Raw genomic sequence first — 142,243 nt, forward strand, 5'->3', positions numbered from 1 at the left:
ACTGCTGCTGTTTTGGGGAGACAGTAGCACCCAGTAAGTCTCTAAAAGGTAAACGTGTCCTAATCTACAGTACTGAATCATGTGATTTTCTAAAGAAGGCTCTACCAGGGCTTTGATAACACAGTGCACTTTTACTTAACTCCACATGGAAAACAAAACAGATAAACAGGTGAGGTTTTTTTCCCCCTAATTTGTATTCAACTGAGTACATTACTTGTTACAGTAGCAAAGCAGGGGGAAAGCTTACTGTATAAAAGTAATCTGCCTTAAAGAGTTTCTCTGCTTGTGTAATGACTGATTGACAGAATTCATGTGGCAAATTCGTCTCAACATTGTCTTTAAATAACGTTGCTCTCAGGGCTCTAGGTTAATTGTTTCTCTGTCTGCCTTTGATAGCACCAGCTGAGAAGCCTGTATTGTCTCTTAGGTTGTCAAGTGCTGAACAAGTATGAGACTCAGAACTGAATCAGAGGAAAAAAACCACCTTTGAAACCACTTTGTATAGTGAATTCCCTGCCTGCAGCTTAAAAGTACCTTCCTTCAGCCTAGAGAAATATGGGCTAAAAAGAGACTCAGCAAGCCCCTTCTTGTTTTAAAAACCCATAAAGATTTCATAACAGCAATTGCAGCATGGAGAGGACGCTCACCTCTTCTACAGACAAAGCTTCCTACACACACACACACACACACACACAGGGTAGCTGCAGTGGTTTTATCATGGTCCGCTTATTCCAAGTGTCCCAATGGCCTGGCTGGGAGTGATGAGTGATGACTGTCTCAGGAGTGCATTAATTGATCCACAAGACTTGGCCCTGGAGCTCAGGGTACCAAGGGCATCTTTGTGAGGGGCTGCGGGTGTGCTTCAGTTAGATATAGGGGGAAATGTCTGGTGTAGAGCCTCTGCTTGGTGCATGAACAGCTGTGCTGTCAGGTTCATGGGTCTGATGGCTGGCTGAGAGGAAAAGCACTCGTGGCTGTTTAGTTGTGAGCTGAAGCCGGGACTGCAACTGGCTTTGTTCCTTCCAGCCAGTGAAGACAGATAAATGTTGTCATCTGTGATTTGTCTATAAGAAGGGCTGTTACAGCAATTAGGTTCTAATTTTCATTTCACAGTTTCTGCTTGTTATCTTTGATAAATGGAGGATGCTTAGGATCAAGACTGCCTCCTGAGGTGGAGGGGCCTAGCTGTGACACCTGTATGTGCAAGAACAAGCTGAAATCACCAGTGCAATGTTGGTTTACATTGCTGCTACTCTGCCACCTGTTAAATTGCTTCACCTCAGTGCACTTCTGGGTCACATCCCAGTGAGTGCTACAGGCATAATTTACCTCTGTGCTTGGGCACCTGGAGTAAATTCACCCCCCCTCCCTTTCTGTCTCGCTTGCCTTCCCTCTTATGCTTTGCGTGACAAGATGAAATGTGCATTACTGGACAGGAATAAAACTGAAAGTCACTTGCAACTTTTTAAAATATGATGAGGCTGATGTGGTGAAGGGGAATGACCTTCTCAGTTGATCAGACATCTAGGAATCTTTAAGAACATTATTCAGCTTGTGCTGAACCCCCAAACACATCCATCACCACTCCAAATCTTCTTCTGATTAAGCTGCTTGGAATTCTACTTGGCAATGACAAAGAACAGCATTTCAAAAAGGTCACAAGGGACATTTTCAGGTTTACTCATCTGGAATAGATATGTATTTAGTTTGCTGAGTTGTACCGTATTGATCACCACAGTGATTTCAGAGTTCTGCATTTTAAATAATGAAAATGATCTTAGGTAGCAAATTCAAACCTATCTTCCCCTTGCTGTGCTCTTAGGACAGGGACATAAAAAGCTGTTTCTTTGTGGTAGGGCAGGCTGTGGGGGTTCACCATGTGGGCTACCCCAACAATTATTGCTTCTGCATGCCCTCTCTCCCAGTGAATGCAAGGGGCAATCAATGTAACTGATCCCTCTACGTGAGTGGGGTAGCTTCTTTCCATTAACCATGGGATAAACATGTGCACGTTGCCTTGGAAGAGGCAATATGCTGAGTCACCATCCCACCTTACCTCATGGTAACTTTCCATGCTTGCACTGTGTGTTATGACTCCACAATGAGTGACTGTTTTAGGCTGAGACGAACACCCCACGTGATCTCACAAGCCACACACCGAAACCTTCCTCTGAGGAGCAGCTGTAAGGCATGCTCCCCATGGCCCAGGAATCCCAGAGGAAGAACTCCAGGAGCAATTCACAGGCAGGCTGAGAAAATGACTCTATGAGGGATGGGATTGTGCTGGCATGACAGCCGTATTCAGAGCAATTGTGTGATATTAGCAATGATGGCCTCACTTTCTTCATAGGGATCAAATTAGCAAACAAGTCTTGTGCCAGTACAGCTGCAGTGGTCATGCAGTGGCAGTGTGCCAGGACAGCTCCATGAAGGCACTGCTGCTTCAAGCATCTGTGGACAACTGATGCACCAGTGCTTGGCAGCACTTGTTGACTGAAGAGTGCTCCTCTTGCTTGTGAAGATGAAATCAAACAAATAAACATGCTCAATCCATTTGCTTTCCAGCCACCACAAACATTTTAGCAGTCCAGCTCTATCCAGCACTACCTCTGATATACAATGAATACATACTGGCTTCCTTCTGGAGGCCTGAGCACTAAGGTCTCTGCAGATGAGAAGCTATTACAGCTGAGCTACCGAGGGTATTACCTGGCTATCATACTAACAGGTTGCAGAGAAATCTGTGGCAAATTCTGTTTTGTATTTTCTCTCTTCAATGTTAACTCTGCTGCAATCAGGCCTAAGGATGGAGCATGGAGCATATAAGCTGTAGGCTTTCAATCCAAGATAACTCGCACAGTTTAAAGTCCTCTAACTCATCAGTAATAGAATTCTTGCCAAACCCAATCACTCCCACCCAAAGCTGAATTAACTTGCCTCCACTGCAGTAACAGCAGTATTTTTGCTCTGTCTCAATACAGACTGAGAGAAAATGAAGTAATTGAGTAAAACCTTTGTACTTATCTGCTTCCAGAGTTTCACTGTGGGCAGTCTATCACTAGATATGTAAGTACATATTTCAAATCAGTAACCCAAAACTTTCAAACATCTCTGCTTTTGAATTAGGCATATGTTGTCATTGGCCATCGAGGTATTAAATGACATTTACTGCATCCATTCTTTTTAAAAGTTCCAACACAAACTAAGGTAGTCATGTGCTGTATGTGCATTTTGGGTCTCAGTATCCTGATCTCCCATCAAGAAGAAAACTACCTCAGAGGTGTGAATAGATTTCTATGAAGAACATTCTGTAGAGGCTGGGGTCCAGGTTTAAACATAGACTTTAATTGGTGAAGCAGAGACAGTGGGCAGCAAAGAAGTAGGAACCTGTTAGCCAAGCCTCCATTTTTGAACTATGGCATGGGGCTAGAGCTGCATGTACTATTCAGTTTCCCCATGGAAGCTGACCAGGCTGCAGATAGTTTGAAGTTCACTTGCAAACAAATAAGTCAGTGTATGTAGGATAATTGCACGGAGAAATAACACTACTCTCTGGGTCATGCTTGCTGTCAAGTCCCAGTGCACACAATTACTCCACCTTCACAGGGAGAAGAATAAATGGAAATGATGTATCACTGGATTAAATGTTATCTTCTTACTCCTTTCTGTCTTTGTTACTAGTAATAAACAAAAGCAAGTTTAGCTTGGGCTTAACAATGACAAATTCTTTTGTTCTGCTCCTGTCATCAGGACTCATTGTTTGGGATTGTTTACCCTTTGCTAGGAGCTACCATGACTTTGCAGGACATGGAGAGCATGAAGTGAACTGTCCTGACTTACTCACTGAGGTGTGGCTGGCACTAAACATACAAGAAAACATATTTAAAGTAACAGTGCATGTAAATCTGGTAGCACTACTTTTTCACTTTATCATCTAAATACAAGAAGAAAAATGAAGAATGATTCTCTTTTCATAACATTTGTCTCAGGAAGACATCTTCCCAGTGCAGGTAGGACTCAACTTTGAGATATTTATTTTTCAAGAGACACGGGAGTTTTGAACCAGAGAAAAACAATGTGTACAGTAAAAATATAATATAAAATATAATATAAAATAAAAAATATGTACAATAACTCTTAACTCTTTCTGAAGTCTGTACCCTCATTTTGCCATTCCCAATAATTTTTTATGGACGTCTACATAACAAGGGAGACAAGAGATCACCATCTATCTGATCTCATGTATTACCTGGCATACACCAATAAGCACCATGGTTATGGCTGGCCCAGAGAACTGTATTCAGAATGCTTCTCTGTTCAGGGGTGAAGCTGTGATATTCTGGCACAAGTTGTTCTTATTCTTTAGGCTCCAATTAGAACAAAGTTCTTGCTTAGCCCCTCCTTCTGTAAAAGAGTTTGTACACCCAGGCTTAAAATGCTTAATTAAATCATTTGAAAATCTTTAAATTCACTCATATGGACTAGAAATATAACAACTACATAATATCAGCAGTAGTACTGTAACAGAGCAAACTAGGACATCCAGACTGGTACACTATAAGGTTGAACATGATACCAGAAAATTAATTTTACATAGCTTTGCTGCTGCACAATCCAGAGCATGGTGACAAATGGAATACGGTCAGTCCAGCGGGAAACACCAAGCGGGGCCAGGAAATTGCTGTCAGGCAACAATGACATCAGCCTGCAGCCTTTGCCAGCCTCCTAGCACCACAGCCACAGATCCAGATTGCTGCACTGGAAAGGGCCACACCCTTTCCCTTAAATCGCAACACACTGGACCAACTCAAAAATGTTTGGTTTTTTTTTTCACTGTTTTTTAGTCAGTTTGGGAGAGTGGTACGAACACTTGTCATCAGATATTGTATGTGCAGTATTCATTTGTTTATGTCAACAAAATATTCAGCATTTCTGATGAACTCCTTGCCCTACTGTGATTCACTCTGCAGTTTTTCTTGTTTCCTCCTGAACCTGAAAAGTTTAAGGCTCCTGTTCTAAAACACAGAATATCCCTTCCACCACGTAGCTTGTTACCTCCCACCTTTATGCTGCATCCACTCCTGCAACTGTTTCTCCAGGCTCCTTTTGAGAGTGTATATAATATCTGTATTCCTAAATAAAGAATATCACAGTATCACAGTCTCGTGCAGGTTGGAAGGGACCTTAGAGATCATCGAGTCCAACCCCCACGGCACTTCTACCACTTGCGCCACAGGGGGAATTCGAACCCGGGCCTCTGGTGTTGCAAGTGGCATTCCTACCACTGCACCACTGGGGCACACATATGTCATTATGGAGGTCAAAAGGATGAGGAATCCAATTGTTCATTAGAGTTTGATGCTTTCTTGGCTTGTTCTTTTCATAAGTACTAAAAAATGTTCTTCAGTTAATGACTGATTTGTTTAAAAATGTTAAAAAATACTGTGTGGGAAATGGAATTTAATCTTCCCAAAGGAGACACTGGCTTTCAGTTCTCAGGTATTTAAATATACCTACGTATCACTGATGGTTAAATAGTACTTCTATCAAGAATGTTTGCATGGCTTACAAGAGTCAAACTAGAGGTTAATTTAAGTATTTTAAGTTACAGAACTTTCAAAAGACAGTGATGGCAGATATAACTGAGTAGTTCTATGTAGTAATCAATATAATAGCTGGAAAAGCATGAGAAGGCATACATTTATGTTTCAGAACTCATGGTAGGTCAGTGGTAAAAAAAGCAGAAGTAATGTTTTTATTGAAAGATATGTTTTCCTCAGGATAAACAGCATACTTTCCAATACATTTGGAAAAAAATTCTGTGAAGATAAAGTACTTCAATTTTGGCACGAGGTAAACTCACCAAAATCAATTATGTTGTTCTGACTGGCAGTTACTGAGATATCTTGGAATACGGCTAGAGATCTCTTCCGTTTTTACATTGAAACATCTCACATAAATTAGTAACTCTGTTACATTATGGTGGATAACCAATATGAAAAGTAAATTCCTTTCACTTACTTTTTTATCATGAGACTTAAAAACACAGACACTCTCTTAGAAGTTATTTATTTATTTACTTATTGCACCTAACACATGGCATCTTGTCACACACTCTGTCATAATTTTGGTGAACATGCTCCAGCCTGAATTTTGATGGAGAAAGAAGGAAGAAGGAAGATGTAAAAGAAAAGGAAGGGAAGGGAAGGGAAGGAAGGGAAGGGAAGGGAAGGGAAGGGAAGGGAAGGGAAGGGAAGGAAGGGAGGGAAGGGAAGGAAGGGAAGGGAAGAAGGGAGGGAAGGAAGGGAAGGAAGGGAAGGCGAAGGGAGGGAAGGGAAGGGACAAGGGGGAAGCCTTTCTGCCTTTCTGTCACTTGTACTTGTTACTAGTTATTACCTCAGTCTGCAGGTAGCTTCATTCTCATTCTTTGTCTTTTTCTCAGATCTTTACTACTTACAGTCTCTGACTATTTAGAATAAGGATATCAGGTTCATTCATTTCTGACACTGCAATAAAATACGCCATAAAAATAGACACATTTTTCTGCTGTAATTACATGAGAATATTTGAGTGCAGAATTTATCTCTTTTGCAGTTTTGATCAACATCCTAAAAAATAATCCTAGAAAAAAAAGAGTAGTACATTGAAAAAGATAAGGAAAATAATTAATCAAAATCAGATAGTAGTGCCAATAGAAACTTGTGAGTACGCTGAAATGGGATCTTATATGGTCCATGTTTTAGTCTTCTCATGCCTTCCAAGAATTACTTTGAACGCATGTTCTAAAAAATAACTCTAAACTGTGCAGGCATATTTGAATAAAAGTTATACAACAGATGTTTTGGGTTTTGGACAATCTAGCATCTGCTTGCTTGCTCATTTATCTTCTCATTCCAAATTGAAAACCTGAGTTGATGTAATTTCATGTTGCATTCATATTTTTAAACCTGATATATAAAATTTAATTAAATTTTCTGAAGAGGTTGGACAGCTTTACCATTTATTTTAAACTGATGAGCTTATTTGTCATAAAATAATGTTTTCCCTATTTTATGAGAGGTTAATATTTGCTGAATCAACATTAGCTTATTACTAGATTTTGTTAATTTGACTCTGTGTTTTGGGTAATGTGTGAATTGCCTTTTCAGTGTTATCCAGCTCAAGTCTGAGTTCACTAACTTTTGTTTTCTTATATAGAAATCAAACTGGTTAATTATTTCTGTAAGTTTACCATAGTTAAAAATTCATTTAGTATAGATTAATCCATATTTGTTTCAAATGTATGTTAAAATTATATACTTTCTTTTGATATTGACTGGAGCAATAGATGTCATTAAAAATTCCTCCCTTCAAATAGAAACAGCTTCACAGAGCTTGATCTGCCGTGACACAATTACAGCTGTTCCAGCTCCTGAGGAATGTATTTCCATTAAAGAATCATTAGATAAAAATGCACAATCAACTCCTCAGCAGGAACAAGAATCCAAGACCACTCATCAAGCCATGGGAGCACTCTAGATAACAGGCTAAATGCAGACACTTTTGTTGCTTCCTTTCCCTGACTATTGCTCTACCACTCCTTCCTGCATTGTAATGTGGCTTCAGTGCACTGATGTCAGCACTGCTGAATGTTAAGTAAGCCAAATGATATACCGTATTATGCTGTCTTCGACTAGATTAAAGACGTTTTGGGCACTGAAGTCAACTTGAATAGGATAGTCCACATCTATCTATGGTAGTGAACTTCTGCTTGAGTATGTATGGGCTGCTTACTGGGAAAGGTCCCTACGGCACTCAAACCATGCTCAAGAATTACCTGGGAGAAGGCCAGTCAGTGTAGGCCATGAGTCATTCTCAAAGTATATTAGTCTGGACAAATCTAACTCAGTGGCCAGAAATGTTTCCATATACAATTTTCATTTGCTAATGAAAATCTTGGAAGACTCACCATACTTGAAGATGATAGCTAGGCAAAGCTAGATAGCCAGAGTGCTGAGGTGCCCTGTAGAGTCAAGATGGCTTCTTGGTAGGCATAGTTGCAAAAATGCCTATAATTACAGACTTCCAAGTAAGAACAGGTATGGGAGACTTGTTTTAATATGGGTTTCTATCTTAGATTCCAGTATCTACATGATACCCTGAGTGTCATTGGTTCTCCAAGAAATTTTAACCATGATAGTGATGCAAAGCACTTTGGAAAACCTGAAAAGGAAGGGCTGTGCTTAAAGGAGAGCTGTTGTCCATGTCTATGTAAGTAGCTCAAGCTATGCACACAATCTCAGGTGACAATCTAGGGATGTATAAGAACTATCTCTGTATTCTTTATTCTCTGCAGAAAGAATTGAGCTCTTAAATAGAGTTATCCATTAGTGTTTATTACTATTGAATCTCATTTGGAGCTTTCTGTTTTCTAAGCTGAAATGTCAAGATAGAAAAACGTCATATTTTATGTTCAAGTAAAATCAGAAATAAAAAGTAGGAAATGATTAAAGGTCTTCACTGATTGCTGTAGGCATTAACGAGGATTCGGGATGTGACGTGATAGTACCTCCCCTGTTCAGTCCCTTACCTTGTGATGTATCTTGGGCGCGCATTTCAAACGTACACTCTAGGGGGCGTAGATGAAGTGATTAAAGTATATAAGGTGTTAATTACTCCCAATAAATGCCATTTTGCCATCTTTCTCGCTGAGTCATGGTGGCTTTTTGGCCCTAGCGGGGGGCAACGCTAGAACCTAGGGCAAGGGGTGGTTGAACCATGGAAGCACACGGCAACAACTGATCATGAAGTTAAATTGTGTTACATGTGATGGACTTCTTTATTTAATGAATAATAGTATCAAACATGCTGCACTTATTTTTATAAGGAATTATGAGAAAACAAAGGAAAGGCATACATTTTAGCAAGAAATATCTTCACTTAATTTCTCTATGTTTCTAAATACTTTTCCCTACTTCTCACTCATTTTGCCATTCCAAAATGGAATGACTTCTGCAATCATTTTGGAATCCATAGAGTAGAACCTCTCAACCTCGATTCTTTGTCAGTTTACTATACAGTGAATGTTGCCAGAGCTGTTCTCAGTCTGCCTGTAACAGGCAACACAAACACTTGAACAGAAATAGGTGGCTTTACTCTTGAAAGGTGTTTTATTTTTACGTGTCAACTTTTTGTATCCAAGGATGTTCCTATATTCTTAACTGTTGTGTAGTTTCTCTTCAGGAACAGTTTTGCTCTCTGGCTTTGGAGGAGAGGTTTATATCTAAGAAGTAAGTACAGGTGATTTTCAGTGTTGGTGAGAACTCATAATGTGAAAATCCCAGCTGCAACACCTCTCTGGCTTTTATCTTTGCTTTTAAGATTGCTTGAGAGCCCAGAAATGAGCAATGCTGACTTTTGTGCCACTAAATATCCAAGGCATTTCTCCCCTCACTGTGCAGTCTTCAAAATAAACTTGACCCTGGCTGTGAAATTCTCTCATGCGCTGAGATACCAGCTTTTTGTATCCCACTTTCTGAATGATGTTTGGCTTAGACATATACACAAAGTGACTGAGGCACCCGTGGAGCCTAAACAAAGAGGCCTAGGGAAGGTCTCACCATACCTATTGTCTTACACTGACACTGGCCTTTCCATTACAAAGCCCTGCAAGACCTAAAGTAATCAATAATGATGAATGTGGTTTCTTCCCTGTGTGCATCTGAGACAGATGGAGAGTCACTCTGACAACAATGGCCTGCACACAAGGGCCCTGACGTGGTGGCTTAAAAAAAAAAAATAGAACAAAGTACCAAATTTTGTGGTTTTTTTTCTCCGTGTTTACTTGTTTGCCAACAGATTCCTTCAGATAGTTGTAATTGGATTGTTTGCTTGCGCAAGGATCAGTCCAGTTTCTGAACAGTATCCATCACTCGGGGAAACAATGGTCAGCTTTTCTACATGGATGGATGGAGCTCTGGATGAGACCTCTCTGTGAATGGCTCTTGGAAGAATACTAAAAGCACACCCAAAGACAGACTGTTTCCTTTACATTGCTAACAAAAGTGCTTGTTGTAGTAAAAAGCTGGAGAGGAGCAATTACAGACTTGAGGAAATTCACCAAATGAAAATGTGGTTTTGGTTATCCTGGAGCACAGATAATTTACTAAATTACTGCTTTTTACTTCTAGTGGTAACCAGTGACACAGTGACCCCACTGTAGTCACTCTCTTCTGCAGTGTCCTGAAAAACCCAGTAACCACTGCAGTCACCCCAGGGTGCTGCTCTTTACTGCATGTCTGAATCCCAGCCATGTGCTGAGCGCCTGTTGGAGAGACCTTGAGAGGTCCCCTTGTGTGCTTCCACTGGGATATGTATGCCCCTATGGCTACCCAGTGGCGACCAAGTACGTCACCCATTGCAATGTGAATGGGAAGGGCTGACACAAGGAAAATGACTCTGAAGGCCTTTCCTGTGGTTTATTTGAAGCAACTCTATATTTTCAACATGCCTGAAAAAAGACTTGGTCTAAATCTATTTGGCAGGCTACTGTTATCAGTTCCAGCCTCAGAACTTTATTTATGTATCTGATTTGTACTGATTGGAAAAGATGAAGTAAGTGAGAGAGCAGGATGAAAAGATGTGCTTAGTCAATGTAAACTTTACTTCCAAAAATACAGCTGTGCCCAGTCTGCCGTCAGAGATGTGGGGGTTTGGAGCCATCCTCTTCCAACTCCAAGTTAAATGTTTCCCACAAACCTTTTTGTCTGGGAATAGAATGCCATAAGTAGGCATCAAAGGGAATTTCCAGCATCCTTGCTGCATGTTTGATTTTTATCCTTTCCGGCTGAAGGGTGGGTGAAGTGGTTCACTGTGATGTGAGGCATTGTGAGCATGCTGTAGCTTTGCCAGTTGTGCGTATACACATACGCACTACAGCATGTACTGATGGTAGTGCTAAGGGACATCACTGCTGTTACAACAACCAGCTGGTCTCAGAAACATCTGGGCTGTATCTGTCCCTCTAACTCAAGCCAAGTGCTGCTCTCAAACCACTGATGTCTTTTCTTCAGAGACATTTGTCAGTCTTTCATAAGAGATATGAAGGAAACTTTTTGAGACTTGCATCTCTTCCCATATTGCAACCTGATATGTCATGGCCCCAGTTACTTTACTTCTTTCCCATTACATTCAAACAGAATTTTAGGGAAACTGGGTACCTCTCTCAAACTCTACCATCATTTAACATTTCTTCTCCCCCTTTAAAGACTTGTCTTCTGTTTTAGAATAATGTACAACAGGTTACGAAGTTGAATCTTTAGAAAAACACAGTGATAATCAGGTAATAATATCCCATTCTCTCTTGGATATATTTATTATTATTATTATTATTATTTCTTTTGTCTTCCCTGACCTCTCTCCAAAAGCTTGGGAACTGTATGTTTTGAAGATTGGCAGACTGTTGTATCTCCAATTAGCTGATCTGGGATAAAGCAGCAGGCAGAATTCCAGCGCTGTAACCTGCTGCTAAGTCTCCCTTCCTGCCTATAATCTGAGATCTACGGTACAGCCTTCTGCAGCACCGCGGGAGAGAGAGGCAATAATTTATACAGAAAAGTAGTTGGTCCTTCTTGCAGATCACTGGTTTCATGCTTCTGATAAGACATCCATCACTAAGCAGTTGTCAGTTTCCATCTTCAGGTAGCTTTACTGCAACATTTATCTCCCTTCTCTGCCAGAAGTTCTGCAGTGACCTCCTCTTAAGATGGCTGTGCTCTGGGCAGCAGCAGCAGGATCTATACCAGACAGGAAAGTCTGTAGGATTTTGAGCACATAGGGATGGGAAAACACTGATTTGTCTAAAGCTGCTACTAAAAGCATCTGTTGCAATACAATGCAGTAAGCCATGAAGAGGCAGCAGATGCACAGTCCCAGCTGATTGGCAAGTGCAAGCCCTGCTGGTCCCCAGCGCTTTCCTGTCCTGGTGGCAGCAACTCTGCCATGTGTGGGCTGAGCCCTGGGTTTCTCATGCTTTGTCAGACTGCTCCTGCCGAGTCACATGAACCAGAAACATATAAAGGGACACATGTCACTGCATGAAGCACACTGAACTCAGCGACTGGTCACCCCAAGTCCTATTCTAGCAGCATTGTTAATGAACTATTTCCTGATGGATCCCTCTTTTTAATTGCACAAGTGTGCTGTGTTTTGTGTTGCTTACAAGCCTAGGCAGATGTGGGCTGAATGTAAATAAAATACAACAATGTGTGGCCATACCATCTTGCATGCAGCAGCCAGGGGAGAATGGACTCTGGGCTGTGTTACTCCCAGCCCTCACCTGTGAGCTGTGATGGGAGAGTGTGTGCTCAAGGCTTGCCAGGAGCCATTCTGATAAATTAACAGTGTCTGGCACTGGGAATGCTCCTTGGCACTGTAATAGATGGACTACAATAGATATAGCCAAGCAGCCCACATCCAGGACAAAAAGCTCTGTATTTTCAGCCCACAGCAACTGTTTTCCAGTGTCCCAGACACCCTCGCTTTGGGTTTCTAAGGCATGCCAGAAGCTGCTGCATCAACACACCACACAGCTAGTTAGATACCTTGTCCTTGTTGGATTGTAACTCACTCCTCATTTAATCTTTCTCTAATTCATTGCCTAGCTTTTAACATAGCCAAAAACAAACAAAAAAGCTTGCATTGCACCAAGAATTTAAAGTATACTGCTGATACTGAAATTACAGTATTCAAGTATTCATCTTCTAAACTGCCCTTCTAACTGTCTTGAAACTGCCACCGCTTCTATGCTTTTGACATCATGTGATAGAAATTATGTTTGGAAAATCTGCCTTGCTGTAAATTACCTTGTACAACTAAATGATACATAAATAAGGTCTAATAATGGCAAGAGGGAAAGCTGCTCTGAAACACTTCTATGCATCATTCATAAGACTACTGAAGCTCACAAATCCATTCTGCTCTTGATCTTGAAGGTACTTCTTACTGAGCAGTTTCACTGGTGTGACTAACAGACTGTGTAGAGACGGACATGCTCATTAGGAGCTCATTGTGCTTGGTGTCTGCTTCATCTCATACTGGTTAATGTACTCCACTGGTGCCCCTTGTCTCTACCACTCGTTCCTCGTTCTGCTGGTAGACACTCACAAGACACTCCCACCAGAACTCATGAGTGTGGTGTAAACAGTGAGCTGCTGCTCTGGCTGCATATTCAGATTTTTGGAGTGGGAGAATCTTTGCAAATATCATTTTAGTTTTTATGATGCCTGCAGATTACTTTTCTTATACATGCATACATGGGCGTAAGGTTTACTAATCTTCTGATACCCACAACTTTCTTGCATTTTTATACGGAGGCTCCGGATTTGTTGATGTAGATACAAGTTGATTAAATGTACTGTTATCATTACAAATGATAGTTTTAAATAAAGTTATTTATTTGTTTATGTCTAGTTTTTTCCCCTTTTATGTTTCAGTTTTATTTTGTTGTCATTTGAAAATGGAATCTTCGAAGTTTTATGGATTATAGAATCACCGAATTTCAGGGGTTGGAAGGAACCTTAAGAGATCATCAAGTCCTAAAAAGAGATCATCAAGTACCTAAAGCAGGTACCCTACAATAGGTCATACAGGCAGGTGTCCAGCTGGGTCTTGAATATCTTCATAGAAGGAGACTCCACAGCCTCTCTGAGCAACCTGTTCCAGTGCTCCATCACCCTTACTGTAAAGAAGTTCTTCCGCATATTAGTACAGAACTTCCTCTGTTCAAGTTTTAGACCATTTCTCCTTGTCCCATTGCTACACACTATGAAGAAGATCTGGCCTCATCCATTTACCTCCCACCTCCCTTTAGATACATGTATTTATAGACACTTACCAGATCCTTCTCAGACTTCTTTTCTCCAGGCTGAACAGACGCAGGTTACTCAGCCTTTCCTCATATCAATTCATTGATTTGAATTGATGGGGTTGGAGTAGGGCTGCCCCCTTGTTCTATGGTGGAAGACCAGCATAACCCAGTGTCTGTTTCTACACTGGAAAAGTGTCTGATAGTTGCTTGGCAAACAACACTTGTGGGGTGTTTTCTGCATCTGTTCCTCACCAATATCTGCTTGCTAAACCTGGGGAGCAAAAATACTCTTTCAAATCAGCTGTGTGTTGTTCATAACTGAACCAGTCCTGCTACTGCATCTTAATGGAAAATGGTTATGCAAGACAAAAAAGATGACATATAGTTTTCTGGATTTTTATTGTAATTCTGAGAATGTTTAAGCACCAGGTCCTGCACTCCTCCTTCCACAGAAGCTACTTGCTGTGTTTCCTTTAGCAACCAATTTGTTGTTAAGATTAGACGTGCTGTTCTGCTGTGGGGCACAGCGATTTTCTTAGGTAGCTCCAATGAGCAAGTGCTTTAGTACCAAAGACTATCAAAATTAAGTTAAAATTAGATTTAGATTAGATGTCAGTGATAAATTTTTTACTGAGAGGGTGTAGAGGTGCTGGCACAGCTGCCCAGAGAAGCTGTGGTGCCCCATCCCTAGAGGTGCTCAAGGCCAGTTTGGATGGGGCCCTGGGCAGCCTGAGCTTGTGGGGGGCAACCCTGCCCATGGCAGGGGTTGGGGCTGGGTGGGCTGTGAGGTCACTTCCAACCCAAACCATTCCGTGATTCCATGAAAATTACTTAAACTCTGTTGAAGGTCTTGGCAGAAAGGCTAAGAACTTAAAAGATTTGGAAGCAGATGTTGAACTTCCAGAGAAATTATTATGAAAGGATAATTGCACAGACAAGGCATGTGTGTAGACTGGAGGTGGAGGGTCCATTTTTTGACAGATGATTTTGGCTCAGTTGCTGCTTTCATGCTCTCTTCCAGTTGCTATGGAGAACTCGCTCTTTTACCATATGCTGTACTAAAAGTCAGGCAAGGAGCAACCTGGGTCATGAGAGACACTGTCAGGGTTTCAGACCTTCTTTCCTAGCTGATGTGATATCCTTTCTTGTGGTGTATAAACCAATTGCTGTGCTAGACTCTAGGGTCTCTCTCCATCTGCAGCACAGTTGTATTTCCCCCTCCTGCTACGTATTGGCAGAGAAAATCCAATCCTTTCCTTTATTCACCATGGCAGAACATACCAGCTGTAGTGCTTAGAATTTTTGCAAGTCACCCATCATGAAAAAGCAAGGCTGACTATTTCCAAGAAAGTGAAGCTGAAAAACAAAAATAAATAACCAATCCTTCCTTGCAGTACAATGTGCCAGATATTTGAGCCTTGTGGAGAAAAATGGTATGAATTACATGGTTAGGGACTTAATATTTCTTAGAAATGAATCATTGCTGTCTGAGTTTCTATGGGAACGGAGAAATAAATGAATAATTAAGCTATTTTCAAATTAATTCTATCAGAAGATCCAGATGTTGTGCAATGGTTAGAAGTATGCAAAGGAGTAAATAGTTATATCATTTTGGTTTTGCTGGTTACTGTTCCTGTTGGTGTTTTTTTTAAAGTATGTTTTATACAACTTAGTCACAAAACGTTTAAACTCAAGAGAAACAGGACATTTGGCTGTAAGTTCAGAACAATGAACTCACGAGGTTTATTTTTATATGCAAGTTCAACTTGGATGCATGCCATGTAACACAAAAAAGTTACCACTTAATGCCTCTTTTTTTCTCTCCTAAAATGACGAGGGCATCTGGATCCCATTTTAAATTGCAAACTAGGCTTTTAGGCTTTTAAAAACAATTTGCATAGCTTGAACTAATTAATTCTTTGGTTGATGCGTAGGCAGTAAAAGACAACATGACCCCAAGCATGGGGAGGTGAGGGGGAAATGTGCAAGTTTTGGCATTTCCTCACTTTTGCACGCTTGAATTTGCTACTATAACATTTCAATGTAAGTAGGCCATATGAGTAGCTGATGTCATCAAATAATACCAGAAGGAGACCCCTAGGATAAGTTAGGCATGTTTTCCAGCATCACAAATGAATGTTTGAAAAGCCTAAATACACAGCCTGTTCTGTTAGTTGTGTAAAGTGAACATCCTCAACCAGCTGCATCTGTCCCTTGTGAGTTAAGATCTATTTACTTCAGCCTTTGAAGAGCTTGTGAGTTCCTGATGACACCTGACTTCTGTGAGCTGCACTATTGCTGCTGGTACTGGGCTAATGACCCTCAGTTCTAGGTAGCCCAGCACCTACAAATGCCTAAATAATTTCCTCTCAGAGTGATGATTTTCCCTCTTCAACAAAACTCAAGTCTTTTCAAGTGGCCCTCAGTTGCACTCAAGAATGACTCTTCTCCAGACCAAAGAAAGTTTGATGTCTTACAGCTGAACTATCACCAAAGCAGGTGTTACAGGAAATCAAAGCCCTTTGGCAGTATGGAAACCATGAGAAACAGAATTTCTACTCTGGATGAATTCATTTTCCATGGAAATTAAGTAACCTTAGCTACAGCTCTCCAAATCCTAGTATGAGGTGTGTAATCCTAAAAGAGGCATCTTAAATTATGTCTTGCCCAGGTTACAGTGCTTTGCAGTGGATGGCTAGAGGAGAGCTTACCTAATGAGTGCAGCATGGACAGACTGTTGAGGTGTTTCCATTGTGCTCTGCAGGAACCCAGTTCTCTACAAATCGTTCTTGTTTCATGATACATCTTGTTTTGCCAAAAGTGTTCTGGTGTTTTTATCTTGCCAACCTTCAGCCTTCTACAGCATGCAGATCTTCACAGACATCTTGGTCACTATTAGAGCTTGTTCTCAGAAGGTAGCAAAATGCATATCCTGAATTCCAAGAACTGGCAAAAGACTCTTGCTGGAAGAAATTGTTGCTGGATTTCTTCTCGACTTGGACAAAGACATTTTTGTTCCATGCTCACAGAAGTGATTAGAAATGTTCTGAAGCAGTTTTCTTCAAGGCAGATACTTGCCTGGTAGTTTGTGCTGGGGAGCAGCTCAGTGGTGCACAGTGACCTGGACATGAGGCTGTGGTGTTCATTATCCTATGAGCATACCAAATGGAAATGGGCTCCAGCTCAAAGCACACTTCACTAAAGGTAGTGCTGCTGATGCTGCCTAAAGCAGCTGTGCTGTTCCTAAGATCAGAACTATCATTGCAGAAATGATGGATGGCATTTAATGAGCAAATGGTGAGACACATAATTCTTCTTTTGTTGCTTTTTATAGGTATTTGACAAGATAGTGAGATCAGCACGAGTCTTCCAAGTAGAAAGCTAAACACAGATTAAATTATGTAAAAGCTCTCAGCTTAACTATGCTCAGGTCAAACCAATGTTATATTTTACTTTATGCAATCTGATACAGATCAAATTTGTAATTTGAGAAATACTATAGCATCCTTTTCTGTGGCTGAGCAATACAAGTAATGTTAAGTTTATAGTTTATTCAGATGACACTTAAGCTGAGTCTGGAGCCTTGCACACTATCCAGCTTTTCTTAGTATCTGTCACTGTTACTGTTTGTTATGACAGCTACATTATTTGTGAGGTAATGGAATATTATAAAGCAAAGCAGAACTGTTTAAAGTATCTGGATTTTCTTATTATAAATACTTTAGTCTCGGATTTCATTATTTTTTGGGTCACCCAGAATATACATTTGTATACTGTAGACATGATAAATCTCTATATTAATCTTTGTGGCCTTTGTTTGCCCTGGATCATGTGATCTCTGTATGTCCATGGTAAAGAATAACAGGAGACTCAGTCAACTCTGTGTAGAAAATTTAAGACATCTATTCTGTTTATAATACTCACTATGAGCCTGATCTTTTAATCTGTCTACTTGGTTGAATTGTCATTATTCATCTGAGGACTGAAGTAAAGCTTGACACGTGAGGGAAGGTTTGTCAAATGAGGCCTCAGTGGGATGCTAACATCAGCAGCTATCATCCTCCTCTTCCATCAAGTCAAGGAAGTCATGAGCAAGTAACAAAAAGTTCTCATGGAAATGATGACATCATCATTGCCTGCTGGGTAAGAATGGAACATCCTTCAGTAAGTCTGTTGGTGCACTGGGGCTGGAGGGGGCTGAGGGAAAAGGCAAAGAGAGTGCAGCCCTATGTAATAAGTGTACGAATCAAGGTAGAGCACTTGGGGGCAAATCTAAAAGGGGAGGAGGCAGCTGTGGGCATCAGTAGCAAGTATTTTTTAGAACTGTTCTTTGCATTAGTTCATGATGTCAAGGCATTCGCTGGTTTATTATCCTTACTCCATTCTTATTCTGTTATTGATATTACTCCTTTTACTATTCCATTTAGAATCATAGAATCACAGAACAGCCAAAGGACCATAGAGCACCCTGTCTAATCACATCTTGAAAACCTGCAGTGATGGGGATTCCACCACATTCTTGGGGAGGTTTCTCCAGTCATTGACTGTTTTCACTCTGAAAAAATTCTTTCTGATGTCAAGGTGAAGCCTCTCCTGCTGCATCTTGGATCCATTGTCCCTTGTCTTCTCTGTGTTGCTCACTTTGAAGAGACATCCTCTGTCCTCTTCATAACAGCCCTACATGTGCTGAATACAGTGCCGAGGCCCCTGAGTCATCTTTTGTCATGGGTATAAAGACCTACCCCCTTCAGTCTTTAATCACAGAGCTTCTTCTCCAGCCCCTTGAACAAATTTCAGGTCCTCATTTGGATGACCCTCTCCAATTTGTCCATATCATTTTTACTTATTTATTTATTTTTTCCAAATTGCAGGGACCAGACCTGGACATAGTACTGCATGTGTGATCTGTCAAGTGCTGAGTAGTGTGGGAGAGATAGATCACATCTCTATCTCTGCTGATAAAGCTCTGATAGATGCAGCCCATGGTGCAATTTGCATCCCATGATCTCTGCTGACTGCTGTTCAGCTGTGGTACCCCAGGACCCCCACGTCTCTTCCAACAAGGCAGCTCCCAGCCACACAGATCCCTGGCTGTACTGGGCTCTTTGAGTGCGTTGTCCCAGCAGCAGGGCCTGGCTTCTATCTTTTTAAGCATCATATCGCTCTTGCTTGCCCATTCCTCCAGCCTGGCCAATTGGATACTAAACAAAATAAAAAGTGGTAAAACAAGAAGTATTCTTTCAAGACCTGGGTGCTCAGCATGCCCTACCAATGCTGGTAGGTACTTAATCCCCCAGCTCCATCTTCCCATCAGCATCTGGAGGAAGTCTTTATTGCCTCCCCATTAGGGATAATGCTGTTTGTGTGAACATCACCCACTCAGATTCCAACCTAGCCATTCCTGCAAGGCCCAGGAAACATTCCTCATTCTCACTCATTCTTACAGGAAATAAAGCAAATCTCAGCTCAGTCCCTACCAATTTCCCTGGCCAAAACCGTAAGAAAACCAAACAGTCCCAGTAAAGGATGGCTGGCTGCACCTTAGCTACTGCTTATCTGCAAGACAAAGGAGTAAATCAGATACATCTAAGGGAAAAGGAGGGGAGGGCTCTGCTCTTTACTGTTGTTTATTTAGCTTAGGTGAGTGCTAGAAATCGCTAGATGCCTTTCAATTTAAATTCCTGAATATGTTGCCAAAGGGGTGGGAAAGCATATGTGAGAAGGAGGATGACTGACATGAACATTCTTGCCTATTTCACTTCACTTGCCCATCTTATTCTCACTTCTGAGGCTTTGTTACCTCTAATAAAAATACACGTACTGCTGGTGATTTTATGTTTGTGAAAAAAATTGATCTGTTTGGCACACGAGAATAGTCACGTGAAGTCAAAGAAGACACAGAACTCTCCTGATTAAAGTACTTGCATAATTAATAATTTTGTGAGCTGTCTCTGGGATTTGAAATGTAACAAGGCAGATGTCTTTTCTCTTCTAACCTCTTGTGCTGTAAGGACAAAATCTCATGATTTTTTCTTGACTCTCCTGAATTGAGTCTCCTGAATAAAATTAATTACTTTAAAAAATTGCTCCCTGGGAGACCTAATTCTCTTTTATTATGAGCTGCTGACATATTTCTAATCTGTTGTTGAGATGAATGATTTTAGAATCTTTACTTCTTTTTCCTCAAAAGCCTGCTGCCTTTCCAGAGAGATTTTCAAGAAGCAATGACTCAGAATCCCATTTCTACCTTTCTGAGTTGTCTTCAAATGTAAGAGCTGACTGCTGGCTAGGAAGAGCTATGTTTGCACTTGCAAGGGAGGTGGCACTGTAGAAGTGAGTCGGAGTATGGGATGTGCCAAAACCAGGATTAAAACCGATCCTCCAAGCTGCCTGTTGTGGTGGGTAAGGCGAGGGGTGGCATAGCAGCACCTCTATAGGGAGGTTTGAGAGCATTGATTTATCACTGAATTTATTCTGTGATTTATTTATTGGCACTGATTGACAATCATCTTGGCATCTTCAGGGAGGTCAGCCATCTCCTGGGACTGGCAGGTCGAGCAAGGGGAGAGGGCAACAGAACTGCAAATGGGTCACGGAAATTCCTGATGACTTTAGACCTTTCTTAGGCATGTGCATATTTAATAAATGCAGTCAAACCTTGTGGTGATGTGGATTACTTATCATTGAATCACTAACGCTGGAAAAGACTGTTAAAACCATCTAGTCCAACCAGCAGCCCATCACACCATGTCCACTGGCCACATCCCTCAGTGCCACATCCACATGTTTCTTGAACACCTCCAGGGACGGTGACTCCACCACCTCCGTGGGCAGCCTGTGCCACTGCATCACCGCTCTTTCTGAGAAGAAAGTTTTCCTTGTATCTAACCTGAATAGTGAATACTGGAGCTCATAGTAAAGATAGAATTAGGCCTTCCAGAGGGCAACTTTTTTAAAAGTAATTAATTTTATTCCAGAGAGTTATCTGTTACTTCTTGATTCAGACCTCAGTATCCCCACCAGGGTTTGCAGTAGTCCACATACTAATATAATCTGGAACGGAGGTTCTAGTTCAATTTCTCCTGCAGAGAATCTGGCTTACACATACCAGGGACATTCTGCAGACTGGACCAATGCATGGCAGGTTTGACAGATAGTTGCTTTACTGCTGGGGACTGCAGTAGCCTCCAGATGTACTAAGAAGCCCTTCTGATGTGGAGTTATTAGTCCATATGCTTTAGGAGGTCAGAACCTGAAGCACTAGACTCTCCATTAATATGTAGTTAATTACCATTCATTTGAAAGTACTTTTTTTTTTTTTTCTTCCTCAAATAAACTTAAAATAATAAGTTAAAAAAAAACACCAAACAAACATGTATTTATTTAACCAGGTTTATTTTTAAAATTATATTTATTTATATATTTAGCTAGATTGAAGCACTCAAAACAATTCAGCTTGCATCAGACCTGTACTTTTTTTTATTTTTTTATTTATAGTTTTATGTGCTGTATCATCTTCAGACCTTTGCAATCGCCTCATACCTCCAACAATATGCTTTGTCTCCCTGTGTCCTGCTATGGGGAGGGTGTGCCAGACATCTTGCTCAGCACAACCATAAAGAGACCTGAAAGGTTGTATTCACTGGCTTCTATTTCTGACAGATAGTAAGTTGCCTTTAACATGGCAATGAACTCAAGTACAGAGGTGTGTGATGCTAGCAGATGTGTCTTGAGTGGCACAGGTTTGTGAGCTGCTGCTCTAACCCTGGAGACACGCCATGCAATTAAGTGAGCCAAATGAGGCAAAAAGGCCTCATCAAATTTTGTGCTGAGGTCTTCCCATTTGATTAAATTAAAAATCTGCCTCCTTTGTGATGTTCAGGTTTCATGCATTCCCAAGTGGGATTTGCATCTGCTCATTTAGAAGGAAGACAGCTTTATCTTTTACTTGCTCCAGCATGCAAAGAAGATTTTTGAATAAGGAAATCTAATTGAAAACAGTTAACATGGTCTTTACAACTGAGTCACATTCCTGGTCACTTCATGTTTCTCATGTTGCGTAAAACAATAAATATCCAACTCAAGATTGAGGTTTCTGCTCCTGGAGCCAGGCTCCCAAGCACTAGATGAGCTTTTTGGCATCACAGTGTTTAAAACCTTTTTAAAAAGCTGGCCTTGGGTCTTTCTTTACAGAACATCATGCTTTCCTTCTCCAGTTTAAAAAAGATTTAATCTGTTTTCTTTCTGATGGGGGTCACAGAACAGAGGGGTTCCTGACAAATTCATGGGTGCAGTTTGTTAGGACATGGATTGCAGGTGTTCAGAAGAAGACTGGAGCATGGACAGATTTTACTAGTGGTACTGTGCTGGGGGTAGATGGAGTCCATCTTCCCAAGCATTGTCTACAGATTGAAAAAAGACGTAAATAAATAAATATCTTATTTAGAAGAATAGCAGAATGAACAGGACTCAATAGCAGTACTACTATAAAGGCTACATAAATCACCTTGATCAGAGATGTACCGTTAATTATATTAGAGTTGATTCAAAAGTTACCATTATTTTAGATGAAGTTGATTTAAACTCATAACATAGTACAGTCACCACAGTGTTGTTATTTGACTGCTATTCATTTGCACTGAAGTCCAACCTAAGAGCTAGATGAAATCCTAGAAAATCATTCCATTTACTTAGATGCTGGGCCAGGTACTGTAGCTTACACTGTTGATATCAAAATGTTTTCCTAATATATGATATAAGATGTCACATTTTTTATGTGGGTACAGATTACAACTTCCCAGTATTTCTATGAAAATGCCTGTAGTGCAGTATCTAAAAAAATAGACATCACTGCTATTTCTAAAATAAACTTGACATAGAGAAACATGAATTCATAAATCAGTATTCCACCATAAATCCCCTAATAGAATATAATCTGTCTTTGTTTCCATGACTTTCTCTTTTTTGGAGGAATAAAGATTGGAATTAGTGGATTCCTATACAAAAGGGGTTTTCCTACTAATCCTGTTTCCATGGGAGTATGATAGATTTAAAACAAGAGAGGCAACGCGGGATGGATTAACAAATATAAATTCTCCAAAAGACTGTTAAATTCTAGTTTGTCAGGGAGCATGGATAGGAGTTCATGGCAATGAAAAAGCATTCATCTCATGCACTACAGACTCGAACTGGAAAGTTAATACAATTGATGTAAAAGGCCAATGTAGGAAGAAATGGGCTTGCTCCTGCAATTCTAGTATGTTGGATGTGCAGTGACATTATACTTGGGGAAATAAATTATTTAGGTTGAACTGAGTGGGTCAGCAGAGAAATTCCTGTGACAAGACACAAAATGTTGTCCAGTATTTTAAGTACATTTTTTGTTGTTGTTGTTTGTTTGCAGCTTTCCATTTGTCTGTGAAGGAGGGACCAGATCAGAGTATTCAGAGTGTTCTGCTGTGCCTGAATCTGGCTGATGGGTGGCATTTTTTGAAAGAGGCAGAGAGCTGCTCATGTGGCATCTACAGTGTTGTTTTATAATGTTTGGCAGCAGGAAATGGCTGTTTTCTGTGAGTGATAGAATAGTTATGATTAGATTGCTCCTTAGATGCTGTCACAGCATGAACTGGTCCTTCAAAAGATTTGGGTTAAACTTTACTAATGCAGCCTCTTTAGCCTCAACAACCTTATCTAAGTAATGAGAGCTGAGGAATCAACGTCTACACGCACAGATACAAAGTGCCATAAATGTGCTTGAGTTGCAGGTATTGTATTAGGAAATATGTTTTATTTCTTAGTTACATGCGTTGGTTTTTCAACCTCTGCTGAGCAGATTTTGATGTTAGCACTCACACCAGAAAAGAGATGTGAGTGGACACAGTGACTGCCCAAAAGACCAAGACATTTCCTAATGTTTATAGACGTTGCACACAAGTGCTAACATCAAAATCTGGAAATGACTGAAAAATACTACTTTCAGGAGGCAGGAGACCCGTCACCAGCCTAGAATATTTTCTTCTCCTACTCTATCCTTAGGGCTCCCTTCAAACTTGAGCTATTCTATGATTCTGTGATTCTTTGTATCACTTAAGAACTAAATCTGTGGTTACTAGGAGTGCCTTCTGCACTACTCATTCCTCAAATACTTGCATATTCCTCAGATGTCCTTGAATCTGTTCAGGAGATGTTAGAGCTTCCCAGACCATCCAGGGAGCAGACCAACCTGCAGCCATATAGACCTATACATAGGTTTTCAGTTCCAATACATGTCAGTCACTATACTTCAAGTCATTTATTTTCCACTGACATTTCCATATGCAAAATGCATTCAGACTCTTGGATAGCATTTGATTTAGAGGACAACAAAAGAGCAAGAGGGCAAATCAGCTGTAACCTTCTGTGAGGCTTGAGCTAGCCAGGTCTCAGGCTTTGCTAGAAAGCAGAGGATATTTCTGGCATTTTCAGCCTGCTGTGATACACTTCTTGCGTGTAAGCTTTGGAAACAGCACAAAATTAATTTATGTGTTTCGGGACTTGAAATAGTGACCTGATGAAATTAGGGTATGGGCTCCACTAGTTCTATGTACCTTGCAGTTAGTTAGAGGTAGAATAAATGTATGAAATTGATAAAGCTGAGTTTTTGTTTAAGCCAATTGCTCCAGGGAAGTGAACGTTCTGTCCCATTGAAGGAAATTGCTGCAATTTAAAGACATTAAATGTTTAATCATTTGTCACTTGTCTCACTTGCAAATACTGCAGATGGTTATGTTGTTTATCGAGAAAGACTCTCGGAGAAATGAAAAGTGGTAGAAAGTTCTCTTAAAGCTTTTCTGAAGACAAAGAACAGCTTGAGAATTGTAAGATTTTTTCCACCTGAGCCGAACTATTAAACTTGAAGTTTGTCAGGTTAATTAATAAAAGGGGTTGGCTAATTTCTGTCTGTTGGTAATTCAAACATCTATACAGTGAATGATTTTTTTTCCCCCTTTCACTTATGAGAACATACATCTGGAAAATGTAAGTGAAATCAGCTGATGTCTTTCCTGTAAAACTGGTGTGAGAACAATGTGCATGATTTTCACAGGGCTGTTTGTCTCATGGAAAGCAGTATAAAAGTGGAAACAACAATTACTCTAAGACCAGCTGAGAAAAGGGAAGATGGGAAGCACTGACCCAATGCACAAGCAGCAGTCCTGACTGCTTTGTACAGAGTCCTTTCAGTTGCACTGTACATCAGTATGTAACAAAGATTACATAACACATATCACTGTAGCATTGTTAATCGGGGGTTTTCTCTTTTGGATTGAATGTGCAAGCCAGCTGTAACAGTTGGCCAGTTTTCTCCTGCTCCTTTTTTTGTTTGCTAATATTAGGGATGAATGTTAAGCTAGCCAACCCACTCTCATTATTGATATGTCACCCTTTATTTTCAAATTCCTGCTTAAAAATCAGTTTTGAAAAATCACTGCTTTCCCATGGGTGAGAGGCAGCTGGATTCTAATCAGAGCCGTGGGAAGCTGTCTTGTCTCACTGCTGAGAACAGGGAGGTACAGTGAGCAGGGCAGGCTGCAAATACCAAGGACAAGATAAAAACATCTTTTTTGTGGATAAGCCTGTACAAAAATCCTGATGAAATTACAGCTCCTGCTGATTTTCCTCCTTTGATAACATGGGCTCTGGTCTCTGGTGATGGTGGGATAGCACTGGCATTGAGGAAGGATGAAGGAAAGCTATTGCAACCTTTTCTTTGTGCTTATGGCCAAGGTTGAAGCACTGTAGCTCTCCCTGAAGGCAGTGTCCCTTTTCTCTTCTGCTGTAGCTTCACCTCTGCCCCAGGCATTGCCACTTGCTACCAGTGGTAGGTGGGTCTTGGTACATGAACAAATGCAATTTTGTGCTTTATCCCACTTGTCAGGAGCCAGCCAGGCATGTGTGCAGGTATGGGGATTGTTCAGATCATTCCTGCCATGTACCTGTCTGCCTTTAGCACGTGTGGAGCAGACTCTGAGCTTCTTGTTCCCTGCCATGTAGATAACACCCTCAGTTTCTTACATTTCTACCATTTTGATGAAGCTTTAATTCCTCTGTAAAAAGGGAATTTAGAAGTTTCTCCCCCAGTTCTCCTTTCTTTCATTCCTGCTCTCCTGTCTTACTACTTTACTACTTTTTCTGTAAATTAAACCCTTAGTGCAGACAGAGAGCCCTGTGAGTGGCTTCACTCCTCCACTTTCCCAAGGGAATAAGCTGAAAAAGGACTATATTTCAATGTTTTATTGCATTGGCCACTCATATTAACAATGTGTTTCCTCTGCATAAGCCTAAGCATTCCCATGGCATTTTTCCTGGTGGTGCTGGCCAAAATTTCCTCACCCTGCTGCTGCCCAAGATGTGGTCACACTGAACTCTCACTTTCTTCTCCAGGAAGCAGCTATATCTGCATATGTTGTCTGCTAATGTATAATTGAAACTTACAGGAAGGAAGAGACAACATAAACATTAGATTTATTATCTCTCGTTATAGTTAAAGTTTCCAAGCTGTAGTGCGACATCATACAAGCATGCTGAAGCAGGACTAATTCTGTGATTTGGTTAGAGATAAAAGAAAATGTGCCACGTGTCTGTTGTTTTGGTTTCAGGGGTAGTTCACAGACATAAATGATGTGACCAAAGAGTCAGTCTCACTGTTGCTTTATATAACTGCTTAGTGTACTATCTCTTCTAACCATACCCTCAAATTTCAAGTCAGCAATTTTATTTCCAGCTATGCTGTATTTTGATATGCATTCCATGTTTCTTAGGTTATAGCCATCACTTTTCAGCTGTGCACTTTGTGCTGTAGTTATGACCACTGCAGCTCTTGCTGCAGGGTTTCCTTCTTGCAGATGGCAGCTGCTTTTTCTAATACCGTCTGTTTTTGGCCTCCACATCCACATGCATATAGCAGCTGCTTTGCTAAGGCTTCATTCTAGTATTACTACATTCCTCAAGAAAATTTGCCGTGTGGCAGAAGAGAGCATGAAGATTGTTTTTTCTAGGAACAAGGATGTCATTAAAGAAAAGAAATGATAATAGCCCCAGAGAGTCTGTTTTTCTAAGAATTATGCTTACCTTGGCCTTATAGGTACGGATTTAGAAAATGACTAGTCATCCTTGTAAAGCACCTTATTACCACAGGGTTTCAGCAAATTGTATGTGTTACCATTGAGTGACATTTAGTCTCATAACTAGTCAAAGAAAGAATGGACAATTATTTCCGCCTTTAAAAAGTGCATGCTATGAATTGATTTGGAGGTGGTGTGTTGGTTTTTTTTTCCACTTCTGCCCATATTTCTAAAATTAGTTCATTGTATTTAATCAAGCTGTTTTTCATCTCAAGTAATGTCATTTAAAAAACGAAGGCAGTAATTGCTGAGAAAGCAATTTTAAAGAACGTTACCAGCCATGGGAGACTTTCTTGATGGTTGGTATTTGCTATATAATTAAGCATTTGACACTTACCAGGTTTCAATATTAGCAAAAGAACTTGCAGTTTTGAGATACACCCCTCTCTGTGAGCAAGACAAAGACAAAGCAATGCAGCTGTCTATTTTCTGTTTCCTGCTTTTGAAGCAAGCTTCTTTTAAATACAAATGGTCTTCTTTAAATACAAATACATGTTGAATAGGATGAGGAATGGGAAATCCGTGTACATCATCAGCAATCCTATAAATACTGACACACTCCGAACAGGGAATCCATTCCTCTGTCTGGTAGACAAAGATAGAGAAAGATCATTTTGTTGCTCAAGTATTCTCCCTTTTCTGGTTTTAATTTTTCTGACTGAAATCAATATTTCAGGGCTAATGGATGAGGACGCCTGCTGTTGCTGCCTAAAATGCTGACCTTGACTATCAATACATTTAGCTTGGAGCATTTGTGATGTCAATTACTACGATAATACTTCGGCATATACTGCCTGCAGAATGTCTGGGTTATTGGGTTAGAGTTCCCCTCCAACCTTATCTTTCCCACTTTCCCCCTTTTTATACTTTGTAACTGCTGGAGAGTCTGAACCCTGGGGCACAACTGTGATAAGCAATTATTTTATTAGAACTGGGTGAAGGATGTTTTGTGTTTTGTTTTGTAACTCGTTGCTCATTTCAGAAATTCAGAGGGTCAACCAAGCTGTTCTGAACTACGTGTTTCTCTTCAACGGGAAGTGCTTTGTTTTGATGTTTTAATTCTTTTTTTTTTCGAGCTGACTGGTGAATTTCTAATTAAGATGAGGTCAAGTTCCCCTTAAAGGTATTAAATACTTAAGAAACAGCACATATTTTCATAGAAAAAATAAAAAAGAAATGTTTAGCTTAATGTTTCCCCTGTGGTTTGTAATTTCCATGAGCAATTTGACTGTATCTAAAAGAATTTAGTGCTTCTGATTGTACTTTTTTTTTTTTTTCTCTCCTCTACAAAAGATTTCATTTAAGAAATATCAGGTAGCCTAGAGTTTTAGCACTGCTCTTCTTCAACTACTGTCAAAATGGTGTCTTTCTCCCTTCTCAGTGTTTTTATTTTCAATGTGAACTGCCCAGTCAGTGTCTTTCTTGTTCTTACCTGAGCTGAATAACGTTGCACATCACCATCACGGATAGTACTTATGCTTCTTGTCCCTTGCTTGTCAGACTGTTGCAGGGCTTACATACCAAATTACCTCGCTAACATAAAGACTTCAGTTTGATCCCTGTGACCATAGTGGTTCTAAATAGATCTAAGAGATTACTGACTTCACTCCAGAGCTACAGAGGATTTTGTCAGTTTCTGTGTGAAGTAACAGTATATAGACTGTTATAAATGATGGATTTTTATTCATAGGGCGGTCTTGAACTGCGGCATCTAATCTTATTAGAGAAAATTGGGCTTGTCTTGGAGCTTTAAAACCTGTTTGTGGGGCCCACAGGCTGTCAATCAACTGAAACCTGTCACGAAGGTTTACAAAGACTGACTACACACTGGTAAAGAATGACAGCTATTGTGCTTTACTTCATTGCCTTCAGATCTATCTAGATCTGCTTTACTTGCAGATTAAAAAGAGCCTGAAGGCTACAGAGTAAGTGCTTTGTGTGATGCGATATTTAAGACAATTGTTAGTATTGATATTATTTTTATTATTTGACAATTTTTTTCAGAAGAAAAATGGCTAAAAATGAGGCTATGAAAAGATATTTTTCATGTGTGCTTGTATCAGTTGAAAAGTTTATTCCTCGGTCCTGTGATAACCAATACATTTGCACACATATGGCACTATTTAAAAGGTTTTCAAATGCCTCTTGTAGTGCTGAATAAGCAAGTTCTGACCTGAAGCTCTTCAAGGTAATTGAGAGCTTTTCCACTGACTTCAATGGGCTTTGGGCTAGGGACATTACTGAATTTAGTCTCTCAAAACCACTAGGACTTTTGTTATTCTCATGTACTAGCAGAGTAGTGAGGCAAAAAAAAAAGGTGATGTGCTGTCAGTCACACAAGGAGTTGGCAAAGACAGTATAAGAACTCAGTGTTTTTTATGCCAGCCCTATTATTCAATCATTTCTGCTGTCTGCTCTCAAAAAACAACATCATCAACAACAAAAAAACCCAACCAACAAACCCAACAGTAATAATAAGAAAAAAAATCTAGGGAAATAGCCCTGTGAATAACTTGAGATTAAACAGTCAAGATAGTATTACACAATTACAGATGGGCTATCTTAGATAATGACACCTCAGATACGCCCTGAGCTCTCTGGAGTTGATGATGCCCTGAGGGACACTGTTCCCAGGGAATGAAGTTATATACTCTACTCCGCCTTGGCCTGTGTAGCACTTTCCTAAAACTGTCTGGGATCAGTCAGTCACACTTGGCACCTACATTCTTGTTCTCTGAAGGTTCCCAGGAAAAGCTGAGTAACAGCCAAACTCCAAAAAAGTGTTTGCTAGATGATGCTTTCAAGAAGAGTAAATACCAGCACAACTGCTGATATGTTTGCTTTTTTCAACTATGTCCTGTGGCCTGGCACTGGCAAAGGTACTCCCACTTCATGCACTCCTGTCGTATTCCCTCCTTGGCTTTGCAGTCTGTTCTTACCAGAAGTTTTGTAGGGCAGAGGAGACTCAGGGTGTGGGCAGCCTTCCAAGCATGAGACATTTTGAGAGCTAGTACCCTTGCAGTGGTGCTTCAGAGAATCATAGAATGGCTTGGATTGGAAGGGACTTCAAGGACCATCAGGCTCCAAGCCACCCACCACAGGCAGGTATGCCAGCTTCCACATTTGATACTAGACCAGGGTGCCCAGGGCCCCATCCAACCTGGCCTTGAACACCTCCAGGGATGGGGCATCCACAGCCTCTCTGAGCAGTCTGTTCCGGCACCTCACCACTCTCATAGTAAAGAACTTCCCCCTGATATCCAACCTAAATCTTCCCTCTTTCAAATTAAAAACATTTCCCCTTGTTCTGCTGTTATCTACCCTTGTAAAGAGTTGACTCCTCTCCTGTTTATAGGCTCTGTTTGGGTACTGGAAGGCTGCAATTAGGTCACCTCACAACCTTCTCTTCTCTAGGCTGAACAAGCCCATCTCCCTCAGCCTGTCTTCATAGGGGAGGTGCACCAGGTTCCTTCTGTTGGAGCCCAAGGTTTGTGTTGCAGCACAAGGGTGGTGGAGGTCGAGCTCCTCCAAGCTCCCCTCAACCAATTGTCCATTCAGAGTTCCGTGTAGTTTTTTATGTAGTACTTGGGATAAACATAGCATTCTTTGTTGTAATTTGCCTGATAATTCACAATATGTGCTTCTTAATTTATTTTTTTCCTCTGTGGCTTTATTTTTCAGTTGCTGTCTGTCAGCCTAGGGCAAGGAAACCATTGCTCATTCTGTACCATCTCTGGTAGATCTGCTAGATTTGAGTCCTCTGAAATATGTGAGTATGCTGCTATCCTCCTGTAATACTCTAATATAGACATGCTTATTGCCTTTTTTTTTTTCCTTTTTCTTTCTTTTTTTTTTTTTTTCTTGTATGGCTGAGGAGCACAATCTGTCCAGCCCAAAAGATTTTAGACCATCAGCACTAGGCTGAGCAATGACCTTCAGGAGAAAGCTTTCTCCTTACCAGATCCTCTTCAAACCCAGGTGTCCAGGCATACAATGAATGCTATGATTCATTTGCTATTTGGAGAGAAGAAAAGTGTAGCTTCTGACAGTACTACTGCATGTTGTTCCAGGGATTCTTTGCCATTCTCTGAAGTCAGAGGAAATGCATGCTGTTTTCTTACAGACAGAGGTGATCCTGCCGGTTGGCCAATGCTGGCTGTGTGAACTAGTCAGGTCAAAGAAGATGAGAAGGAGAGGAAGCTCCTGCATAAAGATGGCAAAACCCCTGAGTATATTCACCTTCCTTTCTCAACCTCCACACTGATTTGATTTGAGGCTATCTCATCATTATACTGAATGTGATTTACATCGCTCATTAATTAATAAGCCAGAATCATATTAAGAATCCATGACTGTACTGTTAACTAATGGCTCTGTCAAGTTCTCACTGAAGTCTTTAGGGATAAGGCCCAAGGGGCATAACTTAGATTAATTCCATTCATATCATCTGCCGCTACCTGAAAGATACGACCTAGCTGATGAGTCATAATTGGCTATAAGGAATTGTGAACAGGTCCCAAGTTTGGCAAAGAAAAAGAAACTCTGAATTCAACTGACCTGGAAGGCCTTGATAAAAACTGTCTGTTAAGAAGAGAGCACAGTCTTCAGCTTTGTCTGATATTTTGTATTTATATGAGCTGCAACCTTGAGAAAGCTTTGGAAGGCAAGAGTCTTTACTTACAATACTGTAGGAGAAAGAGCTTAATGTGTGCTTGTGTGGGGATACAACAGATGCTGAAATGCGAACAAAACAAGTGCAGATCATGAGAAACAGATGAAAACTAGCCTAAGGTCCGTAGGGAAAAAGAGAAAGGAATAGGAAAGAAGAAGAAATGAAACAATTTCTTAAGTAAATAGATAACTATTGCAACTGGATTGGTTCAAGCTAATCAGAGAGAAGTGGAAGAACTGAGAGGGCTGGAGACACCCCTCCATTAGCTTTGCCTAGGACTACCTGTACTCCAGTCTTATGAGAGAGGAGAGACTGCAGTACAGTTTATTTGCACATCACAAACCCAACATGGTTGAAATGTTGAATATTTCATGCACTTTCGCATTGAGAGTTTGCATCCATTTAGATGCAATATGAGCATGCATGAGAACGTGTAAAACACAAAAGGTTTTTTTCTGTAGTCAGTGCTGCTTTACCTTTAGCAGAGGCAAAGCAGAGGTTGGAATGAGATCCAGACCACATGCTCTTTTGACATTTTGTGCAGCAGGCCTTCTGAAACAAGTTCCTGACTTCCATAATGAGCTGATGGAAAAACAGTTTCCTCTTTACAGGAACAACCAACCTGCTTTAGTTTGAGAGTTCTCTTGCAGGTATGAAGAAGTCCTTTAGCTTTGTTACCCTTCTGTAGCTCTTGATTGGAGGAAGTGATATTCTAATGTCTAATTTCTGGGATGTGGACAGCAAAGGTGCATTTGGCATGTTCAGGGCGGTCAGAGTTAGTTCTAAATATGTTGTCTCCGGGAAATGTGGAGCCCTCTGCCTTACTTATACCTTGCCTGTTAAAGAACGGGTCTTTAATAATGACAGTGTTTTCCAGCTGAGTAACTAGAGAAAAGTGTAATAAATTGGCTTTGTGATCTCCAGCTTACTGGAGAAGGCCCTGTTAGCTTGAAAGAACGCTGTGGCAAACAGCCACCGCTTTGGTGGTTAAGGCTTGAAAATGTATTTTAAACTGACTCGTGTCTATATCTTAGAGGGAAGGCAGGCTATTCCATGAATATGTGAGTGGTTTATGTAGCTGTGTGATGAATACATGTATCTTTCTACATTGCTGACATTAATTACCAAAGCAAAGATGAAAGGATGATGTTTTTCTGGTACTTAGTTAGGTCTGACTCACACTGGTGATCCTGGTTAAATAAGATCGAGTATTCCTGCTAATGGATGCTTTCTATGACCCGGCCATCATGGAAGAGTGATGCATTACTGTACATTTTCACTAGTGGTTTCTTTTTGGTAGTAATTGCACAGCTACCAAGAGAGGTAATTGTTGGTTTGCAGATGTTACTGCTGTGGTCAGAGCTACTTGCTCCCACTCGCTGTTTTAATTTAATTCTCGTCTGATCTTTCCTTTTCATTTATTTAAAATTACGAAAGCAGTTTCTACATTTAACCACACAAAAGAAAAACAAAAGCTGCTTTAAAAGCCTGATTGATTTTGAGCATTATAAAAGTGTAGCAAGGGTAGCTACTCGGGAACAAAGCGTGCTCAGTGATCACAGAGAAAGCTCACACGCTGGAAGAGAAAGCAAATTGAGATTGCCATACTTTTTTTCATAATCCACAAATAATAAGCACGGGGAACAAACAAAAGCACATTTCATCAGTACAGCAGCACTCACTCTGACCAGAACACACAGGTTTTCTGCTGTTGCCTCCGCAGTATGTCTCTGGAAAAAGAAAAGTGGGAGGCGTTCTGCACAGTCATGCGGAGGAAGTGCCCCCGGTTCATTGTGCTTCCTCACATGCCTGAAGGTGCTCTGCGTGTGAGCATTTGCAAGAATAGACCGTATGTTAATGACTTACTAACCTCAAAGCCAAATCCATATGCTGCAAGCTACCACTGGTACCTTTCTTTTGTGCTCTGTTACAGCAAAAACTGAGCAAAAAGACTTAATTTCAGAAAATGCTGGGTGCAATTATTGTATCAAGTTGTGGTCTGTGGAAATTGTGAGAAAACACATATGTACTGAAATCAGGATAAAAATAATATATAAACATACTTGCTAGCCAAAAATATGATGTTCTGTTATCATGAAAGGTGCTTGAAAAACATTAAGAAGAGCAAAGTAGATTCTTTCCTTCCATAAAAAGCTTTGCTCAACACAGGAGGGCTTCATGACTGATGGAAAATATGAGAAAGGTAAACACAGTAGAATGAAATCACCAAAGCTTATTTTGAAATGAAGTTTTGGGTTTTCAGACTGCAGTTCTGCTGCACACTGTGTTTGCCTGAGAGCTGCAAAGCTAACGAATCCCTATGATAGGTGAATAAGCTGGCAGTTCGCATCTTTCAGTGATTTTCTTGTGGTTTTAAATTTTCATTAGTCATTTCCTCATCTTTTTTTTCTTGCAATGGCTTTGATAATTCTCCATATATGCTGCTTCTTTACCCTGCTGTTAGCCCTGAAAGGAATTGGCAGGCCCCCTATCTAGCTTGTTAAGCTCTTGAAGCTTGCTGCATCCTGCATGCAGCATGTTTCTGATTATGCAGACAGCAGAGACATTTGAGCTCACAGCTGCTGTGATGCTGCCAGATCAATACACCCACAAAGCACAGCGAGCCTTTTGTGTAGGTTCAGAAATCAGATTTCTCTTGTCTAGAGGGCAATCTGCAAAACAAAATTTCCTAAGATGAGAAGTCCTCTTGGAGCTTCATGGAGATATGCATTCATCAGTGTATTTAACAAGGCAACAAGAAGCTTTCAAGGCTGACTGATAAGAAGGGGTTCCCTTCTTCATATCAATGCCACCTCCTCCTCCAGATCTCCCCCACACCAGCCTACAATCCACACGCGATAAGGCACAACATATGTTTCTCTTTAGACTTGCCTGCACAAATACCAAACTCCTAAAAGACGCATCAGTTGCGGACATAAAGCTGTCAGAAAACAGTTGTCAGCTGTATCTCTTTGTGATCTTATTAAGTCAGTTGGGTCCCGATAACTTTGCAGATACCCTCTGTATAATCCAATTTATTGATAAAGTGTGGAGTCTGACTGGGTCAGCTTGAATCCCACTCAGCTCTCAGTCTGGGGGATGGCTGCACTACTGGTAATTTTTGTGCTTTTATTTCTTCTTTTGTATGGCTGATATGACTCAACCTATATTCCTTCCTTCCCTCTGTTACAGACAAGCTCATTTTTCTCTCTCTCTCCAAGTACACCAAACACGCAGCTTTACTCTGCAGTAATTGTCAGCTCAGTGGCCAAGAGAGAGAAGTGGGGTACAGGGGAGGATCAATGTCACGAAGAGCAAGTGGTAGGAATGCCACTTGCAACACCAGAGGCCCGGGTTCGAATCCCCCCTGTGGCGCAAGTGGTAGAAGTGCCGCTCTGCTACACAGGAGGCTCGAATCCCGAGGGCTGGACTCGATGATCTCTAAGGTCCCTTCTAACCCACACGAGACTGTGAGACTGTGAGATGAGAGCCACCCTTTCACTGGCATTTGCTCTACCACTTCCCTAAGAATAGCTGTTTGAAGTTAGCCTTGCAGGAGGCTAATAAGTTGCATTGGCAACAGGACTCTGACTCTACAAGAGTATGACTCTATATATTCATGAGAACTGACATACATATAAAGGCAATTGCATGTGCAGAGTAAATTGACATTGTAAGGGCTTTGAGAATCTGCCCTATGAGGAGAGACTGAAGGAACTGGAGCTGTTTAGTCTGGGGAAAAGGAGGCTGAGGGGAGACCTCATTGCTCTCTTCCAATATCTGAATGGTGCTGACAGCAAGAGCAGGGTTGGTCTCTTCTCACTGGTGACAGGTGACAGGACAAGGGGAAATGACCTCTAGTTGTGCCAGAGTAAGTTTAGGTTGGATATCAGGAAAAACTTTACATAAAGGGTTGTTAAGCACTTGAATATGCTCCCCAGGGAGGTGGTTGAGTCACCGTCCCTGGATGTGTCTAGAACCATTTGGATGTGGTACTCGGGGACACAATTTAGCGGAGAGTTGTTAGTTAGCGTAGTATGGTTAAGTTGTGGTTGGATTCAAGGATCTTTAAGGTCTTTTCCAACTTGAGTGATTCTATGATTCTACGACATTTTGAACAATCTAAGCTCAGCTCTGTGTGTTTTCTCTCAACTGTCAATGATTCCCTTAGAGACTGTATTTGGAGAAGGGACCAAATTTTACCTGAAAATCACCTAGGAATCAATTTTTTTTCCCAGAGGAAACACTGCCCCAGAGGAAGGAGTATTGGAACATAAGGAAGATAACTTATGCTAACTTTTTGTTTACTTTGGTTTTTTGTATTTTTATTTGGTCGGTTTTTCGTGTTTTGTTGTTGTTTTGTTTTCTTATTTTGAAAAGCAACTTGAAAAGAGATATTTTGTGGAGACATTTCAAAAAGCCCCTAAATGAATAAAATGTTAGGTGGAGTGGCAGGTCCGAGCATTGGCTTGGAAGTACCTGTGGAGAAGAGAGGCCGACATTTCCCATTGAACCTGCACAAAGACTGGAACAGCTTTGCTTTGTGTGCTCACCATCAACCTGGCTTAAGCAAATGAAGTTGGTAATGGCTGAATGAGGTGTTCCCCATGGAAGACAAAGTTATTAAAATGTGACCATCCAAGTGTTTTTAACCAAGTCAAGAATGATGACTGGAGAGATGGTGGTAGAGGAATCTTATGTTTTGGTGGACACCAGGCTGAGCATGAGCCAGTAATGTGCCCTTGTGGCCAAGAAGACCAGTGCTGTCCTGAAGTGTGTTAAAATGAGTGTGGCCAGCAGGTTGGGGGAGATTATAATCTCCTTCTATTCAGCCATGGTTGCTGAAGCCACATCTAGAGTGCTGTGTTGAGTTCTAGGCTCCTCAGTTAGAACAGAGAACTTCTGGAGAGAGTACAGCAGAGGGCCACAGAGATGACTGGAGACCTGGAGCATCTCCTTTGAGGAAAGGCTGAGATGCTTGTGACTGTTCAGCATGGAGAAGGGAAGGCTGAACAATGCTTATAAATATTGAAAGGTGGGAGTCAAGTGGATGGTGCCCAGTGACAGGATGAGGGACAATGGGAACAATCTGGAACATGGGATATTCTATGGATGATATGGATGATATGGAACATGGGAAAAAATTTCTTTACTGTGAAGATGACAGCACTGGAGCAGGCTGCCCAAAGAGGAGGTGGTGGTCTCTCCTTCTCTGCAGATATTCAACCACATCTGGATGCTTTCCTGTGTAATCTGCTGTAGGGAGCCTGTTTTAGCAAAGGATGACTTGATCTTCAGAGTGCCCTTCCAACCCCTACAATTCTATGCTTCTGTGACTAATTTAGAAAGGCTTCAACAAGAGCAGAGATCTCAGAAAAGCATCTATTAGAAGCAAAGAACTGAAAACATTCAGTAAGGTGAAGCCATTTTTTTGAGAGCTACAACTATGCATATGATTTTGTATAGTTTATTGAAGATGTCCCATGTCTGCGCTTCCTTTCGTTATAGGAAGGTATCTTGAACATACTCTCTTGCCTGGAATTTACTTTTAAAAGAGATGATACTAAGTGATATCTTTGCCTAATTTCACACAGGGAATTCTGGAAGGATAATGTGTTTTTTAACTGAAAGTTGAAAGCTGCCAGTGCCTTCAGTGTTTCACTCTCCCAGTTTTGCTCACAAACTGAGCAAGAGCTAGCAACTGACTGATACAAATATTCTGAATGAAGTATTTTTCTTTCTCAAAGTTAGTATGGTGTAGGTAAGTAGGGCAAGTCCCACAGAGGTTTCATATTATGGTAGACCATGAGGGTAAGATTACTACCTCTTTGCATTTCACCATTGAGAGCCTCTCTGAGATGATTCATACTGCTTCTGTTGAACACTTAACTTAGGGTGCAGTGTGTATATTTCACAAGTGCTGGTTTCCCTCCACTGAGCAGGCCAGGTGTCTGCCTTCTGATGGATGAATATATTTAGTTTCAGAAATACTACCGAAGTCAATTGACTGATGACATTTTATCTATTATAGCCATAAAACTTTTGCACACACTGATCTTCCGAACTGATGCAAAAGCAGAGGTTCATAATGGCAAAAACAAGCTTCACAGGAAGTTCTTTGTCACAGTAATCTTGGCTTTCTTAGTCCTGCTTTTACTTGAGCTGATTTATCCTGAGGCTACAGACTGTAGATATTTTTCCTACCTGTTGTTTTTATGGTATTTGCATTAGGAATATAACTATATCCTTGATATTAGAGCAACCCAAATTGCTTTTATCAGAAGAAAAGAAAGAAGCAATAAAACTTTCTTTTATTCTACTTGCCTATCTCATTACCTTTCTCTAACTCAGTTGAGTACGTTTTTCATTTTCCATTCAAAGTGCACTTTTATTTCCAGTACCGGAAAGTATACTTACAAATAGGCACCATTTTTTTAGAGATGGATGAAATCTATCACTATCCCTCTTCATTTACAACTCAATTTTAAAGATGAAACTTTCAACCATACAAAAGCATAGGCAGGTATTCCATCAGTATTAATCAGAGTACACTTCAGGAGGTATTTTTTGTCTTTTTTTTTCTTTCCAGAAAAAGATAAATAAGTGCAGGGCACTGAGTACAATCAGATATCTGTGCTCTAAAGCCAGGCAAGACCACAAGCTTGAAAAGTGATCCAAGGAGGCAACTTTGTGGTATTTTTAGGCACCCCTTGTAGTCCCTTGGAAAAAGGACCAATTACTGTTTAAAGTTCATAATCACTTACACAGGCCATAATCTCTCACAAGTCACATGTACTGTCCCCATTCTGTTACTAAATGTGTATCTGTTATATTCCTAAAATGTAGGTACCTTTGGACATAGAGTAGGTATGACATCAAAAGAGGGGGAATGCAGTTTCATTCTATCTGTTCTGTGAATAACCAGTCTTTGGCCCACTATAACAGAAAACAGATTCCATCTAACTGGATTAGTTTGACCACTTCACCTTTGTACATGACAGAGAAATGACTGTATGCTAACAATTTACCTGGTAAGTCATTATCCATATGCTGCATATACAGGACCCCAAACTTTCTGAACCGCTCTCATTACAATCTATCTGGTGACTTTATTCTAAAGTATGATTTTAAACAGAAAACAGATGGAGATAATGTTAAGAGCTGGATTCTAGGATGTATGTCAAATGATCACTTCCTGAGAAATCACTGCACTTCCTTTGAGTAATCATTAATAATTTATTCAAATGAAAGCCATATCAACTTTCATCTGTTTTCTGTTCTGAAGTGAGGACTTGTAGGTACAGACATTTATGCATATCAGTGAATCCTTTCTCATCACCTGTGGAAATTCAAAGTTGACTTGTGGAAATCAGGCAGAAATTATTTGTTGGTCCCCATAAAAAGAATGACATTGTATTGAAACAGATGGCTCTATCCCAAATTCAATAATTATTTCAAAATGCAGATAATGAGGAGCTAAGTCCCCAAAGTAAAAGCTCTCCAATAGATCAAACTGTGCAAAAATGGAGCTGTTCAGCTGACTAGTATTTACTGCAATTTATAACAAAAGAAAAAGTTTTATTAATCTTGAGCATAATGCAAGCAAGAGGATGGTAAAAGATTTTTTTCACTGGTGAACAGATGACTTGTGAAATTATCTGGTACTTATCTACACTACAGATCCTGCTGTTGTGCACTTAAGCCACCATAACTGAAAAGACCAATCAAGTCACATTCTATGATGGTGTAACAGCATCAGTGGACAAGAAAAGAGACACTGTAGCAGAAATGCTAACCCGTGGCTTGAAGGAGAGCCCCTTCTAGGAAGGCAGGGCCAACCCAGGGGAGTTCAAGTGCATACAATGCACCTGAGTGACCAGAAGGGGTGGAGCCACCCCTTCCCAGACCTCATTTAAGGGTTGGCAGTGGAAAAAATAGTGTTTTGTTGGAGATCCCTGAACAGCTTCTGAAGGTAAGCATATTCTTTCCTTTATTTCTGTGTTCACAGCTGTTGTATTTGAGCAAATCCTCACTTGCTGTAGCCTAGGTCCTTGCTACTTTGCTGTCGTTGCTGCGATTTCCATAGTGTTACATCCACTGATGTAATCTATGTGGACTTCAGTAAAGCCTTTGATGTGGTCCCCCATAATATCCTTCTTTCTGAATTGAAAAGAAATGGATTTGACAGGTGGGCTGTTCAGTGGACAAAGAACTGGTTGCAAAATCATGCCCAGGGAGTATCAGTAGGCTCAGTATCTGGATGGAGGTTAGTGATAGGTGGTATCCCTCAGGATTTAGTATAGGAACCGATGCTCTTTAATATGTCCAACAGTGACACTGACAGCAGGATTAAGAGTTTCTCAGCAAATTTCTTGATGTCATCAAGGTGTGTGGTGCAGTTGACACACCTGAAGTATGGAATACCATCGCTGCTTGACAGGTTTAAGTAGTGAGCCCAGGTGAATCTCATGCGATTCAACAAAATCAAGTGCAGTCTTGCATCTGTGTCATGGCAACCTTTACTATCAATATAAGCAAAGGGAAGAAAGGGTTGAGCACATCCCTGCTAAAAAGTACTTCAGTGTCCAAAGAGATTTGGCAGTGTCTATTTTTCTTCTAACTCATATGTCTTCTTTTGGAACAAGAGCTAAATGTAAACTTGGGATCATGATCAGATTGAATCAGTCACAGAAAAGGAGGTTATTCATTTCTTTAAGAGTCTTCAGTCTGACTTGCACTTTAACCTCTGTTGCTTCATGTAATAGAAGCCAGTAGAAGCTGTTCAAAAGCGCTGCCATATTTAGGTATGTAAACTGTCTTCTATGTGTTGATTTCATTAATCCTCTGAGAGTGTATTTGTTTTATGTGGTTAATCTGAGCATCAAAGGTAAATGCAATGTGGAAGTTGAGACAAAACTAAGTAATGGTGTTGAATTACTCATAGAAAAATATAGGACCATTCTTCCCTCTTCAGTCATAATGACTGACTCTGATGGAAATCTCTCCCTAAACTGCTGCATGATAAGTAATACTGCTTTTATCATAGCTTGAAAAACATTCTCTCACAAAATTCTGTTAGTTTCTGATAAGGATGTTAGGAGATATGGACATGAAAGGGTAACAATTTTAGGATTAAAGGGCATCAGCAGAAGCAAAACAGTAACACGAGAGAAAAACAAAAGCAAAAAAAAATCAAGTATGTGACTTAAAAGCAAAGAGAAGAACAGCGAGCAGTTTATGTCATTTATTTATTTATTTATTTATTTATTTATTTATTTATTTATTTATTTATTTTGCCCCTAAGGAAATCTGGAGGAACTGATTGCTTGGGAGATGTACGTAAAGAATCTGGCACTGGATGGGGATTGCAATGCATTCTGTACTATGAGGCCTCAGGGTAAACAGAATGGGAGCAGGGGTGAAATGTTTTTGTAGAATTATAGAATAGTTTGAGTTGGAAGGGACCTTTTAAAATCATCTACTTCCAATCCCCCTGCTGTAGGCAGAGGCACCTCCCATTAGATCTCACGCTTAAGCAGTAGAAGAGACAATGCTAATGATAAAATTAGAATCTTGAATATTGTCCTTTCTCCAGATGTGGGACATCACTGGTAGGAAGGCCCAGATGATTTTGTTACAGTGACATAGCTAAAATATCAAGGAAAGAGCATAGGAGTAAGTTGGGGGTTACCTGGTCTTTTACTCTCTCCACTGTAAAGATATTATTTTTTTTCCCTTCATTTTTGTATTTCAACATCTGATGGTTTTGTGAGAAAGCAAAATCATGGACCCTGATCAGATCCTGAATATTTTCTACCCTTTTCCAAGCCCCTTTGTTTGCCTTTTACTGTGTGTTTGTAGATGATGCATGCCATTTGGTTCTGTTGTATTGCACAAACCAAGATAATTCATAGTGCCATTCCCAGTCAAGATGGGACATATCATAGTTTGCTCCCAGTGTGTGTTGCCAAGGGCCTTAATCTTCTGCTTAAGAGTTATAAATAATTTTTGATTTCTTTAGAAGATATGGAACAGTAAACATCCCAGGGAACTCTATGTTTACAATCTAAGTGATGCTGCACCCAGGAGAGCTTGTTTAAAGCTTGCTCATGGATTTTTGCTCCAGAGATATCCTGACCAGGCTGAAGTTCAGGCAAACAGCTTTCTGAGGGTCATTCTTAGGGTGAAGCGCTGGCACAGCTGCCCAGAGAAGCTGTGGTGCCCCATCCCTGGAGACACTCAAGGCCAGGTTGGTTGGGGCCCTGGACAGCTGAGCTGGTGGGGGGCAGCCCTGCCCACGCCATGGGGTGGGGGGCTGGGTGGACTTTGAGGTCACTTCCAACCCAAGCTGTGTCATATTGCTGAACGATGGGAAAAGTACCTCAGGAAAAGGCATAGGACAGACCCTATAATAATAAGCATTCTTTCCACACCCTGTATTTTTCATGTCCCATATTTAAGTTAGAAAGCTTGGTGTTTTGAGCCATGTCTCACTAGTTTTGTTTTATTGTGACTGGTAAATATTGTGAGCAAACAATCAAGCAGTTATGTGCATAGTACAGATAAGCTGAGAGTTTTTAACTGCTGCACAGAGTAAGGATAGATAATGTAATAAAACTTTCATCAGTTAATCTGTCATGGCAGGGTTGGCTGGTAGGCACCCACAAAAAAGCATCACTTTCTGCTTTTGTTTACATTGAGTTTCTGTGGTAGTTTCCACCTCTCTGTGATTTGTCTATTAGTCATGTGGGGGCCATGGTGCTCGAGCCTGAGCTCAACAGAGGGAAAGGGAGCCCCAAAGAATTCAGTGTGGTCTCAGTGACTGGTGGGAGAGATCTCCCCTGCAGGGCCTTGGTGGGGATTACACCCTCCTGCGGATGCCCTGTAATCTCATAATCCCTAACCTATGACTTCCCTCTGATCTCCTCTCACTTTGAATTATTTAGAATCCAAGTAAGAGGAAGTTTAGGGGAGACCAATTATGAAAAGCTATTGCCATTAACCCCCCATAACATTTTAGCCAGTTTAACAGGGTGGCTAATGAGAGCAGTGGAGGAGACCCTGGGAGGTGGCATGGATGTATTTCATTTTTCTTCTGTTTTTCTTACTTTCACCACATCTACTGAAATAAATAACCAAGCAAGCTGTGTTTCTAGTGTGCACTTAACAGTTTACATTTTCTAATCGAAGGAGTGGAGTTTTTTAAATTTTTCATTCACTGAAGAATTTTAATTGATGTAGTATGTATAACACAGAACAGACCTGGAAATGAGAGGTGTGGTTGGTACTCAAACATGGATCCACTTCATCACTCTTTCCTTTGCGCAGAAAACTGGATTATTTCATTATAGCTTTGTGGTAAGCCTCTTATAATACACATTGTATTAGGTGGTTAGTATATCCCTTCTGTTTCTGTTTTTGTGTGTGTGTTTTTTAACAAATGTCAAACAGTTTCAAATTCAGATAGACATATTTGTTAAAAATAAGTAACTCCTTTATACTTTAGACTTTTTTTTTCTTTTTTCCATTTTGTTATTAACAGAGCTCTAAAATGTGCGTTCTGTGCTTATTTTTATAATGATATTTGGATAAAAGTGAAATTTCACATAACTTATTTTTTCCCTTAGTGCTCTTTAAATGTAGTATTTAAATATTTTCACTTGCAAAACTGTCCCCTACTTTGCCTCTCCCCCGAAAATAACACACTTTCTTTTCCTCTGTGGGCTTTTCTGCATAGAATGGAAGGCAGAAGAAAAACATGCACATTCCAGAAATAACAATGATAGTAATAATAATTTATTACTGATGAATACTGAAAAGCCACCATTATCAAGACCTGTTTAAAAAACAAACAACCAAAAAAAAGCACCCCAACCTTATTAAGCACATTTACAGGGAAAGGAGAAACATTCCCAAATAGATTTTTCAGTATAGCAGAAAGAAGGGAAAACACAGTCGGAATCGATTACATGCACATCACAGAGTGGATCCCTTTCTCACTCTTTGCTATTTTTGTGTTTGCCATTGAACTGCATTTTTGGGGGTGATGGGATTTTTTTTTTACTGTCATTTCAGCTGAGTGCTTTGCACAATATGTCTCTGATCTCTGCTGAGGTCTCAAGGTGTTGCAGTGAGATAATTTATAATAGGCAATATGACAAACATCCATCATTTTATCTAGCATTTTTTATAAAGCTATCATCCGATCCATTTGAAAACTGTCCCAAATATTAAGCTTCTAAAGGCAGACATAGCCCAGACATTTCACATGATGATATATGTACTGGAGTGACTTTTATCATTTTACAAATCCAAAGTAATAAATGTAATCACCGCTTACTTTAATTCACTTCATGATGTCATATTCTTTTAATGTACGCTGGATTATGTCCCTTCCTTGCTATCATAGTGGAAAGGCACCGTTGACTATGCAGAAAAATATCATTAGAAAAGAGTTCTTAATCTCTTTTGCACCTTTGACATCTCCCTCCCAGCAATAAATAGCTTAATATAGCTGTATTCTTCCTCTCTTAAAGCAAAAGCAATTAATCTACTTCCAGAGATTTGCAGAATCTCATGTCTCAGAAAGTACCTGGTTTTGCTTAGAATGGCTTTGTTGTCATCACACGATTGAGAAATGATCTGAAACATTTTATCAAAGATCAAACTAATCCCAACTGTATTTACTATGAGCTAAGTATTTGGCCTGGGCTGAGTCATTCCACCACATTCTGCGATAGTGAGCTCCTTGAACCAGACCAGTACTGGAACACGCAGTCCACAAGTTCAATCAGACTGCAACATGTCTATAGAACTGAGTTTAAGTTTGGCTGTAGATAAGTACGGTGATAAGAACTTTTTACTGTGTTGCTGCTAGAAACCACAAAATAAATTTCATATGATGAGTAACTGTGACAATCTGAGGAAAAGGCAGATGCAGGCTTTATGAATTCTACTTAAATTAGAAGTTTCATGTTAGTTTTTAAATTCCAGTTTGAATTTAGCCCTGGTTGCCTTCAGCACTATATTTCTACTGCTCTATCTGGCTGGAATTCAATAGGACAATGGCACAGCACTATTAATGCTGTGGAAGTCTTTATAAGGAAGAATGGGAGCTTCTTTAGCAAGGTCTGTTGTAATATAATGAGGGGAAATGGTTTAAAAAAAAAAAAAAAAAAAGGAGTAGAGATTTAAATGTAATATAAGATTTATTTATTTGTATTTTTTTTTTTATTTTTTTATTTTTTTTTTGCAATAAGAGTGGTGAGACACTGGAACAGGTTGTCCATAGGGGTGGTGGGTGCTTCATCCCTGGAGATGTCCAAGGTCAGGCTGGATGGGGCTCTGAGCACCTGATCTAGCTGTAGGTGTCCCTGTTCACTGCAGTGGAATTGGACAAGATGACCTTTAAAAGTCCCTTCCAACTCAAACAATTCTATGATTCTATTATTAACCTGAGGAAATCTCATTCAAACGTTGGTAAATGGAGCAATGAAACAACTAACATTCACCAGGACAAATGTATCCGACTTATTTTTAGGAAGCCAGAGATCAGAGTAGTGGAATTTCTCCCTGTGGAAAAGCATAGGAATTAGATGTCATTTTGCAAACCTTTAACTGAAAGTGTTGTCAAAACTGAGGACAGGAGAGAAGCTAATGCTCCTCTGAAGATATGATTAGCCAAGGAAGAAGAAAAATGACTACATAAGAGGAGGGTGAGGGTTGAAAGAGTATTTAAAAAAAAAAAAAACAAAAGAAATTCCAAAGACGGCTGCCACCCCAAAACTGCACAGAGTTGATAGAAAAAAAGGTTCTATCTGGGAAAAAAAAATGGGGGAAGGAAATAGAGGCATGTGTGTTTATTATTTTGTCTAGTTCTGTATCCTTCCTGTGCTAACTGAAGTAGAGGATAATTGTATTTAGAAACTCATACACATCTTGGGCATCTGTTAACTTTCATCTGTCCTGTGTCACTGAAGAGTAGCATGTAAGTCCAGCATGCTGCAGGCCAGATTTAAAGAATTCAGTGTTAAAATCGCTGTGGTGTCTAGAAGCCTAAGACAGCCTAGAGACCATTTAAATTCATTTCTATGAGAAGATAACAGGTATCCATATTTTGTCTTAGAAGGGTGTCAGATGCCAAGGATGGGGTAAAGACCCATGAACCAAGAGAAGATGAAACTCATGTCTATACTTGGGATCCCAGTACAGCAATTTAACTAGTATTCAGCTAGGGTTAGTCCCATTTGAAATGAAACAATAATCAAGAGTAATGGGAGAAACATATTTGTAAGTAAGTGAGTTTGCAAATTCAAATTTGCAAACTCTTGGATTTGGACCAGAGATTCTTCATTTGTATGATATATTGAAAAACACTTATATTAGCATTCTGATTAATTAATAAAAGCCTTTCACTGGAGTGCAAAGTGAACAGTAATTCTCAGTTACATTAGTGATTTTTATTTTATTTTTTCTGAAATAGAAGCTTCTATTATTTATTTTAATCTCTTGGAGAACTGGGGAGAACAATGCTTATCACAGGGGTTGGAAGGGACCTCAAGAGATCATCAAGTTCAACCCCCTGCTAAAGCAGGTAGTCTACAATAGGTCACACAGGTGGGCATCTGGGTGGATCCTGAGTATCTCCATAGAAGGAGACTCCACAACCTCTCTGGGCAACTTGTTCCAGTGCTCCATCATCCTTACCATAAAAAGTTCTTCCACATGTTAGTACAGAATTTCTTATGTTCAAGTTTTAGGCCATTACTCCTTGCCCTATTGTTACACACTACTGAAAAGAGCCTGGTCTCATCCATTTTCTTCCATCTTCCCTTTAGATATTTATAGAAGTTTATCAAATCCCCTCTCAGTCTTTTCTTCGGGCTGAACAGATCCAGGTTACTCATCAGCCTTTCCTCATGTGGGAGGTACTCCAGGCCCTTAATGATCTTTGCTACTTTATGACTGGACCAGATGATCCTGTAGTCTTTTCCAACCTTGGCAATTCTGTAACCATTATTACTAGCAATTCACAAATATAACCTTAGTGCAGAAGAGAATTCCTTTTCCCTGTCCTTTGACCTACTTTTGATTTCTACTTCCAGTTCTATCTCATGCTTTGTTTTGATTTATTTGTGACATTTACTCTGTGATCTACCCTCCTTTCTGACATTCAGTGTCAAGGATAAGTCTTTCATATTGTTGGTAACCTGCAGCCCCAGTCCTGATGTGAACTGAAGGCACGGTCTATCTTTTAATAAAAATGGATTATTCCCAAATTGAGGAGATGCTGACCTTCATCGCTAGCCCAGTAGTGGAGACATAAACTTTAGATTGTGAACAGAGGAAATGAGCTGAGGGGTCAATGAGGTCGTGATCTCAACTTCAATGACTAAGAAGAAAGCCCCACCAGAAAGTCCCATCATCCCAGCCAGGGGCAGGCAGCCAGGGACACTGGGGCAACCCTGGCTCTTGGCATCTCTTTGGTGATGGGAATGAGCTGAAGCCAGGGTGGACATGGGCCTACAGGTGAGTGTCAGACCTAGGCTCAGTGAGAGGTATTATGGTGAGACATTGCTCTGACATGGCCATGTGGACTTCAGAGCTCTGACAGATTACGTAGCCAGTGCGTGCTTAAGTTGTTAGTAAGTCACAGGTAGCAAATTACAGGAACAGCTGGGTTTTCCCATCACAAGTTAAAAGCAGATACAGATCAGAGCCTTGCATGCCCTGTATTGCATTATGTCCTGAGCAAACTTACTGCTGGCTTTGGGCCAGGAAGTAATTTTCCAGTCATTTTTCCAGCTGCAGACTGGAGTGCATTGAATGTCGCCTTTATACTCCTCAAACGCCCTGAGACAAAGAATATGTGTGCTTTACAAAGACGTTTTGTTATAACGAGGTGGATTGTATTTACAGTTGGGATTACAGTACATGGAAATCAAGATATAGAAATACAAGCAAGAAAACCTCTTGCTGATGATAATGAACAAAATAAACCCCAAAGGAACTGCCATATACTTACACAGTCATCATGTGGCTCATTGGGAAAGCTGAATATATCGGTTTCGTAAGGTTCCCAGCACATCTGCAGTTGTACCCACGAGCCTGTTTCAATACATTACAAGAAAATGCTGCATGATATGAGCCACATGAAGTGCAGGATTTACATAGAAATTGCTAGCATCTCAGTTTTATTTCACAACAGGACAAAATGGGAAAATTTCAAAAATCTTCTTTAGAATGGTAATTCTGAAATATTAATATATACAAAATACGAAAATAATCAAGGATTCACTGAAATGCTGTACTTATTCAAAGCATTACAATGGCTTGTGTTGATTAATTCCAGTGCTAAGCTGCAGATCATGACTGTGCATTGTCTTGAGGGAGCTGTAGTACCAAATCTCATTCATTCCCACACTGGGAGCAGTGTCCCTGGCCTGGCTCCATCTTCTGTAAAGCACTCTGATTCACAGGACTTCCAAGATGAATCCTACAGTTTTGTAAGGAGTTATGTGCATTATAGGAAACAGATAATTTCAGCAAAAGCAAAAGAGAAAGAAAGTCTAGTACTATAGCACATGCATTATAGAGTGGTTACTATATGTTTACTTACTCATGCCAACTCAAACACAAACACACACACACACACACACATAAAATAATTTTTAAAAAGTCACATTTAGAGTCTTTCAAGCCAGCAAGACTGATTTGTATCCATCCCCCACGAAATGAAGTTTTTCACTTGGTTATTACAAATGTTTTAGCAGAATAACAGAAACTGTGCAATGATGGGGTTCTTTGAAAAGCATCCAGTACTTGATGAAATGGTTTTAAACCCAGAAGTGGAACATCAGCTCTAAGCAGATGTCCTCCTCTGCTCATGCCTATCCCTGCGCTACGTTTAGTACTCTTTTTCTGTTGCTCCTCAGCTGAAGGCTGCTGCCTCGCATGCAGAGGACCTTTTGTTGGAGAGGTTGTTTTGTTGTTGTAAGTAAATCCACTGTGCATGCCAACGTGAGGCAAAACAAATTCATCTTTAAAAGTTGCTAAATATCCTTAATTAAGTGGGTTTTGATGACTATGCAGAATGTCTGCAAATGGAGCTAGTTTTTTTTCTGGAGGGCAAATACAGAATTAGTAGAGCAGCTTCATGAACCTTAGGCTACCTCAGCTGAATTGGGAGCTCATAGGCAGGTGAAAAACTCAGATCAGAAGAGTCTTCCCAGAGCAGTCTCAGTAACGTATGTGTTCAACCTTGTGGAATTTTGGAAAGCCTCCATATCTGGTTCATGCATAATGAAGATGTCTGCCATTTAAATCAATAAATGTGGTTGCTGTTTTCTTCCAGAGAGTAAAGTTCTGGTAAGCATAGCTGTTCGGGTGATGTCTTGTAATTGGAAGGACTACATAATCTTAATATTTATTAGTGTGCCACTGTCAGATAAAAAAATGTTCCTTATATGGGTAAGAAATGCATACTATACTTCTAATAACTGCAGTGCTGCCTTTGACAAACACCAGTTGCATATGAGTATGAATCCCACCGGGATGTCCAAAGCCTTACAAGGTATTCTCTGTACTTGGTGGTGAGCAAGAAGCTGGGGAATTCCTTCATATCTCCATCTGACTTCAAAAAAACAAAAACTGAACTTCAGGGTTCTTCTTGTGTTTTATCAGCTGAAAAGGTACACCATGCAATCTAATTCCATGAGCATTTTAGTATCTTGTATAAGCCAGAAACACAATACTTCTCGGGCCATGTGAGCTATACTTCTTGGTGCTGAGAAATGAAAAAGAAGGAAAGTACTGTAACACAAAGGAGTGCTTCTTGTTTCAGATCTGTGCCTGCTTCCAACCAGTTCTCTATTCTGTCACCTGATTTCTTCAGCGTAGCGTTGTGATACATTTCCTCTGCTTATGTATGTGACAATGTAAATATGCTGTATCTTGTGAAATATAGTGCTTCATTCTAATGCCCCATTTTACCTGTTACAGAAAACTATTGGTAAAACCAGGACAGAAATCCATTGATTACTCTTCTTACATAGGCGTGTTTTCCTTTGTCTGCAGTAATAGTTTTCTGGCCTCTCCCTGCTTGGCATACACTCTTCTGCTCTTTCTCTAGTCCATGTTGGGTAAAAGCTCTTTGGTTTTGGTGGCTGCCTTTAACTGAATATTTGGACATGATGTAGTATAATGCAATCTTGATTTTTATTTTTATTTTTTTTAATTTTTAACTGATAGGAACATAATAATGCAAACAAGACTGTTTCAGATGAATCAGGATTTTGCCATTTAACAATTTCATTGGCAGGCTCCAGAGGGAGGCTGAAATGCAGTTTTCCTTATGCTGTGTGCATGCTGCAGTCCCTGTGACAGTTTTGCAGAAGCTGGAGCATTTCCTCCCCATGAAAGAAATATTGAACTAAAATGAAGGCCAGTAAATTCTTAATTACTGTTACTAAACCATCTTTCATATATATACTGTGAACACAAAACATATTGGACAGTGCTGCTGTCTGGCACATTTTCATAATACACGAAACTGGTAAATCAGAAACAGATGGAAGTACTGAAGTAGGAGAAATGCCCTATTCCCTAATTAACTTGATAACAATGCAGGAGAATAACAATATTTAGGTTTTGAGCAAGACCATTGGGTTAGTATTCTCTCAAATAGAAGATGGGAGGAAAAAAAAAGGACATAAGAATTACTATTCAGGATATATATATATATATATATATATATATATATATATATACACACACACACGTTATTACACTAACTGGTCATGTTTATCACAGAGAAACTTATAAAACAGCTGTCCTTTGGTTCTGTTCCCCATCATTATGAAAACTGGAGTGCCTGAGCTTCATCAGAAAGGGTAGTTACGTATTGGAGTAGGCTCCCCATGGAGGTGATTGAGTCACCATCCCTGGATGCGTTTAAAAGCTGTTTGGATGTGATGCTCATGTATATGATTTTAGCAGAGGGTTGTTAGAGTTAGGGTACTATGGTTAGGCTGTGGTTGGACTTGATGATCTTCAAGGTCTTTTCCAACCTGGGTAATTCTATGATTCTATGATTATTTCTTGAACTATCAGATATTCTGCTGTAATCACTGTATAATGTGTTCTGAGGTTTACTGAGTTTCTGAAAAAGATTTTTCTGGGGGAAAAAAAAGAGTACAAAACAAGATGGAAATCGAAAGTAAATTGCATCTGTACTTTTGGTTATTAAAATGGGTCTGGAATGAAAAAAAAATTGTTAAGGGTCTCTTTGGACCAACTAATTCTTAATTTGGGAAAGCTGCATTCAAATCCTTCTGTGCCTGAAAGGTCCACACCTCCGGACCTTCAGCTGTGTCAAAATGTGTGTACAAACTTCTGCTCTCCTATTCTTACAAGTCTGTTTTGTGTATGTGGTTAGACATGCAGATGACAAAAAGCTGCAAGTCTGAAAGCTAGAAGTCTGGTGTCTAATGTCTTGCAGGAGTGGGAAATGGTTTAGTGAGCATGGTGGTGATGGATTGACAGTTGGACTAGATGATCTTAGTGGTCTTTCCAGCCTTAATGATTCTATGATTCCTTCATCTAGAGCAGAAGTGAAGATTCACGCAGCCTAAGAGATGAACAGAATTTAATCTTGACTCTTGTGACCATGTCATCTACAGTCTCCTAGCAGTACACTAAGGTGTTATTTTTATCATCTTTTGGCTGAAAAGAACAGGCAAGGATGAACAAACAAACAAAAAACTTGCAACTGAAGAAACTGAAAATCTAATGTATATCCTATGGGCTGGTGGTTCAAATCCTTCTCTGGAAGGCAAGAAAATCAAACTGCCATATATGGAGGAGAAAATAGGCCTGGATCTTCTAGGCCCTGGGCAAAGAGTCTAAAATCCTCTGAGCAAGATTACAGCTACTGTCCAATAGCTTTCTCAACTTTCTAATCTTTTGCTCTTTCTAAAAATACATTTCAAAATAGTGATTGTTTTATTATTATTATTTCTTATTCCATGGAAAACCTTCAAATGTTCCAACCACCTTCTGGTTTTTTGCTTTATTTGGCAAGAAATGGGAAGTTTTTAATTCGTTTTCATCCAAATCAAAATACTTTGTTTGCATATTTTCTTTTGGATGTAGATCCAAATACCAAAACATTCCAACAATCCCAACTTCAGCAAAAGGGGGAGAGTGTGAGTATTGTGTTGTTCCTCTTTCCAAGGGTTTTTCTCTAGGCAAGCTGATCTATAGGCACACATCAAAGTAAGATTCTGCTCTTAGTCTTCTGTATAAGGAGATCCCGTAGTGCATAAATCAAGCTTTCTGAAAACTGGGAGAAGAGTGAAGCGAGCTCAGGTGCTCCATTTCGGACCTCTGAAGCCAAATGCAGCAGGCATTGTTCAGCCACATCTAGAAACCTGATATCCCCTGCTAGCTGCAGGAAATGGGGCATACTGTGCTTACAGAGGCCAAGCATAGTTTGCCTGAGTCATGATCATGTTAAATTTTTGCTAAGTAGAAATGGAAAAAGGAAAGGGAGAGAAGGGGAAAAAGATTCCATGTAATTACTTTTTTTTCCTCATATTAGAAAAAACTTCTAATGCTCCGAACAGGGGAATCTGTGTTCCCCATCCCCCCAGAGTAACTTACAAAATCTCTTCCAAGTGAAGTCTAATCTTACCCTTTGGAACTGGCTTAAGGGCACTAGAGGAATTATGGTATTTCAAGCATTTGCTTGCTGTTGCCTATAGAGGAATTTCTGGTAATCTCCTAAGAACTCTTTGACATCAGATGCTTGTGACTAATGGACACAACCCTACACTGGAAGAACGCTCAGTGGAGACAGGCAAAGATGATGTGCTCGTGAAGCCCTCTGAATAAGGTAGGGCGTGACCATGGCTAAACTTAAGGGAAATGGAGGGTGGCCTTTGTTTCAGATAAATTATTGTATCAGTTGGGTGGATCAACTGATCCACAGTTTTCCCTGAGTTAATCAAGAGTGGGAATGTCTTCCTGAGATAGCCAGACCTGTAATGAGGAAAGTGTGAACATGGCTCAGACCTAGGGTAGAGTATAAAATTGAGCAATCAATGAAATGAACTTAGAGGGCAACTCTTCTGAACTGCCTTCATGTCATGCATCCCTTTCTTCTGGAAATGTTTCGTGTCATGATAGTGAGCATATAGAACCTGGAAATAAGAATCACTTTTGCATTGTGTTCCACACATATGTCACAACTGCTATATTGTGCTTGCATGGTGATTTCAACACATTGCTGTATCTCTCTGCTAAATCAAAATCCCACATAACATCAAACATCATCAAATCATCTATAAATGTGTTATTAAACTTTCCATGTGGGATAACTAAAAGAATCTAGTCAGGAAGCATTGGACTCTGACTCTGCTCCTGATGAACTTGCAGAAACTGAGAAGTCCAGTGTGCTGTTTTCCTGATATTACTTTCTCATGAAAACTACTGAGACAGTCAGAAATTTATAACATGAAAGGGAAATCTGCAATGGACCAGCTCTGCATGAAGATGAGATCCACGCTAGGAAAAGGTGAAAATGGGTTATTCCAGATGCTGCATTGCCTTATCTGAGGATGCAGTGCCATTGCATCTTTGAGAGGAATCAAAAATCTTGCTCAGCACTCAGACAGCTTCTTCCTGAAGCTACAGGAGGCACCCTATTGGAGGAAGAATGGGCTTGGAGGGGCAGTAGAGGGGATAGGTCTTCATCACCTGCTTGTTCTTGGGGTGCCCATCCACATGAGCATTGATGTTATGTTTGTTTGTGAAATTGGTTAGCCAGAACAGAAAAGACTGCATATTTTGTAAACCTTGACAGTGTCTTTGCATCAGTAGATTTCAAAATCAGTGGCTTCCTCCATACTCATGTTGTATGATAGAGTTTTGGAGTAAGAATAGTAGAAGATCAGCAGTCAAACATTCAAAAGTTAGGAAAACTCATAGTTAAAATTCTGCATCACTACATTTATCGTTATGTACCATTGTTTATGTGTTCCTATGATGCAGTGTTAGGAAAGGAAATTATATGCCGCACTTTAATTGAAATTATTAAATTATTCACAACTGACATATTTTGATTGTAATTACTTTATTAATTGCCTTGTGTCTCTTCTGAATGTATTTTTGATGTATTTTAATATATATTATTGAGATATTTTTTTCCTCTGTCCTTTTGGACAGAAGAGATCTGCAAAGTTCTAAGCTAAAACTTTCTGAGTTCTTGTCACAACTTTGGTACTTATTTTCTGAAAGACTCTACTGTTTCCCACCCAGTCGGTAGAAGAGGACAATAGATTTTCCAAAATTCCCTTCACAGTTTAAAAGGATAAATTAACATTTGAAGTTATAAAGTGTGTAGGAGAGAAAAGTATTATTTGGAAGCCTTCTAAATCTTGTTGCTCACCAGAAGAAATTAGCAAATGATGCATCCAAATCTGTACTAAGTTGTTTCTGAACATATCTCTAAAGGAATCAGCTGTGATTTTCTTCCAATGTTTAATCACTTACCAAAAGACCTGTACAGAACAAGAATATTATGTTAAATTTAGAACAACCTAATCTATTTATAAACACTGTATTTTGTTTGACGTGTTCTAGTCAGTTTCAAACTGGCTAGAGCCTTTTTTTCTAAAGATTGGTGTAATGTATCCTGAGCTGAAGCTTTAAATGATGCTGGAATCTCTACTGGAAAATGGTGATTTATAATTGCCTTTCAGTTAATATTCTCTGCATGTCTGTGTTTTAAATCACTGAGAATGTTTCTTGTATATTCTCCAATATATTTGAAAGTGAAAGTGATTTAAAATACCCTACCTTCTGATTTCTCAATTGCTGCTTCTTTCTGACAACTCTGGACCATGTCTTAGTGTACTACAAGCTTAGTTATACTATATTGTCACTTTATTCTATGCAGATTTATAATGATTTAGTGGTCTTCAAAAGGCCAAGAAGCAACATTTAGCAATGTTTACATTATGTGGGTGTCACATCCGTTCAAGGCAGCATTTCAGCTACCACACTTACTATGTGGCAAGAGTAAGGATGACATTCAAACCATTGTTCAAAAAATAGATGTAGTATAACAAACATTTAGTAAGTAAATGAAGTGCACAAAGTTGTATACTTGGGGAGCTGACATGCTACACTTCCCGTCTCCCCCTCCCCCCTCATTTTATGAGGCTATTGAATCAGAGAAAGTCTAAAATAAGTAATTAAAACTTCAGAGGCTTGGCAGTGTTACATTTTGAAAATGTAGTCTAATGAGAAACCAGCTGTGGTCAGCCTCAACCAAAATTGCTTTTCCCTGAACTACTTGTTTAAAATGCCAGCTGGCCAGCAACCAGCATATATGTAATGCATTTTGTAGTTGATATGGAACTTGATGTGATTTTTGAGGTTCAAATTTAATCCTAACATGGCTGAAAAGATCAGACCACAGAAATGGAAATAGATCCACAGAATAACATAGCTTTTACTTGTTTGTGTAAATATTAAGAAGTGTTTAAAATTATGTCCAGAGATAAGTTCCTTCCATTTAAGCCCTACACTGACTCTCTGAGATAAAAATCTCACTGCTTATTTGCTTTATACCTGGCCTGAAAAGGAAATACATGTTTGATTCTGCAGGGTAAATCTACCCCTTCTGTGGAAAAGGATGCTGAGAGATCCAGGATGGAAACATAGTAGCCTTCAACTCTAGTTCCAGTGTTCACAATTCTTCACAAATACCATATTATGCAGAGTGGATGCATCCGCTACCCTGGGGCCATTGAGGAGTGACTGAAATGAAGATCTGAGAAGCACCCAGAATTGAATTTCTAGGTCTATGTGCGTGCAATACTATACTCATTTCTCTGGTAGGGCCCACAGGCTGGATGGGAGCTTCACAGAATCATAAGGATTGGAAGGAACCTCCAGAGATTGAGTCCAACCCCCCGCCAAAGCAGGTTCCCTACACCAGGTCACACAGGTAGGTGACCTGCTGGCCACTCTCTTCCTAATACACCCCAGTATGCCATTGGCCTTTTTGGCCACAAGGGCACACTGCTGGCTCATGGCCAACCTGTCGTCCACCAGGACACCCAGGTCCCTCTCAGCAGAGCTCCTCTCGAGCAGGTCATCCCCAAACCTGTACTGGTGCATGCAATTATTCCTCCCCAGGTGCAAGACTCTACACTTGCTTTTGTTAAACCTTATCTGTTTCTTACTGCCCAGCTCTCCAGCCTGTCCAGGTCTCACTGAATAGCAGCACAGCCTCACTGTCCACTCATCTATCCCACACTTCCTCAGCTTTGTTATAAGGATATCTTGGGAGACTGTATCAAATGCCTTGCTGAAATCAAGGTAGACTACATCCACCGCTCTCTCCCCATCTACCCAGCCAGTGATAACATCATGAAAGGCTACCAGGTTGGTCGAGCATGACCTCCCCTTGGTGAAACCATGTTGACTGCTTCCAAGCCTTTTGGTTGGGCTGCGTCAAGAGATGTGATTGCAGCACAGTAAACATCTACTGCAGAGGGGAGGTGCCACCCAGCTTTGAGTCCAGGGGCTACAGTGCAAGATAAACATGAACACTGTTGTTCAGCATCCTGTTCTGCTCTCTCACCTCTGTGACACACTTCTGTGGGAGTACTCTGTTATATCCATTGAATGCAGACCAACTGAGAAGAACTGATTTTAAGAAATAGGTCCAACAAGATGTATTAGGCATATATGTTTTTAGGTGCATTTTCATATGTTTGCAAAAGGCGGTCTTTCACACCAATCTTATCTCCACATGATAGAGCACTGAAGATTTTCTCGAGACTCCATATTATTTGTATTCCCTAAAAGTTTAACAAGTTTACATGAATCTCTCATTGCCTGGAATGGAGCTTGTATTTTTTCCCAGAATAATGAAGCTGTTTCACAATCACTGGCAGACATGAGGCCAATAAGATAACATTTCCTGCATGCTTCACATTCCAGTCTCTTGGATGGGAGCTTTTAGATATGGTTTCTTAAATACAGTTGGAGGTTTGAATTGAAATGTCTCTAAATGTGGCTCCAACTCTCAGTCAGTTCATTTCTTGAAACGCTGAATTATATTGATGTGTTGACAGAGTATGGCTATACAGCCCATTAGCAAAAGTCAGCACCTGCTCAATAGAAGAAACTCTTGTACCAGCTGCAGCAGTTAAAAAGAAGAAGAAGAAAACCTGAAAGTAAAAGCTTGTTATTTTCCACAAACAAATTAAAGTTGGCATTTCTTTTTCACTTGTTCTCGCCTGGTCTAGCACAAGCCTTCCCAAGGAATATTTCATAGCCAAACCCCCAGTCTTCTTATTTGTCACTCATCCTCTAACCTGGTGATTTATTCTGTCAAACAAAAATTCTCCTCTGCATTCAGAGGAAGAAATGCCAAATACCCCACTAACTAAGAAAGAATACTGGGGTTTTGGGATTTGCTTTTTTAGTGCAGTTGAGGAGCACTTGGTGAGTTATAATATATTTCCCATTAAACAGAGGGTTCTGCATCTAATAGAGCCTGTTTACTAGCAATAGGGCCCAGAAAAACAGTTTTTTCTTTCCTTTAGTATGCACTAGAGAAAAATACTAATCATTCAGTTTGTACACATATAGTGACCATATCAAAGCAACCCTCTTCAAGGCAAACCATTATTAACACAACCTGTGATCTTACTGCGTGGGTTGTGTACCTTTATTTCCTTAAAACCCCTGTATTTCTACACTGTGTGAGTCTTTGACATGTTTGCAAATCTGTATCCTTTCAAATGTGATATTAGATGCATTTTGCAATGCAGTGGTACTGTGTGAAACTTTACCTTTCTTCTCCTTCATCACTGTAATGTCAGTGTAGTTATGCCTTTATGCCTGTAGTTGTGCCTTTAGTAAGGTGAAATATGTCCTGTGGGACTCATTCCTTCTTCAGGGAAAAGGTTATGCTTTAATATGTCGATTTGGTTTAGTTAGGTAGTTAGATATTTGTTACGTTTTTTTCTATTCCTGCTTTTTAATGATGTTATACACTTATCTTAGAGAGAGCAAGCTCAAAACCAACATGTTTTGCTGTGGTCAGCTGAAAGTTCCTGAGGGAATTTGTTCCCTCATCTATGTAACATTCCCAAGAGAGTTGTCCCTACATAAGAGAAGGTGTAAATCTCTAGTAAAGGATTCTTCTCTGCTTAAACAGCAATGTTATCTTCAGTTTTAACCCTAGAGCTTTAGCTGAGCTTTTGGATTTGCTGAACTTGATCCACAAAGTGCCTGAAGATTTTGCTATTTCATAGATAGTTTATGAGAAGTAGATGGCAAGAGTTGATGCAAGCCTATTGCAACTCATTTACCCTGTACTGCTAAGGAGAACACTCTCCCCTAAGAGTGACCCTCTGCAACTTATCATGATTAACTTCAACAAGCAGAGGAATTTCAGCAAAACACAATGAAACAGTTTTATTAAACTGCTAAAAAAGTAGGTTTACTATTATTACTATTATTTATTTTATTATTATTATTTTTTACCTCAGGATTCAAAATCTCATGAATTCTGTAATTATCTGAATTATGAAAGGGGGTGAGATCTTATATAGCACTTCTTGAGGGAAGAGTAAGACTGCATCAATGACATTTCCATGGGAATTAAGAAGCCTAAGTTTCTAGGTAACTGTCTTCCAAGATAAGGCAGTTGAGTCCAAGGTTTTGCCGTGAAGCTTATTGCCATTTGGGCAAAGAGAATTCACTATTCAACCAAGAATAAAAGAATGAAGAAGTCAGAATACACAAGAAAATATGAGCCTGCTTCTTCAATCCAGTGAGGAGGCCACTTCCCATTGAAAGCCAGAGTCCTGTAGCTGGGTTACTCCTTGATTATTTTCAAAACTGAATGCTTCTAAACATAGCTAGGAGCCTGAGCTAAGGAAGCTCCTTGGCTCAAAACTGAGGCAGTGGTTGGATTTTAAATGTTACTAGGAGTAAAGTGTTATTTACATATATTATCTAAGGTTCTCAGGAGAGGCAGTGAATTGAACCTAAGTGCTTACGGTGAAATAACAACGTCCTACTCTCCTGTTAATGATTCTGCCACTTCCCTTTCAACCATGGCCAGACCAGCTTTGAGTGGAAGAGGAGCTCATCAGCTCCCTCTTTGCACTCAGCATAATCCACCTGGAAAAACTGGTGCTGAATTAATGAACTGGATTGCTTTATGGAAATTCCAGTGGGTCTGAAAGTACCCATGTAGAGGTGATGTAACTGAGAGCAGAGAAGAAGAAAGGAATAAAGAGACAATCTGGACGGAGGTTACATTTACCTGCTTCAAAGCCATTGGATATACTTCGCAGCTAAGAAAACAACCCAAGATACAGACTATTTTTTATGTTATGTAGGCATGACACAGCACTACAATCAAAAGAAGCAGATATGTGTTTTCTCTTGCTTCCTATATTGGCCACTCCAGTGTCCCTTCTTTGTGTGCTGGTGCACTAGAAATGTTCGGGTTTCTTATCTGAAAATTAACTACACAGCAAAAGGTTATTTTTTAGCTAGTTATCACAGATAGATAGTAAATAAGGAGAAGTAATCACTAGGACAAAAGATATTTCTCCTGTTTTGGAAAGAATCAGCCAAATAAGCAATGTCCCAGAAGAGTGCCTTGGAAAATGAATGGTGAACACCATATTCTCAGAATGAAACAAAATCTCACTAATGTGAAACCAGTTCACCTTGATGCAGCTTTTTCTGTCCACTGAATACCACACCAGAGAAGGATTAAGGATGCTCTGTCTGTACCAAGTCACTGTGATTTTCTCTTCTAATAAAAAGAAAGAGGGAAGAACTGCAGTTTGCTTTTGCTGCTCCTTTTATTTCCTTTGGGCTACTTCCACAAAGCAATATGGCTACTGTATCTTGACTTTTCCCATATAACTCCTTTTCACGAGGTTGTGCATAATGCTTTTCTCCTATATTCCATGTGTGTACTTGTGCCTCTTATAGGGTCTCCATCCTCCATCCTCCATTCTGTCCTCCCTTCTTTGCTACTTGTAAGGGCACACAAAATACATTCCAACTCTTTGTCATGTTGAATATTTTTTTTGTGTGTGTGGTGTTTTTTATTTTGGATTGTATACCATTTGCTTTGTCTTCTTCCATTCGCTCTGCATAGGTGGGTGGGCACTGGGGTCTCTGAGAACAGAGACTTTCTATACTCGTATAGAAAGGGTTACTAAATACCCTTAGAGTTAGGGTACTATGGTTAGGCTGTGGTTGGACTTGATGATCTTCAAGGTCTTTTCCAACCTGAGTAATTCTATGATTCTATGATTCTGTGAAATATACTGGTAGTCCAGCAGGCTCTCTCTGGCACAGTCACATTTTCTGTAAGGCTGCTGGCAACATGGGTGACTCCAGCAAGCACACCTGTTACACGCTCCAACTCTTGCGGCCAATATATGACCTGTGTGCAGCATTGCTGTTGTCCTGCTTGTTGGGCACAAGAATGGATGCAATATAGCCTAGAGCATGGGAAATCCTTGGTATTGGGATCTTGGCTGTATACTGTGTGCTATGCACCGCATAAGGGCAAACACAGAAACATCACAGAATCTTGAATCTAACCCCGTGAGTCTCAACTACGGTTTACTGGCTGAGTTGTTTCGTTTTATTTTATTTTATTTTATTTTATTTTATTTTATTTTATTTTATTTTATTTTATTTTAATTTTTTTGGTATTTTTTTAATTTAATTTATTTCCGCCAGAGATAGTTCGAGCATCGAGAGCGAGAGGCGGGTTCGTGCGAGAGACGGCCTCCATAACCAGGAAGCGATCTGGTTGACAGATGATTGAGGATTTTTCAGTTAGAGTATATATTATTACTGAGATTTTGCAAAAACACCAGAGACTGAGGTAAGCCACTAGAGCTGATCTTAAGCAGTATCCAGGAGAGTAGTCACAGGACTCGATATTAGCCTACACATATCGACAGAGAGCGGAAAACTTTCAAATCTCTCTCTCTCTCTCTGTTTCGAAAGTCTAAACAGGAGAGCCATCTTCTGATTTGAACCTTCTAATAACCCAAACACTGAGCCTTGACCCAAAAAATATTGGTATAGATATTTTCTGGTGAAGGATATTTTAGTCTAAATCTGAACATATTTTATATTACTTCCTTGTATTTTATATCAAAGCAGTACATTTCATTTCTAGTTGGAATTAACATTGCATTATTTACAATATGAAGAACATTTTGAATTGCCTTAAGTAATTTGCTCAACTACTTTTAAAAGTTCACATCATCTAATGAAGCCTCGCATTATATCTTTGTTTCTGCTTGCAAAGAGCATGCAATTTGCTCACTCATTCAAAACTGCATTCCATTTTACCAAAGAGAATTCACGTTTGCAAGCACTTAGTTGCAGCCCCTCAGCCCAATTTAAAGTTGATTTGAGGTAGGAGTCATGTTACAACTTTTTTTTTTTTTTTTCATCTTACTGCATAGGCTTACCATCTGGAATCAGGTTTCTCATGTGAATATTATCAATTCCAAATGTAAATTCTGCTTTCTGTGAATATTAAGCAGCATTTCTTTGCAGCTTGGTCTTCTGACTAGCACTCAGGCCATTGACCTCATTTACTAGAATTCCAGGGAAAGGTAATACATATGGGATATTGAACACAGGGCCATAGAACAAACCACAAATGCTTGTGGGAGCTTTTATTTTCAGTTATTTATGTAAACACAGCTCTCAGGGATCAGAAAGTCACTATCTGCAGTTGAACCATTAGCTCATTTAAAAGATCTAATAATTCATGGAAGCTTGACTTCTGTACAATAGAAATGATCATGCATGAAGGAGCCTGCACTGTTCATTAAAAGAAAGACTAACATTGGTCTCTTTCAAGTATTTTGGTCTTTTTGCCTTCAGGTGAACTTAAATGAAAGACAGAAATGGGAAAGAAGGAAATCCTCTCCTCAAATGCACATGCTGTAAATAAACACGTTGCTTGTGTGAGGAAAGGGCCTTTATGTGCAGATGCTGTTACAAAACTGGAAATTCTGGAACATTTCAAGTAGTCATTTTCATGCATGATATTTAACTTATCTAGTGTAGCTTCTGATTTTGCTACGCTAAGATGTCAGATGGCGGCAATGAATTGAGTAAAACATGACTATCAAGAAAGGAATGCTTTATTTGTTGCAGTGCAGAACACAACAGTGATTAGAACAGAGGCAAAAAGTAATCCATTACATCCAGCCTAGCAGTGTGAGCAGCATACTGAGAAGGTGCCAAAGTACCAGAGTTCCTCTACCTTTTGATCTTTCAATTATTACAACGTAGTCTTGCACTTTGCAGCTTGTCATTGGTATAAACACTACTTGTAATTCAGCTGGATGTTTACGTAGTATAGGAAAATGCAACACAGCCTGCTGTTCCACTTGCTTGTCCAGGGATGCCAAAGTTAATGAAATAGATGTTTTCAAGCGCTTTGGCAGAGTGAGGAAATTGATGGTCTCTTGCCAATCAACTTTTTCTGATTTCTTATAAATAATCAGAAAAGTATCACAGATATGAGAGACTTAAGTTCTCCTAGCCTGGCTGTACCTGCAGGCCCATATCTTTAAGTAATCACAACAGTAGAGGTTTTAAAAACATTAGTGTCCAGGTTAAGTCTCACTTGGGAGCCAACCATTCTTTCCCACGTGAAAAAACAATTTAAAACCAGAAAAATTACAGATTTGTTTCTGACTAGTAATAGAAAACAATATTTTGGCACCTGCCTACAAGCAGTCATCACTGACAACACATTATAAAGACAGGCTGTGCTGTTAGTTCCGCTTCACCACATACCTGTATTTTTGTCCAGCTCTGCCATGCATATCAAAAACTGCCTTCTGCAGATCCTGTTCAACTCCTAGGCCTGAGGTACAAAAGACCCATTTTAACATAAGCGAAAATCAAACCTAACACCATAGAAAAGGACTTCTCCTGATCTTGTGGGGCCCCTTTCAGCTCCAGCTTCCCTAACGCATCATCCTGCACATCAATGCCTCTTCTCTGTCAGCAGCTGTGGGAGCAGCCGTGAGGCTCTGCCATATGTCTGTGTGCTTGACTGGCTTCTCCCTTGGAGAGGTAGAGAAGAGAAAGGAGGAGGAGAGGTACTTTCATGTGCCAGCCTTTCCACACGTCTGATTAAGCCTTTGCACGTTGACCTTTCCTTCTCCTGAGATTTGCTTCATTTTCTCACAGTTAAAACCATGATACAATGAAAAGCTAGAACTTCAAATCTGTATGAATACAATATGGCAAGTCAGGCAACTGAAACTATAAAGGGTCAATATTGTAGGGCTTTTGGAGACAGCACTAGCACATCTACAGCTGTAACACTGTGCTTAGTTCTTGGGACAGAAAGCAAAGGGGAGGGAAGATTTCGAGGCAGAACAGGGGAACATTTGCAGTCTGCCAGAAACTGCTCCTGAAGAGGCACTAGAAAGGTTCAAATTGCTTTACTACAGAGAAGTCCATATGAGTAGAATCATAGAATTGTTTGAATTGGAAGAATCCCTTAAAAGCTACCTAGTCCAACTCCCATGCAATGAACAGGCACACCTAAAGCTACATCAGGTGCTCAGAGCCCTGTCCAGCCTGACCTTGAGTGTCTCCAGGGATGGGGCACCCATCACCTCTCTGGGCAACCTGTGCCAGTGCTTCACTACTCTTACTGTAAAAAACCTTTTCCTTATACCCAATCTAAATCTCCCCTCTTTTAGTTTGAAACCATTTTCCCTTGTCCTGTCACCACAGACTGAAGAGTTTGTCCCTGTCTTTCTTATAACTCCACTTTAGTAATGCTGAAAACACAGAAAGATGTGAAAGGGTTAGATACATTATTTGTGTTTTCATGGAAGGTATGGTAAGGTTTATTATGATTATTTGGTATTTGCAGAATTTTGTTATTGCCATCAATTCTAGGCTCCTTTGATGAAGTACTTTTTCTCAGTAGATTGCACAAAGCTTAATAAGGAATGCATTCTTTTTTTTTTTTTTCAGAGTAATTAACACTAATTATCACAAACCATACAGTACAAATAAGTGCCTCCCAAATGCCTGGAGAAAGCAGTAATTTTATGCTTTTACTACAAACAATCCCATTAAAGGAGGAAGAAGTACTATTTGTAGAACACTTAAAGTAGACAGACTTCCAGCCTGAGTCATGATAGAGTTTTAGAAAATAGCATACCTTCATTTCGATGTGTGAAAACAGTGGTCACATTACCACAAGTCAGATCAGAGCTTTTTATTGAAAGGAAATTTATAAAGCTTACAGCAACTCTCTGTTGGTAAGAATGGTAAAACGTATGGATAACAAAAGAACCAGGTTGAACTTGAAACCAGACACCAAACTGCAAACTGGTTGAAAATGCTTATTTAACTCAGAGAAAAAATAATCTCTGCTTGCATCTGCAATTTCTAGTCCCTGTAGGCAACAGAAATATTCAAAATAACACAGGGAAGAAATGATATCATAGATATACTGATACAAACAGAACAGTGGATGTATCTGAAGAAATATGTGCTTTTCTTAAATACTGCATGATTCATCACTTGATGCATGCTAATCTAAACAACGTCTTCACACTGCAGTTATAATCAATAAAATCAATATTTTTTTTATATATTATATATATATATATTATATATATATATTATAATCAATAAAAATAACGGAAGCTGTCTGGTGACCAGTACAGTTTGCAACAAATCTCACTGTCAGATTTATTTTGTGAAGTTTTGTGATTGATATATACACGAGTTTTAGCTTTCAAGGTCTCGCCATTGGAGCCATTTTTAGAGCACATTTATTGTTTTGCTTGGATCATTTTACATGCAAGAGAAGTGGAATTATGGTGAACATCTTCATTCTAGAAGAGGGTGAAATGCAGAACTATTTTACTACTACTCACGATCAGAATTTTCCATTTTTTCTCACCCCTTGCTCTCTGTAACTACTTGACTTTTTATCAGGAGGCTCCAGCTTGCCAGCAGGGGCTGCTAATGTAGGCACAGATTTTAAACAGAAACAAACGTGCAGTAGGAACTGGTCTGCTTGAATGCCAGGGTAGTGAGATTTCTAACAGTACTGCCATTGTATTGCACTGTTCAGTATAGCACGGTGTGCCTGGCACTGAGAATAAGTGAGGAGTGCTGTGTGGTCCAGTGTCACACCTCCAGAGTGATGGTGCAGTTGTGTCATGACCTGCTCTAAAACAGAACAGCATCATACCTATTGGATTGAACTAATACGCTTACTGAATTGGGTGTGTATTGATAATAATCCATTTTACCTGTTTGGCAACTACTACTTAGCTAGAGCCAACATTTTTGAGTAATTAGAATAAAAGCATTTCTAGTTCTATTATTGAATGCAAAATGTAGCATCTTCACCATTTCTGCTTCGTATTTCTCCTCTTAGAACATTGTGGGCTACAGTATGATTTGATCTTATTTACAGTGGCCCCAATTTACATTATCAGGGATGTGTCTATTTAAGCCAATGGCATTATAAGAGGATTAGGCTTGGGAAGGTGAGATAAGAAGCAGGCAATGGCAGCCCTGTGTTATTCAGGGTTGTTTTTCTGCCACGAATGAGTATTTAAAGAGCTGCAGAAGCAGGAGCAATCCCAGGCTTTTGGAAATACCTGTGAATGGAGTGCAATAAATATACAAGAAATGCGTCTGTAGAAGTATGGAGACAAAAGGTTCATATTCCCTTTTTGTGGCCATTACTAGGATACCAAGTAGTATAAAAATGACTGTCTTGGGCCTGATTCTGGTCTCTCTGGTTATCAAATGAGAGAGCTGCCTGGCTGTGAGCCTGCTGAGAGATTAGAGTGAGACTGTTTGTGCACTGACTTCCTAAAATATGTTGTTAGTCATAATCGTGATTCAAAACTCCAGAGCCATTTTTCTGAGCAGTTTTTTCTAACAGGTTATCTGCCCACCTGAAAGTTAGGGAGTTTTCAATATTTCCATCTGACAGATAACAGTTTATGGGTCAAAGGGAGAATAACATCTTGCTGCAATTTATGACCACTGAGGGAAGTGACTCCTACATCTTAACATCTAGCCTGTGAGAGCTTCCTCTTAACAAAAGCTACTGAAGCTTTTACTGTTTCTGCATTAATATATCGTTATCATGAAATAGGCTGTAATATTCACTGGTCTAACCCTGTTGGCACATTCTGACATTTCACAACATCTTTTCACAGTCAAAAATGAGCCCTGTGACTGACAATGGAGAGCCCAGCTCTGCCAGAGTGCTGGAGATCCTCTGCTCCATGTCCAAGGAAGAGTGGAGGACAGGCAACATCATGCTGTGTGCAGAAGCAGACAGAGCAGCACCTTCTTGCTCCAGCCTGTGCATCAGAGCTGCCATCTACCTCATGTGAACACCTACTGGGAAATTCAGACCACCTGGGGAGGTAGCACAGCAAACAGGGAGGTATGTGTGTGGGGTTAGAGATTCATGCTCTATGCCTGGCCAGCTGAATGCATCAGCATGTCTCAAACCCTCCAGGGGTGGAAGGGAAGCTTCAGCTGCCTTCCAAGGAAAGAGCCATAGATGTCATTTTGTCGGTGCCATGAAATTTTCTCATTTCCCACAGGCAGGAGGGGAGAAACCAGATCACCTCTGGGATTAATTGACACGCTTTGTATTTGCTGTTGGTTATTTTCCTGCTAAGATTCTTTAGCTTTCATCAATATCTAATTGATTTCTGTTATGGAAAGCCATGCATGTGCAGCTGTGAATTTAAGAGTGTTGAAATCCTAATAAAATCCAATTTGATGGGCACAATCACAGAAAAATAATATATGCAGAGTTAGTACGGCTTTTTCCAAATGACTTCCTTCTTCATTAGTGTTCCCAGGAAGAAGAGGAATAGAGTTTTGAAGCATGAGGAAATGCCAGGCAGTCAGAGGGATGCGTGTTGTTCAGGCTGCAGTTCTGTGACATGGCTCCTAGTGAGCAGAAATCAACATCCATTACTTCAGCTTGCCAGATCAATCCCTACTCTTCTGCTTGCTCTAACCACTCCTTCAAAAGCATTTTTAAACTCCAGGCTGCTGGAGACCCACGGGCTTCACACGACCGCAAAAGCATATATGCAAGCACATATGCATAAAGAGCAACAAAATGATAACTGTTCCCCTTTGTCATTTAACGCTTGTAATTTAAGAGAGATTATTCATGTTGGTTTTGCTTTGACAGAAGAGCAGTGGATTCTTCTGAAATGCATTTTGCAGTTCAGAAGGTTAAGAACAATTCTGTGCCTGTGGGGATTAAAAAAAAAAAAAAAAAAAAAAAAAAAAAAAAAAAGAAAAGGGAAAAAAATTAAAAAGAAAATCTCCATCTTTGTTTGAATTTCACAGGGACGATTCCAACAGCCTCATTCCTCCCTCCTTCCCTTCCTCCCTTCTTCACTCCCCCCACCCCTTTGTGTGCTAGAGTTACAATCCAAGGGCTTGGAGACATTTCAAAGGAGCGTCACTAATGAAGACCACATGTGCGCCGCTCCTCTTGTTGAGCTCAGAACAAAGCTGAACTGTACGAGTCTTCTCTCTACTAGGGGAACAGCAGGTCTGCCCCCCTCCCTGGTTACCCACCCACAGGTTATGAATGAGGCTCACTCAGGTAACTATCACTTGGTATCAGAACAGTTTGAGGAGGAAATAAATCATCCTTCCAAGAGACAGATGTAAGGCAGAGAGCACCAAAACAACCCCACACACAACAATACTGCAGCCCTTGGCCTTCCTTCATGCACAGCAGCAGCACGTTTGCTTTAGGATTTCTTTGTTTGCCTTTGGGATGACTTCTCTGCATTGTGTCTGGAGCTGCATTAAGACAGGTTTGTAAAAGGACGTAGGACACAACAGGGCCTGGTTTCTGAGCAAAGTTAATGGAGAAGAACAATGAAATCCAAGGCCAAAGTATGTGTTTTCCCATCTCTGTTCACAAGTGACTGCACTTCAGTAAAGACTTTCACTAAATAATGGATTGTGGATCTTCACAATAGTGGTTTTATCGGGGAGGGGAGGGGGTAAATGGAAACTGTTGCCTGGTGATCCCTTTCCAGCAGTGTTGGCAACTCAGCCAGTGAATGTTCAGCCCTGGTAGTGGTGATGTAGGCATGAGGCAGGTGGCTGAGGCTCACTCTGAGAGGTCCTTGCTGGGGTTATGAGAGGAGCAGCTCTTGTAAGGAGCTTCAAGTGCCCTCATTCCCTGGCCATAGTTAACAGCAGAGCTTTAGAACAGGGGCAGACGGGCATGGTACACCAGCCCAACCCCTCATCATCTCTTCCTTCTAAAACAAGGTGGGATATTGGTGGGATAGATCTTGGTCTCCTCAGAGAACCTGCTGGAAGCACTTGGGCCACCACAATATCAGAGCTCAGGATGTGTCACTTGGTGACTGGAGTGTCTTCTTTCTCACTTGGTGTTTCTATAGACAGGAGGGGGATAATCATTAGGCTTTCATTTCACAGACACCCAAAAAGGGCTGGGGAGTATGCTGGGGAGAAGGGCATGGTCAACTCTGTGAGGGGACCAGTCAACTGAGGAGCTTGGAAAAAATAGATTTTGTACTGATTTCCTAGCAATAATTAATCTGATGCAGTCTTGCTTTGTATTCATTCGTGCTTCATGCTTTAAATCCACTGGCCAGTTTCCACTGACAGAAAGATCTGGCATCTATTGATTTTCTAAAACTTGCATCACAACATGCAATGGAAAGCCAATATCCCTGACCTCTGCTTCTCACAAAACCTTCTGGTATAAAGAGAAGGCAGTAGTGGTGGACAAAGATATGTTAGGACTAAAAGAAGATAGCTAGAACAGACTTAACTATGCTTACAAAGTCATGGTTAGTCTCTAGATGATTGATCATAGAACAAGATGAAGCCATCCACGTGTCTAGTCATGGATGCAGCCCTCATGGGCATAACTCTGAAGCTCTCTGTGACAACATTTTGATGAAATAAATATGAAGAACAAATAAGATAAGCAATAAGGAAGAAAAACATCAAAGCCAATGTACTTGCTGCTAAATCTGTACCTATTTTGTGACAGGAAACTCTTCCGGTAGAACTGACTTTCAGAGCCATTTCTGATTTCCAGCAGTATAGGAGTTTGTTTTTATAACAAATGTATTTCTGTGGATGAAACCTAGTATTAAAAATAAATGGGAAGCGGGAAGTGGATTCTATAGGACAGTAACAGTAGAGGAAGAGAATTGACCTCTGTGTGTTGGTCACTGAGAAAAAAAATAGTGGAAGCATTTGAAAGATCATATGACTCTTTTTATAAAATCGCTTTTAAGTAAGGGATAAAACCATGGTATACATATGAAAGAAGACATAATCTGAGGATGGTTGTTTTTTCGTAAGTGATCTAGGGTTAACAAAGCATTCCATGGTTTTATGAAAGCAGCTTTAAACAAATAAACATTACCCAGCAGTATTTACAAGCTAAGCAATTCAACATTATCTCCATGCATGAGAACCTGAGAGGAAAATTGATTGAAACCCCATGATAAACTGTTTTGTTTAATTGCCTAACCTCGTGGCAGCAGAGAAAAGCAGATACAATAAATACTGGAAAAATGTCAAATCTTAAATTTCCAATGCATTTCATCACCCAAAGTGCAGTTTGGTAATCTATGAGGAGCGCCTAAGATATTTCCGCTCTGGAAGTTTGCCTTTAAAGTGGTATCTAGAGGGTTTTTCTTGAATGATATCAAAATGAGCAAAATGAGTGAGGTTTCTTTTTCCAGCATAAGGTGACATTATCTGTGAAGAAGAAGAGATTGCCCTCGCCCTCAGGCTGTTCTCTGAAGCCTCCCCAGGCTACACTCTGTTTGCCAAATAAGGCATCCCAAACATTGCTGCTGCTTCTGGATTCCCGTTCTCCCCATCATTTATTTATTTATTTATTTTCTTTTTCTGAGTATTTTGTCTGCCTTCCAAACACATCGTGAGGTCTGTAGATCTAAACCAGCTGTGGTTTCATTTAGTGCTGATCAAATCAGATTGAGCAAAGCAGGGCAGGGCTCCTGGGGAAAGAAGACGGGTCTGGGTCCTTTTGATGAACACAAGAGCAAAACGGTGCTCCTCTGGAGTCCTTCCTACTAGGCAGAAAAGAGATGGTCCTGTCTTCACCACCACTTCTATCTGGGTGCAGAAATGCTGTTGCACAGTCCAGCCCACCAGTATGGATTCAGGCTTCCCTCCTGTTTTTTGGTGCTTTTTTTTTTCACACTCACTGAGTTAAACTGACATATTTGTGTTGTCAAATGATCTGAACACCTGCTGCAAAAGCGTGATACCAACACAGATTACAACCTGTGCCCCACCTCCTCTGGGTCATCATATATAAAGAAACAGACAAGACACCAACAGACTTGTTGGTCTGGTATCAAGATTGACCTTCTCTCAAAATAATGATACAGACAAATTAGCAGCGATGCTGTAGGTGTTGGCAGTCTCTTCTGTTGCATATGTCATTATTATTGCTCTGCACAGTGCAGTGCACGCATGTAAATGCATTTTTCGCACTCACAGTAAATTCAGTACTAATACTAGTACTAATGGCAGTAGGCTGGCTTTTTTGAAAGCATCTGTTCTGTTTACAAAGGGGGAGGGCTAATTATATAAAACACCCAATCAGAACGGTGTCCTTCCATTTTGCAGTAGCGCTGTGCATGATCTGTGACATGAGAAAGCAGTTTGCATCTTTAAAGGCAAATAGTTTCACAGCATTATCAGCTGTGGAAGCAGTTTTGTTGATTCACACAGCAGTAACATTTTCTTTAAGTGAAATTAGCTCTGAAGCTGCAGTACCTGTTTTATAGCATCACAACTCATTTTGCAGGAAATTCTCCCTATCTCTTGTCTTATAAACTGCCAATAGCATTCCCCTATCCCTTTAAAACCACGGTACTGACTCAGTCTGTTTGGAGACAGAAAGCTATTCTGACTTACACGTTCAATTCCTGTTGACTAGAAAGGGTAGAAGAGAATGCATAGCCTGAGAATGAAAACATTTCCTATTCCAGAAGCAAATGTCATTAAGGAATAGATGGCATGTGTTCACAAACTTTTAAAAATATTTTTCCTGGTTGAGATTTAGCTCTGCATGTGTTTTCTAGCATACATTGCCATTAAGACAAATGGATCTAGATGTACTCTTTGCTTATGCAGCTCTGTAAAGCAGCTTTCTTCTCGGCTGGGTTTTCAGAAGGGAGATGGAGCAGGGCTTGCATGTCCTCCTGCTTGCACTGTCCTCACTGATGCACCTGCATAATTTTTGTAGTCAAAGAAAACATAGTTATCAAAAAGCCAAAAGGACAGTACAGTTACAATCACGGGGATGGTTTCTGTTTCTTCAGCAGCCTGTGGTTCTCCTACTTCAGGTTTGTTTACATCAAAACTTCCCATACTACAGATCTGTGTAAATTTGCTGGAAAATGGGAAGCGAAAAGTGCAACAGGATCATTTCTGGCCGTCACTGTGAGTCAGACCAGAGCCATGTTGATAAAACAGGAACCCGTAAAAGTCTGACAAGTGGGTTGGATACAACAAACGTCTCCCATCACTGTACTGTTTCAGCAGCTCTATTAAGGAGACGTTTCTGCTAAGGTTAGGGGAGCATGGGGTGGAGAGAAGTTGTCTGAGTCTCTCTGCCATCACCTCTTTCATGCGTCCATGGTTTCCAGTTAAGGGCAGCAGGAAGACAAGACAAAAGAAAATCCTCCACGAAGGGCATTTCTTAACGAGGACCTAACCACCCAGGTCTGTCTGTTTGTGGTGACCTGCAGGAGAAACCACTTGTCCCCATGCTGCAGGAGCCCTGCCTGTGCAGATTTCCACCTCACACACATGTGCACAAGAAACACTTCACAGTGGACTGCTCCTTCCTATCTCCTCAGCAGAAAAAGTCGTCTCCAGGGAGATGGGAGGTTTATGTGTGACATTTCAGCTGCCTTCCACCAGACAGTGATTAATGAATACATCAAGTGCCCTCTCTCATGCCAAGGTGCTTCTTGCCTTTCTACCCTCCAACACTGAGTTTGTTATGGGATTTCAGGTGTATCTCCATGGACAAGGAAAATGTAGTTTTGCTCAAACATGGATTTTCAAGCCTTAGATCACACCTTGTGCAAATAACTTTTTTTTTTTTTCTGCCTGAAAAATGCATATTGCGGTGACCACCTTGAAAAGAAGCAGAGCTGTACATTTTTCATCCCGGTTGTCTCTGACTGTGCTTGAAATACTAAATTATGCACATGGGGGGAGCTGTCAGGCCGGCTTCCATACAGAAGCGAGCAGTTGTTTGTGCGGTTGTCACATAAAGGCCAGCCCTATGAAAAGCACCAGGTAGAGACTTTCCACAGGCCTTTCCCCAGAAACAGCGGACTGGCACAAGGATGCGGTAAGGAAGGAGGGCAGGCTGTGCACATGGCAGCAGGCCATGATTGAGGTGAGCTCTGGAAAAGCAGCCACATTTTAAGTGACCTTGTGAGGCTTGCTCCTAGAGAGTTAAGATATTGCCTTACAAGAACTGGAGCTGATCTGGGGATTTCTTTAGCAGCTGCTTGTTTAAAAATCAGCCATTGTCCTTCCTTAATCTGAATTCAGATCAAGCCAGCTAGTAATGTTTCTGCTACCCTCATTAGATGCCTTATTTTTATTCCTTTCTAGCAAGGTGACACATACAATTAATATAGGTTCTTAACACTGCCTTAAGCCGTGTTAACCCTCTTAACCCTCACTAAAATGTGAAGAGCACAGGATTTCTTTATGGAGCACACCAAGCAAGGGATTCTTGCACTGCCTTGCTACAGGTGTGAAGAGAAGCTGTGTGAATTTCAACAGCTGCAAGACCTTTTTAAATGAAAGTTTTCTCACCTGTCTTTTTCTTCAGATTCCCATACCTCTTCACAGCTATTTCTGAAAACAAATCAGTAGGTGCTGCTGAGCCTGAGTCTGTGGAGAGCTGTGGTTGCTTGCCTGTGAGTTTCACTCATTAATTTGAACAGAAGACAGCTGTAATTTTCAACCTAGCTTAGATTCAGACCAATGTCATCACAATGAATTGTATGATATTGCTTTAAAATTAATGATTGTTAAAGGTTTTGCGTTGTTTGTTTTTTGTTTCATTTTGTTTCCCATAGCAGGTTTCATTGCTTTTCTATGTACAATAACTTAAGACCAGATCAATAAACTGTGCATGTACAACCATTCCCATTTCAGCACAGAACATAACCTAGCCTGAACTTTAAGATTATTAATTCTAAAGGAAAATATGTGTTTGCTTCAAATACCACTGCTGGGATGGCAATGGGAGGAGGGTGATTGTGTTCACTGTTTGTAATTGAGTCCATCCCAATTGAAAAGTAATTTTGATTTATATACTCTATTGAATATCAAATTAACTCTCAAACTTCTCTTCCCCTTCTGCCTCTACCTGTGTTTGTGCATTCTAAGTCAGGCTGCTGTTTCCTTCCATACCATTTCTTCTCACAAGAAAAAACACTGCCAGGCCAAATTTGGGTTCCCTCCCTGCTATAAAGCCTCTCTACTTGTGCAAGGAGACTCTGCCTGAGAATCTGAAAACTGTGATAATGTAGGGCAGGACAAGATATATTTTTGCTGGTTATGAGATGAGAAGGTATAAGTCTGATCCAACACCAGATGTGAATTGTCTAAGACTATATAGAATATGTATTCTGTTGTAGAAAGAACTAAAAATAAGGCATTACCACACAGTGGTCTTTGTGAAGAAATAGTTGCATTGCATCCCTAGTAAGAAGTGGTGAACTCTAAGCATAAAGCAGAATAAATTTCTCTGAGGGAAGCAAATAGAAGCTGTGATTTCAAAGCTGTGAATGGAGATGTGTGTGCATAAAGAGATACTGTATGTGTAAGATATATGCTTCATATCAATGATAGTTGTGGTCGTATCTTTCATTTGGGACAAGGCAGAAGAATGATGACACTTCATATTCACTTCACTTTTCTTAGGCAGTGGGACTGTGACTCTGAATCTCAAGACCCTCCCCAAACCAAAATGCCCACTGAACTAAGAACAGAAAGAAGTGTGTGCTGACAGGCCCCATTTGCCCTACTTTCTGCGTATGGGGTCACCTTAACGTTCTGTCCCCTTAAATGGTTCAGCCTGTCCTGAGACATGAGTTAGCAAAGCTTAGCATTAGCTCCCTGTGGACACTTCATCCAGGCTGGTTGAGTCAGATGATCTTGAAATACAGAGTGGTGCAAAAAGCCCTTTCTCCAAGCTGCGGATTTCTTTACTCCTAAAGAAACCTGGCTAAGAGGACTGAGACAGTGTATGCTCTGTATCAGTTAGGCTGAGGATGGGGCCCTTGATCTCATATGAAACCAAACCTGACATTAAACTCTAAATCCAAGCTCAGTTTTGGACTTTAGATGCTGATGTAACTTTCACTTCTCTATTCTGTGTATATGTAGCATTAAATATACTTATTGCACTCATTAGCATTTTCAAAACAGATGTATTAGGTGCTTTCTTCATGTTGGCTTTTTAAAGCAGAACCAAAACAATATGAAATCATGATTTATCACTTGAAATAGCCAAAAGCTGGGTGAAAGCCCAGTTTGTGGGAAGGTCATTCAATGAATGAGAGCAGAAGAATGATGACAGCACAGGAAATAACTCCATTTCACTAGTACCGACTGTGTAGTTGCCCTTAGCTGTTGACATTGGCACTGGCATTGTGCTCTCTCCTGATGGGGATCATTCAGACACAGTGTGATTTGGAGACTGGTTGAACTGGACTCTGCAGGCACTTCCAGGAAGTCCAGAGATTTTCTAGACAGTGCTCATGAGTGAGCATGCCGTCCTAATGTTTTGTCTCAGTGCTTCTGCAGAAGTGAGAGATACTGCTTAGTGAAAAGACTACAGAATAGCAACCAATGAGAATGTGGTAAGTGACATAGTCAGTAATAATAAGCCTGGTGTCAGAGGAAATAACATTGCTTGGATCTAGGGAAGGTCCCAGATGCAGTAAACTGACTGTTAGTCCGTCCATACGTATCCATCTGTGATTTGAGTGGCAAATGAAAATGATGCAATTGTCCTTTGAGTATGCTGGCTTACTTCAATGCTGTGCCAAGAGGTACTGAATCTCTTCAGATTCCACTTCTCTCTCAGCCCACCACCCTGTGCAGTCAGGTCAAGAGGAAGCATCACCAGCACTGCTTTGGGGGCTGCTGCCAACAGGACAGGACAGCAGAGCTGGGAGTTGCAAGATGCAGTGATAGATCCTGGTCTGACAGAGCTCAGTAAAGTCTTCCCCAGGAATTTCCATGGTGTAGTTTATGAGGCCCCAGTTCCCCCTTTCTGGAAGGAAATTACACAAGTCTTGGGTAGATTAGCCTCTTCCCATGGATTTTCCATGTGACAAAGGTGATCTAGGGAATAGCGTTTAGGTGACATACTACACCTACCCTCATGAATTAACATCTTATTTGAGGTCTAATTTAAAGTGTGATGTAAAAAGAAAAAGCCAAGTCAGCAGCAGTCTCTTTCTCTCTCATTGTTTTCTCTATGCTGGATACTTGTTTGACGGCAAATGCAAGTGGGGCAGCCCAGGAGAATGGGGAGAGCTGCTGCTTGAAGGGCCCAGACAGCAGCATTCCTCCAGACTCAGGATCGAGGGCTGGGGCTGGATCAGCCGAGGGCGAAAAATGTCAACATCTGTCTGTCACTGCAAGGCAAATGGCCAATTATCATTTTTTTTTCTGCCTCTCTAAGCTCCACTCGGACAAAGCTGCCGAGCTGTAGGCTTTGTTGCCTGCACCATTTCCCACCACTGCTCCACCTCTGATATGCTAATGACAAAACGAACCGTTTTGTGCAGCTGAAAAGGATCTTTGGGCATATTCACTGGGTCAGCAGTTCCAACTGCTGTGCAGGGGCTCAGCCTGCTGCAACAGAAGCCTGGTGCCAAGGAACATCCCTCCCCCATGTTCTTCCTTTAGAAAAAAAAAAAAAAAAAAAAAAAGGGAATTAACCATCTGGCTGTCTAGGTGCCCAGAAACCTACTTGAACAAATTGTGACATGATATACTTCCATTGGTAACTCTCTGGACCAGCAAGTGACAAGCTACATTGGGCTCTCCAATGCATATCCTTGCCCCACTTCTGTGCAGTTTGAGAGCTGAGAGATGATGGTCTCCTCTCTGCCTCAGAGCTCCAGCCATCTCTCAAGAGCAGAGGTGGTACAGAAATACTTCTGTGTTTATACAGATGCACTGCATTCATGAGAGCAAAAGTAACACTGACAAACAGTCTTTTGTTTAGAAAATAAACCCTGTCATACATGCAACTCTCGGCACAGAAAGCCAACTTGATGACCTAATCCTATCTATTGTGTAGTGTAGTAATGCATTTAAGTAGTAATTCTCAATCTGGTTGAAGAATAATTGCAGAGTGTTTATTGGGTGACTAGTTTCCCATTCACTGATGCTATGGAAATGCCAAGGGAAACACACTATAGGGCAGGGGAAGGCAAGGTGCTGGTAAATCTGTGACAAATGGATTTTGATGTCTTTGTATTCTATAATTAGTCACCTGAACTAAGTGTGAACTTTATGAATGACAAACCACTCCTTTTTCTCATGTTCCACTAGTACTTGCTTTCTTAAAGAAAAAGCAAGTTGGCGGGTAATTTAACTGTGAAATTTGAAGCAGTTTTTCAGGCAAGCTAATATTTATAAACACAGTAATACGCCATTATTACTTAAACCAACTTGGACACACACAAGTGCATCTACTACAGGAACCCTATAAAAAGGCCTATGACGTGAGATAGAAGCTGAATAAACAAATCAGTTAAATAGTTCAATGGCTTTGAGTCAACCCTGAGCAGAGATCTGTGTAAAGCTGGATGAATATTCCAGCCAAGAAAAAGGAGTCAGTTGTGTGTATTGTTTATGATCTACAATTCTAATATAAGCCTGTGTGGTAAACAGTGCTGTAATAGCAGCTGACCTCTGCCATAGCTTGCTTGCTTCTAATGTCCTTAGAGTCTGCTAATGGGCAGTGAGAGAGAGGCAGGGCATCCTTCTGAATCCAGAACCAACTCACTGTGAAGACTCATTTATTCCTCCACAGGAGAATTAACATGATAACTTTCCCCTTGCTTTAGAATAAGGTATTCAGATTTGTTAACTTTCATGCTGCTGCTGGAGGCACTGAATGCCTCACCTATGCCATGGTCTTACAGCTCTTTCTCGTGTTGTCACTGAGCATTACCACTGTGTATCCCCTGCAGCAGCATTCACACAGAGCCTTGGAAGAGCCATGGACCATGCATTCTGTGCTTTATGGAGCAGGACTTTTATAAAAAGCATGCACAGCATGAAGGAGGAAGCAGCTGCTGACTTGCTCTGCACACTCCTCTCCAGTTCCCGGCATATGGTGGATGGCTAAAAAAAATAGATCTGAATGGTGTGAAAATCTATTCATCCTGTATCACAGAGAATAAATTATTTATTTTTGGTCATATGCTGTGTGTTGTCCTGGCTGCACCAGCCTATGCTAGTATGAAGGAATGCTTTAGATTTGAAAGCTAAACAGAACAACTCTCTGTGCTGGCTTTTTGCATGACACAGGATATAGATTTTCATTCAAACACTTTTGTCTGAAGCATGATTTCTGATGGTGCCTGTGCCTATGAAAGAAAGCAAAACCTGACTTCTGGAAACAAACAAAGAATTCAACACAACTGTAAACAAGTATTCTGTCCCAGGTGCTAATTGCTGCTTGTGTTGGGAATCTTGCCTTTTTCATGATCTGATATTTTCTAACTTCAGCCTCCCACTTTTGGCATTTGCTGCAGTAGTGGCTGTTAAGCAGAGAAGTCAGTAATCTTCCTTGCACATAGCTGCCTGTCCTTGCCCTAAGATGGGTGCTGGGTTGTAGAGCCATGTGTTGTTCCATGGTATGTGCCTCCACCTATCAGATAGCAGCACAACCGTGTGTGAGCAGGCGGGAAATCTGTGTCCATGTTGCTACTTTCCTGTTCCACAGCTTCTCTCCTAGTTCCCAGGACCATAAAGCAACTACTTGTGGGGTCAGGAGAGCATGGGACAGTCCATCCTGCTTGGCATGTGTGGGCAGGCAGTGCTCAGGAAAGAGGGCTCCATCCTCCTTAGTTCCCTCCCATCCCCTGTAAGATGGCACCAGCTCAAGTCAACTGTAAAGCTTTTCTTTGATAAACCAGATAGATTGACTTAATTTAATCTCTTAAGCTTCTAAGAAATGAACCACTTTTGTAGCTTTCCCCCCAAACTTCTTGCAACTACCATCATCCTTTTTAAAGCCAGGGCAGATGCTATACAGTTTTGGAAGAGAAAGGTGGAAAGCAAAACCCGTAAGTTTTGTCATCAAACGTGCTTTCAAGTCTTCAGTCTCCTAAGGATTCAGATATATTGCCCACACACAATGTTCTGCCTCCAAACATGTTAGCAAGGAAAGGAGTTAATGCCATCCAATGAAATTTCCCTCCAATACAATAACAACAGCTGCCCCTTTTAAATATTATAAGCATTTCTCTTATTGCTGAATGCTAGCAGATTTGGACAAAGTCTACAATCCTATGGCTTATGCCTAATCAGAGATTATTACTTAAATGCTTTCAGAGCTATAAGCTTCCTTAGGCTTTGTTTCTCTAAAGTAAATTGGAATGGAGGAGTGTGTGTGCTTGTGCAGGACTTTGCACCTTCACAATGTACCCTAGCTTGCATGACCCCTCATTATTGTTGGACCTCGTATTTCTCCATGGTGTAAACCCAGGCTGGCACCTGTGGGTATGGTGAACCAGTCTGCTCGAGAAGAGCCACCTCCAAACCAAGACAGGGCTCACACTTTAAAGGAAGTGAGGGCAGGACTTCATCAACAGCTGTACGCTAGCAGCCATAGGGAAAGTTACACCTGTAGTTATTTCTGAAGATACTGATGAGGATATTAAACAAAGTCCAAACCTGTGGGAAGAAGAAGCTGTTTGCCGCCTGTTGTGCAGTGCTGAGCACTGTCCAGACAAAAAATAGCCTCATATGTAGCTGAGAAGCCCATTGTTTCTCACATACTGCTATTCTGGGGCTTATGTGACAGCTACAGAGATGTGCCTGACCTGTGAAAGACCTGCTTTCTCTATTTCCTCTGCAATTGCAATAGCTGATTACTGCCTCTTCACTCCCTCTACCCTTCATTATTTTTTTTCCTCCTCTCCAAAGCTTTAGCAGGGAAAAGAATGCATGCAGATATGTATATATAAATGCATGTCATAGTTTTGTAATTATTGGTATTCCACATCATAACATCATATGGAGCACAGAGAAGAACTACACGTTCCAGAGGACCTCACAGTCAGAGAAGGAAATACATCATGGAAGTGACGCTGGCTCTCTCTCTCACTGCCTGGCAGTGGGTGTGGGTGTGCTTCCAAGCCATAGTGCCTTCAATTTCAAAGTAGGCTTCTCAGTCTTCAGAAAACTCTCTATCTTATTTTACTTGATTTATTAGCCTCAATTTCAATTAGATTGTATTATATTGTGTTATCTCGCATTCCGATATCAGAGTTAGTAAAATTTCCTCCTTGGATTGTTGCCACTGCTCTGTGTGTTCCCTTGAGCCCAGCTCCCATCTCCCTACCCCTTTCCCATTTGTGAGGGTCCAGGGGGGCCATGGGCCTACTGCATCCCTGATCTAGACTGATCTAGATAACTCCATGACAATGCACATATCTGCAGATGTATATGTATACTCACATCTTTTTTTTTTTTCCATCAAGCACATCCCAAATATGGAAAATAGCTGAAATAAATTAGTAGACCTATTGACACAAAGTCACACTTCTTCTTTTTTTTTTTTTTTTTTTTTTTTTTTTCTGAAGTCAGCACCAGCAAAGAGCTAAAGCAAAACAAATAAATGCAGTCTTTATGTTTTCTCTCCTGCTTAATACAGATTGCAGGTGTATTCAAATTTTTCAACCTACTCTTGCAAATTTGAAGCAGCAGCATAGATTTGATGGTGCTGTGAAATAAAGCATAAAGCTTCAAAATAAAGATGTGTAATAGCTTCAGAAGACTGCTTTTCCTTTCATAGACTATACATAATAACAGGCTACAGTCCAATTTCCATTTTAGTGAATAGTGAGGAGTTTAGAGGAAGTGTTTATTTTAGCAACTGGGCAGATCAACATCATTTTAGTTCGAAACACAGAGACTCCAAGTTATTAATTCAGCATCAGCCCAACACCTGCCAGAGGTGTGATCTGCCCAGGGATACCTGAAACCCCTGTTGGTCTTGGCTGTGGGCACGGGACAGCTAGTGCTGAGCAAAGCAAGCCTCCTGCTTCATGGCTTTTGGAGGCTATTTAATTTGGGCTGGTTGAAAACATTCAGAAGATTAGGTTATTCCTTTTTCAATAAGCTGATCATAAGCATAACAACAAATCTAGACTCACAGAAACCTATAAGACTTCATTATTCATTCATTATTGTTCATTACTGTTATCATTTCACAGGCTTTGGACTGGATGTGAAGTTTTTGAGACCTCAGTATATCATGACTTGCAGCACATGACTTGCAGCACATGAATTGCAGCACAGCTTTTCAGCCTACACTTGTACTGGAAGAAACATTCCATGTTTATTCAGGAATGGGTCACACTGCATTTAATTCTTGATCAAATGCACAATTTGAGCAAGGGCAGAGGCTGAGGATGTGAGCCTGCTCCCACAGATCATCTTCTGTTGTAAGCTTGGCTCCTGCTCTAGGCTTCATAGAGGAGGAGTAGGAAATCCCTTCCTTCAAGCAAGGCCAGGTAGACCAGAGTCAACAAAAGGACTTTTCTTTCCATGGCATCCTGTGCCTGAGCACAAATCACTGATGAAGCTGCTGGATTTTGCCTGCATGTGGACTTTGCCAGCCCTGCCATGGGAGAAGCAGATAGGTGGAGGGCTCTGAGTTGACTTTGAGGACCAAGAACCTCTTCACCACTGCATCACGTTGTACATCCTAGTTGAGGCACTGTCTGTCCCAAGCACATTGCCAGTGGAGATTCGGCCTTGTAACTCCAATTTCACATGCTAAGTAACAAGGAATCTACCTATATCTACTCTACCTTTTGTGCTTGTCTCTTTTTTTTTTTTCTTTTTTTTTTTTTTCCAGGAGATGCCTGTTTGTGGCTTCCCACATTCAAAGAAGAAATTGCATATCTGGGCACAACATGAAATCTCTTTCTTTTGCTATGTTTATCACTCTAAATGTCAGCTGCTAAAAGAGCAGATGGCCTGGATATGTAAACTTTATTACAGGTAACAGAAGAGGGGCTGTAGCAGATGAGAACATGCAGTGCTCATGTTTTTGTAAATGGACAGCTGGTTTCTTTAAAATAGGAAGAAGAAAGGTCTGGCTTTCACTTGGAATGCTGAGATGGCCCAGAGTTTCAGATATAATTTGCACCATCAGGCACAGCATACAGTAATCCTCCATGATGATGTTTTATGCCTTGGAATCAGTTCTGCCTGTTCTGATTCTTGTCTGTGAGTAATGGGAGATGGCAGTGCCAGAGTAGAAAGGATTACCTGTGCTGTTAACTCTGCTGTATTGGCAATTCCTTCTCATCTTATCCTGTTTTCTCTTATCAAGCCTGTTTCTTTTTCTTTTGTTGGAGTAGTTTGTGGAATATAAAGGAATAACATTAACATGTTATTTCTCTGATTGTCTCCTCTGTATATGCATGCACCAGGAGTGCATGTGCTGTGTTCAAGGACTTCTAAATGTCGCACAGTTGAACCACAGCACTTCAGCCATGTGACACTTGCAAGCTGCATTCATGTGTAGCACATGCCTTCCCTTAGTGCAGAACAGATGTCATTTCCCTTGGAAGATCTCCTTCCGGATTCCTGAAAATGAAGTTGGGTAATTTTCTTTTAAGAGCTTCAGGTTAATAAGTATGTCCTCAAACTGCATGAAAGACATGAAAGGCAGCAAGTAGATGTTTCTGAGATATTGATCTTCCTTCCCTCCCAAATAAATTATGTTAAGTAGCTGCTCTTAGGGTGATAGTTTCAGTGTGAAATGCTGCAGTAGTTATGTTCCCTTTTTCTATAATAGAGAGGCCTTGCAGCTGAATCCCACACAAGACAAGGAATATCATCCTTTCTCAAGCCTGCTCAACGTTCTTGATACCTGGCATACTTATAGAAATTACAAAATACTTCCTGCAATGCTATTCAGCAGAAAATAGCAATAAAAAAAGATCATACTTATATCTCCTTTTCTGGCTGTATGTCACCTGAACTATGCTGCTGGGTGAACTGAGATGACTGTGAAAGGAAACAGTGTTCTTAAGTCGTCAGGAAAACAGGTAGAGAGACACAATTGTCATCTACTTTTAGTATAATGCTTTTTACGCCGAAAAGGAAATGTAGACTTGAGCAAGCATGAAGCAGAAAGAAAGAAATTTATCAACTAAAATGCTTGCATGACTGTTACGATGCCTGGGGAAAAAAAAGAGCCATTTTCTGACATATGAAATCAGTACTGCACCTTTAGCATATATTTCACTTTGCCTTAAAAAGAAACGAATACTGTTTTGAATTAAACGAGATGTTTGTACGATTACATACATGTGTTTCATTTGTATGAAATGAACAACAGAAAGAACTGGAGGAGAGAATGGTGGGGTTAAGTATAGTTCTGGCTGCCAATATTTATGCTTCTGGGTAATTTAGAAAAATTGGTTTTATAGTTGCTCATATAGAATTCCTTTATCTCCTGTTTAGAGAATCCTTTTGTAATGCAAGATCATAACGGGCTCTTCTTTGTCTCTCAAAACTCGGTAAAATTACAATCTACAATAAAGCTCAGACTCTTTTAGTTAAGACTTACTGCTGTGTTGAATCATGGATTTCCTTGCTGGACAGACCAGATGTGTATGTGTGAACACTGCAGAAAATACAGAAACCAGCACTATGGTGAGCTTCACTGCATGTCACTGCCTGGTGTGCAGCTACAAGTGGCTGTTTCAATACTCAGCATCTACAGGAGGTAGGGACTTGTCAAAGTTACACAGTGACAAAATGTGCATTGCTGTTTTCCTGGCATGTGAAACTCAAAACCATCAAGCAACATTGCAAATTCATCTTTTGTACGGCTTTCATTTGGCTAAGCTCTCCGAAAATGTCACAGATTAAATGAACTGATACCCTAAATTGTTTATACCAGCATGTGAATTTTTCTTTCTCTCTACTCCACTTTGCTTTATCGATTTTGTTGAGCAGGGTTACTGCAGCCCGAAGACCAGATGAGAAGTCCAGCTGCATTCCTGGATAGGGACAGCCACAGCATATAATGGAGGATGCTGAAGATGTCATTCAAGATTAAAATAACCTTAATGAATTCAGTACACAAACACTGCTAGAAGGATCATATTCTCAGCTAATAACTGCTGTTGCCAAGTTTTAAAAAGTATTCCTCCTCCACATAAAACATCTACCAAGGTGATGACCATGTTAGTTACTTGGATTGATTTAATAAGAGGCAGTGTAGGTGAGTCAGACTGTTCCCATTATGGCTCAAACTTTAAATAGCTTGCTGTAAATAATCTTTTATGCTTAACAAAAGCTTGTACAATTCCTGATAATTAATTCATCACCCACACTGACATTCAAAGGCTGAGATCTTTTCTAGTGTTGTCTAGCTCACTGCGAAGATGTGTCCAAAGAAATGACTGAAGACTGACATTTTTGAGATAACTGTTTATGTTCTCAGGGCCAAATCCATTACTTTCATAAACTTGTTGATTTCCTTCAAAGCCAGCTGAGAATTCCTCGGCACTAAAAGTTAATTAAAAATGTTACAGCAGGCCTCTGGGTTGCTTTTCAGGAGAGGAAGTCAGCTGAGCCACAAAGGTGGGTTCTGACTTGCAGGCCAGGCTGTAGCTGATAAACCAGGTGGGAAAATTGTGGGCTAAACCTGAGAATAGTTACCAACGTGCCTGCCCTGCTGTATGCCTGAACCTGTATTTGCAAGGGCAGGTACCCAGGGGGAGAAGGAAGCTGTCTCCTCCTGTAGTCTTCACCCTTCTCAGCCACAGTGTGCAAATTCTGTGCATCATGGGATGGCTCTGATCTTGCGTTCTTCCCTCTCCATTGCTGTGTCTGTAGTCTGCCCCCACCTGTCACCAAAAGCAGGTAAGCCGGCATAAAAAAAGACTACGACAAAACAAAACAAAAACCTCAAAACCATGAACATTTCCTCTCATTTCTGCTGATGTTCTTTGTAACTTCAGTGTGAGAAAAATCTGTCCAATTAGAAACGTAGATGCTGATAAGCTACGAGCTGCAGCCTGATAGCAAAGCAGCTTTAGCTGCTCTGTGGTTGTCTTTTTTTCACTGGGGAAAGGCAGATGTGAGCAGTTATAGTCACTGTCTGCCATACCTCAAGAGAGAGAATGAGATTCTTTGCAGCTACTGTGCCTTTCTGGGGGAGTGTGAAGAGTATTTACTCTATGGGGAGGGTAAATGCTGGGGAGGTGACAGACATGAGAAAGTAACATGTTGAGTACTTTCTTTGTAGAAAAAAAAAGCGAGGCATGCTACAATGGGAGGAACACATAGAAGAGCTCTGGTAGGAGAGGATCAGCCACACAGATGGACCATAAGTGGGTCATGTGCTACAGAGGAGTGAAAAGGAAGCTTGGCCTGCAGTGGGAGTGAATAAGCAGATACAGTAAGTTTATATCTGGCATTCACCTTCAGAGGAGCAAATAATTACTGACGGTGGTAACAATAGCCAAGGGTCTTAGCAACACCATTCAAATTGATGGAAGTGACAGCCATATCTGTGATGTAACTATTTGTAATTGGTGGATACTTTTGATTATGGGATGTACATGCGTTGTCACAGGATTTGTATGTAGCAGAAGGACTCCAGGTGCAGTTAGTACATGTCTTTTTGCTGTTCAGGCTGATGTTGTTCCTTGGTTGCTGACAGGGATCCAGGGAATGCCCTCCTGAGGGCTCAGAGCCAGGAAGCCTGGCCAGGACCCTGGAGAACTAAAAAGGAATCAAGCAAAACCAATACAGCAACATCCTACTGCATGTGCAGGAGGCATGAAGCCACAGCTTCGTGAAGTAAAGAATCTCATGCATCTTGGTGGGATCATTACCTGTTCAGTTTACAGCCAACAACTGCAGTAGGATCATCATGAAGCGTTTTACTTTTGAACACTTAGAAGATGCATCTGTCTTTTCCCATGGTATTGAACCGCCTCTTCTGTCTGCAGGTGCTTGCAAGCCCAGCTGCACAGACTCTTATCTTCACACCAAGCAATTTAGAAGTAATTGTGTCTCATCAAGGAGAAAATCAGTAGCACTCTGAAAACTGAGAATGTGGGCAGTATTAAGTATGTCGCAGTCAATATCAGGATAAACAACATACAGGCTATTGAGAAAGTTTTTCCACAAGGGTTTTTCTCTTACTTTTCTTCTTTTTCTCTTTAATCAGCATTTTCAGTGAACAAAGCACAGAAATTATTTGGCATCTTCTCTAAACCAGGACCTTTGCAGCAGAAGATGTGCAACATCATCTAGTAAGAGTCGGGAGATGGCTGGGTGGCACATGCCATGATCACAGTTGGCCCTTAAAAACCGGATGCCAGGTCTTTCCTTATCTTAGCAGCAGCATGCTAGGAGCTGGTGCTAAGCTTTGCTGCTGAAATAATTTTATGTTATTTATATATTTATTTATTTATTGCATGTCTCACAATAGCAGCTCTTCCCTTTCCTCTCTAGTGGCCTTTCTGCCCTGCTCTGTAACAGTTCTTCGTTAACCCCAGGGATCACACACAATTCCTGGATGTAGTTGCATGTGCTTACCACTGCAATCCACTCTCCTGGCTTTGCTCTCTGCCATACTCCAAGAATTCTAAAATTATTTCTGACCACTTCACGCTTGGCTGTCTGCAAATCTAATCTCTGTGTTTATCTGAATTTATTATTCTTTTCAAGAGCTGAGCCAGAGTGTAAATAGAGAATTTCACCCTTAATATACCTTATCACTGCACCCTTCCACAAGTGAAGTTCATAACATCCCAGATCACTTACAGTAAGCATGTAGGGATGAGCACACTGCACTGATAGGCAATGTTCCTAATTATGATAGTATGATTAATATGATTTCTAGTTCCATGGTAGAGCTCCTGGGATGTCTCAGGCAGTGTACAGATGGAGACAAGATGAAGTAGCTCTTCCTGGTGGAATACTACACTATACCACCTGGACCAGCTCTCCACTTCATTCAGTTAATGACAATTGAAAGCAGCTATCAGGGAAGATATACTAAGAATTTATCTTTTACACTTTTAGGTGGCTTCACAAGACACTGAAACAGACTGCCGGGGAGGTGATGGAATCACTGTCCCTGGTGGTTTTCAAGTAATGTGTAGATGTGATGTTGAGGAACATGGTTAGTAGGCATGGCCAGGACGGGTTGACAGTTGGACTAGATGATCTTAGTGGTATTTCCAACCTTAATGAGTCTATGATTCTATGATTAGGATCCTAAGCTTCTGGTTGTAATTGTCAGGGGACAGCAAGGAGGCTAACTTGGCAAAGACTTTTTCTTTACATGACTGTCTTTAAGGCAAAGACATCTTTAACCCTCAGCCTGTCCTGGTGCATCTCTGCAGTATAGCGGTGTGTGTGCAGTGTTTCATGCCAGTCACACACACATACAGCACTGCTGCTCTTGCAGTATTGACAGTGACTCTTCTGCTGGACATGTCTTCTGGGTCTCTTCCCCAAAATGCGCAGCTTCTAAAAAAGCACGTGATTTGCTGAAAGCCCTGATAGCTCAGCAGCTCTTGTCTTTCACTGTGTTTCAGGGAAAAGGGAAATCCTCGCATCAGTCTTTTTAGCTTATTTTGTCCATCAGACATTGTTTCTCCACTGATTCATTTGTAAATCTTGTTTCTGCAATGAGTTTTAATGTATGTTTATAACTAAGGTTGTTTTCCATGGGTATTTGAATTAAGATTTAGGAACTCAGTCTCTCTTACTTTCCACATTAGAGATACTGTGATTTTACCTCCAGTTGCAGACATATTGATTTACACTTGGAAGAGAAAAGGAAAATCAATGACTGCTGGGCAAGCTGCACACAGACAGTGTCTGCAAGAAGAAGGCTGGAGGAAAGCTGCAGCCATTTTGAGGCTCTCAGATCTTCCCCTACGCTCAGTCCTGAAGAAAATAAACATACTCATTTTAATCAAGCAGTTTAGTGATCCTTGGCGGTGAGCCACACAGCCTGCATTGCGTTTCTGAGAGCAGGGTGGCAGAGATCGATGACCAACCACTTCAGCAAAAGCAGCCTCTGCTGGGATTCACTGTGTTTTCATACTGCTCTGGTGAGACACATGGCATGTTATATATTGATTTTTCTTTTGTTTGTCAAAGGCATAGTTTGTGTATAAGGACTAATCCTCTGATCCCTACAGGGAAAAGAACAAAGATCGTTTGTTTCCAATGAGCTTTAAATGAAAACCCAGTGCGCCTAATTAGGTGACTTCTTTAGCTCCCTAACCAGGCAGCCTGTGCAGCAACAGTATGCGTGGGGCTCAGCATGGAATGGGATGGGGTTTGCAGAGCTGGTTGGACACTAGCAGGTCCCCACACTGGGACAGTTCATAAGCAATTTGTTAACCTTCCTACTAGCATAGGGATGCTTTTTGCCTTGCCTGCCTGCTGTCTCTCTGCCTGCCTGTGACTCCTTTGCAGAAACAGGATCATACAATACTAGAATCATAGAACCATTTGTGCTGAGAGGGGGCCATAAAGGCCATCAGCATCTAGTCCAGCTCCCCCACAGTGAATAGGGGCACCTACAGATAGATCAGGTGCTCAGATCTCCATTCAGCCTGGACTTGAGTGTCTCCAAGGATGGGGCTTCCATCAGATCTTTAGGCAACCTGCGCCAGTGTATCACTAGCCTTATTTTAAAAAAAACCTTTTTTCTTATATTGAAGCTAAATATCTCCTCTTTTTGTCCTATCACTACAGACCCTTTTAAAGGGTCTGCCTCCTTCCTTCTTATAGTCCATCTTTACACACTGGAAGGCCACTATCAGTTCTCCTCTCCTTCTCTTCTCCAGGCTGAGCAGCCCCAGCTCTCTCAGCCAGTCCTCATGGGGGAGGTGTTCCATCTCTTGTATTGTTTTTGTGGCCCTCTTTTGGACATGTCAGGGTGCAGCTGCCTCCTGCCTGCAGGACCATTTCCCATCTTCTGGGCACATCACAGTCTTTCTTCCTAATCTCATGATTTCTTGTGTTGGTGCATAAGTCATCCCTTTCTGTGAACATGCTTACCAAAGCAAATAGATGCACCGAATCTGGGAATTGCAAAGGCTCTGCTCACTCTTCATGTAGTATAACAAAAGAAATGCACGGATTTTCATGTTCCCATTCTGTGGGACTCCAGATCTTTTTCTCACGTTGAGAGCAAAGTCTTATTTCAGTGTCTTCTCTCCTTTCACTTCTGACTTCTTTGTGTCTTGCTGATGTTTGCAAGAGATCTGATGGGTGATTTTTTTTCAATTTCCACCATTCCCCCCCCCCCCCCCCTCTGTCTGTCTTCATTCCAAAATGTTTAATTTGTAATCTCTTGTCAGGTGAATTGCTAATCAGCCACATAAAGCGAGCCTTTTGCCCATGATGCGTTGCCTAGCTACAATCTGCCTAGAGTTCAAGGCTGAAAATCTGCTTTCCCTGGGGGCCCAAGCCCTTGCTTTGTCCAAAGGTGTATTGCATAAATGGATGGTCATCAAAGTTTAATGACCTCATTAGTACTCTTGTGGAGTGCAAAAATGAGCAATTTCACTTTCTGTGTGGTTTAGATCAAAACGAAAACAAAACAAAACAATAACGACAAAAACAGAAAGAAAAAGACATAGGAGTCTCATTTTCAGGACAATTTGCATTGGCTGGACAGAGGCAACCATCTCTTAGCAGACAGCAGCAGACACTGCTAATTATAGGCAGTCTTCTGTGTGGACATACCATCAGCCCTACAAATGTGTACACACATCCCTATACACATGAGAGGTAAGTGGGAAAGCACAACCCAGTTAAGAATGTATTTTTCTTTAGTTTCAGATAGCGACAGCACCATGACCTCAGGTCTTCTGAAAATTAATTCATGTTTGACCTTTGTATTACAATCATGGAGGAAGAGTTTACTTCTGAGAATAACTACCAGAATGAAAAAAACTCTTCTTGTGCTAGACTATGAAACATAAACATCAACATATTGCAACTACTATTGATGCTAATTGTATCTATCCCTTCATATGCTGGAACACAGTGGACAAAATCTTTGAAGAATATATATGGGATAATTAAAAATTGAGTCTGTTATCAGAAATATTAAAAAAGTGTCTTGTGGGCTCAAGGAAAACCCCTACAGGCCCTATGGTTCACTGGTGAGATTCATCTCACTCAAATTGAGTGATCTAAAACTTAGATTGGCCACTGCAGTAAATGAGAATAAAAAATCCTTTTACAGATTTATCAAAGGTAAGAGAAGAACCAAGGAGAATTTCCATTCCTTAGTTGTTGCAGTGGGGAATGTGGCCACATAACAGAAGGCTGAGGTCCTCAACACCTTCTTTACATCAGCCTTCAATAAGCAGATCTGATATCCTCAAAGCACTTTATGCCCTGATCAGAAATTCTGGTATGCTACACAGAGTACAACCCCAGTGATTCAGATGGAGACAGTTAAAGAGCTCCTCCACCATCTGGACTGTCACAAGTCCATTGGACCAGACGGGCTCCACCCCAGTGTGCTGAGGGAGCTGGAGAGGGTGATTGCTGAGCCGCTCTCTGCCATCTATCAGCGCTGCTGGTTGTTTGGAGAGGTCCCAGAAGACTGTAGGATTGCTGATGATTCCCATCTACAAGAAGAGCCATAAGGAGGATCTGGGGAACTACAGAACTGTCAGCCTGACCTCAGTACCAGGGAAAGTTATGGAACAAATCATCTTGGGTGAGATCACATGGCATGTGAGTGGCATCCAGGGGATCAGGCCTAGCCAGAACGGGTTCATGGAAGGCAGGTCGTGCTTGACCAACCTCATCTCCTTCTATGACTGGGTGACCAGACTGGCAGACATGTGAGAGGCAGCTGATCTAGTCTACATAGACTTCAGCAAAGCCTTTGACAAAGTCTCTCATAGTGTTCTCCTGGGGAAACTGGCTGCCCATGGTCTGAACAGGTACGCTCTCCTTTGGGTAAGGAACTGGCTAGAGGGCCATGGAGTTAAGTCCAGCTGGTGACCTGTTACAAATGGTGTCCCCAGGGGTTGGTACTAGGGCCCATTTTGTTTAACACCTTCATTGATGACCTAGACGAGGGGATTGAGTGTACCCTCAGTAAGTTTGCAGTTGACACCAAGTTGGAAGGTAGTGTCAATCTGTCTGAGGGTAGGGAGGCCCTCCAGAGGGATCTGGATAGGCTGAATCGCTGGGCTGAGGTTAATGGGATGAGGTTCAACATGGCCACCTTATGGGTCCTGCACTTTGGCCACAATAATCCCATGCAGTGCTATAGGCTTGGGGCTGAGTGGCTGGATGACTGTAAAGAGGAAAGGGACCTGGGGGTGTTGGTTGATTCTCGGCTGCACATGAGCCGACAGTGTGCCCAGGTTGCCAAGAGGGCCAATGGCATCCTGGCCTGCATTAGGAATAGTGTGGCCAGCAGGAGCAGAGAGGTGATCATCCCCCTGTACTCATCATTGGTGAGGCCACACCTCGAGTACTGTGTTCAGTTTAGGGCTTCTCCCTACAGGAAAGACATTGAGGCCCTGGAACATGTTCAGAGAAGGGCAACAAAACTGGTGAAGGGTCTGGAGCACAAGTCTTATGAGGAGGAGCTTAGGGAGCTGGAATTTTTTAGTCTGGAGAGGAGGCTCAGGGGAGACCTCATTGCACTCTACAACTTCCTGAAGGGAGGTTGTGACAAGGTGTTTGGCCTCTTCTCTCAGGCAACAAACAGGATTCGAGGAAATGGCTGCAAGTTGTACCAGAGGAGGTTTGGATTAGACATAAGGAAAAACTTGTTCTCTCAGAGAGCGATCAGGCACTGGAATGGCCTGCCCAGAGAGGTGGTGGAGTCACCATCCCTTGGCAGTGTTCAAGAGGTGTCTGGATGAGGAGCTATGAGAGTTGGTTTAGTAACTTGTGGTAGCAGTGGTAATGGGAGGACAGTTGGACTAGATGATCTTGTAGGTCCTTCCCAACACTGTGATTCTAGGATTCTATGATTCTGTAAAACACAGATGCCCCAAGTGCCCGAGGCTTTGTCTCCAGTCAGTGAAGATAAGTGTGCAATAATGAAATGTGCATCATCTCTGTGTATCCAGGTCCTCATTTCAGGAAGCCTGGATGGCTAAGCTGACACTAGCTGCCTAACTTTAAGAAGATAAAGTTAAGTGGGGTGAAAACTGTTCTTAGGGATTAGAAAATTGCTTATGAAGTGAATGCTTCTCATACTATTTACAGAGAATTGTAGCCATGATGTGAAAGTCATAATCAGCAAGAAGACTGATGAGAGCAGATGAAATGTGCTTGCTCAGACACTGCATACCAGTGTAAGTGTAGAAACAGTCCCAGGGGAGAGAAAAATATCCCATTTTACTTTCACTGCTGGTTCTTCAGAAATGAATCTCAGAGAAAATGGGAGGGGAAAACAGAGTCATCATAGCCTGCGTCTTTGTTAAAGGAAAGCTGGGAGACAGAGAAGGCTGTGGGAAGCTCAATATGCTGAGAGGGGCAGCTGGACCTCAAGAGATCAAGTCAAACCCCTCTATTAAAGCAGGTATCCTACAATCTGACATCCTGATCGCTTAAGAGAAACCCACTATAAAACTGAATTTATAGCTCCATTTTACTGGTATATATTTTTCATACTTTCTAGTTTTTGCTGCACGTTTTTAAGATGTCCTTTGTTTTATTAGAGTAAACTTATTAATCTGAAATTTCACTGATGTTGGAAATGATCTCTTTGCTATTCCAGAATTGACTTACTAAGAAAGGAAATAGCGTCTGCTGATGAAGTAGATAGAGATTTTTGAGCCTTAAGGAGTAGAAAGTGTAGGTCAGTGTGGGGATTGGTACTGAGGTTCAGCACACAAAGGAAACAAAATAAGGTTAATCAGTACCCCTCTGGCATGGCATGGGTCCTGGACAAATACAGCTCTCAGCTGCTTTTGTTATCTCCTCCTATGAATGTTTTTGAGGCTTCAGATATTTTTCCTTCCTATACAAAGACAGCAGAAGACTTTCAGAGGTTGTCAGGAAACGTGGGAGAGACTGTGTCACTGTCTTTAGAGCACGGAGAGAGGATATCGAGTGGTGAGGCTCGAGGCACTGAAGTTGCTCTTGATGAGCAATGGCTTGATACACCATTGTCCTATTCCGAGGAAAAACTGATGCAGGACACAAGTGAAAATTCAGGAGTGTGAGGCTGCTGTAGTGCTATACTGAAAAGTTAATGGTCTGGCCTAGTCCTGTTAGACCCTGTTAGACCAGACTACTTTTTTTAACTTTGTTGTGGTTGCTTTGGACTGCTCCTCTGTAGGGCTTTGCCAGGTGACTCCAAAGTGAATTGGGCTGTAGTTACTTTGCACAGTAGCACAGTGCCACGTGAAAATCTTTGGGGTACATAAAAGAAGATTGGCGTTGTGTCAACTGCTGTCCTGAGGGAAGGAAGAGCAGTCCATATCACATAGAGTTTTCTCTAATTGTCTCTGAATCAGCTGTTTAGAGGAGAGAGTCAACAAATACATCCTTCTCTAAAAGAAACCTTATGGTCTCTATGATCTGGCACTCGGTTATGCTTCTTAGTGTACAAAGGAAAAATACTGCCTTCTGCAGAAAAAAAGAAAAAAAAACAGTCGTTTTCTGTAGGCTGTGTTGTGCAGGAACTGTGACTAAATGATCACAAGGGTCTCCTGCAGTCTGGTTACAAACTGGTAACCAGAGGAAGTGTTTCTGAAGATACCAGGATGGGGTCTTAGAAAGGATACCGAAATAGTGGAAGAAATCCAGCCAGTTAGCTGCATCACTAAATCCTTTGAGGTTCACGATTCAGCTATTACTTGCAGTATCACTTATTAAGCGTGTATACATGTACAAAATAAATGGCTTGACAGGAAGGAGAGTGAGTATACGCATGGATACTCACTCTTCTTCCCCCATAAAACAGACAAAGGAGATTCCCTAAATGATCCTGCATGCCATTTCTTTTATAAATATATTCATATTTTTACCAGCAATGAAAGTGAATCTAGAGAACAGCTTCCTTTGTAAGAAACCTTAAACAGTGAAGCAGCTTGATTAATTACTTATGGATTTCCCTTGGGCTGTTACTAAGGTAACAGGAGTAGAAGTGTTTAAAGATGGCTGAATGCGCTGTGTGCACTGAAGGATGCACAGTGGATTTTCAGAAGCAGCCTGCATTGTGAATTGTATGCAGCATTAACGTAGAAAATGGAAGGGGTGTGCATATGTGCATCCACCCATGAAACTGCAGATCTCACATAGCCCTATGGATCCCTGAGTGCTGGACGCAGAAAGAAAGTCTACTTAGGCTTTCAGAAGGGCATAATAGGACAGGACTGCTGACACCCATTCAAAGAATGCAGGGCACACATCTATTCCTAGCTCAACAGCCTCTCCATTTTCCTGGAGGATTTAGAAGATTCTACATCTCACTTACCACATTTGGAGGGAAATCAATGGTTCAAGCTAGCATCCTGCTCTCAGGGTGACTCAGGAGGAGCTGCCTGCCACTGTGCTACCCCACACGTCTTGCTTTGACCTGTGGTATAACACAGTGCAATGGCACAGTGCTGAGCAATGGTGATTCATAAGTTCTTGTGGTTTCATGCTCCGTAGCAGTAATACCTTTTCTAGTCAAAGCTGGTGAGAGACAAAGAAAGAGGTGATTATGCTAAAGAATACGCTCCTTATAAAGATGCTATTGCTTTCTGAATAATTTGGAAGTATTTGATTGCCTGGGAGAACAACTGTCTTCAGTGGTGCTCATGCCAGAATTTTATCAGTGAGAATTTTTGGCCTCTTATTCAGCTAGAGAAACAATTTCTTCACTAGCTGGTCAGTTTGCATTCTTAGGATTAGAAAAGGAGAGTACAAGATAAAACTAAGCAAACCCACAGCTCACAAGACAGATTTGGGACAGAAGTTTGTTCTCAGAGTGGTGGCTAATGTAGTGATGATGTAAGATCCTCTGCTGCACAGAAAAGTTGTGTTTTCTCCCCAGGGCTTTTCCACGAAGCTCTCAGACTCCTCCTGGGCTCACACTTCTGACAAATGCCTCTGCCCAGCCCATCCAACTCTACTCCAAGTCAGAGCCTTGAAAGGACTCAAGCTGACTTGGCAATTTTTTATTTGTAGACACTTGTTTGCCTTTTATCATGTTCCCAGCAGTGACCAAAAGGAGAAACTATCAAGTTTCCTAAAGGAATCCCTCAAAACTTGTCACTTCTATGACTTTGTACTATATGGTGCTGAATCTCCATATCTCTTAGGGGATCTCACAGAATGCTTATAGCTCAAACTCTGCAACAAATGATTTTTTGTTGCTTGTGGACAGTGCCTAAAAATTAAATAGAAAAACATTCAGACTAACTGAAATAATTTCTGTGGACAACTTTCAGGCTGGGCAAAACAGTGTCTAAAATGAAAAGCTTCAATTTGATTTGGACAGAGTTTGATATTTTTCAGTGCTCTTTGAAAATGAAGTCACACCGTTGTTTAGTATTACTGCATTGGTGTTCCCCTTTGTCCCCCAGTTGTTTCAGTTAAGCTGTTGCTGAGTTCTGTGTGCCTTCTAGAAACACGTGGCTACTGTTGTTCTCCTAAGCTATTGGAAATCTCAAAACTCTATTTTGCATTTTGCTGAAATACAGCCACATCGCCCAGATAGCTCCTAATGGTGTGGCAAATAACATGTTCTTTGTCTCCTTGCCTGTATACTTTCATAAATTTGCATCTTCAGGACTATTTAGAAAACGTTATTGCTATTGTTTTGAAGCACCTGTCTGCCCCTGTGTGGTAGAAGAAAAAGATGGAGAAGTGTAACTGACTTCCATTTTCTCACAGCAAGCATTTCTCTTTTATACTTTATAAAATGTGACAGGACAAGTCTCTGCAGGAAGGATAGAGTAGTTGCAGGATTTCATTCTCTCTTCCATCTCCACTTCCCTTGGGTGCAGTTTTTTTCCCATTGAGCAATCCTTGCTCTAGTGATCTTGCTTCCCTCTCTTGAGAATCAACAAAGGCATTTCATCAAGTGAATCACAAGGAACAGGCAGCAGATGATTTTGAATTTCTTGGGAAACGGAGGAAGTTGGAGTATTGTCTGAGGCAGCCTGCTGTATTGCAGCTGCATATTTCAGCCTCCAATCCAGCAGTGCCTCCAACACTGGTGCCAGCCCTGCCTCTTTGGTGGGCATGGTGGTGATGGGCTGATGGCTGAACTAGATGATCTTCGTAGTCTCTTCCAACCTTAATGATTCTATGGTTGTATGATCTTGCTACACCTCCATTGGGGTGTGTGACTCCTGCCAGAGGCAGCAGAACCCTGGGGGGTGAACTGGCCCCTGTGCTGGAGCCCTTGGCTCCGTGGAGGCTCTGTGCATTCCCAAGTGAAACAATCTCAACCTCATTGCCTCCAGCTTAGCAAGAAGCTGTACTGACATCTGTGGGCAACTGAATTCCCACATGAGGATTGCCACGAGAACATGTTGAAAACCAGCCTGTAATTTCTAAGACTTTCCCATATTTCAGTTCTTGGAAGGCAGCTCCACTGAGCTTCTGTTCCAGCTCAGCTAAATTCGTACAGAAAGGAGGATATAGAAATGCATATAGTGTCAAGCCGAGAGGCTATTATGTCTGTGCAAAACCTTGAGGTTAGGATGTCTGGGTTGGGAGATGCTGTGGGACAAAGTGAAACAGTACCAACACTCTGCTCTAAATCTTCCAGCTATGGCATCAACATAAAGGATGAGTTCTAGCAAATTTTTCAGGGGTGTTTGGCAGCATTATTGTTCCCAGTTGCACAGTACGCACCTGCAGAGCCAGCAGAAATCACTCTGCAGGTGCTGAAAATTATATTCAGGTGGATTAGTTCAAAAGGGTGATAAAGCAGATTAGACCATGAAATGGAGCATCTGAGCTGCACCTGAAACAAGGGTTTGTGCACAGTGCTGTTAACTCTTCTGTGATGTCATCCCAGCTCAATAATAAGAAGCATGACATACTGACCTTGTTAAGTACCTCAACTGTTTGTTCCATCATGAATATCAGTCAGAACCTTAAGATAAGAGAGGAGTACTCCCTTCTCAAAGCCAAAAGAGTCCTCAAAGGAGCTTTGAGTAAAATATAACAAGAAACTCCCTTCTTCAGCATAGTAGTAAAATTGTGAGTACAACTTTCAATGACAGATACCAAGGGAACACCAAGTTCACATGAAATTTTATTAACATCAGAATGAAAAGCAGTGATTTCAAACTGAAGAAACAGATGTGGTAGCTGTTAGGCTCTATATTTAAAGCTCAGAGCTGAAGTTTTTAGAACAACCTGAGCATTTCTGTGTTTGCAGGGGAGAGAAGAGGAGAGATGATGATGTTTTTGTGTTGGTGTACCAGAAATAGAAAATAAAAGCAAAATGGCATGCTCCTCGGAATTTATGACATTGTTTTCTTTCATTTGCTGAAGACTTATTTTTGTGTTCTCTGAACTAATTTCCTTGGAAATTGAAAAATAACAACTTCCTGTAATATTTTCACCCCTGTAAAATCTTGGCACGCTGTAATGATCTCTCAGAAAACATAAAGCATTCAGGCAGACTTTCCCACCCTCCCCACCCCCACAGAAAACTGTTTGGAGAGGAATCCTGATGAAAGAAAATCTAAGATGTAGTATGAAACAAGAAGAGAACAGATTTTCCTTGGATAGATATCTCTTTTTGTGAATCGTGACTGCAGATCTGCCAAAGATCATAGGTCACTAAGCAACATGAAGAAACAGAACACATTATTAACTGTTCTACAGCTACTAAGCTGCTGAGGTATATCTAGGCACATGCGCATACACTCTGACATTCTGATAACTCATGGATGGAAAACAAATTAACAGAGCAGTGGAAAACCATCAGCAAGTTAAGCAAGAATACTCTTGTGATGCTTCTCCTTAGGGTTTCTGTGCTATAAATTCTCTTTCTTTTTTTGAGAGGGAATATGGGGGGGAGGGGGGGGGGGAGGTCACTAGGCTAACTAACATGTATGAATTACCTTGGCAGAAAAACACAGTGAAGACACTTATCACAGCAAGACCACATCAGCGGTATACTCTTGCCTGAGGTCTACCTTGGTGTGTTTGCCTCATCCTGAAACTAGAATTAATTGATTTCGCTACATTTCTGTCATTTCTTCCTAGGGATAGCTGTCTTACTTACATTTTTAATGGTGAAAATAAATAGTTACATTGTAATTTTAAACGATCTTTAAAAGTGAAAATGGTGCTTAGAACTTTGGAATTATATTTAGAAGATCAGTTTTGCAAAATGAGTAATAAATACTGACCAGTTTTGACTAGTCATTGCAGAACTTATCCATTGCCATTCATTTATTTCTTGACCTTACCTCATCCTCTTCTCCACATCCACTTTTTATATCTTATTTTGGTTACACTCTGCTGAGTCACATTGGAAAAGAATGAAAATAAACTTTGCAGAAAGCAATTTCTATTGTGTTTGTCTTTGGAAATATTCTAATTACTTGATTAGTTGATTAGCTGCTAATGTAGTTGATTTATTGACAGTTTCAACTTTTCAACTGAGGCAGCACACTAAATTTGAAGTGCTGGTGATAGATGCTTGATGCTGGTATTGTAAGCAGCCTAGACTCAGACGTAAGTGCGTGCTACCTCTCTAAAGACAGAATGGATGAAGGCGCAGATCCCAGTCAGGATGATCGACATGCCAAAGTAGCATCATTGGGACACAAGAAAGCCAGAAGAGAGATGGATTATGAAGAAACAAACAACAGCAGAACACAAGAGAAGGGAAGAGATGAGAGCATCAACCTCTGTTAGGCAACAAAGTTACCTCTTTCAGAAAGATGTGGTCATGATATTAGGTTTTAGCTTAGTTGAATATAGCTGACATTCTGATAACTTGGGGAATAATGTTATCTATGGGAGGGGAAGAAAAAGAAAAGGAGGGGTCTAAAAATAGCATGAAATCCACTGGAGAAATAGAAGGTGTATTTTTTACATAAGGGGTGGCGTAGGCAAGAATGAAGTTAATCATGTTAGACTTGGGACTTAGGCTTGGGAAAGACCATGAACTGGGGTTAGTGTATGTTAAATAACAAATGTTGCAAAAGTAATGGTCACGAATGCTAATATAGATCTTTGAAAGGATCCTCCTTAGTCTCCAATGGGCAGTTATGGCATAACTTAACCCAATGAGAACAAACAGCATTTTGCATGCTATGTTATCCTGCTTAAGAAATTGGAAAAGTTAGGAGAAGTCAGGTATAACTTGGACTTCTTCAAGATGACCCAAAGACTGTCTCCCCAGTCTGTAATGAGGGTAAGGAAGGTGGAGGAGATCACTAACAGAAACATGTCTATGCACACATCACCTAATATGGGAGCATGATGTGTGCTATCAGGTGTTAATGGCCTCCCATCTCTCACTGAGACCTTACATTTCTAATTTGTGCCTGTTTGTCTCATTCAGTTAATAAACACTATTCCTTACAAGTCTTAGAATTAAATATCAGTGGTACATTTGGGCTGGAGATGGATACAGCAGCTTGCACTAAACAAACTATATCTGCTGTACCAAAAGAGCTGACTAATGAAACTCTGCATTACTTAGATACTCTTCTAGATTAGTCAGTTTCTCTAGCACATACTGTCTGTGTTTTAATCACTTTGTTGAGGCACATGCTGACACTCCCTCTTGCTGGCTTACTACCAGATGGACTTTAACAAACTATTGTTGCATTTGGAAATGTTTTCCTAGCTGTTCATAAATGCTTCTTCCAGAATTGAACTGTCCAATAGTGGATGGATGAGATCATGGATTTAAGTTTTAAGAAAGTTAATGGCTCATCTGCAGTAGAGAAGCTTGATACTTTTGTCAAGCAAGTTGACTGTGCAAGCATAAAGTATGTAACCCACTGAGACTGAGCAATGATCCTTCTGCTCATTTTTATTCAGTGTGGTATTTCTGTTTCCATCTCTAGCATGGAAATAGAAAACAAAGGATATTCAGCAACTCCTTGAATGTGCAAACCTGTATGTTCTTTGTGTTCATAAAGCAGTACATTGTCACATCACTAGAACATGTTTTCATTTCTCATTATATACCATGAATTACAGTAAGGAATATGATGCGTGTTTTTATACATAATGAAAGTCTATCCACATCCAGATTAATATTTATTTATGTTCAGTTGTCTCTGGTTCTGACTTGTGCACTATGTGGAAGTCCTTTCACTGCCATGTTTTATTATTGTAATCAGTCTCTCTTCTAACAAACCTTAAATTTCAGCCTGTGATAGACCCTTCTGACCAAAAATGCATGTGTGTACAAAAGGAAGTTGAGAAATCCTATTTTGTCAAAATAGCAGTACCTCTCCTAACTCTCTTTGTTTTCAAGAGAGGTCAACAGAATTTCTCTAACACAGATTAGTGACTGTTATATTTTGATGAAAAATATGTAAGAAGTATAGAGTTGAGAGTGTCCTGAGTCATCTGAAGGGTCATTCAGGTAGACATCCCTTGTACCTTAACATCTCAGCTCTAAGACACCTTCAGCTGAAAATTTTGTAGAGAGAGGCCTTATAGAAGCTTTCCAGTATTTAAAGGGTGCATATAGAAATGATGAAGAGACTCCTTATGGAATTGTAGTGACAGGACAGGGATTAACAATTATATATTGAAAGAAGATAGGTCTGGATTAGATTTTAGGAGGAAATTCTTTCCTCAGAGGGCTGTGAGGCACTGGCACAGTCTGCCCACAGAAGATATGGAAGCCACATCTCTGAAAGTGTGCCAGGTCAGGCTGGATAGGGCTTTGGGCAACCTGCTCTAGTGAAAGATGTTCCTGCACCATGGCATTTATTACTGTGCATAGATGAGGCTATTAAGAAGGACCAGTGGCACAGAAAAGCAAGAGAGCGAGGTTCTCTTTAGTCTGTTGAATCAGTAATGTTTTACTAGTTCACACTATTTGAGAAACTGGACTTTAGTGGGAAATACATTTCTTTGTGAGGCTGAAAATAAATGAAAGTCTCAGAAGTATTAATGGGAGAGTATAACATCCAGGTATATGATCATCTGATATAATTAGACCATCTCACAGTGTAGGTGTCTACAGAGGAGTCACATGCCTCTTCTTGTCCTAACAGCGGAATAAAAAACCCAGACACTTCTGTAGATCTATTCAGAGTATCCTACAGTAGATTTTTAAGTCAGATTAGATTAGATCTTTTTTATTTTTGTCTCTGACTTTCTAGATATCTACATGGCAGTTGTCTAATATTAGACAGGATCCCTCCTCAGACATCTCAGAACATGCTCTGAGTTTCAAACTGAGATGAGATCAGGAACATTGTTTCATCTGCCTTTTTCAGTGGGTTAGGAATGAGAATGCCCAAAAAGATTAGGTGCTCTTAAAACATTTGTGCATTCTAAAAAGCTTACCACTGAAGTTGCTTACAGCACCACCTTTGTAATGGGATGATTTAATGTTTACATCACTTTCACTTTTAATTGATTTCCTTTCTGAATGGAGCTTTCTGATTTGTTCTGGGTCTCCTTATTACATACGACTATGATATACTATTCAGCAGACTTTGAGGAGCTGTTTTTTTCTGATCTCTCCTGTCCTAAAGCTCTAGCCTAGCATGAGAAAGCATAAAAATAAAAATTTTTATTTTTTAGAAAGATTTTAGAAAAATCTTTCTGACAGTATTCTGGTCCTTTTGCCATTTTATGCCAAAATCTGTAAAAGATAATCCTCATGGCAGCATGAATAGGCAATGTAACATTTAAGACGTGAACATAATTTAACCTTTAGAAAGGGCACATGCTAATGTTATTTTGTAATCTGTTCCTTTCCTAGTCCAGCATCCGTGTCTTTTTATTTGCTTCTACCTACATTCTGAATTCTCCAAAGCTTTAGTAGCAGCCCAGTAGAAAAAACTTCCGTTGGCTTCTATGGGCTTCATTAAGGCTTATAACTGCATACTTAACTGCAGGTCAGTATAAAAAATTCTAACACTTCTGGCACTTTAAACTAAAATTCTGGACTTCTAACTTTTGCACAGAGTACAATCAGTTTCATATCCACGACTTCTACAATAAGTACGTTTGAGTTACTTTGACCCGACAGAATTTTTTCTAAGTTAGTAAAGTGCATGACGTTTATAAAGGAACGAAAACGAATAGTCTGCTGCTAGGCTGTACTGTTATTTTTAGTACACTGCTCTTAAGAATAACATTTACAAAAGTGATCATGCTGTCCTGCACAGGAATCGCTGTTTTTGTAAGTCTGATACGCTGAGAATTCTTTGGGTGAGTTGTAAATTTTCCCTGCTCTTCACTGCGCCCGCTTGGAAAGCACTGGAAAAAATTGGGTGCGAGCCAATCAGTTCTTAAGTGTTCTTAATCCAATTCCTTGGCACAAGTGATTGATACTGTGCTTGCAGTAAGAGGATAATGAGTCTTTGCTTAATAATGAAAACTATCTAGATCAGATGAAAGACTAAGGCAATCCATTCTGCTAACTGTCCTTATTTGGAAGACTACTTAATTTTTTGTGAAGCTCCTGAGTGGAAGAACAGATGCCTCCTTTTGATTTTAAATGATGCCTTTAAGCTGATGTGGTCCTTAAACTTTTTCTTGCTTAATCTGATAGGAACAACTTCTGTGGGCTGTGAATTGAGATGTCTGTGTGAGGCTTGAAGGTAGTTTATTGAGTGAGGTCACATGGTGGAAATGGCAGGTGATTTTCCACATGTCCCTGTGATCAGAAAATTTGTGTATATGGAGGCTGACTTCTTTTGGTTCTTTGAGAGAGAAATTTAGGTTTTATGCAGTTGTCTAGCTCAACAAATTCACTGTTTGGAATTTCCTTTGCTCCCTCCTCCATAACCCTTACATCTATATACAAGGACACAGAGCTAACACATCACCACCTCCCCAGATTGCTGCTATTCCCCCAGTTTGTTGAGAACTTACAGCTTTCCATTTTGACACAGAGGGTAATTTTAAGCTTGTTTTCTCAGGGGAAGATAGTGTTCCCAGACACTGGCATTTCCAATACTTTTACTAAAACTGCAAGGCATACTCAGAGATGCTGTTAACTGGTGTGTATTTCTCTTAGCTGAGCTTGAACCCAATGAATCTTGCTTTGATATTCACTGTTAGTTTAAAATATGTGGCATTTCCAATCATGAATCTGTACAAACCAAATCTGAAGTATAACAGTCAACAACTAATTCCAGCCTGATACTGATGAGTGCACATACATTGACTTTTCCTTGGTTACCAGTTTCTACTTCACTTAAATGCTGTTTGCTTTTCTTCAGTGAACGCATGGATGCAACTTCATTTTCATGCTCACAACATCTCTATCCTTAGCTATGAACTAGTTCTTTTCTTCCCCTCCACACATTTGCTCAGATATAAAAATAAATAAATACCTTGAAGTGCAGTCAGTCTAACTTGATAGAAAACATTTTCTAGATATCTAGACATTTCTGTATAAATTAGTGAGATTAAGATATACCAATGCATCTATTTACAACACAGCCTCCAGTGGTCTGACCAAATGTCACTCTATCTGGGAGCATATGCAGTTGTTAAATGAGAAAAAAACTTTAAAGGAAATTGTCAGTAAGATCTGATAGGTAATTCAGTTTTGTTCAAAATACACATGTAGATAAATTATAACTGAAGAGCTCTGTCAACAGATGCAGCAAGTGGAAGAGCCTTCCAGTATGAACTGCTAACAGATTAATTCTAGGCATCATGAAATATGGCTGAAAGTCACTGTTTCCCCAGCAACACTCTTGCAAAGGACAGAACTAAATCATCATGGGGAGAAATGGACATGCTCATAGAAATTTCTGCGCATGCAAACAGTTTTGCCAAAGGCCTAGATCGTGTTTGAGAAACCCTAGGGTCATTATAAACAATAACAAGTTAAAGTAAAGAATAGCAAGTTAGAGTAAAAATAGCATGTGTCACTGGGAGCATCTTTTAAAATCACTGTTGTGTTTTATTGCAAAGAGATATTTATGCCCACAGAAGATTTAAAAACAAGAATGGGCTGATCAGGGGAGTCACTTTAAATATCCCTTCCAGGAAGTGACATTCTCTGAGGTGCTCTGTAAAATCTCCTAATTTTCTGGCTTCCATGCTTTTTATTCAGTGATAACGTATAGACAAAATGCATTAGTTCTGGATGCTTTAGCCCTTCCTTTCCTCTCAGGATGGCTGTCTAGCCTAACTGGCTACAGAGCTGGTTCTCCTTTCACAGAGGTGCCTGGAACTACTTGAAATATCATTTAGTCACAGGATCCTTGATCTTTTCTTCATCTAAATTATCCAAGGGAAATCCTCCCCTTCTATTCAGAAGCTGCTTCTCTTCTAGTTGACAACTATGTCTTCTGTCTTCGCATCCATTCAAACCTCCCCAGAATATAATCACATCCTGGGACAGTAGTAGTGAGTCCATTTACATGGGAAAGCTATACTGGGAAAGCAAGATGTGTATTTTTAGCTATTACAAATGAGATTTAGTAGTGAGAGACAGAGGGAAGCGTTAAAAGTATGTGACCTGTCAAGTCTCTGTGGACCAACTGTTTGGGAACCTTTGAGATGCCAAGATACGCCATACAGTGAGGGATTGCAGTCCTGTTGTTATTTCCCTTTAAATCCCTGGACAATTGATTCCTTTTAAAAAAAGAAATAATAATAAAAAAAGGAAAACATAATAAACCTTCTAGAAATAATAACAAATTTGTTTGTCAGAGAGGTATTTTTACTGCTAATTTTCAAACAGTATTTCTTGCTTTGTCAAAGTGCTCTTGAGATCACTGTGCAGTTGACAGGAGTAATAAAATATGCTAGCATCAGAAAGAAGGAAGTGCTCTAGCAGCTGTTTCATGCCAGCAAATATCCCACAAGTGCTTTCCCCATTTATGATTTTGGTGCAATTTTTGCAGGTCAGGTATTTCACCAAATATCCTTTAGTTTGTGTATGGCTATAACATGAATCCGGCTGGCTGAATTTTGGAAACAACAGATATTTTGGGAACCCTAGCTGAAATGAAAGGATCTTTTCTCCTCTGAGCTGAAAATGTGAACTTGGCAGGGAATAAACTTTCATGCTTGGCCATATCACTCAGTCACTATGAAACCAAAATACCCTTTTGTAAGGAGTTCATCCAACAGTGTCAGCGAGGATGGGAGATCATCCATGTACCATCAACAACAAAGAAAATAGTATGGAAAATAATGTTTCCTAGCTCTTCTAACAGTTTACTCATGTCTCTGTTATGCATTCCTAAAATTAGTGCAAATTACTTGTTTCCTTCAGATTTTCTGTTGAAATATTGGAAGTGAAATGCCGTATTTGGTAAGAGAGGCATTGATTCAAAACCAGAAAAAGACTAGTAAAATTAGCAGGCTATCCAGCTACCATTATCATTATCTTAATTGCCCTCGAGTAATGTAAGTATCTTCTCTGGGTGCATTATGAATTGTATTAAAAATTAAATTTTAGAGAGCTTATTTAATTCATCAGACATCTTAAAATCTGAAAAGGATTCCATACAGTATCTGTCAGGCTGAAGAACTCTGATGGTATCCAAAATACAAAGGCTGGTTGCAAAGTTAGTTTCTCTTAAAACAAAACAGACAAGTTTTTATAAACTTACTGAAGAGTACCTTCTCCAGGTCTAAAGATTCACTTACTCAAATTGGACCTCAAGACCAGGACCGTGAGGAAAATTAGTTAGCTTACTTACATACTAATAAAAGTAATTGTAATTGAGTGTAACTGATGGAAGAAACTCATAGCACTGCCACCACACTCAGCTTGGCTTGCAAATAAATAATATGTCTTTTCCCTACTCATGCCTGTCCCTGTCTAGTCCAGATTACACAAAAGGCATATTGTTGTGAATGCCTCCTTTATCTGACATGGTAGAAAATGATATGCAGCATAGTTCACAAGAAACTCCTGTGTCACTTTTTTTGCCTATTGCAGCAGAACAAGACAAAGCTCTGTTTGTTTTTCTCTATTCTTCCACTTTTTGTTCTCTTTTTAAATGTGTTATGTCCAAACTGATGGCAGGAACTTAATCAGGACGTAGGGCACAAGTAGGTATGGAAGAAGGCTGTTTTCTTCTGTGGGCAGAATAGAATTTGATTATAATGTTCAATATTTCTATTTTAAGTGACACTGTTGAAACAAACCCTATTTGATGTTACTTTGCTACCACTGAATTCTGAAAAGAGCTCAGAACTGGTTGGTGTAGGCGGAGTTACCCTGAACCTGATGGATTTGATTTAATCTTCAGGGACTGTCTGAGTGACTTATTTGAGTGGTGCTGACCAAGTCACTCATTTCAGCAGGACTCCCTGAACATGAACAAGTGATGTAAGCTGTGGTGTAAAATACCACATCATACAATGATATTTCAGTAGTGATGATGGTGATTCACTCCAACCTTCAACAAAGAGAGTAAAGAAGAGTGGGGAACTACAGGCCTCATATCTGTGCCTGGGAAGATCCTGGAGAATGTCCCCCTGGTAGGGATATTAAGGCACATGTGAGATGAGGAGGGGATCCAAGACAGCTCATGTGGCTTCATGAAGGGAAGGTCTTTTTCTGTGATGGGGTGACGACATTGAGCAGAAAAAGTGAGAGCAACAGAAGTCATCTGCCTGTACTTGTGCAAGGCCTATGACACGGTGCCACAGCACATCTTTATTGCTAAATTAGATGGATTTGAAGGCTAGATTGTTCAGTGGATAAAGAACTGGATAGATTATTGTAGCCAGAGGGTTGTGGCCAATGGATCTATGTCCAGGTGGAGACTGGTCCTGAGTGGTGTCCCCCAGGGGTCAGTCTTGGGACAGATATGCTTCAAATCTTCTTATCAGTGACACAGTGGGATTGAGTGCACCTTCAGCAATTTTGCTGATGGCACCAAGCCGAGTGGAGGAGTTGACACAATAGAAAGAAGGCATGCCATCCAGAGGGACCTAGGCAGGCTTGAAAGGTGATCCCGTGAGAATCTAATGAGGTTTATTAAGGCCCAATGCCTTGTTTAATTTGAAGGCCAGGTTGGATGGGGCTTTGAGCAACCTAGTCTAGTGGGAGGTGTCCCTGCCTATAGCAGAAAGTTTGGAACTACGTGATCTTAAAGGTCCCTTCCAACCCAAATCATTCTATAACTCTATGAAATGCAAGAGGTTGCACTTGTGTCAGGGCAATTCCGGGTATGTGTATGGACTGGGAGAAGAATTCACTGTGAGCAGCCCTGAAGAGGAGGACTTGGGGATTCTGTTGGATGGAAAACTGGACATGAACCAGTAGTGTGTCCTTGAAGCCTATAAGGCCCACAGTATCCTAGGCTGTGTCAGAAGAGGGGCAGACAGCAAGGAGAGGGAGGGGTTGGTCCCCCCTCTACTCTATTCTTGTGAGGCCCCATATGGCTTACTGCATCAAGGCCTGGGGCCCCCATCACACTAAGGATGCAGACCTGTTGGCCAAAGGAGGTCACAGAGATGACCAGAGGGCTGGAGCACCTCTCTTTGTGGCATTAAGGGAACTTTGCTTCCGTAAAGTCTATGCAGTTTATCCTAATCAAGCAAAATATAGTGATTTTCTTCAGTTCATTGTGTATGATTGTTTTGCCAGTGCAAAGAACTTACTATACAAAACCTAACATTTCACAGATGTGTTACTGCTGTATACCTTTAATGACTGTGATTCAGCACATGACACAAGTGAAAATAGGGGAAAGAAAGCAACCTAGTCATACCTGAGATGATTTTTTAAAGGCTGGTTGCATGCTGACTAGAGTGAGCAATCGTATGGTAGATACTTCTCTGAGAAGCACAGAGTCTGTTCTTATTGGGGAAGCCCAGATGACTCCCTTGTTATATTTTTCTTGTAAGTGGAAGTACAGCTGCTGTGTGTGTAAATATGCCCAGAAACACAATGTGAAACTAGCAGGTTTGACTGTGCATGATGCACACTCTGAACACACACAGGCTTCAGTGAGGACAACCTGTCCCCGTGCTGATGTCCTTACAGCTACCACACCAGTTAGCATCCTGTCTAATCAGATTCAGGGTGTATCAGAAATGACTGTGGATGTCCCAGCTGCTCCCTGGAATCCTGGGTTTCACTAGGCAAGAAGAATTACACCCAGGTGATTAATGCAGAACTTAACCCTCCTCCCCTTTCAAATATGTACAAGGCAATAGCAGGTTTGGGTTCGGATTCCTTTTCAGGTAAAGTATTAGTTGGTGTGGTTTCCCCCCCATCCCCCAAAATAATTGCCAGTTATGATTTTTACCTGGTGCAAATTAATTTGTTTGTACTTATGTCAGTTTACACGAGTGCAAATCCAGTCTGATGACATCATTGGAAATCTGTGGTAAAATGCTAATCTCTAAGAGAATCATAGTCTCTTCACACAGATGTTTCCATAGCAACATAACCGTCGTGGTGCTGCCACAGTGGATCGAGTTTTATGTTATTTATTTCCTCTTCAGTGATTTCTGTTTATTTATTTATTTATTTATCTTAATGAAGGAATATGGATGGGGATATATAGAAATGATATTAACTGATCCACAAATACAGGAATGGACTTGTCAGGGAAAAATGGCTACATGTCTATTTGTTATGAAGAAGAGGTTAGATTATGCTCTTTCTCTAATATAAACATACTTTAGACTAGAAAACCTTGGCAGTGTTTATGTGAATGGGTAAAGACCTCCACCAAAACCCCTATGTGTTCTTTGCAAGTATTAATTTTCTCAGTAATAGGAATAGTGTATTAAAGCTCTAAATCATCTGCTCCTACCTCAGCTGTCACAAGCAGAGCCAGTCCTCTGACATAATCAACCCAAGTCAGTGAACATCCCTGTCTAAGCCTTTTCTCCAGTGTTTCATTCCGAAGTGCCCAAGTCCTTGAGCAGCAGAGCTAATGATGCCTGGTTTCTTTAGGTTTGTGTCTCGGTTACCTAATCCAAAGCAATTTCTAACTGAAGCATTTTTGATGTCTATGGAACTCACGATAGTTCTTCTGCATGAATTCTCTGACTTTTAATGTAAGTTGGGCTCTGGGTAAAGAAACTGACAGGGTCCACCTTCCATGCCTTTTCATGGAAACTTTTAGAAAATTTAGTTGACAATGTTATCCTATTGAACTCCATCCCACTGAATGTAGATGAAACTGACAGGCTCAAAACTTTCAAAGTGTGCTGTATGCTGTGAAGACATCCTCCTCTCCTAAAAGAAAAGATGAATTAATGTACTTGAAAAGTAACAATCAACTTTTCAACGCTGTGTCATTTGGAAAGTCCTTCACATGACCTGTGCTGCTCAGGTCATGTTTCTCCTTCTTATGTTATGAGATCCATCTTCACACCTAAGTTACGTATGGTAGCATTGCAGAGTAGTGCAGTATCTCAAAGCAAGTGCAATGCTGAACATGTGTTCTGTGAATGTCTTCTGCTGGATGCTGCTAAATGCCATGACCACATGATGCAAAGTGCTAACTCTAGATTACCTTGGTCTGGTGTTTCAGGCTTGTATTGTTTTATGTTGCCAGGACAGGTCTCATCAGCAGGCTATAAGAGCTGCGGCTGTTCAGCCTGGAGAAGGCTCTGAGGTTACCTGATGGCAGCCTTTCCATTTCTAAAGGGGAGCTACAGGAAAGAAGGAGACAGACTCTTTAGTGGAGTCTGTGGTGATGGAGCAAGGGGAAATGATTTCAAGCTTAAAGAGGGTATATTTGGATTTGATAGAAGGATAATGTTTTGGTTTCTTTTACAGTGAAGGTGGTGATGCGCTGAAACAGATTGCCTGGAGAGATGGCTGATGCTCTGACCCTGGAGACTTTGAAGGAGGGCATGGATCAGGTCTGAGGCAACCTGATATAGCTCTGCATATCCCTGTTCATTGCAGGAGAGTTGGACTAAATGGCCTATGAAGGTCTCTTTCAACTCCAAGAATTTTATGATTCTATAATCTTCACTCCTGATGGTCCAAAGCCACCATGAAGCCACAGTGAAACTGGTTCCATGGGCTCTAGCTCATCCAGCAACTGTTTTTTATGCACGGGATCTGAATCAGGCATACACTGCTGGGAGATAAAGGAGTGTGCAGAATGTGGAATGATGGCCTCAGGCTTGGAAAATACTGAGTGGTAGAGGTGCTGAACAGGTGAGGAGAAACCTCCTTTAAAGATGGAAGTGATTGCCAAAGGCAGGACCCACATAACCAGCTATTCAGGTTTCTCAAGAGAAATTATCTCTGGGACTGAAAGAAAAAATGGGTACCCTATTTGGACATTTTCCAGGAGAGAAGTGGTTTTAGGGACTTTCCTCAATCACAAATGATTTATGGGGCACTCACTTTTAACAGCTTTGCCAGTAAAAAATAATATGAGTAAATCAGACATTATCAGCAGCCACATATTGGTACAGATAAGAATGGAATATATAAGTTTTATAAACTTGGATCTATTTTATACACACTCGTATAGGCTCTTTGGTTTTGCTTGCTGCCAGAATTTTAGATGATTATTTACTAAAGCCTTTACTGACCCAGTTACTGGATTTAATGCAAGCAATCAACAGGCTCTCTGCTAGCTATCTCTGGGTTGGTTTGATTCTTTCCCTGAGCCTGTAGTGTTTGTTTTAACTCCAGACCAACAAAGGCAGAGGAATGATCGTGGTATTGGACAATGATGAGACTCTCTCATGGTGGAAGTGTGCCATCAGTGTCACATCTAGACTCAATAATGGTAGATGGCTTAGTCCACCTTAATTCACTCTGTGAAACTGCATTTTGATGTGTAGTCCTGTCAAAATCTGAATTCTACTCAGTATTACTGCGACGTTACATTTAGCCCTCATTTGCAAATAAATAAATAAATAAATAAAATTAAAAAAAATCAGATTTGTGTTCAAACTGAAAATTCAGTGTCCAGGCTCTATCACATTAACCAACAATGGACCAGGCTTTGAAAAGTGTGAAGTCCAAACTCTTGTGGGTGATCCTACAGAGATAGTATCTTCCTTATAATAGGCAACACTCCATCTGTTAGCAAAATCTGCCAACACAGGCAGAAGGTACATGTCTTCTAGGTCTGCTATGGAGAGGTCTGAAATGGATGAGTAGTGGCATCTCGAGCTAGCACTAACATTAGATCACCCTGCAAATTTAAGCATGTCACTCTTCCCAGGTCAGTGATAAGAACTGGTTACAGGAACTGAATTCCTATTTACTATTACTATTTCTATTTCTATTAATTCCTATCAACTTTCCTTTTTAGTCTAATTGTTCCACAAAACAGAGTTGGTTGAGCCCTTTATTATAACCTTGAACAAATAAGTTCTTTCCTCAAAAGTAAAAAAAAAAATTAAAAAAAAATGAAATAATTATTTTGAAATCATATTGCAAACAGAAAATGAAAACACGAAAAGTATTTAAGAGTGTCAGTATGACTGATAAATGGTTTTATGTTCAAACCTTGTGAGACAATAAATCCATTGCTAAATATTACTGCCTTAAAGCATTTTATTTTTGAGAGAGAAAAACTGTATTTTTCTTTAAAAAACTGCCATTCATTGACCATACTAATTGTTACCTCACAACAAAATTTACCATACTTGTTTTCAGTATTTGTGGCCGATGGTTGGATGACAGAATAGACAATATGACTATGGATTATAGGATCAATAATCCACATGCTAAGGAGGATTTATGTAAAAGACCATAACAGCTTAAGCTTCAGTATATAACATGTAGTAAAGGACAGAAATAGCAAACATTTCCTAAAAAAAAAGCCGACAGTTTTCTATATCAGAAAGGGAAATAATACATGTAATGTTAAAATCCAAATGCACTTTTTAAGCAAAGGTACGTAGAACGTATGCAGTTGCTTTGTATGGCATTATAAGTACATATTTGCATGAATTGATGGATGCTCTGAGGCCTGGAAGATCAGAACAAAAGGAGCCTTTCTTGTCTCTGCCCATTTTATCATCTTCCATGATAAAAAGGAATTTTTTCTTTTTCCCTGTTTGAAGCTCAAATCACAGTCCCTGAGGGAGTTCATGAGGCAGTGGAGGAGGTGAAAATAACCTCTATATTTGAATACTACGAAAGTCAAGACATCACAAAGGTATATTATGGCTGATATTTCATTCAGTGTTGTTTTCTGTTTTTTTTTTTTACCCCGTATTCCTTTTTATATGCAGTAGTGTATTTCCTCTCTTGCAGAAGGAACATCAGCCTAAACACTGAACATCCTGGCTTTCATGGTTTATAAAAAGAAGAAAATAGGATCAAAACATTATTTATTTATTTATTTTCCCTCGGAGATACAGCAGCAGCTTTGATTTCCTTAATTACACCCAGAATGCTCAAAAGGTCATAGTCCAATTTTGGTTACTATTCAGGAAGCTGAGGGAATAACTTGGAGCTTTTTTTCACCTTCTTTTACAATCCAGCAAGGCTTCCTTCTTTCTTTTACCAGAACAGCTACATCCTCCTGAGGTTTGGCCAGCGTGCAACTAGTCAGTCAACAGGAAATTATTTACAGTTTAATTTTTCATCATTTGTGATAACAAAAAATGCCTGAAGGTTTGTAATCCAATGACAATCTCCCCCCCTCCCTTGCTGAGATAAAATGGAGTGTTTAACTCTGTTTCTGCATGCGTTTTATTTACAAATAAACAGAGGCAGGTTAAACTTCATTGAACTTATTTTCTTTGCTTTTCCACTCTGGATGCATGGGAAACCCTGAGCACAGCTCAAACATAAAACTGCAGCAGACATTTCACAGGTGACCTCCCCATATTGTAGGGACCGCTGGAGATCTGCAAGATGAGAAACTGCTGATCCCGCAGTACACTGCAACACTGTCCTTGGGAGCCAATGAGCTACAGGCTGCAAAGATGCTTTAATCCAGCAATGTATTTAAGCATGTGCTTAACATTAAACACCTGAGTTGCCCTGTGGGCTTCAGATGGATTACCTGTGGATGGCAGCCAAAACACTCAGCACCAAGCTGAGCCTTCCAGGGGAAAGAGTACGGAGAAAGTTCATCTTCTCAGTGGTAATGAGTAAGTGCTGAGGATGCTTTGGTGCCATTTGCTAATTGCTGGCCTGATTTATTGTCTCCTGTAGCCAAGGGAAGGATCCGTTTGGCCTTAATGTAATTAAGCACAATTAGCTAGCTAAAGTTGTGGCTTTTCAGAATTTTCATGTGAAATTCTGTTGTTAGTTGGTATAGATCTGGATCATTCCACCGTTCCACCAATTTGTCCAATTGTCCTTTCCCCAACTTATCAATGGGTAATGGATTTTACCAATGGACGCCCTCCCTGTAGGTTTACCAAAGGCATCATTATAGTAAAACACACTCATCAACTTAATTTCTTTTCTTGTTTTGATTTCCTCAGTTCCGCTGAAACAATACACCCAGATTTGAATAGCACTATGTTTGTAAACACTCTTTCAGAGTGCTGTTAGGAGTAGTTCATAGTTCAGTAGAATCCTCCTTGCATCTGGTTCTTCTTCTCAGGATATGACCACAAAGGCGATTCACCCCCTGCTGATTATGTCATTGTTTCAGCCAGCTGGTAATTAGAGATGGAAACCCTGGTGACTCTTCCTTCTCTGACAGCTGTGCATTGGCTGATGATTTTGATGCTGGGAATAACTTCAGGAAATCTTCTGGCATGAACACATGTTGCCTTCCATCTATCTTTCCCCTGATGGGTTGCAGTATCACTTATTTTTTCATACAGAAAGGTAACAGTTCGGTTGTCACTCCCCAGTTTCAAAGCAAGGGCAGAGATTTCTCTCCGGTGGCTCATTTCCACAGTGTTTGCCTGTAGGCCCCCAGGAAACACTTGCTGGTTCCCAGCTGCTGTGTGGTTGCCAGGTGGTTTTGCAGCCTGTTTGGTGGCATTCGTAACAATAAATTTTACTCCCTCACATTCTCATCCGCAATATGAGTACACCAGCTGCTTGCATTGGTCAACAGCTCAGGTACTGTGAGGTATAAAGTCCTTCTCAAAGGCCCACTGGCAGCTGAACGAAGGATGCTCCTCACCTTGTTGCTCCTGGCTTGTAATTATAGGCAGAACTTCACACCCCATGCAGCCACCTGTGGAGAGGTTTTCAACTGAAATAGAGGATGGGCAAGGGGGCTGCAACCTCACCTAAAATCCCTATTTCTGGAAGTGAATCTGACACTGCTTCAGCATATACTAATGTGACATTTGCCTTGTTGTCCAGCCAGCCTACATCCCTTGCGCCAGTGCTCAGAGATGTACAGCCCAACCAGCCCAACCCTGTCCTGTACCTATGCCTGTGAATGGAGGGAGCTCCACCAATGGAATCCTCATGTCAGCTCCTTCAAGTTAGACTAGGATGGTGTCACAGACCTAATGTCAGGTGTCTTTCCTGCAGAAAACACCTTGGAAGAATGGGCCAAGGAGCTCACAAAAGAGCTTTGCAAAAACTCCTGTTTTTCTTTTTTTCATACCAGACTAGTAACTGGTTTACAAACTCATTTGGGCCCTTGCTATGATTTCTCTATTTGTTTGCTGTTGTTTTTTATCAACCTGAAGAAGGAAGATGTCAAGCCTGTGCCCTAAGCTCTGTTTATTTGTTACAATAACTTTTTAAGAAGATCAGGATTTTAACTTATGCTGATGATCCAGGAAAAAAATAATGAATTCATTCAAGAAGGACAAAACAAATGGTTTTAAGACTTCACTGTTCTTGACTCTGTGTATTTTCTTTGGTTACAACGCTATTTTCTGAATTCAGGCTAATTCACTAGCAGGAATGTTAGTCCCCTGAAAGGTGTTTTTGGCAAGCATAGTGTTTTCTTAAATGTCTTTATCTACCTTTGTTAATTTCAGAAGACAATACTCTTAGTTCCTTACACAAATGTAGGAAAATGGCCAGATGGGGTCAGAACAATAGTGGAGGTTACCTTAAGCTCTTTCTGCAGTACAGGGAGACCTGTACATTTGCCCAGTACGAGGAGTTCCCTGAAGTTCCCAGAAACACTTAAGGAAGGGAGCAGGAAATGAAAGACATTCTCGGGTTATCCTTCCCCTCTCTATCCATTGCTGCTGGTGCTCTGTGGACTTGCTCATCCAGGGCAGGCTGTGAGGTTGACGAGCCATCCCTGTTTTAGCCTTCATGTAACACTTTCTGGATCTTGTTGAGCTCTGGCCTTCATTGCATCCTGTAACAACAAGTTCCGCTGTTTAATTTCCACTGTGTGAAAGTGGACTTCCTGCATTTGTTTTAAACTTGCTACTTGATAATTTCAAAGGGTGCTCTTACATCTGTGCTATGGCAGAATGGAGCAGCTATTCTGTATCTACCTTTTCCACGTCATTTAGGGCTTATACACTTCAGCTGTCCCTCCCTCCTTGGCTCTCTTCCACTTTCAGCAGTCCTGGTTGACTTAGTCTTTCCTAGCAGCAGTGCCTTCCCATACACCCTTGTGAGCTGGGTCTAGTCAGACAGACTGCTGCTCATAAACTTCCCATCTGTTGCACAGTTGCCTCAGACATGTTCTGTTGGTGCAAGGGCTGGAAGACCAAGGTCCCTAGTGCCAGACCTAGCAGTTTCAAGCCATTTGGGAGCATCCTGTCTGCTCTCTCCCTCACTTGCACTGGTTTCATCAGAGCTGAATCTTGCCTGGGCTGTCAGAGGGGGTAAGGGAAGAGCTGAGCCCTGTGCTCATGGCAGGCCAGCAGCCAGCTATTGAAGGAGCTGTGGAGCTGGTCAAAGGACAGAAATGACATTTGTTTCAGTGAAAAAACAGGCTGCTGGCAGTCCTGCTTCCTTCCAGGAAGGGACAGAATGGCTGGGCTAGTGGCTTTTGAGGAGGAGGTGTGGCAAGAAGAGAACAAACCACTCTCTTTTCTCTTCCACTTTCCATTTTCCGTATTTGAATAATGATCTTCTGCATTCTCCCAGAAGGGGTACTACTTGCTTCAAGATGTTATTTCCAAAGATCTATCATAAATGTCACACACACATACATGCACAGTAAAATAGGTACAAGCAGAGCTATATACGTGAAGGGATGCTGTAACCCATAGCTGACAATGAACTGATCATCACAGGTTGCTACACAAGCACTGGCACTGAGGGAAGCCATTTTCTTCTGCCAGTGAATCTGAATGAGCACCTGTTATTGAGGGACTAAACAACAGTGTAGATTGAATTAATTCATGTGTCAGGCAAGCATTCTGTCAGAAACAATAGCATCAGCTGGAGAGTTAATTCCTAGGTTTGTGCTATTAGTCACCTCAACCAACGCACATTCAAGACAAACAGTGAGAGAGGATGCTGTACACTATCTAATTCCTCCACTGCTCCATTCTTTTTTCTGTCCCTTGCCTTAATTAGGTGTCATTAATCAATCTCTGTTAATGAGGAACCCATATCACAATGTTTGGCAGTATAATACAGCTAGAGTAAGATTCATTCTTAGCACTTGAGCCTTGCACACCAGGCCATATGGAACTGCATTGCAATTGCAGCTGTTAATGAGGCAGCTGTAAGCATGTCCAAATCCCATGGTCCTAAATAAGTGGCATTTCTTAGCTCCCTCTTCTGCTTCCACCACAATAATGAAAGACTGTGAGTGAAGGACTGATGTCTCATTCAGCTGTCCACAGAAATAAAAATAGGAATGGATGAAACACTCAAAGATATTTTTAAGCCAAAAGTTAAGACAGAAAGCAACTAAGGCAGGCAACTGGAATTTTCTGAAGGGCTTTGAATACCAAATTCTCTGGAATTTGGAGAGAAGAAAGAAAGAAAGAAAGAAAGAAAGAAAGAAAGAAAGAAAGAAAGAAAGAAAGAAAGAAAGAAAGAAAGAAAGAAAGAAAGAAAGAAAGAAAGGAAGAAGAAGAAAGAAGAAAGGAAGAAAGGAAGAAAGGAAGAAAGGAAGAAAGGAAGAAAGGAAGAAAGGAAGGAAGGAAGGAAGGAAGGAAGGAAGGAAGGAAGGAAGGAAGGAAGGAAGGAGGAAGGAAGGAAGGAAGGAAAGGAAAGGAAGGAAGGAAGGAAGGAAGGAAGGAAGGAAAGAAGGAAGGAAGGAAGGAAGGAAGGAAGAAAGAAGAAAAGAAAGAAAGAAAGAAAAAAAGAAACGAAAGAAAAGAAGAAGAGAAAGAAAGAAAGAAGAAGAAAGAAAGAAAGAATAAGAAAGAAAGAAAGAAAGAAAATTGCTATAATCCATCAGGTTATTTCCCTGGAAGATAGGGCTTAAACTTATTTACAAATTGGATTCAGCCTTCTTTTTATTTTTTATTTTTTATTTTTTATTTTTTATTTTTTATTTTATTTTATTTTATTTTATTTTATTTATTTTATTTTTTTTCCAAGCATTAATAGGTGCCTATTTCCATCTTTTAAAACTTTCTCCTTGCTTCTTGCCTCAAACTATGGTTAATAATCCAACTTTGCAATAAGAAGCACTCTGCAATAAGTAGGCATGTCATTGACTGGTGTTGGTTTGCAATTGCAGTAATCAGAAATACTTAATTCAAAATAAGTTTATTGCTGGATGTTGAGGAAAGCACAAAGATCTCCTTGCAAGAAGTTCAGTAGAGTCCCATCAGTAAGCAAAGGGCAACAACTGAGAGAAAGACAAACACTGAAATATGGAAATCTGATGATGATGCAATTGTGTTTATTTAAATTAGCATGTAAAACAACGATACATTGTCCTCTTCATTCAACTGCTCTTCAGTTGACTTTTCCAAATACACTTTTCTTATAAATGAAATCTTGCCCAGCGAAGAATGAAGGGTCATTAGAGAATCTGAGATGCTCTACCACATGATCAGCTAATGTTTACTCAGTGTTTGCAGCAATCACTATGGTGCAGTGTTGTTAAAGATAGAGAGAGGACCTCTTTTATTCCAAGCTGCCTGCTTTCTGTGCAGTGGTTTGCTGTGTAGTCTCAATCCTAATTCAGAATATGGCCTTTTGTTACTTGAAATGATTGCACAGCCTTTTATAAAATGAAATGAAAAAATGGAAATTCTCAGATCACAAAAGTTTTTATACTTGGTTGCATGGCTTTTGGTTTTGTCCATTTCCTCATCCATATGCAACTGATAACAACTGCACTGAGGAACGAAATATTAGTGCCAGCTTTGAAAACATAACTGAGTTTTCTATCACAGTTAATTGTTATGTTCATTCCTCTTTGTTTTTGCCAAATTGTCTTTCTGACTTATGGTAATTTTCCAGGTTTTTTAGCTGTTATACAGACTGTTTAGGAGACAAAGAGGCAGTGATACTGAGGGCTGGGCAGGAAATGAAAATTTTAATGAGTAGTCATGGAATCTTAAGTGTTTTTTTATTTCTGAAGCCTTTTTGCTTAGTGCTTCTGCAACATTTTCCCACTAGCCAACTGTGACACTTTGGATAGAAGACTATTGCTTTGAATAGTAACCCAGCATATTTTTGGATGCCTAGCATCACTGGCATCCCACATCACATTCACAATGAGGCCAATTTATCCCAGACATATGGGATTCACAGTGTAAGAGATACTGAGTCTGTCTGCATTCATCATGTCTGGTGCATCCGGAACACGTTGCAGCTGTTACATATACCCAAACAAGCACATTGAGTCCATCACATCTGGGTGATATGGGGGTAACAGACATGATGTGGAACTCATGTGCATCTGAACAGAAAACCTGGAGTTGATGGACCAGATCTGATCTGCTCCACTCACATGGACAGTAGGACTATCAAATATGTTGGACTATCAGATATGCTTTTGACAAATGTTAATTTTCATCCCCTTTCCCCTTTGTCCCATATGCTCAGTTTCTTCAGACGAATCTCTCAAGCTGGCAATAATACCCTTCAAGCCATTTCACTCCCAGTATACTATAGAACACAATCTATCTTCACCAATAAGTACTATATTTATTTTGGAATTTCTTTATTTCAGACCAGGATTCAAAGAAGAAAGGGAGATTTTTCATTAACAGTGTTAATTTTTCAGTAGAACATGTCTCTGATTCTCTTGTTTGTATTACACTGTGCATTCTAACCAGGGTAACAGTCTTACAAGTTTGACGCTGACATGTTCATTAAACGAGCTTGATAGTAGCACAAGTAGTTTGATTTTTTTGCTGCATGAGATCACTTAGACTAGAGCCCAATCATAAATAGTCCAGCCAGAAGCCTCAAACCAGAAAGATGGACACTGGTCTAGAGAAGACCTCAGAGCTGGAGTATGTAGTTATATTTTCTCATGACAGAGCTTTGCCCCAACTGCAGCCAAAGGAAAGAAAAAGATCTTCCAAATATTTGGATTTGTAAGTAAATGCTCTACAGCTTGGCTTGCATGTTTTACAGGCAGGGTAAACATGGTGACATTCAAATTTGCTTGCATAAATATTCACAGATGCTGGAGTCTAAGTTTACCCATGTGGACGTTTGCTTTGAAAGAACTAGTACTTTCATCCAGTCCATGAAGCTGTGATTCCAGACTTGTGTGACCAATTACAAGTAGATGGTTACACAGACATTAACTAAGCAGAACTGAGCAGAACAAATTTCTTAAGAATTCAGATTTTTTTTTTTGCAGACATGGTGTTGAAAACAAACAAGTTAAATGTGTTTTAAAGTTTTATTTTTGCTTTTAATTATTCCCAAACCACTTATCACAGCAATATTCTGAATGCCTTTAAAGAGGGCTCTTTGCATCGCTTCTTGTTTAATGTTGACTTTCTGAACCTGAAAGGCTGACTTAGAAATGTAAGTTAGGATGAAGAGTAAACCCATTAATTGATTACATTCATCACTTCAAAGTATTTGTAAAGCTATTTGAAAAGCATTTCCTTATCAGTTCCTAGATGTTTTCACTATATAATATCTAGACTTCCACGTGAAACAATAATTCAGCATTGCAGTCAACATGCATTTCCTTATATGAATAATCTGGGCTCTGAATACTCTTGAGCGAAGACTTCTGAAAAGTATCTGAATACTTTGACAGTCAGAGCTTATCTGATGCTCAATAACTATTTATGACAGCAGAAATCTTCTAAGATGCCACTGAAATGCATTTTTTGTGTGACATGGGTAATCTTTCATCTTTCTGCGGACTATAGAATTCCCACATAATGCCACAGTAAAAACATCTGCATCTCAGTATGGAGAAAATGATCACTGTTTTTACAGCCTATGTATTTAGAATCACTGCCTCTTTCTTGTCATGATTAAATTCCTTTGCATGCCCACAAATAAAAAGCAATGCATATTTGGTTCAAAGTTATGTTTCATGTGAGGCACTCCATCTCTGAAAAGAGAAAACAAGAATTTTAAAATACATTTGGGTTTCAGGCTGCTGTGGCTCTTATGGTTTGTATCTGCCTCCACTAATGAAAAATAGTAATCCTCTTTCACATGCCCCACTTTTAAAACTATCCTTTATCTTAAGCTCTTCAAGATGCTCATGGTTCTGTTGTATCAGATGAGATTCTACAACCGTAAGTAAAATTTTGTGGAATGAATTTGAAGCGGAAGAAAACAAGATTTACAAAACAAGAGATTTAAGACTGAGAAAGCACATCTTACTGAAGAACAACACTTTTATTTTCATTTCCTTCCAAAAAGGCAATGTTCAATACAGTGACATAGCAATAACCCTACCAGAGGTGTTTTATTATTTATCATAGAACTCAAAATTGAGTTATCACTAGCTCCTACAGCGTAGAGACAGCCAGACAGCCTCTGAATACTGCAAACACATTTATTCTAAGAGTTGCCTGTACAGTATCCCTTAATGATGTTTCTGGTCAGTGTTGACATGAACTCAATTATGAGCTACTTCGGGGCGTGCATGTGGTACTTCTTCAAGTCTGCCTAACAGTCATTGGAACATCTGATGTCTTTGTTAGACTTCTATTTTTTTCAAAGAATACATAACTGTATGTCCTTTTTGACAAATCTGAGGCCTTCAGTTCACCTGAAAGGATCACCTACTTGAGTGCATTTTATATCTATCATCTCACTGATTTTATTCTGTTATTACAGTAAAATCAATGCTCACTCCCAAGTTATCCAGTGCCCAAATTCTCTTTTATTCTGCTGATCACATCTTTGGCTGCCATCATTATAAAATCATATCCAGGCAGGCCAGCCCTGGAAGATAAATCACATCAGTGCCAAGCCTGTTTGTGAGCTCTGATTTGTTGGCTTTGTTAGACCGGTAGGGTTTGTGAATCTCCACTCATTTTAGTCTGCACTTTGAGGCTCTAAAGTCTTGGATTCTTTTTCCTAATTAAAACACAATCAAACTGTTACAGAAACATTTGTGACAACATGAGATGAGTAATAGAAGACAAGAGGTCTGTCTCCCAGAAAGAATGCTACAGTGTGACTGCAATGGCATTATGTGTGATGACATGAGCACAGGTAGCAGAGGTGTCTACTGGGGTAAGAGACGTTGCATCTTTGGGTGCCTGGGCTGCCTTTGCTGCTGTTGTGTTGTAAATTTATTGCTCTTCTGATTTCAGAGCCCTGGAAATTCAGTTTTGTTCAATCAACATTCTTTCACTTCACAGTGATTTCACTAGTTTCTCCAGGTGCCGGTATCACAGCCTGTTATATGTTGATGAAATAAAGACAGTCTTAAAAAGCATTATTATTTTGCATGCATTAGAATGGTTTAATTAAGCATAAGGATTTATTGCACTTAGTGTAATATGAGAAAAGCGTCGTCCAGAAGCTGAAAACGTGTGTGTATGGATAAGAAACCTACTCCTCGAGTTCAGCTGAAGGTCCTCTATAATGGTTTGTGTGGTGGTCAGCTTGCCAAATCCTAATAAACACTCTCCAAACTTGGACATGGTTGAAAGGTATGCTTATTTACAAAACAAACATCTTCTCAGACTGTGACTCCAACACTGTTTGCTGACTCTGCCACTTTATCACCCTGCAGTCCTACTCCATAAAACAAACTCCATCTCACCTGTCCAGCCAGCCCCCACTCTCTGCCTCTGCAGTCTGTTCTGCTCTTGCCTGCCTACAAGTGCACTGCACACTCCTGAAAGACAGCCCGCACCATACACCTGACAGGTGTCCAGTGGTGTAGCTCCTTACACTGCACATCCACAATGCCTTAGCACTTAAAAAAATTCAGTGCCAGACCAAACTAAGCTCAGGGCTTAGCATATCTCTTATATTTGTTTTCTCAGTTCATGGTGTGATGTGGCTGATGCAGTAGATCACAAAAACCCTGCTTCCTCGCTGTTCCAGTCCTGTGAGACCCCAAGATGGGAGAGTGTACAACAGTACAACAGCCAGGAGCAACAGCTCAGCTCCCTGCAAGTGCCAGCACACTGTAATCCCTGTTAGAAGATATAAATTTGGATACTGAAGTTCTATACCCAGTATGTAGCATCCTTCCTTGGCGTGTAACCTGATTTAATCTCTCTCCAAGAGGTCTGGAAGATAAAGAAGTTGGAATGAGCTGGATGTGTCGTGTGTTTCATGCTTGAGAGATGCAATTTGGAGACAAATTACAGAGAAAAATTCACTTTGTGTAGATGGAGAACCACCAGAATAGTGAAAGCTTCCATGACTGCATTTCATTGTGAGAACCAGCAGACCATACTCCCAACCCAGCTCCGGATGTGAGTCTGTGCCCCTGAAGTCAAAGGGAGGTATGCCACTGAATGCAGTGACTGCAGGCATCTCTCTTTGGCTTTCTGCTCACATATACCATTTGCCAGGTATTCTTCTCTGTATGCAGTATGATTGGCTCCAAATCTTACTGCAGTTGGTTGAACTCTCTCCACTGCCTGGAGGGATGATTGAATGCAGGCCATAGTGAACACTGAATGTGTTTTGAGAGCAGGAGGAACAAAAGGTTACACAAGTAAGGAAAAAAAATATTCTTTCACTGAGCCTCTAATAAATGCAACAAAAATCAATATGGATGGAAAAACTCACTGGATTTAATAGTGCAGCACTATGAATTGTAAAGCGGAGCGATGTTTCTTTCTGTGTTTATTCCTTTGAACTCAAGCAGGAAGGAAAGGATTTTTACAGCTCTGGAGTTGGGCCAGCCTGTTTGCCTTTCCTTAGCTCCCAGCTTTTGGGAATGGGAGCTGACTCCCAGCTCCCTGCCTCCTGCCCTCCCTGCAAACTTGCAGTCACAAACTCTGCTCTACTGAGCTGCTGCAGCCCCATTCCTTCTCCCAGACACAAACCCGCTGTTTACTTCCCCCACTGTTGTTTGCCATTGCAGTTTTCAGATACATACTTCTGCTGCTGTTTTCACTCTACTGCACCCACTCACAAACAACAAGCATTTTAATAGCACGTGGTATACAGTGAGTGTGGGCTATTTAGGGTTGTCTGAGAAAGCGGAGGATACGTTTTTCAAAAGAAATGCTTAAAAAAAGTCTTTGGACCAATAACAACCCATAATCCAGAATCATTTACTGGGCTGCAAAATCTGTTGTATTTTTAACTCCTCCTTAGTAGATGAGAATTATTTTTGCATTTCTAGTCCTTAAAAATGTGTAGGCCATGCGGTAGCCTTTTGGAGAAGGGTACATTCTGATTTCTGATAATTGCTAGAAAGTGACATTCCTGTTAATCCTCACTCATACTGTGCAAGGATTTAGGAATAGTTTTTAAATACAAATACAGATCTGCAAATCCCTTGAGGAGGAGCCATGGGTAATGGGAATACAGATGTCATTTGAGCCATGAATTGTGAACTCTGCATCCTGTCAGATGGTATTATGAAGGGAAGAGAAAGGAAAAATAAGAAGTTTTTTCATTCCCTTGAAAAAAACGCTGGGACAGTGGGGAGACTATACTCTTCCCTGAAAAGAAGCGTTTTCCCAATTTGGCTGGATGACCACTTACATTGGCAACGATGTTGTGACAGGATATGTGAAAGAAATCCAAGCCAGGATCATTTGGGATTAAACTGAGTTAATTCTTGAATGTAAAAAAACTGTAATTTAACAAGAAAAAGCGGTAACAGTGTTGTGAGTGTTGTGAGAGCTGTCAGCAGGCCATGCCTAGATTCTAGTTTCTTCATTATTCTCACATGGGGTTAGAGTCTTTGGAGCAGATCATCTGGTAGCCAGAACCTTGGCACTTGCCCCATGTAGCACCCCTCCTTGTCAGTCAGCTAGTAGGCCTACTTAAGGGGTAGCGTAACCCTCAAATCATTCTGGAAAAGATCAGTGTGGATAAAGGCACTGTAAGGGTGCTGAAGCCAAATTAACGCCCCCCCCTCCCCCCCCCCCCTTTTTTTTTTGTCTGAAAGGAAAATGAAACTGGGTTTTTGTTTTTCAGTTGACATTTTCTTTCCTATGGGAAGGGCTTGTTTACAGTTACCCCCTCTCAGATGGAGTGGCTTGAGACCTACAAGAGATGAACTAAAGAGTTTGAAGGTCAGGTGGATGCCCTGTATGCTGCAACCTCTCAGTGCACAAGTCCCACTGAAATGCAGACCTGTGTGAGGTGAACTGCACTTCTCTAAAATTCTTTCTTTCAATTCATTGTGAATTAGAGTATCAAGTATTTCTTTGAGCTTTTTCACCCTTACACCTGACAAGGGAGGATGATAGCATCTCAGTTTTGCAGAGGGGGGACCTAGGTCAAAGAAAAGAGCACTCAAAAGGCATAGGAACATAATTAACTCAGTGGTGCAGACAAGAGTAGATTCAAAGATATTTCAGCATGTGCATCATATAGAAATGAGCTCAATCAGCTCCTTGCACTGTATGGTTTGAACAATAAATGCAATGCTCAGATCACAGATCATTCTGTGGATGTAGAGAATGAAAATGTCTAAATTTCCTTTTTTTTTTTTTTTTTTTTTTTTTTTTCCTTTCCTGTAATGACTCTATGAACGCTTTAGGTCATAAGTAGGATTTTTGTGAGTTATTTATTAAAATGTTGTCTCTTCAGCAGGGCTTAAAAGGGTTAATTTTTACTTCCTGCAAAACCAATAAAGTTGGCAGATTTGCCCAGCTAAACAATTAACACTTCAGAGTGGGCACTGGTCAGAGCTAACTGATAACAAGCTGAATATGCTGGTGCTTGGCTGGTTTATTATTCAAATTAAATATTTCAAAGAAATTCGGATTGACACATCACGTCTTTGAAGCTACAGAAAGACTCTGTCTTAGGGTTACAATTTCAAAGTGATTTTCACAACAACTTTAGACACAGTAGCATTGGTGGTGGCCAGAGAATTAATTTGCAAATTGGCTAGACTGAAGGAACTCTGACCGGCTCAGCTGAAACAACATGAGGTGTTCTGTGAACTGCACTGGAAGGCACTCTTGGAAAAGTCTGGAGGGATGAGGCAGGATGTCACTGAATCTTGAGATTTTGCATTTGTTTTCATCATTTTGAAGCTAAGAAGAGAGATGCATGAAGAAGATTTTAACCAATATAAAATCCCAAATAATAGTAGAATTGGTTCTTGCTGTGTGGGTGTGATAAGAATGTGCAGTTATGTACATCCTTCTTCTTGAACCTCTTTAGTCACATTGTGAATCCTAGCCTGATCATGACAAAGAAGAATTTGCAACCCTAAGCATTCAGAGCTGAGAAATCAGACGTCCAGATTATGGGATCTGAATTTTAAGACCTCAAGTTTTAAGGAGTAAATATCACTGTTTTAGGTTTTGGTCTTTTTTCTTATGGACAAACTTAAATCTCTAGGGTTTACATTTTAAAACTTTTCTCTGCAGTTCCACAGGTTGGCAGTTTTCTTAGCTCTATCATAATAGCAGTAATAATGGGCTATAGTACCTTTTTATTGGTGCTATATTAACACAAAGCAAAAACAAGGTCTCATTTCCAAAGGCACTTAGAGCCACAAATCATAAATACATTACATGGTCTGAGTGATTTTGACAACTGAGTCCTATTTTCTCCATTTCTTAGACACTTCATCTCCCATATCCTATTGAAAGCTATTTTGTCTTGCGAAGTTAAATGGAAAACAGTCTAAGTAGCTTTAGAAGTCTGAGCCTTGCAATCTGAGGTCACATGAAATAAAAAAAATAAATGACTAAGAATCCTAAGGGAAAAAAAAAATGAAGCAAGGGAGGTAAATTAATTATAAAGAACAAAATAAAGAAATTATCTCTAGAGTGACACCAACAATTTCTTTCATTATCCACCAACACCGTCAAAGTGAAAAAATAAGGAGAATTTAAAACAGAGTACAATAAAATACATTTCATCTGCATCCTGGCATTCATCCCTTTGTTTGATAAGTCCTTTGACTGGATTTGTTCAGTTCAGTTGCTCCACTTAGAATGATGGGAATAAATATTTAAGGACATATTTTATAACAATTATATTCTTACTTTAGAAAGCTGAAATTAACTTGCAGTCCCCCATGAAGCTACTGCAGGCCTGTGTTTAATATTTTATGACTTAATTTTAACATGTTGTCAAATAATTTCATTTATGTCTGATTTTTAGTCTGCTGAGTTGAATTATGTCAATTTATTCGATCATTTCATGAAAGACAGACTGCATTACAAAAACAGGAAAAAAATGTGACTGCAGATTTGGTCTATTATTTGTCCAGCTCCAAACATAGTGGGGCTGAACAGGTGTAGGTGAAGTTTAATTCCCATGAGGAGGGTCCTAACAAATGAGAATCCCGTGGGAATGACTGATATGCACAAAGGATCTGGCCATAATGTTATAAAATGCAGACTTATTCTCCTCTCCAGGTCATGAGGGTGCAGATCAAAGAAGGAAGTGGATGTTTTCCTTGCCTTGATGGAGTGACATGTCTCAGTAAGAGATCAAAAGAGAGCTAATGTAAAGTGGAGGCTGTAGCAGGCTCCCTTTTACAGATGCTGGTGGAATTATGCTGATGCGTGGCTTCATCAGTTAGAATGAAAATCCAACTGCAGAGAAAAATGAAAGGTTGGCAGGAAACCTCCTTGACACTAATTGAACCCTCCGGGCAAGGACTGACAGAGGCATGACCAGCACAATGCTTTCTAGAGCTGGGTGTGCTACTTGTAATGAAATAAACCATTTGATGGATGCAGTTTGCTTCCTACCCACTATACAAGGCTATCCATGATGAAGATCTCATTTCAAATGCAATTCAGAAGTAGGTTACCTTCTTGAGGAAGCTGAACAAATATAAACCAGACAGGTAACTTGTAATGACATGAACAGATGGAAAGACCATATCAACAAATTCTTACCTGACTTTAAGTATTGAGGGTTTTTTTTTGTTTATTTGTTTGTTTGTTTCTTTTCAAATAGAATTGGAAATAATAGAAAGGAAGACATTCTGGTGGATTTGCACAAATATAAAACCAGCACAAGTAGGATACGTCACTTATGTAAGGCTAGAGGTCTGATTTCCATGCGGGTATAGACTAGCATAAATGCAGGCCTGGGGGAACATGGGGTTGTTGTTGTTGTTGTTTTTAACGAGAGGATTTGATTTGCAGTGATACAACGCTGAATATGACTACACATGCTATAGCAGCTATCACATTATGGAAGCAGTTCCAGTGATGACCCCGGGACTTAGTACTTCACATGCAAATGATGCCACTAGGCAGCAGCCCTTGGTCTGATCCAATCCTGACTGCCACCTCAGCTAAGATATTGATAAAGATATTGAACAGGACAGGCTCCAGTACCAATTCCTGGGAACACCACTCATGACCAGTAACCAGCTGGATTAGACTACATTCATCACCAATCTGGGCCTGGCCATTCAGCCAGTTTTTTACCCAGACAAGAGTGTACCTATCTAAGCCACAGACTGACAGCTTCTGCAGGAGAATACTGTGAGAGACAGTGTCAGACTTGTAGTACTTGCCTGAAAGGTGCTGCTACAGGCAAGCAATGTCGTATTTGTCCACTTCAGTATTTGGACTGTGCAAGAAACAAAATCTAGTCATGTAGGAGGTGCTGTCACACATCAGTCTTAAGCTACGCAAGTTTTGAAGATTGATGCCTTTCTTCAGAGATTAATGAACGGTATCTGTACAACCAGATAACCAAATCCCCAGTATAGGGGTTGCACCATTAATCTCTCACTTAAATTAGAGTAGCACAATATTTTGTGTTGTGTCAGAGCCCCAGAAGGCTCTTCAACAGGTCATATAAGTTGGAGCTGGTTATATTTTTGAATTCTTTTCAACAAGAAAACTGAAATCACTATTTCATTCTCACAAAGCATTCACAGAGACTAATTGTTCTAACACTTGTTGTTTGTTATTCAGGCTCTCTACTCTGGGGACTTATTTTTCCCAAAGAGTTCATCTATATCGGCTTCCTTGGAAGTTAAAGCCAATGTAACAGCAGGGGAAATCTGCTCTCAGATTGTGTGACTAGAATTTCTATAAATAGGAGGGACTGATATAGTGCTATGAAAATAATTGATATTACAGTGTGGTAGATGAACAAAAAATTGAAGGGAAAAAATAACTTAGTCCATTTCAGCTCAATTTGTTGCTGATGGTTTTGTATGTGTGCACATTTCTGTGGGCTGAGCAAAATATTTCATTCAACTTCAGACAGAACCATTCATTTCCCAGCCTGGCTGTTTTTGATGAAAAGCAAGTTGTTGGAACAGACAGGCTAGATTTAATCATCATCTACAGAGTAGATAAGGAACTGCATATGTTCCTCCTACTTAATGGTCTACCAGATAATGCACTCCTCTGGGGTGCAGGTGATGGACTCTCCAGAAAAGATGCATAGAGATGTAGCATCTGCCCGGACTCATCTTCAAACCTAATCGTTGAACAAGACATAGAGCGAGAAACTTGCTACCTGCCTGGTAGGGAGAACTTCTTCCAGGGTGACAGGCAGCTGCTGCCTCCTGTTTCATGGACTGGTCCTAGGGTTAAGCCTAGGCTTCTCAAGAACATGTCTTAGCATTTGATTTCAGCACATACTTTTCCCTGAATTTGACCCAAATACAAGAACGGCTCTGAGAGAAATACTATATGGTTTCTCATAGAACCTATCAGATCTGTGAAGGCCGTTTCCTATCTTTTTCTCATAAATGAATATATTTGACAGCCCTTTGCTGTCACAGATAGAATGCGTATTCTTGTGTGTGATCTTGTATACATTTCTGTGGATAAACAATGAGAATGGACAGAGTCATCATACCAGAGTTCATTAAAAATTATCTCATGGATCCTAAGTGAAGTTATTTTTTCTTCTGTGTTGTTTGTGTGGGTATTTGTTGCTGTTGCTGTTTTTCCTGATAAAACTGAGAAATACTTTTTTATCTCTGTTTAACTAGACTGAGAACTGAGGCTGCCATGACACAGGTAGCTGAGCCAATTTAGGAGCTGATTGTTACTGCAGGATAGTGAGCTTCTCCTTCACATCTCTATCTCTCCCTCTTTCACACAATTTTGACTTCTCTTGGGCTAATTGAGATACATGGGCTGAAATGTGAGCTGGTTTAACTCATTCACCTTCAGAAGAGCAGCCACCTTTTCTGCTGGGATGATTTTGAGTTGTTAAACAGTGAAATGGCCCCTGGAGTGGCCAGGACAAGCACCTGTCCTCTTTCTTGTTTGGCAGAAGCTGTGCTGGGGCAGCTCCACTTAGTCATTAGTTGCATTTTGTTACGTTGCTTACCTTATTTGTAAGAGAATCCGGCTCTCATTGCTAAATTGGGATTCTCTCCAGACACATCTGCAAAGATAGGTAATCTTCCACAAGGGCTTTTCCATACTGCTTTGTTTGTGAATCATGCTGAGCTTAATATGGTCGCGCTCCTTCTTGACAAAACAGGAGTTAATTCACTACTAGACAAGTCTACTAAGTGAATGTCAGTAGTCTGTGATCCCCTATATTATATATGATTATAGGCATGGCTGTACTTGTTCAGGAAAGGAATTTGGCTTGAAAGAGACAGATGCATAGAAAAATCTCTTTCTATTTTCCTGCCCTACATTTTGTTTAATAATAAGGAATGAATAGAGTTTAATAGATGGAATGGAAGCAGCTGTGTTACAATTAGAAGGCTTAATTAGTATTTAGCCAGAAGTTTGAACATATGATTGTATAGGGGATGGGGATGGCTCAAATGCTCACAAATGACTGGTTGTGTAGCTGATGCTTCAGAAATCTGGTTCCTCCTGTGCAGTTAATGTTAAGCTAGTACAGTACAGTGAAAATATAATCCCTTGCAAATCACTTTCTGGATCTGAAAGTAATCAATTATCTGTGTCTGATTACTGTCTTAGGGCCAGAAAAGTACCAGACACCTGCTATTTCCATTCAAGCCATGGAGAATCGTTGCTACCCTTCTTACTGTTAGATCATTCATGCTCTCAGCACATTCAAATTTGGCATTGTAGTGTATTGTTGGTTAAAATGAGGACAAGCTCTGCCTTCCCAGCAACAACTGTCCCTAACGATGTCCTTATTCTAGGTCTGAGATAAGAGCAATTCAAATACCCTTCTGTTTGACTGCCAGTTTTACACAATTTCCTAATTTAGCATGAGATCAAGGGCAGGACAGCTTTATTTGGCATTGTATTTTCAAACTGCATCTCCAAGAGCTTTCCTGATTTAATTAGTGTTTTTGAGATAATGAATGTGTACACAGGGTGAAAAGATGAAAATGGCTAGCTGTGGAGCAAAGAAGTTCTCCAATCAGATCTAAAAAGAAATGGAGAAATCTGAGAGGTCTCTTGCTGTTGTAGAAACGTCAGAGGAGAGCAGTCAATAGAGACAAGACTGTTACCAGAACGCTAACAATGCCACGTTCTCAGTCTTCATAGAGATGCATTTGCTTCCTGCTTCAGATAATCTCATGTGACTTTTGTTACTAAGCAGGAAAAATGTCAACATACTCACTGTCAGTTGGAAAAATTAAGTAACTATCTTTGTAATCTGGTTAGTAAGGAAATACTTTAGGAGTAGGCTAATCAGACAGCAAGGTTTAAGTATGGAATAAAAGCATCACTACTGGTTTCAGGATAATATTAAATACTTACCACAGCTATTAACAGCGCAGTAACTGCAGACCTTGAAAATGGGCCAAGTACAACCCAGGGGTAGATTTTCTCCACTGATCTGTGAGGCCTAGAAAAACTGGCAGCATGGAGAGTGGATGGAGACATAAATTCATTTCATTTAAGAATATAAGGACACAGCAGGTTTGAAGAGGAGTAAAAATGTGCAAAAGGTAGTGTACAGATATGGAAGTGTTTGGAGAACTCCAGTGTCCAAAGTGGTGTAGGTACTCTTTGCTGCACAACTCACTGTATCTGTCTTACAGTAACAACACATAAAACAAAAGCTTCATGGCCTAACTCTCACTAGTAACTAAAGTTCTGGAACTTTCTTTCTGTAGCTCTGCCATTGGTCTGCAGGTGGGTGGAAATCTGCAGGAAATCTCTGAGAAAACACTGAGTGTGAGAGAAACCTTCAGTGATGGTGAGATCCCTGCTGTGACATCAGGCAATGCTAGTGCAGCATCTCTCACTTGTCCAGAATACCTCCTGGAGCTCTGACATTTCCCCAGAGACAGAAGAGTACAGATTCACATAAGCTATTTGCTACTCTAAAAATAAACAAGGAAGTAAACAAAAAGCTATCATTTCCTATACCACAGCAGATTTATAGGATATCGGTAAGCACCTTTAGTTTTGTATGCTTCTTTTATTTGTACTTTGAGCAGTTTTTTTCCTTTCTAGGAATAGTGAGGGGAACGTCTCCTTTTGCCAAAACTATAGTAAGACTAGGGAAAAACATTTCCATTTCTTAGACGATTCACCAAGTTGTTCAGATGAGATACTGCTGAGAACAGTTCAACTGGAAAATCTTAGCTGTGCAGATCTGCTTCTGCTTCATGTGTCCTGTCAAGTTTTCCCACTGCATTTAGTCTCAGAGGGGTGAGAACAGTTATTTCCTTCTTTCTTTAGACACAGTACTCCTGGTGCAGGGTAATAATGACCAAAAGGCTCCACAAAAGAAAGATGGTCAACATAATGTCCTTGGAGATCTGCTCTGATGTTCATGCAGAAAACAGTGAGTCTGTAGAGTGAGACTGAAAACATGACAACCCCAGCATCCACGGCCCTGAAATCCACTCTTGGCCCATCCACTCTTGCCACGATAGCATTTCTGAGTGTGACTGAGTTTATTGAGACACAGAATTTTTCTTTCTCCCTTCACAGTGATCATGCAAACATATTGTGAGAAAAAAAATCTAGTGATGAAAAGCTGAGCCATCTCATAGGAAGACGTTTTGCTCCATCAGGAAACGTGTGGCAAGCTCTGCTAACAGCTGCTTCATTGTAATCGCCATAGAGGTGAAGAAATGAGGTTGCTGAAACTCTTAAAAGGAATTTTAAATAAGCTGAAACAAAGCAGTATTTATGGAGATGAGAATGCATCTTGCTTTCTCTTTGATTTCTAGGAGGAAGAAAACTGCCTAGAATGATGTTATTTACAAACAACATTTATTCTCAATGGCTAGTGATTACAACTTCTATTTCTGAAGAGCTCCTCAAAACATTAGGATTAAGACACAAAATAAAATCCAGTTATACTGAACTGCCATTTTTTGCACACACAAAAACAAAACAAAAAACCCAAAACAACCAAATACGCTGGCTCCTTTGGCTCCTACAAACACCAGCAGATAAAAATATCTTGCATCAAACTCATTTAGAGACAAAATGCACAGAAATGAATGGAAAGATGTGCAGCAAAATCAAGGGAGAAATTTTGTCAGAAAGAAGCTCTTTGAAACCAAAGCAGATAGAATAAAATTGCTGGTAGAATGGAAATAAGTAATCAACAAGATAAAAAATGTCAAAACCCAACAGGCTGCATGGTGAGAAAAAGCTGTTAGGAAATGTAAGATATTTTCCAAAGCAGCTTACTGCAAGATGGTGTAAAAGATTTACTCTACAAAAAGAAACCCTTGTGGGGGTTCCTGAAGAGTGTGATTTTGTTATTTGCTTTGGTCACTCTTTGGTAATGGGTTTCATGGCACTTGCAGCATTTCCATCACTCAAGCTCTAAGGAGACAAAGGACAAAGACCAACTTGCAGAGGGGACGGGAGAGAGAAGAAATGGACTGAAGGTGGAGCACAGCATGGTAAAGGAGCTGCTGGGGGAGTATGAAAAAGGGCTGTCCATAAAACTCTTTTGGGAAGGGAACTGTCAAATTACTGTGCGCAATGCAGGTGATGGGCCTTTAGTGGTTTAACCTGTCAGGTTCTCTTGATGTTTCTGTTAATTAGAGATGCTCTACTGAAGAAGCAGTAGATATGAGTCATATTACGTTTGGCAATGCCAAGGAGGCCTCCACCTGCAGCCACATTTTTTCCTGAGCCCTAAATTCTTCCCCCACTTGCAGTAGTTGTGACATTTGTTTTCCTCATCTTCTATGTTATTGAGACAAGGATACTGCATTGGGTGTACGGTCACATAAAAAAAAATTATGTAGGAGCAAGATGTGATGACCCAAAGATACTCACAGTAAAATGTATGCAAGAAATCCCAACATGTTTTCCTGAGCCAGACAATGTAAATGGTAGAAACAAAAAAGCCTTTAGATGCACAAGGCCTTCCTGTGGGGTGTTACTTACAATGACAGTAATTAGTTGTATGCACAGGGGACATCTCTCCCTTGCTACCTGCTGTGCTGTGTTATAGGACATATTAGCAACCATAATGCTGACTTCATAATTTATTGCCACCTTTTGTTCACAGTTCCCAGGAATATTCACATGCTACTAGGACATCACAACAAATCTGCCTGGGCTGGCAAGGATCAGACATTAAACCCTATTAGTATGTTCAGCCTTCCCTCTTGAGAGACACAAAATATCAGTATGAAAGCACCATCGACTTAGCACAATTTGAAACAAGATGAATAGACACAACAAATTACAGTAGCAGAAACAAAATGCAAGAAGCATAAGAATGGATCTGAGATATCTGATGTCTACTGTCACTGCGGTTCATTTTGTATGACCTCAGGTAACTAGTATAATAGGTCATATGAAACCTTCTCCAGATACGTGTTCCTCTTCCATCAAGAGGAGTTGAAGTTGTGGTCTCAAGTTGCAACCCGGAAGATCCAGATTGTCCCAGGTTCTTATTCCTATTTACTGACACCAGCAATAGGGAGCAATGAAGATCAGAAGGACCATGGAACAGAACCTTCTGTGCCTGAGGACGGTGGTGGTGGTAAGTAGTGTCTGGCAAGCTCTACAAGGAGAAGAGTGGCTCTGCCACCCTGGTACCACATAGGTGGCAGCAAGAGTTGTATCAGTGGTAGCTAAGCACTTGGTTTTCCCATGTGCTGCAAAGCTATAAACCTCTTTTCAGCCCTTTCAGACTTTTGAAAAGAAAGCCTACTTCATTCTTCTGTTTCTCCAAATCAACTTCTGACTGTGATGTACTGCCTCCCTCTCTTAGAGAATTCAAGAAGCTGACAGTGTGCGCCAGTGAAAGACAAAGTACACTAATAAAAACCACCTGTCCCTGCTGAACAAGCTTGTTTTTCATCAAAGCCATGGATAATTTGACAGGTAAAGAAAAGTGAATGAACTGATGAAGTTGTGACAATTCTGCAGCCAACATGTTTTTCAAGATCAACAATAGATAAAGTACCATCCCCTCCATCACATTGTCACTTTGCTAGAGACTGTGAGAGCTGTACTTCAGTTTGCCTTCTTTTGAGCAAAAATCTCCCGATTGGGTTTCAGCCTTATCTGTCAGTAAGTGCACCTTCATTCACCAGCCAGTCTCACCCATCTCAAAGATGTGCATGGGCTTTGCCACCTGGGAACAAATTACTCTACTTCAGTTTCAGTGAATCTATCTTTCAAATATCACTTTTGTTGCAAAGAGAATGGATAAAGAAAAAAAGAGATAAACCAGAGACAGAATTATTTTTATTTGGCTTGTTATCTGAAGACATTTCTAATTTTCTGTAATTTCCTCACAGGGTTATAACAATGCTGTCCAGAAGCATTACATATAAGGACAGATGCCAGGAGCGAGAGGCACAATACATACTAACTTGTTATGAATCTATACGCTGTTTTATTCTGTTTGAGCCAGCATGTCATAAAAGAGCTTTACGTCACAAGAAGGGTGTAAAGATATTTTACCCTTCTCTCCTCACAGAGGACAGTGGGAAAGAGGAAAAACAGAGGACACTCTTATTTACCTGAGGTGCTAGGAATTATTTGCTCAATGAAAAGACCCATTCACTTAGTTTATCTTTGGACTAAATGGAAAGAGAGGTGGCATTCAACCAGAAACCAGAGCTGAAAAATAAAGTAGAAAAGAAAAGAGCAGATATGGAATGTGAACAGCCTGGTAGTCTGTCTCCAATGGCCAGATTTTTAGAATGAGCATTTGCAAATTGTCCTTAGGAAAAGAATGTTGTCCACTTTCCTCCAGTATTGTCCTCTGGCATGAAGAGTGACAGGGAAATGTACAATATAATCTGCTCCTTCCTGTTATAAAGTAGGAAATTATTTTTGTGAGATAAGTGCAATTAGACTAGGTGGCATGATATTTGTGTGGAAATACTTTTATGTGTTGAATCAAACACTGCTGGGCCAATGTTCTTCCTTTCAGCAGGAGAGAGCCATCTTTATTCTGGGATCTCTGCCTATTACATGCCTCATTCTGTACCCCGGCAGCTTTATTGATGTAATACATGAGGTACAGGAAAGATTAAATGCTATAAGCAAAAGTACCAGCCTGGGGACAAATGGCATTATAGCTAATTGTACTTCACTAATTCTGCCTACACAAAAGGAAAGGAGGTAATCTGGAACAAAGTATGTGGTTACTGCAGGATGAAAAAAATCTGCTTGGAATTGTAGCGTGCAGTGACTCATATTGTACAAACAGCCGAGGTGTGGGTAGTGCTAGCAGACAATTGTCTGTAATGAGTACTGTGTGCAACATAATGAATGAAGCACAGAATAAAGAGCTCTCTGCAAGATGCTGCCATGTGAATGGCAAACCTTTGATTTTAAGCTAGAGTCCTGTATCACAAATATTAGGTTCGATACACTCATTTTTAACATGCTTGAGGGTATCTATGAATGAGGTAGAGAACAGAGACAACAGATATTGCATGTGAGTTCTGGAATTTCAGTTTGTCTGCATGTAGCATTTTGAGAGAATCAAAACACAAAGCTATAAAGGAAAGCAGTCATTTCTGAAAGGTACATTCTATTTTGTGTTAGTTGTAAAGCATGGAAAGGTGGAAATGTGGCTGTTAGAAAACGTTCTTCCAATGAAGTAGCATTGTTCAGATTGCAAGTTAAAGGAATATTTTTCCCCAGCACAAGTCAAATATGCTATGATGTAGCACTAAAGGCTCTGTTTCCTGAAGTGTATCAAGCCCGTCCACTGTCTAGGGCTGCCTGGATTCTGCTGCAGACAGTGAAAAGAAATGAGTAGATGCCTCATCCTCATTTCAGTACAGCCTTTAGTAGTTCTGATGGTATTTCACAACAGAGCTGAAAGTGTATTAGGTGTCATTTCAGATCCAAGAGCCAAGCTTTGCAAAGGCTGGAATCTCAAACTGTCAAAGCAATACAGATTTATGTATTACTCCTAGTCTTCTGTCCAGAGAAATACTTTAAATACGGATTGTGTCTTAATAACCAGATTTATTTGTAAAGGTTCATCGTGGGAACCCATACTTACAGGGATGATAACAGACAATATAATGAATGAAGTTCTGAATAAGTACAGACTTCTCTGCAACACTTCTTTTATGTGAATGGGAAGCCAGAGATTTGAAACTAAAGCTTTATCTTTCATCTTGACTCTAAAACATCCTGAGTTCTGTACTGCAAGATACTTTTCACAGTGGGACATCTTACTTTGTGCCATCACCTTTGTTTAGTTGCTAACGTAAGTTGGATACTGTAACTACATTTACTGACACCGTATGTCTTATGGTCAAAACAACTTTCTGAAGATCTGAACAAATAAACAAACAAACAAAAAGGCCACAGAATTATTAGATTCCAAGAGCAATAGATTTATTTGACCAATTTCACTCAATTTTCCAGGTTTTAGATATGATTACCTGTAAGTTTCCAAATCAATTTTGGTCATGCTTAGTTTTAGCCAGATCTGAATTGTTGTTCTTCTGCTGTGCCCTGGTCTCAGCATCTCTTCTCTGTGTCTTTGAGACCTATCAAGTCCAAATTCCTCTAGTAAATGTGAATACTTACATTCCTCCCATTTATTTAGTTGAGACACTATAAAAATCTTAAATCTATGACAGACAGCTAGGTTACATATATGATCTCTTTTGCTTTATACTCAAAACAAACTGAGTTTAGGCTCGCTGACTTGAGCTTTTTGTTCTGCAAGGCTTAAAATAAAGAGTCTGTAGATTCAGTGAAACTTTCATCGTGTTGGACAGCCCTCCCAGACATAGAACAATATCTCTCGTAGATGCTTTCATTGTTTCTGTGCTCCTGCTGTTGATTTCTAACCATTTAAAGAAGCTCTTTTAGAGGGAAAGCCTATGCTTCTTCCAGTTTACTTGAGAGCTGTTCTTTTCTTAAGAGACCTCCTGACAGCATCCAGAATAATTCACTGACCTCTTCATTCCTTTTTCCCATATGCACAATCTTGCTGGTTAAGCAATGCCTTCATTGTGTAATGAAGATAGCACTGTACCCAAGGGGAAAACAAAACAAAAGAAAACAAAACACAATCATGACATAATTCTAACCCAGGAATCAAAAACTTAAGAGCTTGAAGAAATCTAGGACATATTCTCAGTGCAGTATTAACTCAAAATTAGTGCTGACAAACATACAGCCATCGGATCTTGGGGAAGCAATATTCAATACAAAAGTCTATGTCATTTATGGCAAGGAAGATGATGCTGAGAATTAGGGAAGTGAGAAACAAGAAAAAATGTACTTGTTCATCTTTTATTCAGTGTAGGTGTCTTCTGTGCAATACATTTTCCGGTTCCTTCGCCTGATTTCTTTTAAAAGTCAGTAGATATTTGCTGTTTGTTGTTATCTTTTATTCACAGAGAATGGTTTTCATTCAGAGTTGAAAGGAATCCTGAGCTTCTTTTGTCTTCAATTGAGGTAATTTGTCCTATTTTCCCAGACTAAATACTCAGCTCCTGGCATTAATCTTACAGGAAGGATGGATAGTTTATCCCTGGGCAACAACAGCACTACCTTAGATAGACAACACCCACTATCAAGAAGGAAAAATACCTTGAATTAAAAATGTAAAATACTGATGGTTACAGCCTGGTCATTGATGGGCAGCTTACACAGAAGATTCAGGAGTTTTGTTTTGCCGTGACTACTATGGCACGATCAAAAGGGGACATAACAGAGAGGAAAAGCAAGCCCACAGGGGCATCACCTTTTGAAAAGATGTCAGTAAGAAAAATGGCTCAAGGTAAAAATAACAGTAATAATAATAAAGGAGTGGTTAAAATATTACTTATTTTCTGACCAACTTGAAACATTTTAGGAGAACTTTGCAGAAGTTTACTAACATTGAAATTAGACTTCCACAAAATCACATTCACTCCATTCATATGTTTCAGGTACAAACTTTTTGTCTGTTTTCCTCAGCTGTGAAAGCATTTGAATGACACAGGATGAAATTTGACCAGTAATTGTCCCAGTGATAGAAGAATAAAATGAAAGAGGTAGGAATAATTTTAGTGAAAATTTGGCCCAGTACTTCATTTGAAAGTAACGAGACTCAGAGAATGCTGAATGGATTTAGTCCTCCTTTACTCCTCAGTGACCCCCACAGATGCTTCCTGTCTTGATTTGAGTGTGTTTGTAGTCTTTTGTAGGTTACATGCATCCCACACAGACATCCCTTTACCACATCCTGTGAGCTTCTCACTGTTTCCTTGTGAATACTCAGCTTCCTACAGGAGAAGGACTGGCCTGTGAGGATTTGCTATGCTGTAGCCAAGAACATCGGGAGCTTGGCTTACTTGTACAATGATGCAGACTGTGGTTAATGAGTTCTGTTTGACTGAGGCCATTATATCTCCTGTAAATAAAGTAATCTGTTTGATTTCTAGTGTTGACTTTACATTTAAAGGTAGTGAAAGCAAGTGGCTCAGGAGTATAAAGCCACAGCAATGCTTGGTCTCTGCTGGGACCACTTCACAAACAGTTCATGCAGACTTATCTGAGCCTCTGTGCTGCTGGAGTATGATTTATCTACAATAACACTATTAATAGTGATTCACTGCTCAGGCGTGTGATGGGCCACCAGTCACCACCTGTTTCTGGATCAGCTCACTCCTAAGTCAAATAAAACTTTCTAACTAGGAATGATACGCTAGTGCAGCTGGTGCACTTCCTTGCTAATAACTCCCTGCAATTGTACAAAATGAATCTTAACATAAACTTTATATGAAGTTTTAAGCCAAATGTATCTGCAAGTCTCACTTTCCCTCTGTCTTCTCCCCAAATGTTCTTTAACTCCTCTGCTGGGAACAATGTTTGGCCATGACACCACCACGTTCAGCTATCAAGTTGGAAATAGGCTTGGCACAAAGGGTTACCTAAAGTTTACACAAACCAGTTTTTCTAGGTTGATACGTGAGCAGCGTGGCTTGAAAGAGTGGAAAGTTACCAGAAGCAGCCCAAAGCCAGGTGCAAGTAGGTAAGGATCACAAAAACCTCTGGGAAGCTTTAGTCAGGAGAATGGGATTGATAATGTTGCGCTCAGAGGAAATCTTGCAGCAGGTTTCCTGAACTCAGATAATTTAACAATAATAATAATTTTTAAAATAAATTTGAGGTCACTGTGAGTCACTTTGCCCTGAGAAAGTGATATCTGACTATAGGGAAGAAAATAAGAGTAACACAGGCAGTGTGAACTATTTGTTTAAAAGGCTGTTTACAGCTATTTACTTTATATGTCTTTAAATAAGCCTTGGATCTTGGTTTTCTGTGTAGGGCACGTGTGTGCATTGCTATGTGTAAAAAGTATGCTTGTCCACCATACATGGTGTCTCACGCATGCCACCTGTGCCTGAAGAGTTAAGTGGTGAGTAGGAAAGATTTACTTTCTGCAGTGACTTCTGCGAAGGGAGGAGCTCTAAGCCTGGGGGACAGGGAGGCCAGCACCAAGTCTCGCCTCATGGCTGGGAGGTAGACCTCTAGATAAGAGATATGCACCACAGCAGTACAGATAAAAGTTCATGTAAAAGTTAGAAGTTACCCACTCTAACTTGGGTAAAATACAGTCCCTGTGAATTCTTTGTTGTACCAAATAGGATTGTTTAGCCCTGTGTCCTGTAGGCACCTTTACCTTCCTTTGGCCCAGCAGGCCTGTGGCACTGCCCCTCTGAGCAGGGCTGCCTGTGGCTGCAGGGAATGTCTGGTGGTGCTAAGCCATGGGAATGTCCTTCTCATGCCTTGGGAGCCATTTGGAGCACCACACTGAGGAGTGGTGGGGGTTGAGATGCATCCCATTTTATATCTGGTAGCCAGTGCCCCACCAATGATGTTAACTGGTTTCCTGATGGCTTACATCATCCCCAGCTCAGGCATAGATGTCTGCAGACAGACGTGTTCGGTGCAGTGAATCCCTTCTCTTGGGAGAAGTTTTGTGATCTTCACATGAAGGAGGCGAGAGAAGTGCAAGGTGTTACTAGTTGTGATGACATAGTTCTAGTAAAAAAAATGATCTGATAAAGAACATGTTGAACTGAGGGACTGACAAGTCTGAGGAGATCCCATCTGTTTTGCAAACTCCCTGTACAGAGAACAGTGTTATCTCCAACCCTCTTCTCTTACTTGGATTAGTTTGGATCACAATAATTTGAGGCAAGGTTACTGTTCACAAGGTTACTGTGTGTGACAGCAAAGGTGGAAGGAACTCTAGTTTTGGTCTGGCCATTAGAGTGACTGCGATGTGAATGACTAATAGGTAGAAGTTCTGGATAGAAAAAAGAAGTTTTCCCTGATATCCAACCTAAACCTGGTGCAACTTGAGGCCATTTCCCCTCATCCTGTCACCAATGAGAACAACCCTGCTCTCACTGTAAGCATTGGAAGGGGGTAATAAGGTCTCCCCTCAGCCTCCTTTCCCCAGACAAAACAGCCCCAGTTCCTTCAGTTGCCCCTCATAGGGCATATTCTCCAAGCCCCTCACAAGCCTTGTTGCCCTTCACTGGACCTGCTGCAGAAGCCATTATTTGATGTAAGAAAAGGCATCCCTGCCTTGCTGGTTGCATGTATTTTAGCCACAGCATTCAGTTCCTAACACTGGAACAAACAGATGATCATTTTGAGAAGGCTTCTTCCACAGAGGTTTTCCAGGCAAAGGGAGATGGAAAGCCAATATATTTGGAACATTTCCCCTGAAAAATCCAATGTGCTTTCTATGACTGCACTCCAGCCAACGCGTTTTGAACACACAAGGCAGCAGCTGGCAGGAGGCACAGGCATCTCTGCACCGCCCCTCTGCTGCTACGTGCCAGGCTTCTGAGCCAGCGGCATCCCTGGGGAGCGGTGCCCTGCACCCAAATAGCTGCGGCTTAGAGAAGCTGAACATGCATGTGATGGGAGCAGGTGCTGTCTGTGCTGTGTCAGTACACACCGCAATCCCCTCCCCGAGGAGGCTCACTGGGGACACAGCCACTGTTCACCCATCACACTGATGTGATCCATCCCTAGGTGCCAGGGCACAGGGTGGTCGGCGTCTGGCACTGCAACAGTGCAGGGAGGGCAGCAGGTGGTGGGGAGGAGGGGCACAAAAGGAAATTCTCTGATGAAGAGCAGGGGAGGTTACGGTCTTGTTTTTATTTTGAACAACGGGCAGCTGTGAATTTTTATGCAGAGCTATTTTAGTTCTCGAGCCAGGCAGTTTCATGCCTCGTCAGTGTCTGAGTTTCCCCTCCAGCTATCTGAATCCTGGTGATATTATGTGCAATTGCTTCAAGAAAGCAGAAGCTTAGCAGGAGTGTCCTCTGTGAACGGCTGTAATTTCTGCACCATGGCTGCGTGAAAGCTGTTATGGCTCTGCTATCTCTGGCTGCCCGCCAGCAGGAAAGACTCCTTCCAGAATTAATTGCATCTGCTGCCTGCCTTCCCCCTCACAGGCGTGCCAGGGAGCGGGCTTGCTCTGGGTGCATCATCTCATAAGCACATAGCGACACGTCTCCTTGTATGTGCTGCAGCAGAGCAGGGGAAGCAAGAGGACAGACATGGCTCTGGTTTTCACATCATTGCTAGTAACTGAGAGGTGGGAACCAGAAAATAGCTGTAGTGTTAGGCTCATTCTTGTTGCCTGTATGAAGGAAGTGGGAGCTGCTTAGAGAGCATTATTCGTGGTGACGTGCAAAATCTGTTCCTTCTTCATTTCACTGCATGAAAGGAGGATATGAGAGAAAACTGCAAGCTCAGGATCTTTGGCTTTGTTTTATTCAGATGTTATTTACATAGAGGAATCTTAACTGCATCAATATTGCATGGTGTGCGTGCATGGATTTGAATTTATTCCCTGCCTGCATGACATAGCTGTGTTTGAGCAAGGTTTGGGGTGTGCAGCTTGAGCTCAGCCTGCCTTTAGCACAGCCTACAGCAAGGGGCAGGACCACCGTGCTGCTGCTCCCTACCTGGTCCACCCCCATCTATCAATCACGTGTGCCTCAGTGACAGCAGCAGCAACCGGTAGGAGGGACAGCCTAGGCATCGTGCCAGGACGTGCATCACAAGAGCAGATGGAGATTTTTAGGCATTTGTAGCACATCCTGCCCAGGCATCAACAGGGATGCTCTGTGCAGAGTCTGTGGCTCTTCTGGTCACCAATGTGGCCCAGAAACAAGAGGCACAGTGAGCCTCACACTCTGACCTGTCACCAAAGATCTGGGTTTGGCATCACTGTGAGGTCTGCTCAGTGGTGACAGCCTGTAAAGCTCAGTGGCATCATGGCTGACCTGTTCCTTATCACACCCGTGA

The 142,243-nt window shown here is 40.6% G+C and overlaps 2 long non-coding RNA genes across 3 annotated transcripts; both read left to right on the forward strand.

Annotated features, from left to right (window-relative positions):
• Positions 1-51,941: 51,941 nt before the first annotated feature.
• Positions 51,942-82,456, forward strand: LOC107305692. 2 transcript variants are annotated; one of them, XR_004305550.1, is made up of 4 exons: positions 51,942-52,571; positions 55,583-55,691; positions 65,989-66,221; positions 80,350-82,456. It is a non-coding gene; the product is annotated as an uncharacterized LOC107305692 (long non-coding RNA). The 2 variants fall into 2 exon arrangements; XR_001551865.2 differs by lacking the exon at positions 80,350-82,456 and having other exon boundaries at positions 65,989-66,572.
• An 8,938-nt stretch (positions 82,457-91,394) lies between these two features.
• LOC107305690 lies at positions 91,395-112,000 on the forward strand. Its single transcript, XR_001551863.2, has 4 exons — positions 91,395-91,706; positions 97,215-97,285; positions 111,281-111,375; positions 111,474-112,000. It is a non-coding gene; the product is annotated as an uncharacterized LOC107305690 (long non-coding RNA).
• Positions 112,001-142,243: the final 30,243 nt, after the last annotated feature.

This window comes from Coturnix japonica, chromosome 1 (assembly GCF_001577835.2).
Source record: "Coturnix japonica isolate 7356 chromosome 1, Coturnix japonica 2.1, whole genome shotgun sequence".
Taxonomy (NCBI): Eukaryota; Metazoa; Chordata; class Aves; order Galliformes; family Phasianidae; genus Coturnix; species Coturnix japonica.